The sequence below is a fragment of the Acipenser ruthenus genome, chromosome 54 (genome assembly GCF_902713425.1).
Source record: "Acipenser ruthenus chromosome 54, fAciRut3.2 maternal haplotype, whole genome shotgun sequence".
Taxonomy (NCBI): domain Eukaryota; kingdom Metazoa; phylum Chordata; class Actinopteri; order Acipenseriformes; family Acipenseridae; genus Acipenser; species Acipenser ruthenus.
Genome location: NC_081242.1, coordinates 99,110 through 243,288, shown reverse-complemented (window position 1 = coordinate 243,288; position 144,179 = coordinate 99,110). Strand labels below are relative to the sequence as shown.

Below are 144,179 nucleotides of genomic sequence, written 5' to 3'. Positions count from 1 at the left end.
GTTTCAACATCTGTCTGGACAAGTAAAAATTATTTATTTACAACTTTACTTCTGAATATTAGTCTCTCAATCTACTTTGTCATTACATCAGTTCTCTTTTCTCTTCCAGAACCATCCCCTCCTGGAGAGATAAAGATAGACTCAGTGGAAACCGATTCTGTCTCTCTGAGCTGGGGCAGTCCTGACAATATGGATGGGATCCCACACAGCTTTTTCATTACCTACTCTAGCTCTGATAAGAGTGACCAAAACTCCATCACTGAAACCTTCAATTCCACTGTCATCTCTAAACTGAGACCTGGGAGAGAGTACAGCTTCACAGTCACCACATTGCTGGAGAATGGGACCCAGAGCACGCCTGTTTCAACATCTGTCTGCACAAGTAAGAACAGTTTCATGCTGCAGTAAACCCAGTGGGCTCTATTTAATCAGCAGAAACAGAAACAATTACATCTAGATTTGTTTTTGTTTATCTTTAAGTATTTTAATTCTCATGGTCAGACATGAGCTAGAGGGGTTATAGCTCTATTGAATGAACTAATTTTGCTTCATAGAGTCCAGTGAAAGCTGCTGAATAATGTTCCCTTGTTAACATATTGAATTGCACCCCCTCTATATAGAATGAACTCACTCAGCTTCATAGAATCCAATGAAAGCTGCTGAATAATGTTCCCTTGTTAACATATTGAATTCCACACCCTCTATATAGAATGAACTCCCTCAGCTTCATAGAGTCCAATGAAAGCTGCTGAATAATGTTCCCTTGTTAACATATTGAATTGCACACCCTCTATATAGAATGAACTCCCTCAGCTTCATAGAGTCCAATGAAAGCTGCTGAATAATGTTCCCTTGTTAACATATTGAATTCCACACCCTCTATATAGAATGAACTCCCTCAGCTTCATAGAGTCCAATGAAAGCTGCTGAATAATGTTCCCTTGTTAACATATTGAATTGCACCCCCTCTATATAGAATGAACTCCCTCAGCTTCATAGAGTCCAGTGAAAGCTGCTGAATAATGTTCCCTTGTTAACATATTGAATTGCACACCCTCTATATAGCTTTAGAGTCCAATGAAAGCTGCTGAATAATGTTCCCTTCTTAACATATTGCATTCCACACCCTCTATAGCTGTACTCTTTAAAATGCTCAGGTAATATAATAAGCATGTACGAAAGCATATCTAATGAAAGTACATTGTATATTTCTTTTTTAAATCAGGAGAGCCACGACGCATCCTTTGTTGGATTTTTGGAGTGGGTGTGTGTTTGGTTTTTGGAGTTGTGGCTGTGTGTTTACTAACTGGTAAGTTAATCAATAATAAAGGCTTAATCCACAGCATTGTATTTGAAATTCCTATATATTCTGAATTAAAGTATAGAAGGGAACAAATCACATAATCAAAGGACATTCAGCACAAGAAGAGGAATTTTAAACCCTGGTGTTGAAAGTCTTTGATTTATGGCTAAACGCTGCCCTCTAGTGTTCATGATTGTTATGATGTTCTCTTTGTAAATGTCATTTTAGTGAGACGATCTCAGCATAGACGGTCGCTTTTCCCTGTATTATCCTAGCCAGCTGAGAGCAATCGAGCCCTTTCTTACATTAATAATCCAGCCATTCATGCGTCTCCCTGTGTCCAATCACCTGACCGTGATTTCTATCCTTGGGCATCTGTTCAACTTTACCAAAACCAACTAGCCTACCCTAAAGGAGTCCCTACCCCGTTTCACTTTGGTTAGCACTTCTTTAAAGAGAGGTTTAAGCTTCAGAAGCTTGAGGGAGCTCTACAGGTTTTGTTTGTGGCAAATGAAGGATAAACACGTTTGTTGCAGCCCAACTATAGCCTTGCCGCCAGTGACATTATCACTAAGCTCTTCACTCAAACAAGCAGTGTGCAGGCAGTGCACTTGATGTGTCTCTTGCTTAAGATACAAAGTGTGCCTGTAATTCAGTCAGTAACTATGAAACATTCCTCTGCAGGAACCTCAGAGTTGTCATCAGAGCACAGCGTGCCAGGTGCATCAACAGCTGATGAGAGGACACAAGAGGCTAAACTCCAGGCAGAGAGGAGGAAAGCAAAGGACAGCCACATCACTCACTCAGCTAAAGAACCCTGCTTCACAAAGGACACAAGTGAAATGTCCAGTTTAAAGAGAACACCCACGAATCCACTTAATATCTCTGAGGGCCCAGACCTTCTGCCTGTCACCTCCGCTGGTCAAAGTCTCAATATCCTTGAGATTGGAGATGGTACACCTGTTACCTCCACTCCTCCAGATCACCATAGCCCAGAGAAAGCAGAAGATGGTACACCTGTCGCCTCCACTCCTCCAGATCACCATAGCCCAGAGAAAGCAGAAGATGGTACACCTGTCACCTCCACTCCTCCAGATCACCATAGCCCAGAGAAAGCAGAAGATTGTACACCTGTCGCCTCCACTCCTCCAGATCACCATAGCCCAGAGAAAGCAGAAGATTGTACACCTGTTACCTCCACTCCTCCAGATCACCATAGCCCAGAGAAAGCAGAAGATTGTACACCTGTTACCTCCACTCCTCCAGATCACCATAGCCCAGAGAAAGCAGAAGATTGTACACCTGTTACCTCCACTCCTCCAGATCACCATAGCCCAGAGAAAGCAGAAGATTGTACACCTGTCGCCTCCACTCCTCCAGATAACCATAGCCCAGAGAAAGCAGAAGATGGTACACCTGTTACCTCCACTCCTCCATATCACCATATCGCTGATGGCCCAGAAGACACTCTAAATTTAATCTCTACTGTTGCAGGACACACTAGTCATAAGGGTCTGTCAGGTATGTCATGTCATCTATATATATATATATATATATATATATATATATATATATATATATATATATATATATATACACACACACATGTAGTCAAAAGTTTACATACCGCAATGCAAATTTATAATTTCTCGAAAACAAATAGGGAAAAATCTTTTGTAGCAAAAGTTTTGCTTTTGTGGATGAGGAAAAAAAGTTACAAGAAATGGATGTCTACAATCATTTATTTCAGCAAATTTTTTTTGGCAAAACTTGCAAAAAAAAAAGCACATTGTATAATTTCTTTTTAAATCAGGAGACAATCAAAGTGAATCACAAGGCATCCTTCCTTACACTATTGAAGTGGCTGTGGGTTTGGCTATTGGAGTGGCTGTGTTGGCTATAGCCATCATCATTATTAAGAAAGCAGTTTACCTTCCAAATGGTAAGTTAATCAATAATAAAAGGCTTAATTCACAGGATTTTATTTGAGCACACCTGTTTCAGCAACTGTCTGCACAAGTAAGAATTATTTATTTACTTTTTATTAACTTTACTTCTGAATATTAGTCTCTCAATGTACTTTGTCATTACATAAATGATCTTTTCTCTTCCAGAACCATCTCCTCCTGGAGAGATAAAGATAGACTCAGTGGAAATCGATTCTGTCTCTCTGAGCTGGGGCAGTCCTGACAATATGGATGGGATCCCACACAGCTTTTACATTACCTACTCTAGCTCTGATAAGAGTGACCAAAACTCCATCACTGAAACCTTCAATTCCACTGTCATCTCTAAGCTGAGACCTGGGAGAGAGTACAGCTTCACAGTCACCACAGAGCTGGAGAATGGGACCCAGAGCACGCCTGTTTCAACATCTGTCTGCACAAGTAAGAATTATTTATTTACAACTCTTCTTTTGAATATGAGTCTCTCAATCTACTGTAGAACCTCTTGGGAATGGAGGTTGTTCGTAAGTCTGAAATGTCTGGAACTCTGAATATGAGATTTCAGTGGTTTTTAATACATGTGCACACCTGCTATCTACTAGGGATGTGCTTTTGGTACATTTTTATGAACGTTTAAATGCTGTGCAGGTGTCCGTGTTTAAACATTTTAAACCATATCTACACACACACTCTTTATATTACATTCTGATGTATACTGACAGCCCTGGTTAGTATTTTCCATGCAAAGAACCCCTAAATAATTAATAATGTTTTAACATCGCAAAGACTGAACTACAAAGTAAAAAGAAAAAGAAACACATACACACCAAAATATATATTAAAATTAGTGCTGTCACTCCATTGAAATTGTTGATTGGTTAATTTATGGACATTAGTCCTGTGGGCACAAATTATTATTATTATTATTTGTTTATTTAGCAGACGCCTTTATCGAAGGCGACTTACAGAGACTCGGGTGTGTGAACTATGCATCAGCTGCAGAGTCACTTACAACTACGTCTCACCCGAAAGACGGAGCACAAGGAGGTGAAGTGACTTGCTCAGGGTCACACAATGAGTCAGTGGCTGAGGTGGGATTTGAACTGGGGACCTCCTGGTTACAAGCCCTTTTCTTTACCCACTGGACCACACAGCCTCCCAAAGTGAATAAATTTAACTTTTTTTTTACATTATATTATATTGAAAGAACAAAACCAATAAGAATTAAAAAAAAACACATTGTTCAGAGATCGGTTTATTTTCTTTTTAAATATCCCCTTCTGTTCACAAACTACATAGATATCAAGGATTTTTATTTGTTTAAATAAATGAATTGCGTACAGTGTACTTGTAAATTAAAGCCAATACATAATTCATTTACACTCATGCGATGTCTGAATTAATATTGGGGAAGGAAAACCCTCCTTTTAAAATCGTGTTGCACGTATTCACAGGGATGTGAGGGCTAAATAAATGCCAGTCACCATCTGGAGCATTCTGTTTATTATGGAGGTTTGTTTTTTACTGCCATCAGTAGCTCCATCCACAGTGATTTCTGAATGTGTTCATTTCAAATGGTGAAGCATTGAACTTGTGTTTTTGTGGTACGGCAATTTTGTTTGGTATAATTATTTACACACCGCGGTTCTCTCGTCCGGTTCCTCAAAATACTTCCAAACGTGGCTTTGCCTCGTTCCTTTGTTTAGAAATGCCACTTTATAAAAAAATATAACAAACGTCAGAAAAAACGCTCGTCATTAACCCTCTTACCACGTGGACTGGATACCATACCACGCCCACTACAGCATGAACACACAGTGCACCAATGAAGCGCCACATCGACCGAGAATAAACCCCGCCCCTGTGTCAATCTTTCTGTTGCACCAATTAGAAAAGCAACGTGGAGGCAATTGCCAAACCCCTTCCTTTTAATAATATCCACCCTTACTGTAGCACTAGAGCAGTCTGATACACGACGGACTGACTGTGTATGATACTCTTATTGTATTACGTGTATTGTAACACTTGAAATGTATTTGCTTACGATTGTAAGTCGCCCTGGATAAGGGCGTCTGCTAAGAAATAAATAATAATAATAATAATAATGATGATAAATTAATACATTAAAAAACATGCGTTTGGTGAAATTTGTCACATGACCGGTTTAACCACTTCTTTAGAGTTTATACATTTAAACGTCTAAAATTCCCATCCCTGCTATCTATACCCTCAATCTGGAGAATAATACAAGGATACAGCACAGTAATGCAATACTCATATTGGTATGATTGGTTCTAAAGTCTTTAAAAGAAAACGATCAATGGAACCAGGCTAAATTTAAGTTACCATTGAAATCGTAAGTGTAAATGTTTTTTTTTTTCTTTTGTAAATGTCTTCATGCAGCTTGCTCAGCCATTTAGCCTCCTTTGGCTTTAAAAAACAAAAAACCTGTGCATTCTTTAAAACTGAACTGTTCCTAGTAAAATTCCCCACACTTGCTTTGAAATCTGCCTCCCCTTTGTCTGGATACATTTGTTGGTTCAGTAATTTTGCCTTCATGACCAGCATGGTGCTTATAGGAGTGCCTATCCGGTTGCATTGCACGCATGGCTGAGTGATTGCATTCTTCCATCTGAAAGTGGGGTGTTCACTAGAGCGGTCAGCTCGGAGGTTTGGAGTTTGTAACTTTGGGGTTCTGCTGTACTTTGTCATTACATCAGTTCTCTTTTCTCTTCCAGAACCATCTCCTCCTGGAGAGATAAAGATAGACTCAGTGGAAATCGATTCTGTCTCTCTGAGCTGGGGCAGTCCTGACAATATGGATGGGATCCCACACAGCTTTTACATTACCTACTCTAGCTCTGATAAGAGTGACCAAAACTCCATCACTGAAACCTTCAATTCCACTGTCATCTCTAAGCTGAGACCTGGGAGAGAGTACAGCTTCACAGTCACCACAGAGCTGGAGAATGGGACCCAGAGCACGCCTGTTTCAACATCTGTCTGCACAAGTAAGAATTATTTATTTACAACTCTTCTTTTGAATATGAGTCTCTCAATCTACTGTAGAACCTCTTGGGAATGGAGGTTGTTCGTAAGTCTGAAATGTCTGGAACTCTGAATATGAGATTTCAGTGGTTTTTAATACACGTGCACACCTGCTATCTACTAGGGATGTGCTTTTGGTACATTTTTATGAACGTTTAAATGCTGTGCAGGTGTCCGTGTTTAAACATTTTAAACCATATCTACACACACACTCTTTATATTACATTCTGATGTATACTGACAGCCCTGGTTAGTATTTTCCATGCAAAGAACCCCTAAATAATTAATAATGTTTTAACATCGCAAAGACTGAACTACAAAGTAAAAAGAAAAAGAAACACATACACACCAAAATATATATTAAAATTAGTGCTGTCACTCCATTGAAATTGTTGATTGGTTAATTTATGGACATTAGTCCTGTGGGCACAAATTATTATTATTATTATTTGTTTATTTAGCAGACGCCTTTATCGAAGGCGACTTACAGAGACTTGGGTGTGTGAACTATGCATCAGCTGCAGAGTCACTTACAACTACGTCTCACCCGAAAGACGGAGCACAAGGAGGTGAAGTGACTTGCTCAGGGTCACACAATGAGTCAGTGGCTGAGGTGGGATTTGAACTGGGGACCTCCTGGTTACAAGCCCTTTTCTTTACCCACTGGACCACACAGCCTCCCAAAGTGAATAAATTTAACTTTTTTTTTACATTATATTATATTGAAAGAACAAAACCAATAAGAATTAAAAAAAAACACATTGTTCAGAGATCGGTTTATTTTCTTTTTAAATATCCCCTTCTGTTCACAAACTACATAGATATCAAGGATTTTTATTTGTTTAAATAAATGAATTGCGTACAGTGTACTTGTAAATTAAAGCCAATACATAATTCATTTACACTCATGCGATGTCTGAATTAATATTGGGGAAGGAAAACCCTCCTTTTAAAATCGTGTTGCACGTATTCACAGGGATGTGAGGGCTAAATAAATGCCAGTCACCATCTGGAGCATTCTGTTTATTATGGAGGTTTGTTTTTTACTGCCATCAGTAGCTCCATCCACAGTGATTTCTGAATGTGTTCATTTCAAATGGTGAAGCATTGAACTTGTGTTTTTGTGGTACGGCAATTTTGTTTGGTATAATTATTTACACACCGCGGTTCTCTCGTCCGGTTCCTCAAAATACTTCCAAACGTGGCTTTGCCTCGTTCCTTTGTTTAGAAATGCCACTTTATAAAAAAATATAACAAACGTCAGAAAAAACGCTCGTCATTAACCCTCTTACCACGTGGACTGGATACCATACCACGCCCACTACAGCATGAACACACAGTGCACCAATGAAGCGCCACATCGACCGAGAATAAACCCCGCCCCTGTGTCAATCTTTCTGTTGCACCAATTAGAAAAGCAACGTGGAGGCAATTGCCAAACCCCTTCCTTTTAATAATATCCACCCTTACTGTAGCACTAGAGCAGTCTGATACACGACGGACTGACTGTGTATGATACTCTTATTGTATTACGTGTATTGTAACACTTGAAATGTATTTGCTTACGATTGTAAGTCGCCCTGGATAAGGGCGTCTGCTAAGAAATAAATAATAATAATAATAATAATGATGATAAATTAATACATTAAAAAACATGCGTTTGGTGAAATTTGTCACATGACCGGTTTAACCACTTCTTTAGAGTTTATACATTTAAACGTCTAAAATTCCCATCCCTGCTATCTATACCCTCAATCTGGAGAATAATACAAGGATACAGCACAGTAATGCAATACTCATATTGGTATGATTGGTTCTAAAGTCTTTAAAAGAAAACGATCAATGGAACCAGGCTAAATTTAAGTTACCATTGAAATCGTCAGTGTAAATGTTTTTTTTTTTCTTTTGTAAATGTCTTCATGCAGCTTGCTCAGCCATTTAGCCTCCTTTGGCTTTAAAAAAAAAAAAAACCTGTGCATTCTTTAAAACTGAACTGTTCCTAGTAAAATTCCCCACACTTGCTTTGAAATCTGCCTCCCCTTTGTCTGGATACATTTGTTGGTTCAGTAATTTTGCCTTCATGACCAGCATGGTGCTTATAGGAGTGCCTATCCGGTTGCATTGCACGCATGGCTGAGTGATTGCATTCTTCCATCTGAAAGTGGGGTGTTCACTAGAGCGGTCAGCTCGGAGGTTTGGAGTTTGTAACTTTGGGGTTCTGCTGTACTTTGTCATTACATCAGTTCTCTTTTCTCTTCCAGAACCATCTCCTCCTGGAGAGATAAAGATAGACTCAGTGGAAATCGATTCTGTCTCTCTGAGCTGGGGCAGTCCTGACAATATGGATGGGATCCCACACAGCTTTTACATTACCTACTCTAGCTCTGATAAGAGTGACCAAAACTCCATCACTGAAACCTTCAATTCCACTGTCATCTCTAAGCTGAGACCTGGGAGAGAGTACAGCTTCACAGTCACCACAGAGCTGGAGAATGGGACCCAGAGCACGCCTGTTTCAACATCTGTCTGCACAAGTAAGAATTATTTATTTACAACTCTTCTTTTGAATATGAGTCTCTCAATCTACTGTAGAACCTCTTGGGAATGGAGGTTGTTCGTAAGTCTGAAATGTCTGGAACTCTGAATATGAGATTTCAGTGGTTTTTAATACACGTGCACACCTGCTATCTACTAGGGATGTGCTTTTGGTACATTTTTATGAACGTTTAAATGCTGTGCAGGTGTCCGTGTTTAAACATTTTAAACCATATCTACACACACACTCTTTATATTACATTCTGATGTATACTGACAGCCCTGGTTAGTATTTTCCATGCAAAGAACCCCTAAATAATTAATAATGTTTTAACATCGCAAAGACTGAACTACAAAGTAAAAAGAAAAAGAAACACATACACACCAAAATATATATTAAAATTAGTGCTGTCACTCCATTGAAATTGTTGATTGGTTAATTTATGGACATTAGTCCTGTGGGCACAAATTATTATTATTATTATTTGTTTATTTAGCAGACGCCTTTATCGAAGGCGACTTACAGAGACTCGGGTGTGTGAACTATGCATCAGCTGCAGAGTCACTTACAACTACGTCTCACCCGAAAGACGGAGCACAAGGAGGTGAAGTGACTTGCTCAGGGTCACACAATGAGTCAGTGGCTGAGGTGGGATTTGAACTGGGGACCTCCTGGTTACAAGCCCTTTTCTTTACCCACTGGACCACACAGCCTCCCAAAGTGAATAAATTTAACTTTTTTTTTACATTATATTATATTGAAAGAACAAAACCAATAAGAATTAAAAAAAAACACATTGTTCAGAGATCGGTTTATTTTCTTTTTAAATATCCCCTTCTGTTCACAAACTACATAGATATCAAGGATTTTTATTTGTTTAAATAAATGAATTGCGTACAGTGTACTTGTAAATTAAAGCCAATACATAATTCATTTACACTCATGCGATGTCTGAATTAATATTGGGGAAGGAAAACCCTCCTTTTAAAATCGTGTTGCACGTATTCACAGGGATGTGAGGGCTAAATAAATGCCAGTCACCATCTGGAGCATTCTGTTTATTATGGAGGTTTGTTTTTTACTGCCATCAGTAGCTCCATCCACAGTGATTTCTGAATGTGTTCATTTCAAATGGTGAAGCATTGAACTTGTGTTTTTGTGGTACGGCAATTTTGTTTGGTATAATTATTTACACACCGCGGTTCTCTCGTCCGGTTCCTCAAAATACTTCCAAACGTGGCTTTGCCTCGTTCCTTTGTTTAGAAATGCCACTTTATAAAAAAATATAACAAACGTCAGAAAAAACGCTCGTCATTAACCCTCTTACCACGTGGACTGGATACCATACCACGCCCACTACAGCATGAACACACAGTGCACCAATGAAGCGCCACATCGACCGAGAATAAACCCCGCCCCTGTGTCAATCTTTCTGTTGCACCAATTAGAAAAGCAACGTGGAGGCAATTGCCAAACCCCTTCCTTTTAATAATATCCACCCTTACTGTAGCACTAGAGCAGTCTGATACACGACGGACTGACTGTGTATGATACTCTTATTGTATTACGTGTATTGTAACACTTGAAATGTATTTGCTTACGATTGTAAGTCGCCCTGGATAAGGGCGTCTGCTAAGAAATAAATAATAATAATAATAATAATGATGATAAATTAATACATTAAAAAACATGCGTTTGGTGAAATTTGTCACATGACCGGTTTAACCACTTCTTTAGAGTTTATACATTTAAACGTCTAAAATTCCCATCCCTGCTATCTATACCCTCAATCTGGAGAATAATACAAGGATACAGCACAGTAATGCAATACTCATATTGGTATGATTGGTTCTAAAGTCTTTAAAAGAAAACGATCAATGGAACCAGGCTAAATTTAAGTTACCATTGAAATCGTAAGTGTAAATGTTTTTTTTTTTCTTTTGTAAATGTCTTCATGCAGCTTGCTCAGCCATTTAGCCTCCTTTGGCTTTAAAAAACAAAAAACCTGTGCATTCTTTAAAACTGAACTGTTCCTAGTAAAATTCCCCACACTTGCTTTGAAATCTGCCTCCCCTTTGTCTGGATACATTTGTTGGTTCAGTAATTTTGCCTTCATGACCAGCATGGTGCTTATAGGAGTGCCTATCCGGTTGCATTGCACGCATGGCTGAGTGATTGCATTCTTCCATCTGAAAGTGGGGTGTTCACTAGAGCGGTCAGCTCGGAGGTTTGGAGTTTGTAACTCTGGGGTTCTGCTGTACTTTGTCATTACATCAGTTCTCTTTTCTCTTCCAGAACCATCTCCTCCTGGAGAGATAAAGATAGACTCAGTGGAAATCGATTCTGTCTCTCTGAGCTGGGGCAGTCCTGACAATATGGATGGGATCCCACACACCTTTTACATTACCTACTCTAGCTCTGATAAGAGTCACCAAGACTCCATCACTACACCCTCCAATTCCACTGTCATCTCTAAGCTGAGACCTGGGAGAGAGTACAGCTTCACAGTCACCACAGAGTTGGAGAATGGGACCCAGAGCACGCCTGTTTCAACATCTGTCTGCACAAGTAAGAATTATTTATTTACAACTCTTCTTTTGAATATGAGTCTCTCAATCTACTGTTGAACCTCTTGGGAATGGATGTTGTCCGTAAGTCTGAAATGTCTGGAACTCTGAATATGAGATTTCAGTGGTTTTTAATACTCGTGCACAGCTGCTATCTACTAGGGATGTACTTTTGGTACATTTTTATGAACGTTTAATTAACTGCACGTAAATATTATATTTCATAACTCATTTTTAATATTATTACAAAAGCAAAAGAGAAAAAAGCTGACTCGATATCAAAATCGTTGTTTTCCTACCGTCAAACAGCGAAGGAATTTTTCGAATCCGTCATTTCACCGCTGAGATATCCCATTCGCAATGTGTCTAGTACCCCCATGCATTCAAAACAAAAGCAATCGACTAGCTTGCGTTTTGCTGCTGTGGTCTTACAACCTTCATGACGATAAAATCTCCCTGATCACGTTGTAGGGGAGGTCACAAGCTTTCCATTCATGCCTTTACTGTGTTTGTAACCCAATACATCACAGAGTAATTGATGTGCAAACAAACACACCCACCTCTTGAATGAGATAAGGGGGAAAAAAAAAAAAAAAAAAAAAAAAAAAACTTTCAAAGGCAAATGCATGTTGCAATGGCTAGCCTGTGAGGTGCCAGAAGATAACATCCCTTTTAGAACTTAGTATATCAATTGACATAAAGATTTACACAATGTTTATTTTTGGAGAGGTTTGGGGACCCTTGGGCTTAGCTTTGTAAAAACTCCTGTAGAATTTGATCCCTTTGTTCAAACAGTTCCAAATTTTTACCCAGTATATTAGACATGTTGGTGAAGCACTGGAAAAAAATCTGGCTCTTTTCATATGCTACAAGTTGAAAAAATGACTATAGAACATAAAAAAATGAAAAGAGTTTGTTGTTTTTTTATGTATTTTTTCTGGATATCTCCTTCCAGTGTGGTACTGAGTAAGACTTTTATCACACCTGAGGTTTTAGTCTTGATGCCCAAAGGGTTACCTTGAATTCAAGCCCTGAACCATGCCTGTGCTGTCTATACTTTGGAAGATATTGTGATTTATTTAAGGGCACAGCCTCCCAGGCGGAAATTGTCTGTGAGGGGCTGGGGTTTTAAAAGGTTAAATGCTGTGCAGGTGTCCGTGTTTAAACATTTTAAACCATATCTACACACACACTCTTTATATTACATTCTGATGTATACTGACAGCCCTGGTTAGTATTTTCCATGCAAAGAACCCCTAAATAATTAATAATGTTTTAACATCGCAAAGACTGAACTACAAAGTAAAAAGAAAAAGAAACACATACACACCAAAATATATATTAAAATTAGTGCTGTCACTCCATTGAAATTGTTGATTGGTTAATTTATGGACATTAGTCCTGTGGGCACAAATTATTATTATTATTATTTGTTTATTTAGCAGACGCCTTTATCCAAGGCGACTTACAGAGACTCGGGTGTGTGAACTATGCATCAGCTGCAGAGTCACTTACAACTACGTCTCACCCAAAACACGGAGCACAAGGAGGTTAAGAGACTTGATCAGGGTCACACAATGAGTCAGTGGCTGAGGTGGGATTTGAACTGGGGACCTCCTGGTTACAAGCCCTTTTCTTTACCCACTGGACCACACAGCCTCCCAAAGTGAATAAATTTAACTTTTTTTTTTACATTATATTATATTCAAAGAACAAAACCAATAAGAATTAAAAAAACACATTGTTCAGAGATCGGTTTATTTTCTTTTTAAATATCCCCTTCTGTTCACAAACTACATAGATATCGAGGATTTTTATTTGTTTAAACAAATGAATTGCGTACAGTGTACTTGTAAATTAAAGCCAATACATAATGCATTTACACTCATGCGATGTCTGAATTAATATTGGGGATGGAAAACCCTCCTTTTAAAATCATGTTGCACGTATTCACAGGGATGTAAGGGCTAAATAAATGCCAGTCACCATCTGGAGCGTTCTGTTTATTATGGAGGTTTGTTTTTTACTGCCATCAGTAGCTCCATCCACAGTGATTTCTGAATGTGTTCATTTCAAATGGTGAAGCATTGAACTTGTGTTTTTGTGGTACGGCAATTTTGTTTGGTATAATAATTTACACACCACGGTTCTCTCGTCCGGTTCCTCAAAATACTTCCAAACGTGGCTTTGCCTCGTTCCTTTGTTTAGAAATGCCACTTTATAAAAAAATATAACAAACGTCAGAAAAAACGCTCGTCATTAACCCTCTTACCACGTGGACTGGATACCATACCACGCCCACTACAGCATGAACACACAGTGCACCAATGAAGCGCCACATCGACCGAGAATAAACCCCGCCCCTGTGTCAATCTTTCTGTTGCACCAATTAGAAAAGCAACGTGGAGGCAATTGCCAAACCCCTTCCTTTTAATAATATCCGCCCTTACTGTAGCACTAGAGCAGTCTGATACACGACGGACTGACTGTGTATGATACTCTTATTGTATTACGTGTATTGTAACACTTGAAATGTATTTGCTTACGATTGTAAGTCGCCCTGGATAAGGGCGTCTGCTAAGAAATAAATAAATAATAATAATAATAATAATAATAATGATGATAAATTAATACATTAAAAAACATGCGTTTGGTGAAATTTGTCACATGACCGGTTTAACCACTTCTTTAGAGTTTATACATTTAAACGTCTAAAATTCCCATCCCTGCTATCTATACCCTCAATCTGGAGAATAATACAAGGATACAGCACAGTAATGCAATACTCATATTGGTATGATTGGTTCTAAAGTCTTTAAAAGAAAACGATCAATGGAACCAGGCTAAATTTAAGTTACCATTGAAATCGTCAGTGTAAATGTTTTTTTTTTTCTTTTGTAAATGTCTTCATGCAGCTTGCTCAGCCATTTAGCCTCCTTTGGCTTTAAAAAAAAAAAAAACCTGTGCATTCTTTAAAACTGAACTGTTCCTAGTAAAATTCCCCACACTTGCTTTGAAATCTGCCTCCCCTTTGTCTGGATACATTTGTTGGTTCAGTAATTTTGCCTTCATGACCAGCATGGTGCTTATAGGAGTGCCTATCTGGCTGCATTGCACGCATGGCTGAGTGATTGCATTCCTCCAGCTGAAAGTGGGGTGTTCGCTAGAGCGGTCAGCTCGGAGGTTTGGAGTTTGTAACTCTGAGGTTCTGCTGTACTTTGTCATTACATCAATTCTCTTTTCTCTTCCAGAACCGTCTCCTCCTGGAGAGATAAAGATAGACTCAGTGGAAATCGATTCTGTCTCTCTGAGCTGGGGCAGTCCTGACAATATGGATGGGATCCCACACAGCTTTTACATTACCTACTCTAGCTCTGATAAGAGTCACCAAGACTCCATCACTGCACCCTCCAATTCCACTGTCATCTCTAAGCTGAGACCTGGGAGAGAGTACAGCTTCACAGTCACCACAGAGCTGGAGAATGGGACCCAGAGCACACCTGTTTCAACATCTGTCTGCACAAGTAAGAATTATTTATTTACAACTCTTCTTTTGAATATTAGTCTATCAATCTACAGTAGAACCTCTTGGGAATGGAGGTTGTCCGTAAGTCTGAAATGTCTGGAACTCTGAATATGAGATTTCAGTGGTTTTTAATACTCGTGCACAGCTGCTATCTACTAGGGATGTGCTTTTGGTACATTTTTATGAACGTTTAAATGCTGTGCAGGTGTCCGTGTTTAAACATTTTAAACCATATCTACACACACACTCTTTATAATACATTCTGATGTATACTGACAGCCCTGGTTAGTATTTTCCATGCAAAGAACCCCTAAATAATTAATAATGTTTTAACATCGCAAAGACTGAACTACAAAGTAAAAAGAAACACACATACACACCAAAATATATATTAAAATGAGGGCTGTCACTCCATTCAAATGTTTGATTGGTTCATTTCTGGACATTAGCCCTGTGGGCACAAAGTGAATAAACTAAACTTTTTTCAAATTATATTATATTCAAAGAACAAAACCAAACCAATAATAATAATAATTAAAACAAACACATTTTACACGTGTTACAGAATCTATCAAATGCACAGATTCCAATACATTGTTATATTAACTACTGTTCAGGGATCGTGCACAAACAGGAAATCCATTTATTTTCTTTTTAAATATCCCCTTCTGTTCACAAACTACATAGATATTGAGGATTTTTATTTGTTTAAATAAATGAATTGCGTACAGTGTACTTGTAAATTAAAGACAATACATAATTTATTTACACTCATGCGATGTCTGAATTAATATTGGGGATGGAAAACCCTCCTTTTAAAATCGTGTTGCACGTATTCACTGGGATGTGAGGGCTAAATAAATGCCAGTCACCATCTGGAGCGTTCTGTTTATTATGGAGGTTTGTTTTTTACTGCCATCAGTAGCTCCATCCACAGTGATTTCTGAATGTGTTCATTTCAAATGGTGAAGCATTGAACTTGTGTTTTTGTGGTACGGCAATTTTGTTTGGTATAATAATTTACACACCACGGTTCTCTCGTCCGGTTCCTCAAAATACTTCCAAACGTGGCTTTGCCTCGTTCCTTTGTTTAGAAATGCCACTTTATAAAAAATATATAACAAACGTCAGAAAAAACGCTTGCCATTAACCCTCTTACCACGTGGACTGGATACCATACCACGCCCACTACAGCATGAAAACACAGTGCACCAATGAAGCGCCACATCGACCGAGAATAAACCCCGCCCCTGTGTCAATCTTTCTGTTGCACCAATTAGAAAAGCAACGTGGAGGCAATTGCCAAACCCCTTCCTTTTGATAATATCCGCCCTTACTGTGGCACTAGAGCAGTCAGATTCGAGACGGACTGACTGTGTATGATGATAAATTAATACATTAAAAAACATGTGTTTGGTGAAATTTGTCACATGACCAGTTTAACCACTTCTTTAGAGTTTATACATTTAAACGTCTAAAATTCCCATCCCTGCTATCTACACCCTCAATCTGGAGAATAATACAAGGATACAGCACAGTAATGCAATACTCATATTAGTATGGTTGATTCTAAAGTCTTTAAAAGAAAACGATCAATGGAACCAGGCTAAATTTAAGTTACCATTGGAATCGTAAGTGTAAATGTTTTTTTTTTTTCTTTTGTAAATGTCTTCATGCAGCTTGCTCAGCCATTTAGCCTCCTTTGGCTTAAAAAAAAAAAAAAAAACCTGTGCATTCTTTAAAACTGAACTGTTCCTAGTAAAATTCCCCACACTTGCTTTGAAATCTGCCTCCCCTTTGTCTGGATACATTTGTTGGTTCAGTTATTTTGCCTTCTTCATGACCAGCATGGTGCTTATAGGAGTGTCTATCTGGTTGCATTGCACGCATGACTGAGTGATTGCATTCTTCCAGCTGAAAGTGGGGTGTTCGCTAGAGCGGTCAGCTCGGAGGTTTGGTGTTTGTAACTCTGGGGTTCTGCTGTACTTTGTCATTACATCGGTTCATTTCTGGACATTAGCCCTGTGGGCACAAAGTGAATAAACTAAACTTCTTTTACATTTATATTATATTCAAAGAACAAAACCAAACCTATAATAATAATAATTAAAACAAACACATTTTACACGTGTTACAGAATCTATCAAATGCACAGATTCCAATACATTGTTATATTAACTACTGTTCAGGGATCAGTGCACAAACAGGAAATCCATTTATTTTCTTTTTAAATATCCCCTTCTGTTCACAAACTACATAGATATCGAGGATTTTTATTTGTTTAAATAAATGATTTGCGTACAGTGTACTTGTAAATTAAAGCCAATACATAATGCATTTACACTCATGCGATGTCTGAATTAATATTGGGGATGGAAAACCCTCCTTTTAAAATCGTGTTGCACGTATTCACAGGGATGTAAGGGCTAAATAAATGCCAGTCACCATCTGGAGCGTTCTGTTTATTATGGAGGTTTGTTTTTTACTGCCATCAGTAGCTCCATCCACAGTGATTTCTGAATGTGTTCATTTCAAATGGTGAAGCATTGAACTTGTGTTTTTGTGGTACGGCAATTTTGTTTGGTATAATTATTTACACACCACGGTTCTCTCGTCCGGTTCCTCAAAATACTTCCAAACGTGGCTTTGCCTCGTTCCTTTGTTTAGAAATGCCACTTTATAAAAAAATATAACAAACGCCAGAAAAAACGCTCGTCATTAACCCTCTTACCACGTGGACTGGATACCATACCACGCCCACTACAGCATGAACACACAGTGCACCAATGAAGCGCCACATCGACCGAGAATAAACCCCGCCCCTGTGTCAATCTTTCTGTTGCACCAATTAGAAAAGCAACGTGGAGGCAATTGCCAAACCCCTTCCTTTTAATAATATCCGCCCTTACTGTGGCACTAGAGCAGTCTGATACACGACGGACTGACTGTGTATGATGATAAATTAATACATTAAAAAATATGCGTTTGATGAAATTTGTCACATGACCGGTTTAACCACTTCTTTAGAGTTTATACATTTAAACGTCTAAAATTCCCATCCCTGCTATCTACACCCTCAATCTGGAGAATAATACAAGGATACAGCACAGTAATGCAATACTCATATTGGTATGATTGGTTCTAAAGTCTTTAAAAGAAAACGATCAATGGAACCAGGCTAAATTTAAGTTACCATTGGAATCGTCAGTGTAAATTTTTTTTTTTTTTCTTTTGTAAATGTCTTCATGCAGCTTGCTCAGCAATTTAGCCTCCTTTGGCTTTAAAAAAAAACAACCTGTGCATTATTTAAAACTGAACTGTTCCTAGTAAAATTCCCCACACTTGCTTTGAAATCTGCCTCCCCTTTGTCTGGATACATTTGTTGGTTCAGTAATTTTGCCTTCATGACCAGCATGGTGTTTATAGGAGTGCCTATCTGGGTGCATTGCACGCATGGCTGAGTGATTGCATTCTTCCAGCTGAAAGTGGGGTGTTCGCTAGAGCGGTCAGCTCGGAGGTTTGGTGTTTGTAACTCTGAGGTTCTGCTGTACTTTGTCATGACATCAGTTCTCTTTTCTCTTGCAGAACCATCTCCTCCTGGAGAGATAAAGATAGACTCAGTGGAAATCGATTCTGTCTCTCTGAGCTGGGGCAGTCCTGACAATATGGATGGGATCCCACACACCTTTTACATTACCTACTCTAGCTCTGATAAGAGTCACCAAGACTCCATCACTACACCCTCCAATTCCACTGTCATCTCTAAGCTGAGACCTGGGAGAGAGTACAGCTTCACAGTCACCACAGAGCTGGAGAATGGGACCCAGAGCACGCCTGTTTCAACATCTGTCTGCACAAGTAAGAATTATTTATTTACAACTCTTCTTTTGAATATGAGTCTCTCAATCTACTGTTGAACCTCTTGGGAATGGATGTTGTCCGTAAGTCTGAAATGTTTGGAACTCTGAATATGAGATTTCAGTGGTTTTTAATACACGTGCACACCTGCTATCTACTAGGGATGTGCTTTTGGTACATTTTTATGAACGTTTAAATGCTGTGCAGGTGTCCGTGTTTAAACATTTTAAACCATATCTACACACACACTCTTTATAATACATTCTGATGTATACTGACAGCCCTGGTTAGTATTTTCCATGCAAAGAACCCCTAAATAATTAATAATGTTTTAACATCGCAAAGACTGAACTACAAAGTAAAAAGAAAAAGAAACACATACACACCAAAATATATATTAAAATTAGTGCTGTCACTCCATTGAAATTGTTGATTGGTTAATTTATGGACATTAGTCCTGTGGGCACAAATTATTATTATTATTATTTGTTTATTTAGCAGACACCTTTATCGAAGGCGACTTACAGAGACTCGGGTGTGTGAACTATGCATCAGCTGCAGAGTCACTTACAACTACGTCTCACCCGAAAGACGGAGCACAAGGAGGTTAAGAGACTTGCTCAGGGTCACACAATGAGTCAGTGGCTGAGGTGGGATTTGAACTGGGGACCTCCTGGTTACAAGCCCTTTTCTTTAACCACTGGACCACACAGCCTCCCAAAGTGAATAAATTTAACTTTTTTTTTTTACATTATATTATATTCAAAGAAAAAAACCAATAAGAATTAAAAAAAACACATTGTTCAGAGATCGGTTTATTTTCTTTTTAAATATCCCCTTCTGTTCACAAACTACATAGATATCGAGGATTTTTATTTGTTTAAACAAATGAATTGCGTACAGTGTACTTGTAAATTAAAGCCAATACATAATTCATTTACACTCATGCGATGTCTGAATTAATATTGGGGATGGAAAACCCTCCTTTTAAAATCATGTTGCACGTATTCACAGGGATGTAAGGGCTAAATAAATGCCAGTCACCATGTGGAGCGTTCTGTTTATTATGGAGGTTTGTTTTTTACTGCCATCAGTAGCTCCATCCACAGTGATTTCTGAATGTGTTCATTTCAAATGGTGAAGCATTGAACTTGTGTTTTTGTGGTACAGCAATTTTGTTTGGTATAATAATTTACACGCCACGGTTCTCTCGTCCGGTTCCTCAAAATACTTCCAAACGTGGCTTTGCCTCGTTCCTTTGTTTAGAAATGCCACTTTATAAAAAAATATAACAAACGTCAGAAAAAACGCTCGTCATTAACCCTCTTACCACGTGGACTGGATACCATACCACGCCCACTACAGCATGAACACACAGTGCACCAATGAAGCGCCACATCGACCGAGAATAAACCCCGCCCCTGTGTCAATCTTTCTGTTGCACCAATTAGAAAAGCAACGTGGAGGCAATTGCCAAACCCCTTCCTTTTAATAATATCCGCCCTTACTGTAGCACTAGAGCAGTCTGATACACGACGGACTGACTGTGTATGATGATAAATTAATACATTAAAAAATATGCGTTTGATGAAATTTGTCACATGACCGGTTTAACCACTTCTTTAGAGTTTATACATTTAAACGTCTAAAATTCCCATCCCTGCTATCTACACCCTCAATCTGGAGAATAATACAAGGATACAGCACAGTAATGCAACACTCATATTGTTATGATTGGTTCTAAAGTGTTTAAAAGAAAACGATCAATGGAACCAGGCTAAATTTAAGTTACCATTGGAATCGTAAGTGTAAATTTTTTTTTTTTTTCTTTTGTAAATGTCTTCATGCAGCTTGCTCAGCAATTTAGCCTCCTTTGGCTTTAAAAAAAAACAACCTGTGCATTCTTTAAAACTGAACTGTTCCTAGTAAAATTCCCCACACTTGCTTTGAAATCTGCCTCCCCTTTGTCTGGATACATTTGTTGGTTCAGTAATTTTCCCTTCATGACCAGCATGGTGCTTATAGGAGTGCCTATCTGGTTGCATTGCACGCATGGCTGAGTGATTGCATTCTTCCAGCTGAAAGTGGGGTGTTCGGTAGAGCGGTCAGCTCGGAGGTTTGGTGTTTGTAACTCTGGGGTTCTGCTGTACTTTGTCATTACATCAGTTCTCTTTTCTCTTCCAGAACCGTCTCCTCCTGGAGAGATAAAGATAGACTCAGTGGAAATCGATTCTGTCTCTCTGAGCTGGGGCAGTCCTGACAATATTGATGGGATCCCACACAGCTTTTACATTACCTACTCTAGCTCTGATAAGAGTCACCAAGACTCCATCACTGAAACCTTCAATTCCACTGTCATCTCTAAGCTGAGACCTGGGAGAGAGTACAGCTTCACAGTCACCACAGTGCTGGAGAATGGGACCCAGAGCACGCCTGTTTCAACATCTGTCTGCACAAGTAAGAATTATTTATTTACAACTCTTCTTTTGAATATGAGTCTCTCAATCTACTGTAGAACCTCTTGGGAATGGATGTTGTCCGTAAGTCTGAAATGTCTGGAACTCTGAATATGAGATTTCAGTGGTTTTTAATACTCGTGCACAGCTGCTATCTACTAGGGATGTGCTTTTGGTACATTTTTATGAACGTTTAAATGCTGTGCAGGTGTCCGTGTTTAAACATTTTAAACCATATCTACACACACACTCTTTATATTACATTCTGATGTATACTGACAGCCCTGGTTAGTATTTTCCATGCAAAGAACCCCTAAATAATTAATAATGTTTTAACATCGCAAAGACTGAACTACAAAGTAAAAAGAAAAAGAAACACATACACACCAAAATATATATTAAAATTAGTGCTGTCACTCCATTGAAATTGTTGATTGGTTAATTTATGGACATTAGTCCTGTGGGCACAAATTATTATTATTATTATTTGTTTATTTAGCAGACACCTTTATCGAAGGCGACTTACAGAGACTCGGGTGTGTGAACTATGCATCAGCTGCAGAGTCACTTACAACTACGTCTCACCCGAAAGACGGAGCACAAGGAGGTGAAGTGACTTGCTCAGGGTCACACAATGAGTCAGTGGCTGAGGTGGGATTTGAACTGGGGACCTCCTGGTTACAAGCCCTTTTCTTTACCCACTGGAGCACACAGCCTCCCAAAGTGAATAAATTTAACTTTTTTTTTTTACATTATATTATATTCAAAGAAAAAAACCAATAAGAATTAAAAAAAACACATTGTTCAGAGATCGGTTTATTTTCTTTTTAAATATCCCCTTCTGTTCACAAACTACATAGATATCGAGGATTTTTATTTGTTTAAACAAATGAATTGCGTACAGTGTACTTGTAAATTAAAGCCAATACATAATTCATTTACACTCATGCGATGTCTGAATTAATATTGGGGAAGGAAAACCCTCCTTTTAAAATCGTGTTGCACGTATTCACAGGGATGTGAGGGCTAAATAAATGCCAGTCACCATCTGGAGCGTTCTGTTTATTATGGAGGTTTGTTTTTTACTGCCATCAGTAGCTCCATCCACAGTGATTTCTGAATGTTTTCATTTCAAATGGTGAAGCATTGAACTTGTGTTTTTGTGGTATGGCAATTTTGTTTGGTATAATAATTTACACACCACGGTTCTCTCGTCCGGTTCCTCAAAATACTTCCAAACGTGGCTTTGCCTCGTTCCTTTGTTTAGAAATGCCACTTTATAAAAAAATATAACAAACGTCAGAAAAAACGCTCGTCATTAACCCTCTTACCACGTGGACTGGATACCATACCACGCCCACTACAGCATGAACACACAGTGCACCAATGAAGCGCCACATCGACCGAGAATAAACCCCGCCCCTGTGTCAATCTTTCTGTTGCACCAATTAGAAAAGCAACGTGGAGGCAATTGCCAAACCCCTTCCTTTTAATAATATCCGCCCTTACTGTAGCACTAGAGCAGTCAGATTCACGACGGACTGACTGTGTATGATGATAAATTAATACATTAAAAAACATGCGTTTGGTGAAATTTGTCACATGACCGGTTTAACCACTTCTTTAGAGTTTATACATTTAAACGTCTAAAATTCCCATCCCTGCTATCTACACCCTCAATCTGGAGAATAATACAAGGATACAGCACAGTAATGCAATACTCATATTGGTATGATTGGTTCTAAAGTGTTTAAAAGAAAACGATCAATGGAACCAGGCTAAATTTAAGTTACCATTGGAATCGTCAGTGTAAATGTTTTTTTTTTTCCTTTTGTAAATGTCTTCATGCAGCTTGCTCAGCCATTTAGCCTCCTTTGGCTTTAAAAAACAAACCTGTGCATTCTTTAAAACTGAACTGTTCCTAGTAAAATTCCCCACACTTGCTTTGAAATCTGCCTCCCCTTTGTCTGGATACATTTGTTGGTTCAGTAATTTTGCCTTCTCCATGACCAGCATGGTGTTTATAGGAGTGCCTATCTGGTTGCATTGCACGCCTGGCTGAGTGATTGCATTCTTCCAGCTGAAAGTGGGGTGTTCGGTAGAGCGGTCAGCTCGGAGGTTTGGAGTTTGTAACTCTGGGGTTCTGCTGTACTTTGTCATTACATCAGTTCTCTTTTCTCTTCCAGAACCGTCTCCTCCTGGAGAGATAAAGATAGACTCAGTGGAAATCGATTCTGTTTCTCTGAGCTGGAGCAGTCCTGACAATATTGATGGGATCCCACACACCTTTTACATTACCTACTCTAGCTCTGATAAGAGTCACCAAGACTCCATCACTGAAACCTTCAATTCCACTGTCATCTCTAAGCTGAGACCTGGGAGAGAGTACAGCTTCACAGTCACCACAGTGCTGGAGAATGGGACCCAGAGCACGCCTGTTTCAACATCTGTCTGCACAAGTAAGAATTATTTATTTACAACTCTTCTTTTGAATATGAGTCTCTCAATCTACTGTAGAACCTCTTGGGAATGGATGTTGTCCGTAAGTCTGAAATGTCTGGAACTCTGAATATGAGATTTCAGTGGTTTTTAATACTCGTGCACAGCTGCTATCTACTAGGGATGTGCTTTTGGTACATTTTTATGAACGTTTAAATGCTGTGCAGGTGTCCGTGTTTAAACATTTTAAACCATATCTACACACACACTCTTTATATTACATTCTGATGTATACTGACAGCCCTGGTTAGTATTTTCCATGCAAAGAACCCCTAAATAATTAATAATGTTTTAACATCGCAAAGACTGAACTACAAAGTAAAAAGAAAAAGAAACACATACACACCAAAATATATATTAAAATTAGTGCTGTCACTCCATTGAAATTGTTGATTGGTTAATTTATGGACATTAGTCCTGTGGGCACAAATTATTATTATTATTATTTGTTTATTTAGCAGACGCCTTTATCCAAGGCGACTTACAGAGACTAGGGTGTGTGAACTATGCATCAGCTGCAGAGTCACTTACAACTACGTCTCACCCGAAAGACGGAGCACAAGGAGGTGAAGTGACTTGCTCAGGGTCACACAATGAGTCAGTGGCTGAGGTGGGATTTGAACCAGGGACCTTCTGGTTACAAGCCCTTTTCTTTACCCACTGGACCACACAGCCTCCCAAAGTGAATAAATTTAACTTTTTTTTTACATTATATTATATTCAAAGAACAAAACCAATAAGAATTAAAAAAAACACATTGTTCAGAGATCGGTTTATTTTCTTTTTAAATATCCCCTTCTGTTCACAAACTACATAGATATCGAGGATTTTTATTTGTTTAAATAAATGAATTGCGTACAGTGTACTTGTACATTAAAGCCAATACATAATGCATTTACACTCATGCGATGTCTGAATTAATATTGGGGAAGGAAAACCCTCCTTTTAAAATCGGCTGAGTGATTGCATTCTTCCAGCTGAAAGTGGGGTGTTCGGTAGAGCGGTCAGCTCGGAGGTTTGGTGTTTGTAACTCTGGGGTTACTGTCTGCACAAGTAAGGATCAGTTCTGTGTAACTCAGGTTATTAGCCTCATAGATCATCTCTACTTCCTTTTTGTCTGATTCCAGCTCAAGTAGACCAATTTCTTGTATTTCATACATTTGTGATGATACATAAACCACATGTGATGGAGAAAACGGTTCCAGGGAAGGTGTTGTGTTCATGCAATACAGCTGTGTAGCTCATGCCCTGTGGGTCTGAAGCTTGACCTAGACAGGAACAGTTAGTATCATTTTAAACAATGTTTCAAGGGCCGAACAGGAATTCGTTGACGCAAGCCTTCGATAAAAAATAAAAATACAAAAATGTAAAATGAAACACCACATTGATCCAGTTGAGCTGGAATTTACTATACAACAGTGGAACTGACTGACTTCAATAGGGATTGTAAATCACTATATCCTACAGCATACCGACTCAGTATAGAGTGGTTACATGCTGCAGTAAACCCAGTGGGCTCTATTTACTCAACAGAAACAGAAATAATTACACCTAGATTTGTTTTGATCTCTTTTTAAAGATTTCGATTCTCAAGGACAGACATGAGCTCTCATACAGTAGTGCTAGAGGGGTTATTGCTTTACAGCTCAGTTTAATTTAAACCTTGGGCAATGTTGCCACCTGCTGGCAGGCTGGAGAATGATTAGACAGCAGCTTAAAACACTTGACAGTAATTAACAGCTTTTATTTGCTGAAATAAGAAATAAATGAGTCACTTCGCTGTCTGTTAAAATCAAACCCTGTGAAGTCAGTAACAGACTAGAAGGGTGTTTGCCTAATAGATAATGTAAGAATGTACTCACAAATGATGCTCCGATATCTTTATTATTATTATTATTATTATTATTATTATTATTATTATTATTATTATTATTATCAAGGCGACTTACAGGTGTTACAGGGCAGTACATCTGCAGTATAATAGCCAGTGTGAAGCATATCCATCGCTTGTACAAACCAATCAGCCTCCACTCAGAACACAGTTTTCTCAGATCCCAATACCTAATATACATGAATAGGGCATTGGTGCATTTCTTATGTTCAAGTGTAGTCACAAGTGAAGCATTATTTCCATGTAAAAAAATTAAAATAATTTAAAAAAGTAGACACTCTTGTGCTCCAAAGTTCTTATTTTTAAGCTAAGTGGATACCTGTTACTGTTTCCCTTTCAGAAAAATCGCTAGAAGATTTGCTGTGCATGATGGGACTGGAGAACTGCTTCCCAGGCAAGATTACATTGAATACTGTCCTTGAGATCGGTACAGAGAGTATTACAGATGAACCGATTCAGTCACTGAAAAAACTCCCCTGGTGCTTTCTGAAAAGACTAATGATGGTAAATGTGACAGCTCGGAGTACCAAGTGCAGTGCTGCTGAGACAGATACAGACTCGACATTGCAAGACCTTGATAGTGTTCTTGAACTTACAGCTAGTAATGATGATCAAGACACAAATATAATCAATCCACTTGATCTCTTAGTAGCACTCTTTCTGTGCTCAGACAGCTTCCTGCAGCAGGAAATGATGTCAAAAATGTCGATGTGCCAGTTTGCTGTACCTCTCTTGCTCCCTGACTGCAGCACCAGTCAGTGTACATTAATGCTGTGGGCCATGCGAGACATTGTGAAGAAGTTTAGACCCTGTTCATTAGCCAAATCAAAAGGGTTTGTAGAAGACAGTATAGTCAGCACTGCCATGCCAATGATCTCTTTTGTCAGGCTGGGTGACTGCAGTTTATCAAAGTCTCAGATTCTGAATCAGGTTCTCAGTAACCCCCAGCAGTACCATGATTTCTTTATCCATCGTGACATGGAATGTGGAAATGTTCCACGGAGAATTTCAAACGGTCTAGTGGAAATAGGTTGGTACCTTCCCTGTGGAAAGAAAAACTTCAACATCTTTCCAGAACCTGTAGCTGTTGCCAACCTTCGTGGAGATCTCCTTTCCTTTCAGAAGCAGTTTTCCATTTTATGTCAAACATCCTCGGCAGTCTTCATATTTTTTGACAGTATTGCGGAGAGCGACTGCAATCTCTTGTCCTCTGCAGGAAATATTAAAGCACAATTGTATTTGGTTGGAAATTTTCCAAATACAACAGAGAAAAAAAACTTTCTGAAAAACTTGGCTTCACAATTACAATTAAGTGGAAGTCAGATCCTATTGAAGAAACGTCAGACCAATGACGCAGAGTTTGTGTCAAAACTGCGCTTAACTATGAATGACATCATGGAAAACTGTCAACACAAAATGACCATTGAAGGCATGTCTGCTGAAGCACATGAATTGGGGATCTCTGTAGATGAAGACTGCACTGCATGTCAGAACGCTAAGAGAAGTGCTGCAGAAATCACATCTAGAATCAATGATGTGGTGCGATATAAAGAGGATCAGTTGCCATTGCAAGGGAAGCTTTGGAAGGAGCTGGCTAAAATAGAAAAGGAGGAGTGCAGACTACGGAAGGCAGGAGACAAGCCTATTGAAGAATATAAAGCCGATCTGCAAAGAGAAAAACAGAAACTGAGACAACAGCAAAGCAGTTATAATATATCTGAAGCAATGGGATGTTTCATCACTGCCATATCCAATGAAAGCAAAAAAGAACGATCCTATTTTCTAAAGTGGATGAGGATGAACTTGGATGTTACGGCACGAAAGAAACTTTCTGGTCTTCGTGATGAATACAAAGAAAAGTGTTGCAAGTTCTCAGAGAACAAAGAGATAATTGCAGCCCTGGATAGACAAATATCAAACAGCTCTTTAGGAATGGAACATTTCGTGCGTGAGATGGGGCAGATTTATGAAGCAGTGTGCTCCCTTCCTGACAAAGCTGAATCTCGCCAGCAGTTTCAACATCTTCCCAGTTTGGGGGCAGATCTGCTGTTGGATGGCTTCCCTCTTGAGCTGCTGGATGGAGATGCATCAAATATCCCTGTAAGGTGGGTGACTGATGTCCTAACTGAGCTCCATGAAAAAGTCCAACACAAGAGCAGGCTGCTGGTTGTAACAGTGCTGGGAGTCCAAAGCACTGGGAAGTCTACCCTCCTCAACACAATGTTTGGGGTTCAGTTTGCAGTTAGCAGTGGCAGATGCACAAGAGGAGCCTTCATGCTGTTAATCAGAGTCAAAGAGGATCTTAAAGAAGAGCTGAATTGTGATTTTATCTTGGTAATCGACACTGAAGGTCTCAAATCTCCAGAACTGGCAGAACTAGAAGACAGTTACGAACATTACAAGGAGCTTGCAACACTGGTTGTAGGTTTGAGTGACATCGCCATAATAAAAATTGCAATGGAGAACTCCACAGAGATGAAGAATATCTTGCAGATCGTGGTGCACGCCTTTCTTAGAATGAAGGAAGTGGGAAAGAAACCAAACTGTCAGTTTGTGCACCAGAATGTGGGGGACGTGTCTGCTCATGACAACAATGCAAGGGACAGGAATAAGCTTCTAGAACAGCTGAATGAGATGACACAGGCAGCTGCCAGGATGGAGAAGAAGGATACTGACATAAAATTCACTGATATAATGGAGTATGATCCAGAGAAAAATAACTGGTACATCCCTGGCCTGTGGCATGGCATTCCACCAATGGCTCCAGTGAACATAGGCTACAGTGAAGCTGTGTATGAGTTCAAGAAGAGCTTGATTGAAGTGTTAAAAAGCTGCAAATACCAAACACTTGAAGAGTTCCTGAAGTGGACGAGAAGTTTGTGGAAATCTGTTAAATATGAGAACTTCATCTTCAGCTTCAGCTTCAGAAACAGCCTAGTGGCTGAGGCTTACAGTAACCTGTGTGTTGAATATGGTAAATGGGAATGGGACTTCCAAAAGCACATGTACAACTGGCTGGAGAAAGCAATGACAAGGATTTCAAATACCAATAACCAGTCCTCAAACCTTGATGTGTTTCTCAGCAGTTTACAAGCAGAGGCATTTCAAGAATTGACATCACAAGAAACGATATCTCTGGAGAAACTGACTAAATACTATGACAGTAAGGAGAGACGTGTTAATCTTGTAGAAAGCTACAGAACAACCTTTGAGATGAGCATCAAAACTCTTAGGACTGAAATTGAAAACTCTGTGACAAACAAGTTGACAGCAGCTATTGATTTTCAAAAGGGAATGAAGAAAGTACACGATTTCAATGAAAAGCATAAAGCAATATCAGAGGAAAGAGTATTGCAACTGCTAGCAGAGTGTAGGGAAAGACATGAGAATTTATCTGAGGAGCAGCTAAAAAACAAATTTGAAAAGATGTGGGAAGAGACAGTGAAGAGACTGAACTTTAAAGGTTTAGAGAAGCGAGATGTTGTATTAAATGTTTATAATCAATTGAGAAAACAATTAGATAGACATGGAGGTGGAGTTAAGATGGTGTTAAATAAGGCCAGCAATTTGACTAAATGTGGAAAGACACAGTTTAATGTAACTGATAAACATTTTGATCGTGCATGGTACAAAAAACACATCATTGATCGCGTGGGCCTGTCAACAAACCCCAAAGAGGAAGCAGAGGCGATGGTGAAATCTGTAACAGAACAGTGCATGGAGTTTGTATCACACAAAAAAAACAGTAAAACTGACTACCATGAGACCTACACCAGAGAGCTGTTAGAAATGATAGATGGTCAGCTAAAGGAAATTGAGAAGCTCCAGACCAATGCCCAGTTTGAGGTTGATCTGAAGCTGCACATCTGTGGGTTTGCTGCCAGGGAATTCCAGCAGATGCACGAAGATTTCAATGAAGACAACAACCCCCGGAAACATCTGGAAAAGTCCAAACCACAGTACTGTTCTGACTTCATAGATCTTTACCACAAGAAGGACCAGAGCCAGAAGACGGCTCAAGAATTCACTGAGCTCTGCCTCAAGCCTGCAGTGAAGGAGTATGTCAACAAAGCCCTTGGGTTAGATATTGTGGATGCAATGCTGACTGGTGCAGACTCTGTGAAATACAGCACCCGGTCATATTTCCAGCATTCAATTCTGAAACAGCTGCTGGAAGACAGTAAGTGTGAAAACTATGTGGCTTACAGTAGAAACTATGAAGGTTTTGTCAAGGGTTGGATATTGAATCGTATAATTGATCAGTTTTCAAACAGTAAAGCCCTTTCAGATTTACAAGTGAAACGTTTTGAAGCAATAACAAAAAAAATACATGAAGCCATTGAAAAAGAAAAGCAGGTTTTAACAAAGAGCAAAACCATTTTAACGCTTCTTAAAAAGATCTGCAGTAATTTAAACAGTGACATTGTGATTTCCACAGACAACCTTGGATTAACACTTATCCAGGACAAAGCAAACACAGAAGAGTTCATTGAATATCTTCAGAAGAGTGTGAATGAAATGAAGACATCTCTAAGTGCTGAAGTTTCTCAAAGGTGTGATATCAATGAGAAACTAAACAATCTGCCATTCAAGCCGCAGGATGAGCTGTTCAAGAGGGTGATTGGCTGTGGAAAGCAGTGTCCGTTCTGTAAGGTCCCCTGTGAGGCAGGAGGCAAGGACCACAGAGAACACCACACATCCGTGCATCGACCCCTGGGGCTCACTGGGAATAAACAGGGTTCTGACAAACTATCTGTAACAATTTGTTCATCACTTGTATACAGTGATCAGACATTCAAGAATAGTGACACAGAGGGTGAGTGGCATCCCTATAAAGACTATCAGAGATTCTACCCTGACTGGAACATTGCCCCCGATCCCAGTATTGAAGCCTCTGACTACTGGAAGTACGTGCTGACTGCATTTAATGAACAATTTGCAAAGGAGTTTAATGCACAGCCTGCTGATATCCCTAAGCAATGGAGAAACATAACAAAGGAACGAGCACTGAAGAGTGTTTAACATGAAGTGAATAATCGACAGTACTGAAAGCATTCTCACACAATAATCACCCTGGATGTGGCCTCGGAACAGACACTAAATCTAAGGGCATGTTTTACCGTGTGATGTACGGGTCTGTTAGGATTGCTGGTCTGCCTGCAGATCTTTGTAATGCGGAACCTGCTGAAATCCCTAAACATTGGAGACACAAAACCAAAAACCCAAGCGGACCTCCGTTTAAAAGAGATGATTGGGCATTCAATAGAAATTAATAGAAATATACATTAAATAGAAATAAGCATCCTGTTTAATACAGTACCATGCAAAAAGCAATCCGATGAAAGAGTATTTCTTATAATAGAATTGAATTAAAGAACACATTTTAGAATGCTGAGGGGTCGGAATCATTGTGAAAGAAATAATCTAATCAAATGCATTTCCTGTTGTGAAATATATGCAGAGTTAACGTAATACACTCCACGGCATATTATTTCTAAACTGTAAACTTTTCAGACGATGTCTCCTGAGGATTTCTTTCTGTGTCACATTAATCATTTCTTGCTTGTCTGTATAACTTCACCAGAATGCTCGTTCTTTCTAATCTCTTCGAATGTATGGAAAATCAAAGTTTAATATGTCTGCAAGTTGATTTCAACAAATATAATCTGTTTAAAAAAAAAAAAACACCTGTAGATCTTGTTCCCATGTCTGTTTTGCACTGACTGTATGTGAATAAAGAGAACTTCTACCCAGAGATGAGACTCTCTGTGTAATCGTGTTATTCAGCCAATGTGTGATAACGACACACAGAACAGCTCCATTGCTTTCAGCTGTTAAATAAACAGGGCTACATTTAGAAATACTAAATGAAACATTATAAATATATTCAGTTTCTTTTAAATTCTAAAAAAAATATTAACTGTAAAACCAGATTCTTGTTTCCAGCTGCTTCTATAAGGACCAGCTCAGTGTTCTCTCTCTCTTATAAAGACCAGCTCAGTGTTCTCTCTCTCTTATAAAGACCAGCTCAGTGTTCTCTCTCTCTTATAAAGACCAGCTCAGTGTTCTCTCTCTCTTATAAAGACCAGCTCAGTGTTCTCTCTCTCTTATAAAGACCAGCCCAGTGTTCTCTCTCTCTCTCTCTTATAAAGACCAGCTCAGTGTTCTCTCTCTCTTATAAGGACCAGCTCAGTGTTCTCTCTCTCTTATAAAGACCAGCTCAGTGTTCTCTCTCTTATAAAGACCAGCTCAGTGTTCTCACTCTCTCTCTTATAAAGACCAGCTCAGTGTTCTCGCTCTCTTATAAAGACCAGCTCAGTGTTCTCTCTCTCTCTCTCTCTTATAAAGACCAGCTCAGTGTTCTCTCTCTCTCTCTTATAAAGACCAGGTCAGTGTTCTCTCTCTCTCTCTTATAAAGACCAGCTCAGTGTTCTTTCTCTCTCTCTTATAAAGACCAGCTCAGTGTTCTCTCTCTCTTATAAAGACCAGCTCAGTGTTCTCTCTCTCTCTTATAAAGACCAGCTCAGTGTTCTCTCTTATAAGGACCAGCTCAGTGTTCTCTCTCTCTTCTAAAGACCAGCTCAGTGTTCTCTCTCTCTTAAGAACATAAGAACATAAGAAAGTTTACAAACGAGAGGAAGCCATTCAGCCCATCTTGCTCGTTTGGTTGTTAGTAGCTTATTGATCCCAGAATCTCATCAAGCAGCTTCTTGAAGGATCCCAGGGTGTCAGCTTCAACAACATTACTGTCTGCATACGACATGCCTTTTAAACCCGGGATCATTCTGGTTGCTCTTCTTTGCACTCTTTCTAGAGCAGCAATATCCTTTTTGTAACGAGGTGACCAGAACTGAACACAATATTCTAGGTGAGGTCTTACTAATGCATTGTAAAGTTTTAACATTACTTCCCTTGATTTAAATTCAACACTTCTCACAATATATCCGAGAATCTTGTTGGCCTTTTTTATAGCTTCCCCACATTGTCTAGATGAAGACATTTCTGAGTCAACATAAACTCCTAGGTCTTTTTCATAGTTCCCTTCTTCAATTTCACTATCTCCCATATGATATTTATAATGCACATTTTTATTGCCTGCATGCAATACTTTACACTTTTCTCTATTAAATGTAATTTGCCATGTGTCTGCCCAGTTCTGAATGCTGTCTAGATCATTTTGAATGACCTTTGCTGCTTCAACAGTGTTTGCCACTCCTCCTATTTTTGTGTCATCTGCAAATTTAACGAGTTTGCTTACTATACCAGAATCTAAATCATTAATGTAGATTAGGGACAGCAGAGGACCTAATACTGATCCCTGTGGTACACCACTGATTACCTCACTCCATTTTGAGGTTTCTCCTCTAATCAGTACTTTCTGTCTTCTACCTGTTAACCACTCCCTAATCCATGTGCATGCATTTCCTTGAATCCCTACTGCGTTCAGTTTGAGAATTAATCTTTTATGCGGGACTTTGTCAAAAGCTTTCTGGAAATCTAAATAAACCATGTCGTATGCTTTGCAGTTATCCATTTTCAATGTTGCATCCTCAAAAAAGTCAAGCAGGTTAGTTAGACATGATCTCCCTTTCCTAAAACCATGCTGACTGTCTCCCAGGATATTGTTACCATATAGGTAATTTTCCATTTTGGATCTTATTATAGTTTCCATAAGTTTACACATAATAGAAGTCAGGCTTATTGGTCTGTAGTTATCTGGTTCGGTTTTGTCTCCCTTTTTGTGGATCAGTATTACATTTGCTATTTTCCAGTCTGTCGGTACAACCCCTGTGTCAAGAGACTGTTGCATGATCTTGGTTAGTGGTTTGTATTTAACTTCTTTCATTTCTTGGAGTACTATTGGGAGGATCTCATCTGGCCCAGGGGATTTGTTTATTTTAAGAGCTCCTAGTCCCTTTAACACTTCTGCATCTGTTATGCTAAAGTTATTTAAAATTGGATAGGAACAGGTCGACATGTGGGGCATGTTGTCCGTGTCCTCCTTTGTAAAAACCTGTGAAAAGTAATCATTTAATATATTTGCTATTTTTTTTCTTCATCTATGATTTTGCCATTTGTATCTCTTAGACATTTAACCTCCTCTTTGAATGTTCTCTTGCTGTTATAATATTGGAAAAATATTTTGGAATTGGTTTTAGCCCCCTGAGCAATATTGATTTCTATCTCTCTCTCTTGGCCTTTCTAACTTCCTTTTTGACTTGTGTTTGCAGTTCCAAGTACTCTTTCTGTGTACTTTGTTTTTGGTCCCTTTTAAACGCTCTGTAAAGTGCCTTTTTTCGCTGAATATTTTTTTAAATTGATTTATTAAACCATTTTGGCCATTTTGTTTTAGATTTAGATTTGTCTACTTTTGGGATGTAATTGTTTTGCGCCTCTAGTACTACATTTTTTAAAAAAACAGCCATCCTTTTTCTGTGGATGTTTTCTCTATTTTACTCCAATCTACTTCTGTTAGTCTCCGTTTCATACCTTCATAGTTTGCTTTTCTAAAATTGTAAACCTTAGCTTTAGTCATTACTTTTGGGGTTTTAAAAAATATTTCAAATGAGACCATGTTGTGGTCTGAGTTTGCCAATGGCTCTCTGATCTCTGTTTTAGTTATTCTGTCTTCGTTATTTGAAAAGACTAAATCAAGGCATGCCTCCCCTCTAGTCGGTGCCTTGACAAATTGCGTTAGGAAGCAGAGATTTGTCATTTCCACCATTTCAATTTCGTCTGTTGTGCTCCCCATCGGGTTTTCCCATTGACAAATAAGTTTGTCAAGAACGATTAACTGGTTTCGATTTATGAAGTTATGTATTAAATTGGCTAAATAAGATGGTAAAAATTGTTGTTTTCGAATTTGTATCATTTAATTTCATTTTTTTTAATGTAGAGCTGTTTTATAGTTATTAATGTATTATTATTATTAGGCTTGTAGTATTAATATTATTCATTTAACGTCGGTATTGTCGGTATTAAACACAGCCAGATACTGAGCCAAACTCAGCGAGGTCCAGCAGGGGACAGTAACTTCACACGGGGCCATTTCATCACCTCAGAAACACAAACAAGCAAATAATTATTATTCGTCATTTTCAAGAGACACTCAGCGCTCTCATGGAGCAGAGCGTTAAGTCATTTAAATTCAGCTCAGTGTGCTTTCTGAGCGGCTCACTCTGAGCGGCTCACTTACTTAACGCACCCAACGTGTCACGACCACATCACTTTACTAAAGAGACGCCTCTCTCTTGCAAGAGCTGTTTCACACGTGAGATTTATCCCTGTGTTACATCATGTCCACCACAGGGGGGCAGTCTTGTGCCTCTTTTTTTAACATATTGCAAATTTTGCGCTGATAAAAATCCTTTAAAACCAGATTGCAATGACTGTATTGCTTTATGGGAAAAAATCCTGTAAAAACAAATAAAACAGGAACAGTACTTTGTACCTTATCCCAGTTATTTCTATTCCATTTATTACACAGCTGCCACAAAACAGCACAGTCACGGTGATATATATTTTTTTAAACAGTAAACTTAACCTTTTCCTATACATTGTATTGATAAGACTGAATTGCTTGTTACTGGAAACTGTATGTGTCGGGCACGTGTGGGTAATATATATATATATACATATATACAGACGTGCTCAAATTTGTTGGTACCCCTCCACAAAAAACGAAGAATGCACAATTTTCTCTGAAATAACTTGAAACTGACAAAAGTAATTGGTATCCACCATTGTTTATTTCATATTTAATAGAAATCAGACTTTGCTTTTGATTTTTTATTCAACATAATATTGTAAATAATAAAACAAATGAAAATGGCACGGACAAAAATGATGGGACCGCTAACCTAATATTTTGTTGCACAACCTTTAGAGGCAAACACTGCAATCAAACGTTTTCTGTAGCTCTTAATGAGACTTCTGCACCTGTTAACAGGTAGTTTGGCCCACTCTTCCTGAGCAAACTGCTCCTTCTGTCTCAGGTTTGATGGGTGCCTTCTCCAGACTGCAAGTTTCAGCTCTTTCCATAGGTGTTCGATAGGATTCAGATCAGGACTCATAGAAGGCCACTTCAGAATAGTCCAATGTTTTGTTCTTATCCATTCTTGGGTGCTTTAAGCTGTGTGTTTTGGGTCATTATCCTGTTGGAGGACCCATGACCTGCGACTGAGACAGAGCTTTCTGACACTGGGCAGTATGTTTCGCTCCAGAATGCCTTGATAGTCTTGAGATTTCATTGTGCCCTGCACAGATTCAAGGCACCCTGTGCCAGGCGCAGCAAAGCAGCCCCAAAACATAACCGAGCCTCCTCCATGTTTCACTGTAGGTATGGTGTTCTTTTCTTTGAAAGCTTCATTTTTTCCTCTGTGAACATAGAGCTGATGTGACTTGCCAAAAAGTTCCAGTTTTGACTCATATGTCCAAAGGACATTCTCCCAGAAGGATTGTGGCTTGTCAATATGCATTTTAGCAAATTCCAGTCTGGCTTTTTTATGTTTTTCTTTCAAAAGTGGAGTCCTCCTGGGTCTTCTTCCATGGAGCCCACTTTCGCTCAAAAAGCGACGGATGGTGCGATCAGAAACTGACGTACCTTCACCTTGGAGTTCAGCTTGTATCTCTTTGGCAGTTATCCTTGGTTCTTTTTCTACCATTCGCACTATCTTTCTGTTCAATCTGGGGTCGATTTTCCTCTTGTGGCCGCGCCCAGGGAGGTTGGCTACAGTTCCATGGACCTTAAACTTCTTAATAATATTTGCAACTGTTGTCACAGGAACATCAAGCTGCTTGGAGATGGTCTTGTAGCCTTTACCATTACCATGCTTGTCTATTATTTTCTTTCTGATCTCCTCAGACAACTCTCTCCTTTGCTTTCTCTGGTCCATGTTCAGTGTGGTGCACACAATGATACCAAACAGCACAGTGACTACTTTTCTCCATTTAAATAGGCTGAATGACTGATTACAAGATTGGAGACATGTGTGATACTAATTAAATAAACTAATTAGTTTGAAATATCACTATAATCCAATTATTTATTATCTTTTCTAAGGGGTACCAACAAATGTGTCCAGGCCATTTTAGAATATCTTTGTAGAATAAGCAATAATTCATCTCTTTTCACAGCTTCTTTGCTTTATTCTATGACATACCAAAGGCATGCAAGTATACATGATAAAATAGCTTTTAATTTCATCACTTTTCAGGAGGAATGAAGCATTATTTCAATGAGCTGTAAGGGTACCAACAAATTTGAGCACGTCTGTATATATATAATGGTTCTAGCAAATAATTCCATTAGAATGACCTGCCATGCACTTCAATAAACGCTCTGAAGATCTCATCTATAATATGCAGTTGTGAAAGAAGTGTCAGATATAGTAAACTCTGTCTAGATAAAAGAAATGAAGAGTATTTAGTTCTTTCGAAAAACAAATAAATAAAACAGTTTTCATATTCCAAATCTTCAGGTACAGTGAATACCAGTTCTGAGACAGAAACAGCAGATTATTTTTCCTTCTAAACTGAAATCCTATCCCTGATGTCACTGCTAGTGAATGGAGGTGCACAGCAAGTCAGATTGAAGCCGTGCTTCTTTTAAAACGGGTCTGTTTAGTGAAAGTCTGATCTCAGCTATCTGTATGTAGGCTTGAGGTGTTAGAAATGGGTGACTGCTTCCTTCAGGTGGACTCTAATACAGACTTTACTGTATAATCTTTTTTAAAACTGCATCATTCAAGAGATGTGGTATCAGTTTTACTCGCGGGACATGACTCGGTGTTACAGGTTAATTCTCACCCGGGTGAGTTCTGTCCTAGGCCAATCCTCACCCTGTCAGGCCAATTCTCACCCCAGTACTCTTCTGGGAGGGTGAACATTAGCCCGGGCTGATTCTCACCCCAGTACTCTGTACACAGCGTAATCGTTTTGATTGTACCATAGCTAAGCTAAGCTAAGCAGCAGTAGGACATATATTTGTGAATGTACTGTAAAAGATACGGGAAAAAAAGGCTGATGTAGACAAAAATAAGCAAAGTTTATTGAACAATAATAAGAACAATAATAGAGAGAGAGAGAGAGAGAGAGAGAGAGAGAGAAACTGATTTTCAGATCTTTTTACTATACATTACTCCATCATAATGTACAACAACAACTTTTAAGATATAAAACGAGAGATAAATATCCCACTGTATCTTAAACTATAGTTTAAATTATAAATTTTCAATTGTAACTGCAATATGTGTTTTCTCTGGGGGGGAGGGAGGCATTGTAAAGCACAGAGAGGTGTGGTAAAGCATAGGGAAGCATTGTAAAGCACAGAGAGGTCTGGTAAAGCATAGGGAAGCATTGTAAAGCACAGAGAGGTCTGGTAAAGCATAGGGAAGCATTGTAAAGCACAGAGAGGTGTGGTAAAGCATAGGGAAGCATTGTAAAGAACAGAGAGGTCTGGTAAAGCATAGGGAAGCTTTGTAAACCACAGAGACGTCTGGTAAAGCATAGGGAAGCATTGTAAAGCACAGGGAGGTCTGGTAAAGCATAGGGAAGCATTGTAAAGCACAGGGAGGTCTGGTAAAGCATAGGGAAGCATTATAAAGCACAGAGAGGTCTGGTAAAGCATAGGTAAGCATTGTAAAGCACAGAGAGGTCTGGTAAAGCATAGGGAAGCATTGTAAAGCACAGAGAGGTCTGGTAAAGCATAGGGAAGCATTGTAAAGCACAGAGAGGTCTGGTAAAGCATAGGGAAGCATTGTAAAGCACAGAGAGGTCTGGTAAAGCATAGGGAAGCATTGTAAAGCACAGAGAGGTCTGGTAAAGCATAGGGAAGCATTGTAAAGCACAGAGAGGGATGGTAAAGCATAGGGAAGCATTGTAAAGCACAGAGGTCTGGTAAAGCATAGGGAAGCATTGTAAAGCACAGAGGTCTGGTAAAGCATAGGGAAGCATTGTAAAGCACAGAGAGGTGTGGTAAAGCATAGGGAAGCATTGTAAAGCACAGAGAGGTCTGGTAAAGCATAGGGAAGCATTGTAAAGCACAGAGAGTTGTGGTAAAGCATAGGGAAGCATTGTAAAGCACAGAGAGGTCTGGTTAAGCATAGGGAAGCATTGTAAAGCACAGAGAGGTCTGGTAAAGCATAGGGAAGCATTGTAAAGCACAGAGAGGTCTGGTTAAGCATAGGGAAGCATTGTAAAGCACAGAGAGGTCTGGTAAAGCATAGGGAAGCATTGTAAAGCACGGAGAGGTCTGGTAAAGCATAGGGAAGCATTGTAAAGCACAGAGAGGTCTGGTAAAGCATAGTGAAGCATTGTAAAGCACAGAGAGGTGTGGTAAAGCATAGGGAAGCATTGTAAAGCACAGAGAGGTCTGGTTAAGCATAGGGAAGCATTGTAAAGCACAGAGAGGTCTGGTAAAGCATAGGGAAGCATTGTAAAGCACAGAGAGGTCTGGTAAAGCATATGGAAGCATTGTAAAGCACATAGAGGTCTGGTAAAGCATAGGGAAGCATTGTAAAGCACAGAGAGGTCTGGTAAAGCATACGGAAGCATTGTAAAGCACAGAGAGGTCTGGTAAAGCATAGGGAAGCATTGTAAAGCACAGAGAGGTCTGGTAAAGCATAGGGAAGCATTGTAAAGCACAGAGAGGTCTGGTAAAGCATAGGGAAGCATTGTAAAGCACAGAGAGGTCTGGTAAAGCATAGGGAAGCATTGTAAAGCACAGAGAGGTCTGGTAAAGCATAGGGAAGCATTGTAAAGCACAGAGAGGTCTGGTAAAGCATAGGGAAGCATTGTAAAGCACAGAGAGGTCTGGTAAAGCATAGGGAAGCATTGTAAAGCACAGAGAGGTATGGTAAAGCATAGGGAAGCATTGTAAAGCACAGAGAGGTCTGGTAAAGCATAGGGAAGCATTGTAAAGCACAGAGAGGTGTGGTAAAGCATAGGGAAGCATTGTAAAGCACAGAGAGGTCTGGTTAAGCATAGGGAAGCATTGTAAAGCACAGAGAGGTGTGGTAAAGCATAGGGAAGCATTGTAAAGCACAGAGAGGTCTGGTTAAGCATAGGGAAGCATTGTAAAGCACAGAGAGGTCTGGTAAAGCATAGGGAAGCATTGTAAAGCACAGAGAGGTCTGGTTAAGCATAGGGAAGCATTGTAAAGCACAGAGAGGTCTGGTAAAGCATAGGGAAGCATTGTAAAGCACAGAGAGGTCTGGTAAAGCATAGGGAAGCATTGTAAAGCACAGAGAGGTCTGGTTAAGCATAGGGAAGCATTGTAAAGCACTGAGAGGTCTGGTAAAGCATAGGGAAGCATTGTAAAGCACAGAGAGGTCTGGTAAAGCATAGGGAAGCATTGTAAAGCACATAGAGGTCTGGTAAAGCATAGGGAAGCACTGTAAAGCACAGAGAGGTCTGGTAAAGCATAGGGAAGCATTGTAAAGCACAGAGAGGTCTGGTAAAGCATAGGGAAGCATTGTAAAGCACAAAGAGGTCTGGTAAAGCATAGGGAAGCATTGTAAAGCACAGAGAGGTCTGGTAAAGCATAGGGAAGCATTGTAAAGCACAGAGAGGTCTGGTAAAGCATAGGGAAGCATTGTAAAGCACAGAGAGGTCTGGTAAAGCATAGGGAAGCATTGTAAAGCACAGAGAGGTCTGGTAAAGCATAGGGAAGCATTGTAAAGCACAGAGAGGTCTGGTAAAGCACAGGGAAGCATTGTAAAGCACAGAGAGGTCTGGTAAAGCACAGGGAAGCATTGTAAAGCACAGAGAGGGATGGTAAAGCATAGGGAAGCATTGTAAAGCACAGAGAGGTCTGGTAAAGCATAGGGAAGCATTGTAAAGCACAGAGAGGTCTGGTAAAGCATAGGGAAGCATTGTAAAGCACAGAGAGGTCTGGTAAAGCATAGGGAAGCATTGTAAAGCACAGAGAGGTCTGGTAAAGCATAGGGAAGCATTGTAAAGCACAGAGAGGTCTGGTAAAGCATAGGGAAGCATTGTAAAGCACAGAGAGGTCTGGTAAAGCATAGGGAAGCATTGTAAAGCACAGAGAGGTCTGGTAAAGCATAGGGAAGCATTGTAAAGCACAGAGAGGTCTGGTAAAGCATAGGGAAGCATTGTAAAGCACAGAGAGGTCTGGTAAAGCACAGGGAAGCATTGTAAAGCATAGAGAGGTCTGGTAAAGCATAGGGAAGCACTGTAAAGCACAGAGAGGTGTGGTAAAGCATAGGGAAGCATTGTAAAGCACAGAGAGGTCTGGTAAAGCATAGGGAAGCATTGTAAAGCACAGAGAGGTCTGGTAAAGCATAGGGAAGCATTGTAAAGCACAGAGAGGTCTGGTAAAGCATAGGGAAGCATTGTAAAGCACAGAGAGGTGTGGTAAAGCATAGGGAAGCATTGTAAAGCACAGAGAGGTCTGGTTAAGCATAGGGAAGCATTGTAAAGCACAGAGAGGTGTGGTAAAGCATAGGGAAGCATTGTAAAGCACAGAGAGGTCTGGTTAAGCATAGGGAAGCATTGTAAAGCACAGAGAGGTCTGGTAAAGCATAGGGAAGCATTGTAAAGCACAGAGAGGTCTGGTTAAGCATAGGGAAGCATTGTAAAGCACAGAGAGGTCTGGTAAAGCATAGGGAAGCATTGTAAAGCACAGAGAGGTCTGGTAAAGCAGAGGGAAGCATTGTAAAGCACAGAGAGGTCTGGTAAAGCATAGGGAAGCATTGTAAAGCACAGAGAGGTGTGGTAAAGCATAGGGAAGCATTGTAAAGCACAGAGAGGTCTGGTAAAGCATAGGGAAGCATTGTAAAGCACAGAGAGGTCTGGTTAAGCATAGGGAAGCATTGTAAAGCACAGAGAGGTCTGGTAAAGCATAGGGAAGCATTGTAAAGCACAGAGAGGTCTGGTAAAGCATAGGGAAGCATTGTAAAGCACATAGAGGTCTGGTAAAGCATAGGGAAGCATTGTAAAGCACAGAGAGGTCTGGTAAAGCATAGGGAAGCATTGTAAAGCACAGAGAGGTCTGGTAAAGCATAGGGAAGCATTGTAAAGCACAGAGAGGTCTGGTAAAGCATAGGGAAGCATTGTAAAGCACAGAGAGGTCTGGTAAAGCATAGGGAAGCATTGTAAAGCACAGAGAGGTCTGGTAAAGCATAGGGAAGCATTGTAAAGCACAGAGAGGTCTGGTAAAGCATAGGGAAGCATTGTAAAGCACAGAGAGGTCTGGTAAAGCATAGGGAAGCATTGTAAAGCACAGAGAGGTCTGGTAAAGCACAGGGAAGCATTGTAAAGCATAGAGAGGTCTGGTAAAGCATAGGGAAGCATTGTAAAGCACAGAGAGGTGTGGTAAAGCATTGGGAAGCATTGTAAAGCGCAGAGAGGTCTGGTAAAGCATAGATAGATAACTAAACGGTGAATTTGTTATCCGGACAACATGTAGATTATATAAAGAATTATAAGATACATGGTTTCGATTTCGAAATGTAATTTACTGTATGCGGCCCCCAATGCAATATGTACTTCTCACTTTTGTAATGATCGTGTTTATTATTGTTCAACTTATTCATCTTAATCGTATTATTAATATCATTGGGCTCAAATACAATCTCAATCGAAATCAGGATTTAAAGACGTGCATGGTATTTATCATTAGAGAGAGAGAGAGAGAGAAAGAGAGAGACAGAGAGAGAGAGAGAGAGAGAGAGAGAGACAGAGAGAGAGAGAGAGAGAGAGAACTAGTGTGTAATAATACAAACCTATAAAACAACGATATGAATAATTTGTAGCCGCGGTGTAATAATAATACAACCTGAAAGTCGGCTGAATAATTACACACCGTGCTGTTTGTTTCAATACGAGGAAGTAGAAGAAACGTAAAAACGCTAGAACCAAAGTCATTGTATTTATCTTGCTCTTAATTGTATTATTACTTGTACTGTGATTCTTGAAATGTATTTTTGTGTACGGCTGTAAGTCGCCCTGGATAAGGGCGTCTGCTAAGAAATAAATAAATAAATAAATAATAATAATAATAATAATAATAATAATAATAATAATAATAATAATAATAATAATAATAATAATAATAATAATAATAACGAAAGTGATTGTAAAAGGTTAGAGGAGAAAAAACAGCAACTAAGGGTTTATTTCTGGGTTTACACACGATTATTAGCGTATTTAAAAGCAGAAAAGCAGAAACTACCGATGTGGGAGAACGCAGGGCACAGATCTGTTATATATGAAGTGAAAGCAAAATCGGCGGGAGCAGATCTGTATTGATTTGACACGGCGCTGTAGTTCATCGAGTTCATGCGGAGTCATTGATCCTTTTTATGCTCCTAATAAGATTTATTACTCGATAATAAAATATCCTAGAACGTGATGTCAGAGTAGCGATGCACAGCGTTCAGTCGAGACATTTAATAACCGTGATAGCGGTCCGGGGAAAGAATTACAACAACGATTAAAAAATAAAAAAAACAAAGAAGAAAAAACAAGCGTTATTTTAAATATTTTGTCCAGAAGGTGAATTATCCTGAATAAAAGCGCAAAACAGCGCTGATCACCTTGGTGCATCTGATTAAGATAGAGATTTAAAAACGCCCGGGATCTTTGTAACGGGTTTCTGCAGGTAGGGTCCACACGATGACGTCACGGGTTTATATATAAGTTTCCTCCTCGTTTTCTCTCACAAACCGAAGCGAGTTTGACGAAGGCAGGTGAATGTTTACTTTTTACAAATACTATGTTTGCAAAACTTTACTTGTACCATTTTATTGATTTATTTATTTTATTCAAAAGCGCTTAGTTATTATTATTATTATTATTATTATTATTATTATTATTATTATTATTATTATTATTATTATAGTTAACTCTGCGTCGTGTGATATAATAATAGATTTTAGTAACATTACAGAAGCGGAAATGGAACATGCATGCACGTTAAATATTGATCTCTTTCTCTGTCTTACCTCCACCCCCCCCCCTCTCTCTCTCTCTCTCTCTCTCTCTCTCTCTCTCTCCCTCTCGATCTCCCTCTCTCCGTCTCAAGAGTTCGTGCGTTCAATCTCTCCGAGTCCTGCCTCTCTCTTCATACAGTGAGACCCGCCGCTGAACCGGGATGGAGAAAACGCTGAAGGACCACCTTGTGGACACCCTGGACGACCTAGACGAAGGGCAGTTTAACAGGTTCAAGGACAAGCTGGGAGAAACGACGTTCCAGGGGCGCAAGATCGCCAAGGGGAAGCTTCAGAAAGCGACAACCCTGGAAGTAGCGAGTTTGTTAATCAGCACCTACACCAAAAAGTACGCCGCTGAGATCACAATATTGATATTGAGAGCCATAAATGAGGTAGACCTAGCCAAAGAGTTGGAAAAAAAAACTGGAGCCGGTAAGATTATTACTATTAGGATTATGGTTATTATTACAATGTATGATGTTAGTTTGTGTTATTATAATACATGTATACGTCAGCCAAATACTACAGTATCTTTTGGGCGTAAGAGAACTTTGCAAAATTATAAGAGAGAGAGAGAGAGAGAGAGAGAGAGAGAGAAACTGATTTTCAGATCTTTTTACTCTACATTACTCCATCATAATGTACAACAACTTTTAAGATGTAAAACGAGTGATAAACATCCCACTGTATCTTAAACTAGAGTTTAAATTATTGTTTATTTCAAACATAGTTTAAATCTTCCTTATAACCTTATTTTTTTTTAAAAAAATCTTACTTTCGCTTTCGTTCGCGAGGAACAAAAAAAAAAGTTTGCGATTAAAAGTCAGATATTTAAATGAAATGACGTTTAGATAGCTGTTTGTGTCAATTTAAATATCGGAACTCCTTTCCCAGTAATATACAAATATAGCAGAAGGTTAAATAAAATTAAGATAATCTCTGCGTTCTAGAACCGGTTTAGAACTCATCGTGTTCACTTGCGCGCGGTTTGCGCATAGTCAGATATAGACTTTACCATTGTTTTGTATTTCCTGTTCTTGGGCTGTGCTGTGCATGTTCCAATCCGTAATGGATCGATCCCTTCAGGGCATCTCGTTTAGCTTAGGTTCCATTTTTTCTTGTCGTTTATTTTGGAGGGAAAACGTTATCATTTGATTTTCAAAAGAATAATTGTGCATTCAATAATTAATATATTTTGTTAACATATACATCCTAACCAGAAAGTGTCCCGCAGTAAAAGCACAGAGAGGTCTGGTAAAGCATAGGGAAGCATTGTAAAGCACAGAGAGGTCTGGTAAAGCATAGGGAAGCATTGTAAAGCACAGAGAGGTCTGGTAAAGCATAGGGAAGCATTGTAAAGCACAGAGAGGTCTGGTAAAGCATAGGGAAGCATTGTAAAGCACAGAGAGGTCTGGTAAAGCATAGGGAAGCATTGTAAAGCACAGAGAGGTCTGGTAAAGCATAGGGAAGCATTGTAAAGCACAGAGAGGTGTGGTAAAGCATAGGGAAGCATTGTAAAGCACAGAGAGGTCTGGTAAAGCATAGGGAAGCATTGTAAAGCACAGAGAGGTCTGGTAAAGCATAGGGAAGCATTGTAAAGCACAGAGAGGTCTGGTAAAGCATAGGGAAGCATTGTAAAGCACAGAGAGGTCTGGTAAAGCATAGGGAAGCATTGTAAAGCACAGAGAGGTGTGGTAAAGCATAGGGAAGCATTGTAAAGCACAGAGAGGTCTGGTAAAGCATAGGGAAGCATTGTAAAGCACAGAGAGGTCTGGTAAAGCATAGGGAAGCATCGTAAAGCACAGAGAGGCGTGGAACACAACACAGTTTAATATATGGGAAAGCATAAAGCAATGCGTATCAGACTGAATCAGATCGTGTGCTGCTCTGTTCTGTTCTGTTTTTTAAACTTTCCTTTGATATAATCACTGCTCTTTGGGTTTAATATTATTTCCGTTGCTTAAGAGCCAAATCTGCCTGAGTCTGATTAAAAACATTACAGGATATCGTTAGTAATCCCCTTTTACTTGTGAGAGTCTAATGTGACACTTCGATGTTGTACTGTAGCGAGCGACAATCCCTTCTGGTTTTCGGTGCTTCACCCGACTTTTCTCCTCTCCTTTTAAGAATTCAACTGATGCGCGTTCAGCCATTCGTGTCTGTCAATCACACCAGGGAAGCGTGTTCACAGTAAAATTATTTAATTTACGCTTTTTCTCTGTGAAACAACTAGTCAGCTAAGTGATACGCCTACAGTATGTGTTAAAATGTGATTCATGAAGCAGCTTGTGTTATATTGTGATTTATAAAGCATTATATATTTTTGCAATACATGAATAAGTGACTGTTGTAATAATGACTTTGAATTTGCAACATTAACAGCTGAAATACAAACACAGCGTTGGTGTGAGTATAGCAGAGTTGTGAAAAATCTAGCGTGACGCGTCCCCCGCGTGCTGCTACCGCTGTTTAAATAACATAGCTGTGACTTTTCTCTTCATTGTTAACATCCCGACCACATTTTACACTGATAACTTTTAAAAGTCTGTTTCAAATGTCCATTCTAGTGCTCTGGGGGTTGAGATCTGTCCTCTTAATAATAAAACAAACAAACACATAAGCTCTGGCTTTTCTGTTCTGTATCATGGATCGTTATTGTTGTGTTACCCGTTTGACAACGCGGAGGATAATCCTGACACCATTAGTGCACTGGAGCGGACATTTTGAAAAGAGCTTTGAAACAGAAATTATTTACGTTATTTAAACAGTTGTAGCAGCATGCGGGGAGGGGGGGGGGGGGGGTTGGGACGGGGGGGGGGGGGGGGGGGACACGTCACTCTCTATTTTTCAGAACCCCGCTTCTCACACTTTTAAAGTAGAATTCGCACAGCAGCTTCACTCTCTGTTTTGCTGTTGGTTCTCAGTTGTGAACATGGTAGGCCTCGAATCCCCTCCCCCACACGCTGGGGTCCCGGGTGAAGTTGAAGAAGTGATTGAAGACTCTGTCTCCCTTCTGAGAACCCACAAGGTGCGGCTGATCGAAGTGCTGTCCAACGACCACAGCCTCGTTGAGCAGGAGGCTCACTCCAAGGGGCTACTCTCCGACAGGAAATACAAGAATATCCGATCCATCAACGACCCCAGCGAGAAGATTGAGGAACTGCTGGACTTCATCATGGGCAAGGGCAGCGGGGCGGCGCAGGAGTTCATAGAGCTGCTCAGGACACTGAAGAACGATTTCCCCACCCTGCCTGCTGAACTGCTAGGTAAGCTGCCTGTGATCCTGTTAATAAAGCTAATAAGAGGTGAGAGAATGGATTTTAAAGATGGTCAGCGCTCCTTTAAAGGGAGGGGCCAGTGATCATGTTAATAAAGCTAATAAGAGGTGAGAGAATGGATTTTAAAGATGGTCAGCGCTCCTTTAAAGGGAGGGGCCAGTGATCATGTTAATAAAGCTAATAAGAGGTGAGAGAATGGATTTTAAAGATGGTCAGCGCTCCTTTAAAGGGAGGGACGGGCGATCATGTTAATAAAGCTAATAAGAGGTGAGAGAATGGATTTTAAAGATGGTCAGCGCTCCTTTAAAGGGAGGGACAGGCGATCATGTTAATAAAGCTAATAAGAGGTGAGAGAATGGATTTTAAAGATGGTCAGCGCTCCTTTAAAGGGAGGGGTCAGTGATCATGTTAATAAAGCTAATAAGAGGCGAGAGAATGGATTTTAAAGATGGTCAGCGCTCCTTTAAAGGGAGGGGCCGGTGAGCATGTTAATAAAGCTAATAAGAGGTGAGAGAATGGATTTTAAAGATGGTCAGCGCTCCTTTAAAGGGAGGGACCGGTGATCATGTTAATAAAGCTAATAAGAGGTGAGAGAATGGATTTTAAAGATGGTCAGCGCTCCTTTAAAGGGAGGGGCCAGTGATCATGTTAATAAAGCTAATAAGAGGTGAGAGAATGGATTTTAAAGATGGTCAGCGCTCCTTTAAAGGGAGGGGCCGGTGATCATGTTAATAAAGCTAATAAGAGGTGAGAGAATGGATTTTAAAGATGGTCAGCGCTCCTTTAAAGGGAGGGGCCAGTGATCATGTTAATAAAGCTAATAAGAGGTGAGAGAATGGATTTTAAAGATGGTCAGCGCTCCTTTAAAGGGAGGGGCCGGTGATCATGTTAATAAAGCTAATAAGAGGTGAGAGAATGGATTTTAAAGATGGTCAGCGCTCCTTTAAAGGGAGGGGCCGGTGATCATGTTAATAAAGCTAATAAGAGGTGAGAGAATGGATTTTAAAGGTCTGAATATGCTTAAATCTGATTGTGTTTGTATATTTGTGTCTTGCAGGAGTCAACAGGAATTAGGGCTGGAAGGCAACTTGAAACTCACATTAGAAAGATGTGAGGATTTATCTGAGGAGCAGCTGAAACAGGAATTTGAAAAGGTGGGAGGAGACGGTGAAGAAACTGGACTTAAAGGTGTAGAGAAGCGAGACATTGGATGAGATGTTTATAACACTATGTAACACAATTTTTGTTCCTGGGTAGTAAGTGTTATTTCCTAATTGCTTATGCCTCAAAAGTATAGAAAATTGCTATTATTCCCCACAAACTTTGCTTTTGTGACCAGGACAGTGATATTTTGAAATGTACCTATTTCCAATGAGAAAACAGGCGAATTTGTGTCTTTTCGTTCACATAAAGTCTGAAAAAAACAACATATGAATCCAAATTAACATGTATTTATACTAAAGTAATACAAAAATGACTACAAAAGATTTAGAAGTGAGTAGTTTTTCGAGATTTACGATTATTCTGTAAATCACTTTCACGAATCAGCACATGTTTATTGTTTTACCGTGGGATGTATGGGTCTGTTAGGGTTGCTGGTCTGCCTGCAGATCTTTGTAATGCAGAACCTGCTGAAATCCCTAAACATTGGAGACACAAAACCAAAGAACCAAGAAGGCCTCCGTTTAAAAGAGATGATTGGGCATTCAATAGAAATTAATAGAAATATACATTACATAGAAATAAGCATCCTGTTTAATACTGTACCGTGCAAAAAGCAATCCGATGAAAGAGTATTTCTTATAATAGAATTGAATTAAAGAACACATTTAGAATGCTGAGGGGTCGGAATCATTGTGAAAGAAATAATCTAATCAAATGCATTTCCTGTTGTGAAATATATGCAGAGTTAACGTAATACACTCCACGGCATATTATTTGTAAACTGTAAACTTTTCAGACGATGTCTCCTGAGGATTTCTTTCTGTGTCACATTAATCATTTCTTGCTTGTCTGTATAACTTCACCAGAACGCTCGTTCTTTCTAATCTCTTCGAATGTATGGCAAATCAAAGTTTAATATGTCTGCAAGTTGATTTCAACAAATATGATCTGTTTAAAAAAAAAAAAAAAAACACCTGTAGATCTTGTTCCCATGTCTGCTTTGCACCGGCTGTATGTGAATAAAGAGAACTTCTACCCAGAGATGAGACTCGCTGTGTAATCGTGTTATTCAGCCAATGTGTGATAACGACACACAGAACAGCTCCATCGCTTTCAGCTGTTAAATAAACAGGGCTACATTCAGAAATACTAAATGAAACATTATAACTATATTCAGTTTCTTTTAAATTCCAAACGCAATATTAACTGTAAAACCAGATTCTTGTTTCCAGCTGCTTCTATAAGGACCAGCTCAGTGTTCTCTCTCTCTTATAAAGACCAGCTCAGTTTTCTCTCTCTCTTATAAAGACCAGCTCAGTGTTCTCTCTCTCTTATAAAGACCAGCTCAGTGTTCTCTCTTTCTTATAAAGACCAGCTCAGTGTTCTCTCTCTCTTATAAAGACCAGCTCAGTGTTCTCTCTCCTGACAGTCTCTCTCTCTCTTAAGAACAGCCTAATTTATCCTTTTTTTAAACTTTCACCTTAACTTTACACAATACAAACTTACATTTCCGCCCTTCACGAAGGCAGAGATGAGGTTAGTTGTAGACATTAGGTTTAGGGGTTGGGATTAGTGTTAGGGGTATGCGGTAGATTTAGGGGTTAGGAGGCTAGCAGGTACCTACTGGCCCATTCCTATGGGATGATTTTTGCTGGATAACGTCCCATTCAATCGACTGATCTCAATCGGATCAGCTGATCAGGCTTACTAGGTACCGGTGTGGTGTCATTTTGTGGTACGTGTTAAAAAGTGGTACACTCTGCACTGCGCTTCCGCGGGCAGCTCAGAAAACAAGGAAACGCCGGTCTGAAAGGGGTACCATGTGCTGAGTTTGGCCCTTGAAGTTATTATTATTTTTCTTACCCTAATGATACAAGACTGTAAAGCCATGATAAATACAATGATAAAAAACGATATATGATTTATGATTATTACATAAAGCACGCCTCACATAATTCATAACGTTTATAAAAAACACATTTCTCCCCGATCCGCCTGCCCGCACTGAATGGAGGAAGCGCAGTAACAGCTCACAAGCGCCCTCTCGTGGACAAAAACGGTATTTATTTATTTTATTTTTAATTCTTGCTTGTTAATAATAACAAAAACTTTTTTTTTAAACCGATATTTTTTGTAAGATGGTCCTTAGTTTTCTGTGTAAAAGTATAGACAATGTCGACCCAGGGGACTTTTTCAACCTGAAAAAAGAAACAAGGACCAGGGGTCACAAATGGAGATTAGATAAAGGGGCATTCAGAACAGAAAACAGGAGGCACTTTTTTACACGGAGAATTGTGAGGGTCTGGAACCAACTCCCCAGTAATGTTGTTGAAGCTGACACCCTGGGATCCTTCAAGAAGCTGCTTGATGAGATTCTGGGATCAATAAGCTACTAACAACCAAATGAGCAAGATGGGCTGAATGGCCTCCTCTCGTTTGGAAACTTTTTTAAGTTTCTTATTTTCATACGTGTGGAAAAAAACAAAACAAAAACATTTTTCAAGTTCAGGGGAAAAAAAAAAGCTTTTTAAAAATAATCTTTTATATTTAGTGTTGGCCTTGTTCGTTTTAAACAGCGTCGTTTATTTATTTATTTATTTATTTATTTATTATAATCAAGGATTACCAACAAAAAAAAATAACAAATAAAAATGTTTTTAAAAAAACGGTTCTCATCTCGCGCTCGGTTCCCAGCTCGCGCTCCGCTCTTCTGACTGAGCGCTCGAGCGCGTTAACGGCTGTTTTTTTTTCCTGAGGTAAAGAAAGTCATTTTCTGCTCCGCCTGAGGTAAGTCGTTTATATCGTTTTAAATTGATTTTCAATTCTATTTTTTTCTTCATATAAAATAATAATTAAACAAAAACATAGCGGTCTTTTTGATGCGTTGTCTTGGAGAGTTGTTGAGAAAATTTAAATATACGAGCACTTGAGGAGGTTAATTCAGTTTGTCGTCTTTTGTAAGAGGTTTTTATAACATGTCAAATGTATAACTTGCTTATAAAATGATTTGATAATGACATTCGTAATTGTATTAATACTTGTACTGTGATTCTTGAAATGTATTTTTTGTTTACGACTGTAAGTCGCCCTGGATAAGGGCGTCTGCTAAGAAATAATAATAATAATAATAATAATAATAATAATAATAATAATGTATTGGTTATGTATTAGTTATCCCGGTTACTCGTGGGTGGAGGCGGGTGGATTTCGTCCACTCTCTATTTTTGGTGAAGCGTCATTTTTCACAGTCCATCGTCCCTGTTAGTTATCTTCAATAGTAACCTTATTTTTTTCGCCCCAATACTTAATTATTTCACGTTCCCGACGCAATTTATCCCTGTATTGATTCTGTGCGAGCTGTCTGGCTACACAGCCACTGCAGTCTTGTAATGAAATTTACATTTCTAAAATAAACGAAGTGAAAACTAGTATTATAACTGACTTTTTTTCATTAAAAACTGACAAACGAAACACTATCCGACAGACTCAATGAAAAAATAAAATCACACCCCACACACCGCCTCCCTTATCGGTCCTGCGATCCTATAGCATCTCTCGATGTGCTGAAAATAATGATTGTGAAAGCGTATAATCCCAAGCGAAAGTTATTTAATATCACCTCGGTGTTTAAATAACACCGCCCAGGCGATCATATAAAGCCTCCTGTTTATTTTATTGCATACATTTTGTCATGTTATTTGTGATCTGCTATTTAGTCACATTTGAATGTATATTTTTTCCTTTATTTTTTAATTGTATGCGTTTTATTGCTTGTTTCTTATTTCTGTGATGTCTGTATAGTCTTTATAGTTTATTGTAAGAGCGTTCTGCGGTGCTATATTGTAAGTAAAAGAGTGTTGGGCTAACATCGGATTTTGTTTTAGTTTTGATTTGCGAGCTGCAGTTGCATGTTGGTTGTTTTACGGCTTAGCATTTGTTTATTTAGCAGACGCCTTTATCCAAGGCGATTTACAGAGACTAGGGTGTGTGAACTATGCATCAGCTGCAGAATCACTTACAACTACGTCTCACCCGAAAAACAAAGCACAAGGAGGTAATTTGAACCGGGGACCTCCTAGTTACAAGCCCTTTTCTTTAACCACTGGACCACACAGCCTCCAGCATGCAGCAATGGTATTTCCAGTGAGGCGAGGTTTGTCTGAGAGAGAATAGCCCTTTGGGGTGTCTCGATGCAGCGAGTGCATGTCCTTACAGAGGGCCAGGGACAGAGGAGATCAAGATTGGGATTGGTTATAAGTTCGCTGAGAAGCAGAGATTTGTTAGTCAGAGAGCGACAATTGAAAAAGGAGATTTTCAAATGTGTAGCCGGGGTGGGGTCGGAGTAGGAATGAGGTCTCTAGGAGTCAGTGGGAGGGATTTGGGAAAGGTCCGTCTCGCTCCGCCTGCTCCCTGGACGTGTGACCCTTCGGCTGGCTTTCCAAGCCGATTTATACTGTCCTGCAGGAGAGCTGGTCCAGTTTACACGCTATCAGAATTCACTTCAATCTGCCACAGCTATTAAACACTACAGAACATTAAAGGACTTCAACCAGCTGATGTAGTTACATCAGCAAAATTCAAATTTACTTCCCAATCGCTATTTTCTTCCTTCTAACTGCAAACAGCAACAGTTGCTCCACATTGCGTAACCGTGTAGAGTCCACTCGCAGCGCACAGGTCCCCTAGAAAGTGTCCTGAGGGCATCGGATGATTCTTAATGGTTAGGTTTAGGGTTAGGGTTAAGTTTTAGGGTTGGGGTCAGGGTGGGTTGATTTCGTAGACTTGACGAGCTCACGAATCATCTGATGCCCTCAGCACAGTTTCTAGCGGATATCCCTTTACGCTGCGAGTCCCCTCACTATTTAAAATCTAACCCTGCCTATTACGCACATGTTTGTTTTTCTGGGTGGGGTGTAAGCTGATTGGCTGGAAGATTTTGTAATACTGTCAGGCTGACTCAGCCATCTTTACTACAGTGTTCGGACTGAACCGGGTTAGCTAGGAAACCAAAGCTGGCTTCAGAAAGATGCATTTGAATTAAAGATGGATACAAGCGTCAAGGATCATGTTATAGACGCTCTGGATGAATTGGGTAAATCCATACTGAGGATGTCTCAGTGTGTGTGTCTGTGTGTGTGTGCGTGTCTCAGTGTGTGTGTCTGAGTGTATGCGTGTCTCAGTGTGTGTGTGTCTCAGTGTGTGTGTGCGTGTGTGTCTGTGAGTGTGTGCGTGTCTCAGTGTGTGTGTGCGTGTCTCAGTGTGTGTGTCTCAGTGAGTGTGTGTGCGTGTGAGTGTCTCAGTGTGTGTGCGTGTGTGCGTGTCTCAGTGTGTGTGTGCGTGTCTCAGTGTGTGTGTGCGTGTGTGTGTGTGTGTGTGTGTGCGTGTCTCTGCTAGGTCGCAACGGAATTAATTTATAGGAGCACCAGCTAGGTGGCGCTGGTAGCCTAAATTGTAAGTAAAGAGTGAATCGCAATTTCAAAAAAAGAAAAAGCATAATTATGAGAACGCCTTTTTTTGTATTTGGCTGCTGTGATTGAATGCAGACTGCATAGCCTGCCAATGCTAGACTGAGCTTCATTTGAAACGGGCTTCATTTCAATACTGTGATGTAATCATGTATATAATGCTCTAGGTTTTTAATAAAAAAAACTGTTGTTTCTACCTTTTTGATTGATTTTCGTTGTTTTTTATTTTTTTATTATTGAACAATTATTTGACCGGTAAAGTAATTTGAAAATTATATATATATATATATATATATATATATATATATATATATATATATATATATATATATATATATATATATATATATATATATATATTACAAGAAAACAACAACAACAAATGCTAATTTTCAAATGCCATTTCAAAAGCTTTTATCAACCAATCAATCAATCTTTATTTTATATAGCGCCTTTCATAGTGGACAGCTAATAACAGATATCAGGCTTAGAGAGCATGGAAAGCAAGAGAGATTTTAGTTACATGTTTAGCTAAATGTTAAATCTAGCTAAGAGATTTAATATTTAGTTAAATGTTAAATCTTGTAACTAGATTTATAAATTATATCTGAATGTACATATTTAAAACATATTCATTTATTTTCACAACATTTATAAATCTGGTGAAAAAACACAAGATTTAAGTTAAATCTGGAAAGAAAGACATGTTAAAATATTAACGCTATTAAGCGATCAAACTTCTATCATAGATCTCTAGTGTTTGTGAGGTGTAGTATTCTTACTAGGGCGGTTTAATGCGTCATTGTCGTGTTAAATACGTGTGAAATGCGAGCAGTCATTACAGTATGGACACGGTTCTGGCTCCGGACTTTATTCATTCATAGTGTTATCTCGTATCCCTGTTACACCCGACCATTACTTCTGGAAGAATATGTAATAAGCTTCGGCAGTGAGTGTTGAAATATAGGTTATTACAGTTGTGCTTAAAAATACTGTGTGCAGAAGATTTGAAAAACGAAAACGCATCATTAACTAAGAAAAAAAAAATAATAGCCTACGGTAACGTTATAAAATATGTGAAATGTGTCTTTTCTATGACCAAAAATGCTAAAATTCAGGGCCAAAATTATTCCGTATGAGTTAAGCACCAACTGTCTCTTGACCATTTCGCCAGTAGGCCTATAACGAGCATGATAAAATTATATATATATACAGTGTATGTGGTTTTATACGGCACTGTATATATGCCTACAATACATCTTGCATTGAGAAAACCACTGGAATCGGAATAAAGGACATTATTATGTAATACAGTTCACGTGCAGCATGGTTTTGGTAAGTGGCATTTTCAAAACCATATCATATGCAGTATTAAAATAAGTTAAAAACAGCAAATCCACAAAACCAACGAAATACATAGTGTATATTTGACATTTTATTTGTAGTGTTCTGTGTAACACGGGCCATCGTTTAACCTGAAGCAGATATACGCGTTTATCATATTATCAACAACACCAACGTGTGTTGTAAAAATAAAGCAACAATTGTTTTGAAAACTGTCCAAAATATTTACTTGGTGGCTAAGAATGAAAAATGTCAAGATAAAAATGCCATTTTTTATATGGAAATTGTCAAAATAAAATGGGAAGCTGGAAGAATTTAGCAGTCAGGACAACGACATTTAAAGACTACTACTATTAAACTGTATCTGTTGGTAATGTGGTTTCTTCTAGCAGTTTTCAAACTGGGGTACACGTACCCCTGGGGGTACTCGAGAAAAATTCTGAAATGGCAGACAACGCATTTTATTTAGTACCACTTGCCAATCTATTGCAAACTTTTGTCATGTAATCAACGTTTAATCGCTAACACCAGACTGATGTGCTGTGACAGCGTTCAGTGCACACACGGCTAATTTACATATTAAATATGTACATTTTAAATAAGCCCTGTTGTTTAAATGTAATATAAACAGTTGGGCGGTCACTGCAGTCTGTCTGGGATACAAAAAAAGACATTTTTAAAAAACCAAACGCCTAATCTAACTCATTTTATTTCCTGTGTGCGTTCATGCCTGCAAGTCGATATTTATTTGTTTCAATGACCCGATTAAAGTTTATTGTAACTTGAGTACTATTGGTTCATTTCAAAATACAGAATGTATGGCCAGTCAGAAACCGCAGTATTGTCATGCGGTCTAGTTTGACATGCCGTTACGTCTGGTGTGAGAGTAGTAAGAGTTTTTAGCTTTCAATTCAGTGAAAAAATGTGGATTGTTTGCGCAATACTGGTACATTACTAGCAAAGGGCGATCAAGACGAAATACCATCAAAGATTAAAAACGCTAGAAATGTCTTGCGACTGAAGCGCTCTCTAATTTCCCTGTCATCATCAGTGATTTGTGTGGTAACAAGCAGGGACATCCATCATCACACTGATACTAGATAAGCGTTCTTTATTAATTAGCATCAGTACTGTACGTTTTATTCACCAATAATTTAAAAATGCCAGTAATATGTTTTTGTATTGAGGCCAGCTGTAGAGATGCGTGGATAGTGAACTTTTCTTTGCCTTCTTTTCTATAACTTTATCATCAATATAAATACACGATTGCGGTAAACTTGTGCGCGCGAATTAAAAAACAAAACTGTTAGCCAATACTGTAAAATGTCGCAGAAGAAAATCCACTCGTTTTTTCAGCAAGTGTGAAACAGAACACCACGTTGTAGAAAATGAAGACTTGGATTCGGAACACCAGAAAAAAAGAACTTAGCTCACATGCGTCAGATAACGGGCAGCAGTGTGGAGTAGTGGTTAGGGCTCCGGACTCTTGACCGGAGGGTTGTGGGTTCAATCCCAGGTGGGGGGACACTGCTGTTGTACCCTTGAGCAATGTACTTTACCTAGATTGCTCCAGTAATAACCCAACTGTATAAATGGGGAATTGTATGTAAAAATAATGTGATATCTGTAAAAAAAAAAAAAGTGAAATAATGTATAATGTGATATGTTGTAACAATTGTAAGTCGCCCTGGATAAGGGCGTCTGCTAAGAAATAAATAATAATAATAATAACAGAAAAAGAAAACAAGCAGCAAAGTTTCAGCCTTATTGCAAAACTCTGTTTCCATGGGTTGTATATAATATTCTAACACTGTTTTTTTTCTTCTTTTTGTTGTAAAAAGACATACATGGTATAAGTAATTCATAATGCATTCTGTGTCTGTATGTAGCTTTTCAGGGCAAATTTTTAATGTTCTCAAACTTTACAGCTGTAAATTACCAATTTATTTAAACTGTAGAGCATTATTAAAACGGTTTAATTAAATAATTGTTTTGGTCAATACAGTGATTTAAGGTATAAAATAAAACATGATTCATAACACCCTTGAAAATTTGACCTGTGCGCCAGTAGTGACTACTGAATATCTGGAGTGACTAATGTTTTTAGAAAGGATTAGTCACTAGTGACTACAACAATCTGGAACCCAGGGGAAACCCTGATTTCACGTATTATAATTTTGCGCAACATGCATATTTTGCGCTGATAAAAATCCTCTTAAACCAGATTCCAATGGCTGTATTTATGGGAAAACAATTCCTGTAAAAACAAATAAAATAATTTAAAAAAACTTGTAGACAGCAGATTGTGACCAAACAGGAACAGTACTTTGTACCTTATCCCAGTTCTGTAACATCTTCTCTATTCCATGTATTATACAGCTGCCATAAAACAGCATAGCCACGGTGATTAAAAAGTAAATAAAGCAATAAACTTAACTTTTAAACCTATACATTGTATTGATAAGACCGAATTGCTTGTTGCTGGAAACTGTGTGTATGTGTCGGTCATGTGCGGGTAATAACTTATTCTTCTTTTCATTATTATTTTTTAATGGTTGTAGCAAATAATTCCATTAGAATGACCTGCCAAGCACTTCAATAAACGCTCTGTAGATCTCATCTATAATATGCAGAGGTGAAAGAAGTGGCAGATATAGTAAACTATGTCTAGATAAAAGAAAGTTAATGATAAAAGAGGAGTTAATTGAGATATCACCAACAGAGAGACAGAGACTTTTGACTTTTAAAATTAAACTGATTATATGTATTCATATTTTTTATGTAAATGTGAGAATTACCTTTCACGCCTGAGTCCTTGTGCTTAGTCCCTGACGTCAGCCGCGCACTGAGTCCGTCTTACAGTGATGCATTATGGAATTTATGAGCACAGGGGAGTTAATGGAGATATGGAGATGTTGCCAACACAGCCAGAGAGAGAGAGAGAGAGAGAGAGAGAGAGAGAGAGAGAGAGAGAGAGAGAGAGAGAGAGAGAGAGAGAGAGAGAGAGAGAGAGAGAGAGAGAGAGAGAGAGAGAGAGAGAGAGAGAGAGAGAGAGAGAGAGAGAGAGAGAGAGAGAGAGAGAGAGAGAGAGGGGCTGATCACCTTGGTGCATGTGTCTAAGATACAGGGTTATACTCGAGGGTGAACGCCGGCGAGTGCAATTTCAATGAAATGCATCCCCCACCATAAATATCTTCAAATTGCATCGATTTTCCGTGCTGCCTTCTGTATGAGTCCTGACAAAGTGAACACGCTCCCCCTCACACACACCAATAAGAGATAGAACAGTCCATATTTTTATCTTCATAAAACAGCAGTAAAAATTATGAACGTCAGAATATTTAACTACGACCATTAATATACGATGAAGAGGAGGAGTGTAGAAGATTTTTTGTTCCTGTCGGGAAGTGGCAGCAGTGTGGAGTAGCGGTTAGGGGCTCTGGACTCTTGACCGGAGGGTCGTGGGTTCAATCCCAGGTGGGGGGGACACTGCTGCTGTACACTTGAGCAAGGTACTTTACCTAGATTGCTCCAGTAAAAACCCAACTGTATAAATGGGGAATTGTATGTAAAAATAATGTGATATCTTGTAACAATTGTAAATCGCCCTGGATAAGAAAGAGTGTCTGCTAAGAAATAAATAAATAATAAGACGATAGTGACACAATCATATGCTTTTTGTATATTTTGTAAGGCACAGTTAAAGTTATCAATTTTATACAACAGGCCTCCGTGTTTTTTTTTATTCTTCACTATTACTAAGATTATTTTTTAGTAATGTGTGATTTGCATAGCAGGACTTAGGGGAGTTGTGTTTAACAGTAAGAGGTTCGTTTTTTTATGTAGCAAGAAATATTGGTGTGTCCTCGTTCCTGTATTATTAATTGTGTTCTTTTGACAACTGAATATTGTATTTGGGAAGAATTTTTTTTGGTATATTGTGTTCTGTATGCTGTCAAAGGATAACAGTATTATTTGTTTTACTCTTGTGTCCACACTGCTTTTAACATTATGTGTTAGTAGAATTACCTGTGCTCTCACTGTACAGTTAACTTGTATGACATATTTACCAAACCAAACAGTATGTCAAATAATAGATTTTTTCTAACGTTTAAACAGTTGCACAGTAATCATTATTGTTCAAATTGTTCCATGTTGGTGTATTGGATCAGATATAGCTTGCATTTTTTAAATTGATTAATTTTGTTGACTTTGGTAATCCGGCCCTGCTTACATGGTATCAACTGGTTATAGAAATAGTGAATCCACCCTGAGTAGAGCTGTAAATTTGACTAACAAGATAGGACTTCATGACCTGGATCAGAGGGTGCTTGGAATGCATTTCCTGCTTCGTACTTTACAGTCCACTCACTAGTTTCTGTAGGAGTCTAACCCTGGTGATAAAAATAAAAATAAAACAATAAACTTTTAACCTATATATTGTATTGATAAGACCGAATCGCTTGTGGCTGGAAACTGTGTGTGTGTCGGTCACGTGCGGGTAATAACTTATTCTTCTTATCATTATTATTTTTTAATGGTTCTAGCAAATAATTCCATTAGAATGACCTGCCAAGCACTTCAATAAACGCTCTGTAGATCTCACCTATAATCTGCAGAGGTGAAAGAAGTGACAGATATAGTAAACTCTGTCTAGATAAAAGAAATGAAGAGTATTTAGTTCTTTCTAAAAACAAACAAATAAAACAGTTTTCATATTCCAAATCTTCAGGTACAGTGAATACCAGTTCTGAGACAGAAACAGCTGATTATTTTTCCTTCTAAACTGAAATCCTATCCCTGTTGTCACTGCTAGTGAATGGAGGTGCACAGCAAGTCAGATTGAAGCTGTGCTTCTTTTAAAACGGGTCTGTTTAGTGAAAGCCTGATCTCATCTATCTGTATGTAGGCTTGAGGTGTTAGAAATTGGTGACTGCTTCCTTCAGGTGGACTCTAATACAGACTTTACTGTATAATCTTTTTTAAAACTGCATCATTCAAGAGATGTGGTATCACTTTTACTCGAGGGACATGACTCGGTGTTACAGGTTAATTCTCACCCGGGTGAGTTCTGTCCTAGGCCAATCCTCACCCTCTCAGGCCAATTCTCACCCCAGTACTCTTGTGGAACATCAGCCCGGGTCGATTCTCACCCCAGTACTCTGTACACTGCGTAATCGTTTTGATTGTAGGATAACTAAGCCAAGCAGCAGTAGGACATATATTTGTGAATGTACTGTAAAAGATACGGGGAAAAAAAGACTGATGTAGACAAAAATAAAGCAACGTTTATTGAACAATAATATAACAAATATTTCATACACTACAAACCAATCTTGTTTAGAGCAAGCCTGGACAACATGTAGAGATTATCTATGAGAGAGAGAGATAATTAGTATTATGACGCGTTATTTTAAATATTTTGGCCATAAAAAGTGAATTATCCTCAATAAAAGCGCAAAACAACGCTAATCACCTTCGTGCATCTGGCTAAGAAATATTTAAAAACATCCGGGATCTTTGTAACGGGTTTCTGTAGGGAAGTCCCGAGTCCAAAGGTCTGCCACACGATGACGTCACGGGATTTGTATAAACGTTTCCTCCTAGTCTGATTTCACAAACCGAAGCGAGTTTGACGAAGGCAGGTGAATGTTTACTTTTTACAAGTACTATGTTTGTAAAACTTAAAATGTGATCTTTCGCCATTTATTTCTCTTCACACCCTACGTGCTTCCCCCTCTCAACATTTCGCGCGTTCAATCTCTCCGCGTCCTGCCTCTCTCTTCATACAGCGAGACCCGCCGATGAACTGGGATGGAGAAAACGCTGAAGGACCACCTTGTGGACACCCTCAACGAGCTAGTCAAAGAGCAGTTTAACAGGTTCAAGGACAAGCTGGGAGAAACACGGTTCCAGGGGCGCAAGATCGCCAGGGGGAAGCTTGAGGAAGCGACAAGCCTGGAAGTAGCGAGTTTGTTAATCAGCACCTACAGCAAAAAGTACGCCGCTGAGATCACCGTATCGATATTGAGAGCCATAAATGAGGTACAGCTAGCCGAAGAGTTGGGGGAAAAAACTGGAGCCGGTAAGATTATTACTATTAAAATATATTATTAAAGGTATACGCCAGTCAAATACTACAGTATTGTAATAACTTTTTCCTAGGTAAGGTAATGTACTAAAAGTAGCGTGTACATAAGAAAGTTTACAAACGAGAGGAGGCCATTCAGCCCATCTTGCTCGTTTGGTTGTTAGTAGCTTATTAATCCCAGAATCTCATCAAGCAGCTTCTTGAAGGATCCCAGGGTGACAGCTTCAACAACATTACTGGGGAGTTGGTTCCAGATGCTCACAATTCTCTGTGTAAAAAAGTAAAAAAGTGCCTCCTATTTTCTGTTCTGAATGCCCCTTTATCTAATCTCCATTTATGACCCCTAGTCCTTTTTTCAAGTCAAAGAAGTCCCCCGGGTTGACATTGTCTATACCTTTTAGGATTTTGAATGTTTGAATCAGATCGCCGCGTAGTCTTCTTTGTTCAAGACTGAACAGATTCAATTCTTTTAGCCTGTCCGCATACGACATGCCTTTTAAACCCGGGATAATTCTGGTCACTCTTCTTTGCACTCTTTCTAGAGCAGCAATATCCTTTTTGTAACGAGGTGACCAGAACTGAACACAGTATTCTAGGTGAGGTCTTACTAATGCATTGTAGAGTTTTAACATTACTTCCTTGATTTAAATTCAACACTTCTCACAATATATCCGAGCATCTTGTTGGCCTTTTTTTATAGCTTCCCCACATTGTCTAGATGAAGACATTTCTGAGTCAACATAAACTCCTAGGTCTTTTTCATAGTTCCCTTCTTCAATTTCAGTATCTCCCATATGATATTTATAATGCACATTTTTATTGCCCGCATGCAATACTTTACACTTTTCTCTATTAAATTTCATTTGCCATGTGTCTGCCCAAATCTGAATGCTGTCTAAATCATTTTGAATGACCTTTGCTGCTTCAACAGTGTTTGCCACTCCTCCTATTTTTGTGTCGTCTGCAAATTTAACGAGTTTGCTTACTATACCAGAATCTAAATCATTAATGTAGATTAGGAATAGCAGAGGACCCAATACTGATCCCTGTGGTACACCACTGGTTACCTCACTCCATTTTGAGGTTTCTCCTCTAATCAGTACTTTCTGTTTTCTACCTGTTAACCACTCCCTAATCCATGTGCATGCACTTCCTTGAATCCCTGCTGCGTTCAGTTTGAGAATTAATCTTTTATGCGGGACTTTGTCAAAAGCTTTCTGGAAATCTAAATAGACCATGTCGTATGCTTTGCAGTTGTCCATTTTCAATGTTGCATCCTCAAAAAAGTCAAGTAGGTTAGTTAGACATGATCTCCCTTTCCTAAAACCATGCTGGCTGTCTCCCAGGATATTGTTACCAGATAGGTAATTTTCCATTTTGGATCTTATTATAGTTTCCATAAGTTTACATATAATAGAAGTCAGGCTTACTGGTCTGTAGTTACCTGGTTCGGTTTTGTCTCCCTTTTTGTGGATCGGTATTACGTTTGCTATTTTCCAGTCTGTCGGTACAACCCCTGTGTCAAGAGACTGTTGCATGATCTTGGTTAGCGGTTTGTAAATAACTTTTCATTTCTTTGAGTACTATTGGGAGGATCTCATCTGGCCCAGGGGATTTGTTTATTTTAAGAGCTCCTAGTCCCTTTAACACTTCTGCCTCTTATGCTAAAGTTATTTAAAATTGGATAGGAACAGGTCGACATGCGAGGCATGTTGTCCGTGTCCTCCTTTGTAAAAACCTGTGAAAAGTAATCATTTAATATATTTGCTATTTTTTTTTCTTCATCTATGATTTTGCCATTTGTGTCTCTTAGACATTTAACCTCCTCTTTGAATGTTCTCTTGCTGTTATAATATTGGAAAAACATTTTGGAATTGGTTTTGGCCACCTTACCAATATTGATTTCCATCTCTCTCGTAGCTGCCACCACCTTTGATTACTCGATAAGGTCCGGAAATAATGGACTGCTGGAAGTTCTATATGCTAAAAAAATAAAAATAAAAAAAAAATAATAATATTATTCACACACCAGAAAATAGGACAGATAAAAACAAGGATACATTTAAAAACACATTCACAAATTGCTATGTTTAAGATCCAGATCAACAATATTCACTTTAGCTATCAGAGCACACTAACTAAGCAAGTCCGATCGACTATACACATTCAATTAACTACAATATATAAAACAATCTATAAAATACACACCAACTATAAAATGAATTCTTCAAAACAACCAAAAAACACACAGCAAACGAGTGAATTTTTCAAATTCAGCACAATACTAAATCAAACGTTAAATATAAAACCATAAGTGAATAAACAGTGGATGATATGTCAAGCCTATCGAACTAGCAGAGGACACTGCATTATAGCCGTAGGTTTTGAGTAATGCAAACAGCAATAGTTATCTAATTAGGAGTTCGGTAGTTACAACAACCACTAAGCAACTAAAAACATTTCCCTATAATACAAAATCCCACCCACAATACAACCAAGTCGAATACAAGTTAAAACATACAAACTTCCCTTGGGTCGATAGTCAGGAGCCCCCCTCCACAGTCTTAATTACAGAGTCCTCCGCACCCAGAGGCGTACCCCAGTCCTGCTCTCTGCAGCCTCTTTATGACTCAGCTCCAGGTATTCCTCAGCTCCAGGTATTCAGTCGCCGGCACAGATAAAAATCAAATCTCTCAGCGGTGATACCGCGGTCTCTATCCTTGGTTTTATATAGTTCATGAAAAGTGAGCCTCTCGCTCTAATTGCATGCAATTTAGTTCCAGTTGAGCTTCTCGCTCAGGTTCCGCTTCTTCCCACTTAAGCGTCACTATTCAGTCCCGGTCTCTCTCGCTCACAGACGCGACGGACTGCCTTAAATGCCGTCCTGACTCTCCTGCGCGTATCGAGCACAGGTGTTCACAATTTGCAGGCAATCAGAGAGAGAGGTGTGTTGTTGTGTTCATCACAGTATTTTGGGCGGAAGAACGTTGCAAAATTATAAGCGGAGAGACTCTTTGGGACTGATTTTCAGATCTTTTTACTCTACATTACTTCATCATAATGTACAACCACAACTTTTAAAACGAGAGATAAACATCCCACTGTATCTAAAACTATAGTTTCAATCAAATACTCGCTTATTGTTTATTTCTATTATAACTGCAATATGTGTTTTCTGGGGGGGGGGGGATTTTAAAGATGGTCAGCGCTCCTTTAAAGGGAGGGTCCAGTGATTATGTTAATAAGGAGGTGAGAGAATGGATTTTAAAGGTGATTAATTAAACATCGTCTGAATTTATTGCAGATCATAACTCATTATTTTCTTTACATTGTCATCTTGTCAAAACATGTTAAATGTACAAAAATCCAGATTTAATATATATATATATATCAGCTATTACAATACAATAAGCTGTAAATAATTTAAAACACGTGCAAATGTTGACGTCTCTTCATCCATTCACAAAGTCAACAGTAGATGTTTTACATTGCAGGGTTTTCAATCTAAAACATCTACTTTGTGAAATGATGTGACGTCAACATTTGCACTTGTCTGCTGTAGTATGCATACACATTTGCCTTTTATTCTTTATTTCAGGTATACAGGGGTTAGAGTTTTGTTCAGTGGCTTTCAGCACCCCCACTATAAAAATTATTCCAGCTCCACTGTTCCCATCGCTATTATTTACAACTCTTGTGTTGATTGTTCATCTACCATTCTACTCTAAAGTGACTCAACTTTCTCTTACAGAACCATCCCCTCCTGGAGAGATAAAGGTAGTCTCAGTGGAAATCAATTCTGTCTCTCTGAGCTGGGGCAGTCCTGACAATATGCATGGGATCCCACACAGCTTTTACATTACCTACTCTAGCTCTGATAAGAGTCACCAAGACTCCATCACTGCACCCTCCAATTCCACTGTCATCTCTAAGCTGAGACCTGGGAGAGAGTACAGCTTCACAGTGACCACAGTGCTGGAGAATGGGACCCAGAGCTCGCCTGTTTCAACATCTGTCTGCACAAGTAAGGACCAGTTCTGTACAACTCAGGGTATTAGCCTCATAGATCATCTCTACCTTTTTGTCTCATTCCAGCTCAAGTAGAGCAATTTCTTGTATTTCATACATTTCTGATCATACATAAACCACATGTGATGGAGAAAAGGGTTCCTGGGAAGGTGTTGTGTTCATGCAATACAGCTGTGTAACTCATGCCCTGTGGTTCTGAAGCTTGACCAAGACAGGAACAATTAGTATCATTTTAAACAATGTTTTAAGGGCCAAACAAGAATTCATTGACTGACTGACTTCAATAGGGATTGTAAATCACTATATCCTACAGCATACCGACTCAGTATAGAGTGGTTACATGCTGCAGTAAACACAGTGAGCTCTATTTACTCAACAGAAGCAGAAATAATTACATCTAGGTTTGTTTTGATCTCTTTTTTAAGATGTTGATTCTCAAGGACAGACATGAGCTCTCATACAGTAGTGCTAGAGGGGGTATTGCTTTACAGTTTAGTTTAGGTTGAACCTCAGGCCATTTGTTGTTCTATGTTGCCACCTGCTGGCAGACTGAGGAATGCAACAGCTTAAACACTTACTTGTCAGTAATTAACAGCTTTTATTTGCTGAAATAAGAAATAAATGAGTCACTTCACTGTCTGTTAAAATCAAACCTTGTGAAGTCAGTAAGAGACTACAAGGGTGTTTGCCTAACACAGAAGATAACACAGAAGCTCCTTTAAAGGGATGGGCCGGTGATCATGTTAATAAAGCTAATAAGAGGTGAGAGAATGGATTTTAAAGATGGTCAGTGCTCCTTTAAAGGGAGGGGACCAGTAATCATGTTAATAAAGCTAATAAGAGGTGAGAGGATGGATTTTAAAGATGGTCAGTGCTCCTTTAAAGGGAGGGGACCAGTAATCATGTTAATAAAGCTAATAAGAGGTGAGAGAATGGATTTTAAAGATGGTCAGTGCTCCTTTAAAGGGAGGGGACCAGTGATCATGTTAATAAAGCTAATAAGAGGTGAGCGAATGGATTTTAAAGATGGTCAGCGCTCCTTTAAAGGGAGGGGCCGGTGATCATGTTAATAAAGCTAATAAGAGGTGAGAGAATGGATTTTAAAGATGGTCAGCGCTCCTTTAAAGGGAGGGTCCAGTGATTATGTTAATAAGGAGGTGAGAGAATGGATTTTAAAGATGATTAATTAAACATCGTCTGAATTTATTGCAGATCATAACTCATTATTTTCTTTACATTGTCATCTTGTCAAAACATGTTAAATGTACAAAAATCCAGATTTAATATATATATCAGCTATTACAATACAATAAGCTGTAAATAATTTAAAACACGTGCAAATGTTGACGTCTCTTCATCCATTCACAAAGTCAACAGTAGATGTTTTACATTGCAGGGTTTTCAATCTAAAACATCTACTTTGTGAAATGATGTGACGTCAACATTTGCACTTGTCTGCTGTAGTATGCATACACATTTGCCTTTTATTCTTTATTTCAGGTATACAGGGGTTAGAGTTTTGTTCAGTGGCTTTCAGCACCCCCACTATAAAAATTATTCCAGCTCCACTGTTCCCATCGCTATTATTTACAACTCTTGTGTTGATTGCAAATCTACCATTCTACTCTAAAGTGACACAACTTTCTCTTACAGAACCATCTCCTCCTGGAGAGATAAAGGTAGTCTCAGTGGAAATCAATTCTGTCTCTCTGAGCTGGGGCAGTCCTGACAATATGCATGGGATCCCACACAGCTTTTACATTACCTACTCTAGCTCTGATAAGAGTCACCAAGACTCCATCACTGCACCCTCCAATTCCACTGTCATCTCTGAGCTGAGACCTGGGAGAGAGTACAGCTTCACAGTCACCACAGTGCTGGAGAATGGGACCCAGAGCACGCCTGTTTCAACATCTGTCTGTACAAGTAAGGATCAGTTCTCTGTAATTCAGGGTATTAGCCTCATAGATCATCTCTACTTCTTTTTTGTTTCATTCCAGCTGAAGTAGACCAATTTCTTGTATTTCATACATTTGTGATGATACATAAACCACATGTGATGGAGAAAAGGGTTCCTGGGAAGGTGTTGTGTTCATGCAATACAGCTGTGTAACTCATGCCCTGTGGTTCTGAAGCTTGACCAGGACAGGAACAATTAGTATCATTTTAAACAATGTTTTAAGGGCCAAACAAGAATTCATTGACTGACTGACTTCAATAGGGATTGTAAATCACTATATCCTACAGCATACCGACTCAGTATAGAGTGGTTACATGCTGCAGTAAACACAGTGAGCTCTATTTACTCAACAGAAGCAGAAATAATTACATCTAGGTTTGTTTTGGTCTCTTTTTTAAGATGTTGATTCTCAAGGACAGACATGAGCTCTCATACAGTAGTGCTAGAGGGGGTATTGCTTTACAGTTTAGTTTAGGTTGAACCTCAGGCCATTTGTTGTTCTATGTTGCCACCTGCTGGCAGACTGAGGAATGCAACAGCTTAAACACTTACTTGTCAGTAATTAACAGCTTTTATTTGCTGAAATAAGAAATAAATGAGTCACTTCACTGTCTGTTAAAATCAAACCTTGTGAAGTCAGTAAGAGACTACAAGGGTGTTTGCCTAACACAGAAGATAACACAGAAGCTCCTTTAAAGGGATGGGCCGGTGATCATGTTAATAAAGCTAATAAGAGGTGAGAGAATGGATTTTAAAGATGGTCAGTGCTCCTTTAAAGGGAGGGGACCAGTAATCATGTTAATAAAGCTAATAAGAGGTGAGAGAATGGATTTTAAAGATGGTCAGTGCTCCTTTAAAAGGAGGGGACCAGTGATCATGTTAGTAAAGCTAATAAGAGGTGAGAGAATGGATTTTAAAGATGGTCAGCGCTCCTTTAAAGGGAGGGTCCAGTGATTATGTTAATAAGGAGGTGAGAGAATGGATTTTAAAGATGATTAATTAAACATCGTCTGAATTTATTGCAGATCATAACTCATTATTTTCTTTACATTGTCATCTTGTCAAAACATGTTAAATGTACAAAAATCCAGATTTAATATATATATCAGCTATTACAATACAATAAGCTGTAAATAATTTAAAACACGTGCAAATGTTGACGTCTCTTCATCCATTCACAAAGTCAACAGTAGATGTTTTACATTGCAGGGTTTTCAATCTAAAACATCTACTTTGTGAAATGATGTGACGTCAACATTTGCACTTGTCTGCTGTAGTATGCATACACATTTGCCTTTTATTCTTTATTTCAGGTATACAGGGGTTAGAGTTTTGTTCAGTGGCTTTCAGCACCCCCACTATAAAAATTATTCCAGCTCCACTGTTCCCATCGCTATTATTTACAACTCTTGTGTTGATTGCAAATCTACCATTCTACTCTAAAGTGACACAACTTTCTCTTACAGAACCATCTCCTCCTGGAGAGATAAAGGTAGTCTCAGTGGAAATCAATTCTGTCTCTCTGAGCTGGGGCAGTCCTGACAATATGCATGGGATCCCACGCAGCTTTTACATTACCTACTCTAGCTCTGATAAGAGTCACCAAGACTCCATCACTGCACCCTCCAATTCCACTGTCATCTCTGAGCTGAGACCTGGGAGAGAGTACAGCTTCACAGTCACCACAGTGCTGGAGAATGGGACCCAGAGTACGCCTGTTTCAACATCTGTCTGTACAAGTAAGGACCAGTTCTGTACAACTCAGGGTATTAGCCTCATAGATCATCTCTACCTTTTTGTCTCATTCCAGCTCAAGTAGACCAATTTCTTGTATTTCATACATTTGTGATGATACATAAACCACATGTGATGGAGAAAAGGGTTCCTGGGAAGGTGTTGTGTTCATGCAATACAGCTGTGTAACTCATGCCCTGTGGTTCTGAAGCTTGACCAAGACAGGAACAATTAGTATCATTTTAAACAATGTTTTAAGGGCCAAACAAGAATTCATTGACTGACTGACTTCAATAGGGATTGTAAATCACTATATCCTACAGCATACCGACTCAGTATAGAGTGGTTACATGCTGCAGTAAACACAGTGAGCTCTATTTACTCAACAGAAGCAGAAATAATTACATCTAGGTTTGTTTTGATCTCTTTTTTAAGATGTTGATTCTCAAGGACAGACATGAGCTCTCATACAGTAGTGCTAGAGGGGGTATTGCTTTACAGTTTAGTTTAGGTTGAACCTCAGGCCATTTGTTGTTCTATGTTGCCACCTGCTGGCAGACTGAGGAATGCAACCTCTTAAACACTTACTTGTCAGTAATTAACAGCTTTTATTTGCTGAAATAAGAAATAAATGAGTCACTTCACTGTCTGTTAAAATCAAACCTTGTGAAGTCAGTAAGAGACTACAAGGGTGTTTGCCTAACACAGAAGATAACACAGAAGCTCCTTTAAAGGGATGGGCCGGTGATCATGTTAATAAAGCTAATAAGAGGTGAGAGAATGGATTTTAAAGATGGTCAGTGCTCCTTTAAAGGGAGGGGACCAGTAATCATGTTAATAAAGCTAATAAGAGGTGAGAGAATGGATTTTAAAGATGGTCAGTGCTCCTTTAAAGGGAGGGGACCAGTAATCATGTTAATAAAGCTAATAAGAGGTGAGAGAATGGATTTTAAAGATGGTCAGTGCTCCTTTAAAGGGAGGGGACCAGTGATCATGTTAATAAAGCTAATAAGAGGTGAGCGAATGGATTTTAAAGATGGTCAGCGCTCCTTTAAAGGGAGGGGCCGGTGATCATGTTAATAAAGCTAATAAGAGGTGAGAGAATGGATTTTAAAGATGGTCAGCGCTCCTTTAAAGGGAGGGTCCAGTGATTATGTTAATAAGGAGGTGAGAGAATGGATTTTAAAGATGATTAATTAAACATCGTCTGAATTTATTGCAGATCATAACTCATTATTTTCTTTACATTGTCATCTTGTCAAAACATGTTAAATGTACAAAAATCCAGATTTAATATATATATCAGCTATTACAATACAATAAGCTGTAAATAATTTAAAACACGTGCAAATGTTGACGTCTCTTCATCCATTCACAAAGTCAACAGTAGATGTTTTACATTGCAGGGTTTTCAATCTAAAACATCTACTTTGTGAAATGATGTGACGTCAACATTTGCACTTGTCTGCTGTAGTATGCATACACATTTGCCTTTTATTCTTTATTTCAGGTATACAGGGGTTAGAGTTTTGTTCAGTGGCTTTCAGCACCCCCACTATAAAAATTATTCCAGCTCCACTGTTCCCATCGCTATTATTTACAACTCTTGTGTTGATTGCAAATCTACCATTCTACTCTAAAGTGACACAACTTTCTCTTACAGAACCATCTCCTCCTGGAGAGATAAAGGTAGTCTCAGTGGAAATCAATTCTGTCTCTCTGAGCTGGGGCAGTCCTGACAATATGCATGGGATCCCACACAGCTTTTACATTACCTACTCTAGCTCTGATAAGAGTCACCAAGACTCCATCACTGCACCCTCCAATTCCACTGTCATCTCTGAGCTGAGACCTGGGAGAGAGTACAGCTTCACAGTCACCACAGTGCTGGAGAATGGGACCCAGAGCACGCCTGTTTCAACATCTGTCTGCACAAGTAAGGATCAGTTCTCTGTAACTCGGGGTATTAGCCTCATAGATCATCTCTACCTTTTTGTCTCATTCCAGCTCAAGCAGACCAATTTCTTGTATTTCATACATTTGTGATGATACATAAACCACATGCGATGGAGAAAAGGGTTCCTGGGAAGGTGTTGTGTTCATGCAATACAGCTGTGTAACTCATGCCCTGTGGTTCTGAAGCTTGACCAGGACAGGAACAATTAGTATCATTTTAAACAATGTTTTAAGGGCCAAACAAGAATTCATTGACGCAAGCCTTCGATAAAAAAAATAAATTAAAAACAAATAAAAAATGTAAAATGAAACACCACATTGGTCCACTTGAGCTGGAATTTACTATACAACAGTGGAACTGACTGACTTCAATAGGGATTGTAAATCACTATATCCTACAGCATACCGACTCAGTATAGAGTGGTTACATGCTGCAGTAAACCCAGTGAGCTCTATTTACTCAACAGAAGCAGAAATAATTACATCTAGGTTTGTTTTGATCTCTTTTTTAAGATGTTGATTCTCAAGGACAGACATGAGCTCTCATACAGTAGTGCTAGAGGGGGTATTGCTTTACAGTTTAGTTTAGGTTAAACCTCAGGCCATTTGTTGTTCTATGTTGCCACCTGCTGGCAGACTGAGGAATGCAACAGCTTAAACACTTACTTGTCAGTAATTAACAGCTTTTATTTGCTGAAATAAGAAATAAATGAGTCACTTCACTGTCTGTTAAAATCAAACCTTGTGAAGTCAGTAAGAGACTACAAGGGTGTTTGCCTAACACAGAAGATAACACAGAAGCTCCTTTAAAGGGATGGGCTGGTGATCATGTTAATAAAGCTAATAAGAGGTGAGAGAATGGATTTTAAAGATGGTCAGTGCTCCTTTAAAGGGAGGGGACCAGTAATCATGTTAATAAAGCTAATAAGAGGTGAGAGAATGGATTTTAAAGATGGTCAGTGCTCCTTTAAAGGGAGGGGCCGGTGATCCTGTTAATAAAGCTAATAAGAGGTGAGAGAATGGATTTTAAAGATGGTCAGCGCTCCTTTAAAGGGAGGGTCCAGTGATTATGTTAATAAGGAGGTGAGAGAATGGATTTTAAAGGTGATTAATTAAACATCGTCTGAATTTATTGCAGATCATAACTCATTATTTTCTTTACATTGTCATCTTGTCAAAACATGTTAAATGTACAAAAATCCAGATTTAATATATATATCAGCTATTACAATACAATAAGCTGTAAATAATTTAAAACACGTGCAAATGTTGACGTCTCTTCATCCATTCACAAAGTCAACAGTAGATGTTTTACATTGCAGGGTTTTCAATCTAAAACATCTACTTTGTGAAATGATGTGACGTCAACATTTGCACTTGTCTGCTGTAGTATGCATACACATTTGCCTTTTATTCTTTATTTCAGGTATACAGGGGTTAGAGTTTTGTTCAGTGGCTTTCAGCACCCCCACTATAAAAATTATTCCAGCTCCACTGTTCCCATCGCTATTATTTACAACTCTTGTGTTGATTGCAAATCTACCATTCTACTCTAAAGTGACACAACTTTCTCTTACAGAACCATCTCCTCCTGGAGAGATAAAGGTAGTCTCAGTGGAAATCAATTCTGTCTCTCTGAGCTGGGGCAGTCCTGACAATATGCATGGGATCCCACACAGCTTTTACATTACCTACTCTAGCTCTGATAAGAGTCACCAAGACTCCATCACTGCACCCTCCAATTCCACTGTCATCTCTAAGCTGAGACCTGGGGGAGAGTACAGCTTCACAGTCACCACAGTGCTGGAGAATGGGACCCAGAGCTCGCCTGTTTCAACATCTGTCTGTACAAGTAAGGACCAGTTCTGTAGAACTCAGGGTATTAGCCTCATAGATCATCTCTACCTTTTTGTCTCATTCCAGCTGAAGTAGACCAATTTCTTGTATTTCATACATTTCTGATCATACATAAACCACATGTGATGGAGAAAAGGGTTCCTGGGAAGGTGTTGTGTTCATGCAATACAGCTGTGTAACTCATGCCCTGTGGTTCTGAAGCTTGACCAAGACAGGAACAATTAGTATCATTTTAAATAATGTTTTAAGGGCCAAACAGGAATTCATTGACGCAAGCCTTCGATAAAAAAAAAAATTAAAAACAAATAAAAAATGTAAAATGAAACACCACATTGGTCCACTTGAGCTGGAATTTACTATACAACAGTGGAACTGACTGACTTCAATAGGGATTGTAAATCACTATATCCTACAGCATACCGACTCAGTATAGAGTGGTTACATGCTGCAGTAAACCCAGTGAGCTCTATTTACTCAACAGAAGCAGAAATAATTACACCTAGATTTGTTTTGATCTCTTTTTTAAGATGTTGATTCTCAAGGACAGACATGAGCTCTCATACAGTAGTGCTAGAGGGGGTATTGCTTTACAGTTTAGTTTAGGTTAAACCTCAGGCCATTTGTTGTTCTATGTTGCCACCTGCTGGCAGACTGAGGAATGCAACAGCTTAAACACTTGTCAGTAATTAACAGCTTTTATTTGCTGAAATGAGAAATAAATGAGTCACTTCACTGTTTGTTAAAATCAAACCTTCTGAAGTCAGTAAGAGACTACAAGGGTGTTTGCCTAACACAGAAGATCATGTAAGTATGTGCTCACAAATGATGCTCCTACATCTTTATTATTATTATTATTATTATTATTATTATTATTATTATTATTATTATTATTATTATTATTATTATCAAGGCGACTTACAGGTGTTACAGGGCAGTACATCTGCAGTGTAATAGCCAGTGTGAAGCATATCCATCGCTTGTACAAACCAATCAGCCTCCATTCATTGGTGTATGTTCAACAGCGAAGCATTATTTCCATGTAAAAAAAACAAACAAAAGTAGACACTCTTGTGCTCCAAAGTACTTATTATTATTAAGTGGATACCTGTTACTGCTTCCCTTTCAGAAACTCATCTAGAAGATTTGCTGTGCATGCTGGGACTGGAGAACTGCTTCCCAGGCAAGATTACGTTGAGTACTGTCCTTGAGATCGGTACAGAGAGTATTACAGATGAACCGATTCAGTCACTGAAAAAACTCCCCTGGTGCTTTCTGAAAAGTCTCATGATGGTAAATGTGACAGCTTGGAGTACCAAGTGCAGTGCTGCTGAGACAGATACAGACTCGAAATTGCAAGACCTTGACAGTGTTCTTGAACTTATAGCTAGTAATGATGATCAAGACACAAATATAATCAATCCACTTGATCTCTTGGCAGCAGTCTTTCTGTGCTCAGACAGCTTCCTGCAGCAGGAAATGATGTCAAAAATGTCGATGTGCCAGTTTGCTGTACCTCTTTTGCTCCCTGACTGCAGCACCAGTCAGTGTACATTAATGCTGTGGGCCATGCGAGACATTGTGAAGAAGTTTAGACCCCGTTCATTAGCCGACTCAAAAGGGTTTGTAGAAGACAGTATAGTCAGCACTGCCATGCCAATGATCTCTTTTGTCAGGCTGGGTGACTGCAGTTTATCAAAGTCTCAGATTCTGAATCAGGTTCTCAGTAACCCCCAGCAGTACCATGATTTCTTTACCCATCGTGACATGGAATGTGGAAATGTTCCACGGAGAATTTCAAACGGTCTAGTGGAAATAGGTTGGTACCTTCCTTGTGGAAAGAAAAACTTGGACATCTTTCCAGAACCTGTAGCTGTTGGCAACCTTCGTGGAGATCTCCTTTCCTTTCAGAATCAGTTTTCCATTTTATGTCAGACATCCTCGGCAGTCTTCATATTTTTTGACAGTATTGCGGACAGCGCGTGCAATCTCTTGTCCTCTGCAGGAAATATTAAAGCCCAATTGTATTTGGTTGCAAATTCTCAGAGTGTGTTACACCAAAATGTAATACCTCTAAAAAACTTGGCTTCAAAATTAAAAATAAGTAGTAGTCATATTCGATTGAAGAATAAGCAGACCAATGATGCAGAGTTTGTGTCAAAACTGCGCTTAACTATGAATGACATCATGGAAAACTGTCAACACAAAATGACTATTGAAGGCATGTCTGCTGAAGCACATGAATTGGGGATTCCTGTAGATGAAGACTGCACTAAATGTCAGAACGCTAAGACAAGTGCTGCAGAAATCACATCTAGAATCAACGATGTGGTGCGATATAAAGAGGATCAGTTGCCATTGCAAGGGAAGCTTTGGAAGGAGCTGGCTAAAATAGAAAAGGAGGAGTGCAGACTACGGAAGGCAGGAGACAAGCCTATTGAAGAATATAAAGCCAATCTGCAAAGAGAAAAACAGAAACTGAGACAACAGCAAAGCAGTTATAGTATGTCTGAAGCAATGGGATGTTTCATCGCTGCCATATCCAATGAAAGCAAAGAAGAACGATCCTATTTTCTAAAGTGGATGAGGATGAACTTGGATGGTACGGCACGAAAGAAACTTTCTGGTCTTCGTGATGAATACAAAGACAAGTGTTGCAAGTTCTCAGAGAACAAAGAGATAATTGCAACCCTGGATAGACAAATATCAGACAGCTCTTTAGGAATGGAACATTTCATGCGTGAGATGGGGCAGCTTTATGAAGCATCATGCTTCCTTTCTGACAATGCTGAATCTCATCAGCAGTTTCAACATCTTCCCAGTTTGGGGGCTGATCTGCTGTTGGATGGCTTCCCTCTTGAGCTGGTGGATGGAGATGCATCAAATATCCCTGTAAGGTGGGTGACTGATGTTCTAACTGAGCTCCACAGGAAAGTCCAACACAAGAGCAGGCTGCTGGTTGTAACAGTGTTGGGAGTCCAAAGCACTGGGAAGTCTACCCTCCTCAACACAATGTTTGGGGTTCAGTTTTCAGTTAGCAGTGGCAGATGCACGAGAGGAGCCTTCATGCTGTTAATCAGAGTCAAAGAGGATCTTAAAGAAGAGCTGAACTGTGATTTTATCTTGTTAATCGACACTGAAGGTCTGAAATCTCCAGAACTGGCAGAACTAGAAGACAGCTACGAACATGACAATGAGCTTGCAACACTGGTTGTAGGTTTGAGTGACGTCACCATAATAAACATTGCAATGGAGAACTCCACAGAGATGAAGGATATCCTACAGATCGTGGTGCACGCCTTTCTTAGAATGGACAAAATGGGGAAGAAACCAAACTGTCAGTTTGTGCACCAGAATGTGGGGGATGTGTCTGCTCATGACAACAATGCAAGGGACAGGAATAAGCTTCTAGAACAGCTGAATGAGATGACACAGGAGGCTGCCAGGATGGAGAAGAAGGATACTGACAGAAAATTCACTGATATAATGGAGTATGATCCAGAGAAAAATAACTGGTACATCCCGGGCCTGTGGCATGGCATTCCACCAATGGCTCCAGTGAACACAGGCTACAGTGAAGCTGTGTATGAGTTCAAGAAGAGTTTGATTGAAGTGTTAAAAAGCTGCAAATTCCAAACACTTAAAGAGTTCCTGGAGTGGACAAGAAGTTTGTGGAAAGCTGTTAAATATGAGAACTTCATCTTCAGCTTCAGAAACAGTCTAGTGGCTGAGGCTTACAGTAACCTGTGTGTTGAATTTAATAAATGGGAATGGGCCTTCCAAAAGCACATGTACAACTGGCTGGAGAAAGCAAAGACAAGGATTTCAAATACCAAAAACCAGTCCTCAAACCTTGATGAGTTTCTCAGAAGTTTACAAGCAGAGGCATTTCAAGAATTGAAATCACAAGAAACAACATCTCTGGAGAAACTGACTAAATACTATGACAGTAAGGAGGGACATGTTAATCTTGTAGAAAGCTACAGAGCCACCTTTGAGAGAAGCATTAAAACTCTTAGGATTGAAACTGAAAACTCTGTGACAAACAAGTTGACAGCAGCGATTGATTTTCAAAAAGGAATGAAGAAAGTACATGATGTCAATAAAAAACATAAAGCAATATTAGAGGAAAGAGTATTGCAACTGCTAGGAGACTGCAGGGAACGAAATAAGGATTTATCTGAGAAGCAGCTGAAACAGGAATTTGAAAAGATGTGGGAGGACACAGTGAAGAGACTGGACTTTAAAGGTGTAGAGAAAAGAGATATGGGATTAGATGTTTATAATCAATTGAGAAAACAATTAAAAAGAAATGTAGGTGCAGTTAACATGGTGTTAAATGAGGCCACAGATCTGACTGAATATGGAAAAACACAGTTTAATGTAACTGATAAACACTTTGATCCCGTATGGTGCAAAAAACACCACGCTGATCCCATGGACCTGTCAACAAACCCCAAAGAGGAAGCAGAGGCGATGGTGAAATCTGTAACAGAACAGTGCATGGAGTTTGTAGCAAACAAAAAAAGGAGTAAAACTAACTACCATGAGACCTACACCAGAGAGCTGTTAGAAATGATAGATGTCAAGCTGAAGGGAATTGAGAAGCTCCAGACCAACGCCCAGTTTGAGGTTGATCTGAAGCTGCACATCTGTGGGTTTGCTGCCAGGGAATTCCAGCAGATGCACGAAGATTTCATTAAAGTCAATGACCCTCTGAACCATCTGGAAAAGTTCAGGCCGCAGTACTGTTCTGACTTCATAGATCTTTACCATGAGAAGGACCAGAGCCAAAAGAAGGCTGGAGAATTCACTGAGCGCTGCCTCAAGCCTGCAGTGAGGGAGTATGTCAACAAAGCCCTTGGGTTAGATATTGTGGATGAAATGCTGACTGGTGCAGACTCTGTGAAATACAGCACCCGGTCATATTTCCAGCATTCCATTCTGAAACAGCTGCTGGATGACAATAATTTTACAAAGTATGTGGAATACAGTAGAAACTATGAAGGTTTTGTCAAGGGTTGGATATTGAATCGTATTATTGATCATTTTTCCAAGAGTAAAGCCCTTTCAGATTTAGAAGTGAAACATTTTGAAGCAATAACAAAAAAAATACAAGCAGCCATTGAAAAAGAAAAGAAGACTTTAACAAAGAGCAAAACCATTTTAACGCTTCTTAAAAAGATCTGCAGTAATTTAAACAGTGACATTGTGATTTCCACAGACAACCTTGGATTAACACTTATCCAGGACAAAGCAAACACCCAAGAGTTCACTGAATATCTTCAGAAGAGTGTGAATGAAATGAAGACATCTCTAAGAGTTTCTCAAGGGTGTGATATCAATGAAAAACTAAATAATCTACCCTTCAAGCTGCAGGATGAGCTGTTCAAGAGGGTGATTAGCTGTGTGGAGCAGTGTCCGTTCTGTAAGGTCCCCTGTGAGGCAAGAGGCAAGGACCACGAACAACACCACGCATCCGTGCATCGACCCCTGGGGCTCGCTGGGAATAAACAGGGTTCTGACAAACTATCTGTAACAATTTGTACAACACTTGTATTAAGTGAGGATACATTCTGTAATAAAGATACAGCATGGAGGGCTCATCCCTATAAAGACTATTGGAGAGTCTACCTTGACTGGAACATTCCCACGGATCCCTGTATTGAAGCCTCTGACTACTGGAAGTACGTGCTGATGACATTTAATGAACAATTTGCAAAAGAGTATCATGCAAAGCCTGCTGATATCCCTAAGGAATGGAAAAGCATAACAAAGAGACGAGCACTGAAGAGTTTAAATGAGGAGTTTAACATGAAGTGAATAATCGACAGTACTGAAAGTATTCTCACACAATAATCACCCTGGATGTGGCCTCGGAACAGACACTAAATCTAAGGACATGTTTTACCGTGCGATGTACGGGTCTGTTAGGGTTGCTGGTCTGCCTGCAGATCTTTGTAATGCGGAACCTGCTGAAATCCCTAAACATTGGAGACACAAAACCAAAGAACCAAGCGGACCTCCGTTTAAAAGAGATGATTGGGCATTCAATAGAAATTAATAGAAATATACATTACATAGAAATAAGCATCCTGTTTAATACTGTAGCGTGCAAAAAGCAATCCGATGAAAGAGTATTTCTCATAGAATTGAATTAAAGAACACGTTTAGAATGCTGAGGGGTCGGAATCATTGTGAAAGAAATAATCTAATCAAATGCATTTCCTGTTGTGAAATATAAAGACTATTCCATTTAAAATGATGTGTTAATTTTACTGCCTGGGAATTATCAGTAAATTCGAATCTATGAAACTAATGCGTCTTTTTTCTGGTAAAAATGTGTTTATTTCACGGTTTAAAAAATAGTTATTTCAAGATATTTCACAATTTTCAAATCATTAATATTAATGAAAACAGGGGGGTTAACATAATACACTCCACGGCATATTATTTCTAAACTGTAAACTTTTCAGACGATGTCTCCTGAGGATTTCCTTCTGTGTCACATTAATCATTTCTTGCTTGTCTGTATAACTTCACCAGAACGCTCGTTCTTTCTAATCTCTTCGAATGTATGGCAAATCAAAGTTTAATATGTCTGCAAGTTGATTTCAACAAATATGATCTGTTTAAAAAAACAAAAACAACACCTGTAGATCTTGTTCCCATGTCTGCTTTGCACCGGCTGTATGTTAATAAAGAGAACTTCTACCCAGAGATGAGACTCGCTGTGTAATCGTGTTATTCAGCCAATGTGTGATAATGACACACAGAACAGCTCCATCGCTTTCAGCTGTTAAATAAACAGGGCTACATTTAGAAATACTAAATGAAACATTATAAATATATTCAGTTTCTTTTAAATTCTAAACGCAATATTAACTGTAAAACCAGATTCTTGTTTCCAGCTGCTTCGATAAGGACCAGCTCAGTGTTCTCTCTCTCTTATAAAGACCAGCTCAGTGTTCTCTCTCTCTTATAAAGACCAGCTCAGTGTTCTCTATCTTATAAAGACCAGCTCAGTGTTCTCTCTCTCTCTCTCTCTCTCTCTCTCTCTTATAAAGACCAGCTCAGTGTTCTCTCTCTCTCTCTCTCTCTCTTATAAAGACCAGCTCAGTGTTCTCTCTCCCTTATAAAGACCAGCTCAGTTTTCTCTCTCTCTTATAAAGACCAGCTCAGTGTTCTCGCTCTCTTATAAAGACCAGCTCAGTGTTCTCTCTCTCTTATAAAGACCAGCTCAGTGTTCTCTCTCTCTTATAAAGACCAGCTCAGCATTCTCTCTCCCTCTCTCTCTCTCTCTCTCTCTCTCTCTCTCTCAGGAACAGCCTAATTTATCCTTTTTTTTAAAACTTTCACCTTAACTTTACACAATACAAACTTACATTTCCGCCCTTCACGAAGGCAGAGATGAGGTTAGTTGTAGACATTAGGTTTAGGGGTTGGGATTAGTGTTAGGGGTACGCGGTAGATTTAGGGGTTAGGAGGCTGGTAGGTACCTACTGGCCCATTCCTATGGGATGATTTTTGCTGGATAACGTCCCATTCAATCGACTGATCTCAATCGGATCAGCTGAGCAGGCTTACCAGGTACCGGTGTGGTGTCATTTTGTGGTACGTGTTAAAAAGTGGTACACTCTGCACTGCGCTTCCGCGGGCAGCTCAGAAAATAATTCCGCAAATTCACGTGACCCCAGTAAAAGCACTCGCTAGAGTGCAGGATGCACTCTATAGCCTGGACGTTGCCGGTTCGAGTCTAGGTTATTCCACAGCCGACCGTGGACAGGAGCTCCCAGGGGGCGTCGCTCAATTGGCCGAGCATCGTCCGGGGGAGGGAGGGTTGGGTCGACCTGGGTGTCCTCGGCTCACCAGCGCCCCCCTGTGGTCTGGCCGGGCGCCTGCGGGCTTGCCTGTAAGCTGCCCCAGAGCTGCGTTGTCCTCCGACGCTGCAGCTCTGAGGCGGCTGCACGGTGAGTCTGCAGAGTGTAAAGAAGCGGGCAGCTGACGGCACACGCTTCGGAGGACAGCGTGGGTTCATCTTCACCCCTCCCGAGTCAAAAATTCACATGACCCTGATCTCTGATGATACAAGACTGTAAAGTAATGATAAATACAAGGACAAGAAACGTTTTTCATTTTAAACAGCATTGTTTATTGTTTTTCATAATCAAGGATTACCAACCAAAAAATATCAAACTAACACAAATTAAAAAAAAAACCAAAAAACAGTTCACAGATATTTTTTTTTTCAAGTTTTGATTATTATTTTTTTTTTCCTATTCACAGTATATAAGATTAAGACCACAACTGAGAAAGGGAGAGGGGGAGAGAGAGGGAGGGGGGAGAGAGAGGGAGGGGGGAGAAAGGAGAGACAGACACAGACAGGGAGACTGAGAAAGAGAGGGAAGAGTGAGGAGAGGAGAAAAGGAATCTGTAATTTAACTGACAAACAAAAATGTGTTTTAGGATCCGAGGTAGACTATGCAAAACAAAACAATAATAATAATAATAATAATAATAATAATAATAATAATACTACAATCTAAAAAGACAAAAATAAAACACACACACATATAAAAAAAGTTATTTACAGAAAATTAGTCTTTCCAACAATCCATTCTCTCACCTCTTATTAGCTTTATTAACATGATCACCGGCCCCTCCCTTTAAAGGAGCGCTGACCATCTTTAAAATCCATTCTCTCACCTCTTATTAGCTTTATTAACAGGATCACCGGCCCCACCCTTTAAAGGAGCGCTGACCATCTTTAAAATCCATTCTCTCACCTCTTATTAGCTTTATTAACAGGATCACCGGCCCCACCCTTTAAAGGAGCACTGACCATCTTTAAAATCCATTCTCTCACCTCTTATTAGCTTTATTAACAGGATCACCATCCCCTCCCTTATTTTAAGTTTACAGGTTTTTTTGAAGTTCAGTTCAAAGGTAGCCCGAGCTGCAAAATCAATTTCACTTCCATTAAAAACGAAATATAAGAATTTCAGAGCGTTGCTCCTAAACTGTCATTCTGTTTTCAAAACAGCGGTTTTTTGAAAACGGGGAGAAATGAGACAGCTGGCTTTGTGAAATTCTCCCACATTACTGTGAGCCCAAACGCAACGTTCAACCAGTTAGGCTTTAAATTATCCTTCTTTATTATTATTATTATTATTATTATTATTATTATTATTATTATTATTATTATTATTATTCTGTAACATGCTTTTGTAAACTGGATTATGTCTCTTCTAGTGAGGTGTATATTGCAATACTAAATTATTATTATTAATAATAATAATAATAATAATAATAATAATAATAATAATAATAATAATAATAATAATAATAATAATAATAATAATAATATATTTAACCTGAAGAGCATTTGAAGGTTAACAAAAAACAAAATTGTGAAAAACTGATACAAATAATTTTGCAAACAAATCAGGACATTTGGGACTAAAAATAAATAAATAAAATAAATTAAAAACACAAAATAAAAAGTGTAAGATGAATTCTTTGCACCCGTGTGCAGCTACGTGACCTTTTTCTTCGATATTTATAGTTCTATTTTTTGGAATCCCTTGCAGCCCGTGTCTGACATCCAGATTATTTTTTGTCCCTCAAACTTATCGGAGAAGGGTACAAAATATTAAGATTTGTCTTTTTAAATTAAAAAAAATCTACTCGTCCTTTTAAATTTTAAAAAGAAATAAAGACTTCAGTTGTTATTGGCATTTGTTCTGCTTGGGTCACTGCGAGCGATTCTGGATTTCTGTCGCTCCTCAGAGTAATTTTGAAATCGGCCTTCATCGTGGTTTTGAGACGCTTGGCTGACAGTCAGCCCTCCCTGCGACAGCGTCAACATAATTAAAAATATAACAAGTCACACCAGATGCTAGAAAACAAAACAGCAGCATTCTATTTCAGTCTTTAGAGAAACCAGGAACGGATCACACTGCTGTGCAGCGGGAGTCTGATTCCCAGCCCTGTGATGATAACCAGCATTATTATTATTATTATTATTATTATAGGCATGGGAATCAGACTCCTATTCCACAGCAGTGTGATCCAGTCCAGGTTTTACTACCAGCTTGATCAGTCCCCAGTGTGTCTAGCTAACAAGCTCAGGTGTGTCTGATTATTAAACTCCTGGTGAAACCAGGACTGGATCACACTGCTGTGGAGCGGGGGTCTGATTCCCATCTCTCTTCTTGAATCGCGGTTTCCGCTAAATCTCTCCGGTTTTGTCTCCTCCATTTTCTTTAAAAATCGATCCTTTCTTTTTTTAACTCCTTCCTTCCTTCCTTTCCTTCAGTTTCAGCAGCAATATTTTGTTTTAAATATAAAGGTTTATTTTCTTTAGTTCTCTCTTGTTTTTTTTTCATTTCATCCTGACCATTTTATCTTTTCTTTTTTGCTTTTAAATCTCTCTCTCGCTCTCTCTCTCTTCCTTTGCGTTATTCTCTCGTTCATCTTTCCTCCTTCTTGGAAACTTTCGAGGAATGCCAGGCTGTCGACCTGTCAAGAAAAATAAAAAAATGATGAGAATATTACCTGCTGTAGTTCAGCGCAGGGTTTTATATCAGTGTTATATAGACTCTGTGTTGGGTAGGTGTGTAGTTCTGCGCAGGGTTTTATATCAGTGTTATATAGACTCTGTGTCGGGTAGGTGTGTCGTTCTGCGCAGGGTTTTATATCAGTGTTATATAGACTCTGTGTTGGGTAGGTGTGTAGTTCTGCGCAGGGTTTTATATCAGTGTTATATAGACTCTGTGTTGGGTAGGTGTGTAGTTCTGCGCAGGGTTTTATATCAGTGTTATATAGACTCTGTGTTGGGTAGGTGTGTAGTTCTGCGCAGGGTTTTATATCAGTGTTATATAGACTCTGTGTTGGGTAGGTGTGTCGTTCTGCGCAGGGTTTTATATCAGTGTTATATAGACTCTGTGTCGGGTAGGTGTGTCGTTCTGCGCAGGGTTTTATATCAGTGTTATATAGACTCTGTGTTGGGTAGGTGTGTAGTTCTGCGCAGGGTTTTATATCAGTGTTATATAGACTCTGTGTTGGGTAGGTGTGTCGTTCTGCGCATGGTTTTATATCAGTGTTATATAGACTCTGTGTTGGGTAGGTGTGTCGTTCTGCGCAGGGTTTTATATCAGTGTTATATAGACTCTGTGTTGGGTAGGTGTGTCGTTCTGCGCAGGGTTTTATATCAGTGTTATATAGACTCTGTGTTGGGTAGGTGTGTCGTTCTGCGCAGGGTTTTATATCAGTGTTATATAGACTCTGTGTTGGGTAGGTGTGTCGTTCTGCGCAGGGTTTTATATCAGTGTTATATAGACTCTGTGTTGGGTAGGTGTGTCGTTCTGCGCAGGGTTTTATATCAGTGTTATATAGACTCTGTGTTGGGTAGGTGTGTCGTTCTGCGCAGGGTTTTATATCAGTGTTATATAGACTCTGTGTTGGGTAGGTGTGTCGTTCTGCGCAGGGTTTTATATCAGTGTTATATAGACTCTGTGTTGGGTAGGTGTGTCGTTCTGCGCAGGGTTTTATATCAGTGTTATATAGACTCTGTGTTGGGTAGGTGTGTCGTTCTGCGCAGGGTTTTATATCAGTGTTATATAGACTCTGTGTTGGGTAGGTGTGTCGTTCTGCGCAGGGTTTTATATCAGTGTTATACAGACTCTGTGTGTTCTGTCCAGCACGGTCTCTGACCTGATGAAGGTTTTGAAGGCTGCGCTCTGAGGATTTATGCACAGAGGAAGTCGTTTACCCAGCTGGTGTTCTGTGACGAAACGATGAATCAGTTCTGCGAAAACAGATAAAAAATAAATAAATAAAACTAAAATATAATATAAAATAAATTTAAAAAAAAGAAATCTTTATTTAAAAAAAAAATCACCACACACTATAGTATTAAAAAAACTAAAATATTTATTATATATATATAGTTTATTTAAAAAAAATGATTTTGTATATATATATATATATTTTTAAATAAACTATATATATGTATATATATAATAAAATATAAAAAAATAAATGGAATAGAAATATTCATCTTTAAAAAAAAATAAAAAAATAATAATATTTAAAAAAGATAACCATATATCTACACACCTCCCCTCCCCCCCCCCCCCCCCCTCACCCTTGACCTGCCAGACGGACGTCAGCGTCTTCTCGTACTGGTCGTCGAAGCGGCCGCTGGCCACGGGTTCGAAGTCTCGGGTGTAGACTCGTCCCGAAGCCACGCTGAAGCAGCAGCGGCACATGCAGGTGTGATAGCGAAGTCGACCCTCATCGAGGTAGGGATGAGAGAGAGCGTCCCGTCCAGAGATACGCTTACACTGAGAGAGAGAGAGACTGTGAGAGAGCGTCCCGTCCAGAGATACGCTTACACTGAGAGAGAGAGAGACTGTGAGAGAGCGTCCCGTCCAGAGATACGCTTACACTGAGAGAGAGAGAGACTGTGAGAGAGCGTCCCGTCCAGAGATACGCTTACACTGAGAGAGAGAGAGACTGTGAGAGAGCGTCCCGTCCAGAGATACGCTTACACTGAGAGAGAGAGAGACTGTGAGAGAGCGTCCCGTCCAGAGATACGCTTACACTGAGAGAGAGAGAGAGAGAGACTGTGAGAGAGAGAGCGTCCCGTCCAGAGATACGCTTACACTGAGAGAGAGAGAGAGAGACTGTGAGAGAGAGAGCGTCCCGTCCAGAGATACGCTTACACTGAGAGAGAGAGAGAGAGAGAGAGAGAGAGAGCGTCCCGTCCAGAGATACGCTTACACTGAGAGAGAGAGAGAGAGAGAGAGAGAGAGAGAGAGCGTCCCGTCCAGAGATACGCTTACACTGAGAGAGAGAGAGAGAGAGACTGTGAGAGAGCGTCCCGTCCAGAGATACGCTTACACTGAGAGAGAGAGAGAGAGAGACTGTGAGAGAGAGAGCGTCCAGAGATACGCTTACACTGAGAGAGAGAGAGAGAGAGAGACTGTGAGAGAGCGTCCCGTCCAGAGATACGCTTACACTGAGAGAGAGAGAGAGAGAGAGACTGTGAGAGAGCGTCCCGTCCAGAGATACGCTTACACTGAGAGAGAGAGAGAGAGAGAGAGACTGTGAGAGAGCGTCCCGTCCAGAGATACGCTTACACTGAGAGAGAGAGAGAGAGAGAGACTGTGAGAGAGCGTCCCGACCAGAGATACGCTTACACTGAGAGAGAGAGAGAGAGAGAGACTGTGAGAGAGCGTCCCGTCCAGAGATACGCTTACACTGAGAGAGAGAGAGACTGTGAGAGAGCGTCCCGTCCAGAGATACGCTTACACTGAGAGAGAGAGAGAGAGAGAGACTGTGAGAGAGAGAGCGTCCCGTCCAGAGATACGCTTACACTGAGAGAGAGAGAGAGAGAGACTGTGAGAGAGCGTCCCGTCCAGAGATACGCTTACACTGAGAGAGAGAGAGAGAGAGACTGTGAGAGAGCGTCCCGTCCAGAGATACGCTTACACTGAGAGAGAGAGAGAGAGAGACTGTGAGAGAGCGTCCCGTCCAGAGATACGCTTACACTGAGAGAGAGAGAGAGAGAGACTGTGAGAGAGCGTCCCGTCCAGAGATACGCTTACACTGAGAGAGAGAGAGAGACTGTGAGAGAGAGAGCGTCCCGTCCAGAGATACGCTTACACTGAGAGAGAGAGAGAGAGACTGTGAGAGAGAGAGCGTCCCGACCAGAGATACGCTTACACTGAGAGAGAGAGAGAGAGAGACTGTGAGAGAGAGAGCGTCCCGTCCAGAGATACGCTTACACTGAGAGAGAGAGAGAGAGAGACTGTGAGAGAGAGAGCGTCCCGTCCAGAGATACGCTTACACTGAGAGAGAGAGAGAGAGAGACTGTGAGAGAGCGTCCCGTCCAGAGATACGCTTACACTGAGAGAGAGAGAGAGAGAGAGAGACTGTGAGAGAGAGAGAGAGAGAGAGAGAGAGACTGTGAGAGAGCGTCCCGTCCAGAGATACGCTTACACTGAGAGAGAGAGAGAGAGAGAGAGAGAGAGAGACTGTGAGAAAGAGAGCGTCCCGTCCAGAGATACGCTTACACTGAGAGAGAGAGAGAGAGAGAGACTGTGAGAGAGAGAGAGAGAGAGAGAGAGACTGTGAGAGAGAGAGAGAGAGAGAGAGAGAGAGAGAGAGAGAGAGAGAGACTGTGAGAGAGCGTCCCGTCCAGAGATACGCTTACACTGAGAGAGAGAGAGAGAGAGAGAGAGAGAGAGAGACAGCAGCAGCAAGATGAGCTCTTAATTTAAACTAAAAAAATGTTAATCTAGAGTAAATTTAATTGTGAGAATTGAGAATATAAATCAGTAAGAACAAATAAAAAACAAATGGAAAACTTTTACTACAGAAATAAGACATCCAGGAAAAATTAAACAATTAAACAAGAAAGAAAGAAAGAGAAAGAAAGAAATAGAAAGAAAGCAAAAGAAAAGAACTGAACTGAAGAGGAAAAGAAAAGAAATAAGACCTCCAGGAAAATTAAACAAGAAAGAAAGAGAAAGAAAGAAAGAAACAGAAAGAAACAGAAAGAAAGAGAAATAAAGAGAAAGAAAGAGAAAGAAACAGAAAGAAATAGAAAGAAACAGACAAATTGAAATAAACAGAAAGAAAGAAAAAGAAAAGAACTGAAGAGGAAAATAAAAGGTAAGCCTTTTTAATATAACAAATTAACTAAAACCTAATAGCTAAAAACTCTCAGTCACTGAAAGCAGCTGAAACCGGTTGGTTTTTGGCAGTTGGTCGGAATGGATAAATGTATCAATTTAGACCTGCAGAGTGGGAGGGGCCAGACTAGCAGTGTAATCCGATACCCTGATGAGGTCACCAGTGCAAAGGCAAAGAAGCTGTATAAGAACAAGCTAATGAAGGAGTCCCCAGAGACACTGATAACAGACTGCAGCCTGGCTGGGGGCAAGAGGACCAAAACCAACCTGCTGTTCTATACACAGCACCCCACTGCCTGGCACACAGCCCTCTGCACAGCACATAGTAATATCAAGCTGGGAGGGATTTGCAAAGGAAGGCAACTGCGTATAGGAGATGAAACTGACCCTGACAGCACAAGGCTCAGCATCAATGTGTTTTATAATGGCACTATTATGATTCAGGGAACTGAGGCCAGCCTAGAACTATTCGAGAAAGATTTCCAGGCTCTAAAAGAACTGGCTGAGAAGGAGAAAAAAAATCCAGAGGTACTAGACCCAGAACAGCAGCCAGCTCCCCACACCGCAGACACAGCCCCCTGCAGCCCCCACACTGCAGACACAGCCCCCTGCACCCCCCCGCTCACCCCCAGACTGCCCAGCACAGTGCAGCACTTGAAGGAATGCCTCTCACTGCTGGAGGTGGAGTTTGCAGAATTCAAGGAGCTCACCCTGACCACGCTGACAGAGAACGACCTCGTGCAGCAGATAAGAGACGAGGTGAGGCAGGTGAGGAACGAGGCCAGGGCTTCCATCAGGGAGCTGGGAGCTGAGATGGGAGAGTTGCGGCAGGACAACGAGGCCCTGAGAAACGAGCTGGCCAAGCTGAGAGAGGAGCTGCAGCGCAAAGAGAGGAGCATACAGAGCCTGAGAGAGCAGCTACTCAGAGTCACACCTCCTCCCCCCCACCCAGAACAGCAACACCACAGCCAGCCCAAGAACACAGGAGCTCCAGCAAGCAGGGCCTGTCTGACTGACACCGACACCGATACACACACCACATCATCCCACACACACACTGATCCAAACACACACCCCACTCCCCCAGCACACCCCGACAGTGAGACACTCCCCCCCACCACACACACTACCCCCCACTCCCCCACCACACACACTACCCCCCACTCCCCCACCACACACACTGATCCAAACACACACCCCACTCCCCCAGCACACCCCGACAGTGAGACACTCCCCCCCACCACACACACTACCCCCCACTCCCCCACCACACACACTACCCCCCACTCCCCCACCACACACACTGATCCAAACACACACCCCACTCCCCCAGCACACCCCGACAGTGAGACACTCCCCCCCACCACACACACTACCCCCCACTCCCCCACCACACACACTGCCCCTCCCTCCCACATCACACACACTGCCCCAGAGACACAGACTCCCTCGAGTAGACAGGCTAATAAAATATACAGCTCCAAGGTAGCCATTCTTATCGACTCCAACGGGAAGTACTTGAACCAGCGAAGACTCTTCCCCAGCAGCCGGGTAGCAAAATTCTGGTGCCCAACTACAGAAAGGGCGCTCCAGCTGCTGTGCCAGTCGACCCTGAGAGACCCCGAGCACATTATCATCCACACTGGCACCAACGACCTGGGCTCTCAGGGGGAAGATGTGGCCGAGTCGGTAAGGAGAGTAGCGGAGAAGGCCACAAAGGAGTTCCCTGGTGCGAAGATAGTGATCTCCACCCTGCTGCCCAGAGAGGACGTCCCCCAGCACACTATTCAGAGGATCAACAGTGACATCTCCAGAGGCTGTGCCCTTCTGCCTAATGTCCACTTGGCACACCACCCCACCCTGAGCACGCTGCACCTGTACGACCATGTACACCTCGACCAGGAAGGCGTTAGGATCTTCGCCAAAAACCTAAAGGACACTGCCATGGGCCGAGACCCCGCCAGCCACCCCCGAAACAGGAGCACACCGGACCACCACCAAGGACAGCGCAGCCCTGTGCTTACGAGGAGACCCCCCCAAGAACACCAGCCTCTGCAGCCTGGACACTGGCAGCACACACTACAACAGACCAGAAGAGCCCAGCCAAGCAGAGCCCAGCACCGAGGGACCCAGCCCAGCAGAGCCCAGCCCAGAGGGACCCAGCCCAACAGAGCCCAGCCCAGAGGGATCCAGGAACAGCAGCAGCTCCAGCACAGCAGTCAGACAGAGCAGCAGCAACACAGCTATGCAGCAGCTGCTTCCAAACCAAGGACCCTAGTCAGCTCTGAGATGGGGGAGATACGGCAGCTCCTGAACTTAATTTTCAAAATCATGAGCTAAGTACACCCCACTCTAAATGTATTAGAAAAGAAATGTACAACTAATAATAATTAGAATAAGAAAATAATACAAATAATAAGAAAATACTTAATAGTGTAAAACATGTTACTGATTTATGTTCAATGTTTCTGACATTATATTTTATTCTAGATAATAATTATAAATAGCTTAAATTATAAATATGAGATCGCTTACAATTAGCTCCTGGAATATTCAGGGTTTGTGTTCGTCAGTGTTTGGGCTGAAGAGCACAGACCCTGAATTCATCAGAAATATAAATAACATAGATATAATTATTCTCCACGAGACGTGGTGCCGTGCTGATGTGTCCACTCACTGTCCCTCAGGCTACAGGGAGATTATAGTGCCCTCCCTGAAACACTCACACGTAAAACGTGGCAGAGACTCAGGGGGGATCATTGTGTGGTACAGAGAGGAGCTCACCGACTCTATTAGACCAATAAGAACAGGAGAGACCCACCTGTGGCTAAAAATGAGTAATAGCATTGTCACCTGCCAAACAGATATCTACCTGTGTGCAGCCTACATCCCCCCATCGGACTCCCCTTATTACAAGGAAGACACCTTCCATGATCTCCAGACAGAGATCTGCCACTTCCAGGCCCAGGGAAGTGTGCTGCTCTGCGGTGACTTTAATGCCAGAACAGGCACTCTGCCTGACTTCATGAACTCACAGGGCAACAGCCACATATTCGGACAATCCCCTCTGTACCACACGCACATGACTACAAACAGGAATAGCCATGACAGTGTGGTAAATAAAAATGGGAGACAATTATTGAATCTCTGTCAAGGCCTAGGCCTCTATATCATGAATGGCAGGATCAGAGGGGACTCTTTAGGTAGGTTTACATACAGCTCAGCTCTTGGTAACAGTGTGGTGGACTATGCCATCACTGACCTGGACCCCTCCTCTATTAATGCATTCACTGTCAGACCACAAACCCCCCTGTCAGATCACAGCCAAATCACTGTGTTCATAAAAAGAACAGAGCAGATCAACAACACACAGACACAGCCCTGTAAGCTGTACAATCTAAACCATTCCTACAGATGGGCTCCAAACAGCACAGAAATATACAAAGAAGCAATTGGCACCAATGAAATAGAAACCCTAATACACACATTTCAAAACACACAGTATCAACACACAAAAACAGGAGTAACTCTGGCTGTAAAAGATTTGAATAACATATTTAGAAAAGCAGCAGAAAAATCTAAATTAAAAATAGTAAATCGGAAAAACAACCAAAAGAATAAATTCAAAGAAAAGTGGTTTGATGAAGAATGTAAAACTAGAAGGGAAAAACTAAGACAGCTATCCAATCAAAAACATAAAGATCCAGACAGCCCAGATTTACGCCTCAGATACTGTGAGGCACTGAATCAATACAAACACACTCTAAGAAATAAAAAACAAGACCATATTAATAAACAACTCAGCGAAATTGAGGAGTCAATAAACCAAAATCATTTTTGGGAAACCTGGAACAACCTAAATTCAACAAAAAAAGAAGAATTGGCCATCCAAAATGGAAACATTTGGAAAAAACATTTTGAAAACCTTTACAAAGAAATACAAAACAAAGAACAAAAAACTCAAAATGCCATTTGTGAAAAACTAAAAAATTTAGAATCCTGTATTAAGGACAATCAGAACCCCCTCGACACCCCAATCACGGTGGAGGAGCTGAGTGATAAACTCAAGGCCCTCAAATCAAAAAAAGCAAGTGGACCTGACAGCATCAACGCTGAGATGCTCAAACACAGCAGCCCCAAGCTGCAGGAGGCCCTGCTCAAACTCCTCAATCTTGTACTGAGAGCTGGGTATTTCCCTGAGACCTGGAACCAAGGGCTTATAACACCCATATATAAAAGTGGAGACAAATTCGACCCCAATAACTACCGGGGCATCTGTGTGAGCAGTAATCTGGGGAAGGTGTTCTGCAGTATCATTAACGCCCGGATACTGGCCTTCCTTACCGAACACAGTGTCCTGAGTAAGAGTCAGATTGGATTTCTACCAAAACACCGCACTTCTGATCATGTTTACACCCTACACACCCTAATCAATAAACACGTCCATCAAACTAATAAAGGAAAAATATTCGCTTGCTTTATAGACTTTAAAAAGGCATTTGATTCAATTTGGCATAAAGGACTATTTCTTAAACTTCTTCAAAGTGGTGTAGGGGGTAAAGTCTATGACATCATAAAATCGATGTACTCAGAAAATAAGTGTGGTGTGAAAATTGGCAACAAAAGAACAGAATTCTTCACACAAGGGCGTGGGGTGAGACAGGGCTGCAGTCTGAGCCCAACACTGTTCAACATCTATATCAATGAGCTGGCCACAGTGTTGGAGCAGTCTGCAGCCCCTGGCCTCACTCTACATGACACTGAAGTCAAGTTTCTGCTCTATGCAGATGACCTGGTCCTGCTGTCACCCACAGAGCAGGGGCTGCAGCAGAGCCTGGCACTGCTAGAGCAGTACTGTCAGACCTGGGCCCTGGCAGTAAACATGAACAAGACCAGAGTCATGATATTCCAGAAGAAAGCCAGATCTCAGGGAAATAAGTACCACTTCACTCTAGGTAACACCACCCTAGAGCACACCAGCAGCTACACATACCTGGGTCTGACCATCAGTGTGTCAGGGAGCTTTAACCTGGCAGTGAATGCACTAAAGGAGAAAGCACGCAGGGCTTTTTATGCCATAAAGAGGAGGCTCTACAATATAAATCCCCCCGTCAAAATCTGGCTCAAAATTTTTGAAAGTGTAATTCAGCCAATTGCTCTCTATGGCAGTGAAGTGTGGGGTCCAATCACCAACCAGGACTACACAAAATGGGACAAACACCCCACAGAAACCCTGCATGCAGAGTTCTGTAAAAACATCATGAGATTACAAAGAAAAACACCAAACAATGCATGCAGGGCTGAATTAGGCCTTTATCCATTGATTATTAACATCCAAAAAAGAGCATTAAAATACTGGATTCATCTAAAAACTAGTGACCCAAACTCACTCCATCATAAAGCCCTGCAATACCAAGAGCTCAGCCCAGAAAAGAGTCCCCTCAGCCAGCTGGTCCTGAAGCTCACTGAGCTGAGCAACACTGACATCAGTCAGCTTCAGGACAGCACTGCAAAAACAATTCCAATTAGTGTCAACCAAATTATAAAACACCTGAAACACTCCTATCTGGACCATTGGGATACAAACACTAAAACACAAAACAAACTAGAGTGCTATCGAACCCTAAATAGAAATTACACCCTGGCAGAATACCTGGTAACTGTCAGAAACACAAAGCAGATGCAGATCCTGACCAAATACCGGCTCAGTGACCACAACCTGGCCATTGAAAAAGGCCGACAGAGGCAAACCTGGCTGGCCAGGGAGAACAGGCACTGTGGTCACTGTGAGACAGGAGAGGTCGAGACAGAGATTCACTTCCTGACACACTGTGAAAAATATAAAAACATAAGGGACATTTTCTTCCCCAAATTCTGTGATTTAGTCCCAGAATTCCCAAAAATGTGTGATACCCAGAAGCTGTCAATCCTGCTGGGGGAAGACAAACACACAGCCAGACTGGCTGGTCAATACGTGGAGACCTGTCATAGCCTGAGGGACAGACCGTGAACACGTCACACTAGAGAGGGAAAAGAGAGAGGGAGGGAGGGAGGGATTCTGTTTAATATAGAAAGAGGGAGGGAGGGAGGGAGGGGGTATTGTTTAATTGAGGGAGGGGGGATTCTGTTTAATAGAGGGAGGGAGGGGGATTCTGTTTAATATAGAGGGGGGAAGGGGGTACTGTTTGATATAGAGGGGAAGGGAGGGATTCTGTTTACTGTATTAATATAGAGGGAGGAGGGATACTGTTAGTATTAAGAAAAATTCTTTGTCTGTATATTTGAGTTGGTTATGCCATGTATGTGCTTTGGCAACACAATTATTTTTATTGTCATGCCAATAAAGCCAATTTGAATTTGAATTTGAATTTGAATTTGAATTTGACTGTGAGAGAGAGAGAGAGAGAGAGAGAGAGAGAGAGAGAGAGAGAGAGAGAGAGCGACTGTCAGAGAGAGAGAGAGAGACTGTGAGAGAGAGAGAGAGAGAGAGAGAGAGAGAGAGAGAGACTGTGGGAGAGCGTCCCGTCCAGAGATACGCTTACACTGAGAGAGAGAGAGAGACACACAGACAGGTAGGGGTGAGAGAGTGTGTGAGAGACACAGACACAGACACAGACGCTTGTAGTTCTTACCGGATCGAAGACCAGCATTCTGCACAGCAGGTGAACGGCCTCATGGGTAGCTCCGTCCGACAGCATGTAGAGAACTGAGAGGGAGGGCTGGAGAGAGAGAGAGAGAGAGAGAGAGAGAGAGAGAGAGAGAGAGAGAAAGGATTAGACATGACATTTAAAACCAAAAATACAGGCTGCAGTTACACTACTTGTCCATCTCTATGGGTGGCACTGTGTGTCTTGTTAAAAAAAAAATACACTCTCACACACTCTCTCTCTCACCGGTTTGTGGGGTCCTCTCAGTATGTGTGCTCTCGCCCCCTCGCAGGCTGACAGCATGGCGGAGAGGGGGGGGGGTCCCCAAGAGGTCTGTGATCAGATCCAGCTGAAAAACAATCAATCAATCAATCAATCAATCAATCAATCAATCTACTAACAAGAGAATCAATAAGACCAGAGAGACACAATCGATAGAGACGCAGAATCAATAAAAACAAACGAGAGAGACAATCCGCAGACACGGGAGCTCACTCTGCCTCTCTCTCTCTCTCAATCCGCAGACACGGGAGCTCACTCTGCCTCTCTCTCTCTCTCAATCCGCAGACACGGGAGCTCACTCTGCCTCTCTCTCTCTCTCAATCCGCAGACACGGGAGCTCACTCTGCCTCTCTCTCTCTCTCTCTGTCTGTGTCTGTCTTGCTCTCTCTTCTTCCTCTCTGTCTGTCTGTCTGTCTGTGATTATCTCAAGTCTATCTCTCTCCATCTCTGTATCTCACCTGGTGAATGTGGCTCTGTGCCTGTAACAGGATCCTCCTATCTCTCTCTCTCTCTCTCTCTCTCTCTCTCACATCTGTTAAATGTGGCTCTGTGCCTGGAACAGGATCCTCCTCTCTCTCTCTCTCTCTCTCTCTCTCTCTCTCTCTCTCTCTCTCTCTCTCTCTCTCTCTCTCTCTCTCTCTCTCTCTCTCTCTCTCTCTCTCTCTCTCACATCTGTTAAATGGGGCTCTGTGCCTGGAACAGGATCCTCCTATCTCTTTCTCTCTCTCACCTGTTGAATGGGGCTCTGTGCCTGGAACAGGATCCTCCTCCTATCTATCTATCTATCTGTTTCTCTCTCCCTCTCTCTCACCTGCTGTATGGGGCTCTGTGCCTGGAACAGGATCCTCCTCCTATCTATCTATCTATCTGTTTCTCTCTCCCTCTCTCTCACCTGCTGTATGGGGCTCTGTGCCTGGAACAGGATCCTCCTGCCCAGCAGCTCTGCGAAGATGCAGCCGACAGACCACACGTCGATGGCACTGTCGTAGTGCCGGCTGCCGGACAGGATCTCGGGGGCGCGGTAATACTGGGTCACCACCTCCTGGGTCATGTGACGAGACTCGTCCAGCTCCTCCACGCGAGCCAGCCCGAAATCACAGATCTGAGGGAGGGGGAGGGGGAGGGGGAGACAGATCAGAGACAGGCAAAGATACACCTGAGCCTGTTCCCTAGACACACTGGGGGCTGATCAAGCTGGTAGTAAAACCTGGACTGGATCACACTGCGGTGGAACAGGAGTCTGATTCCCATCCCTGTAATAATAATCATAATGCTGGTTATCGTATAGTTTTCAGTTCTGGCTCAATGCCCCCAAAACAATACAAAAACTACAACCAAAATGGCAGCAGTCATTAAAGCCCCAGTGTGAAGCCGCCATGTTTGTAGTTTTTTTTTTGTGTCCCTCACCTTCAGCACACAGTTGGTGTTGACCAGCAGGTTTCCTGGCTTGATGTCTCTGTGCAGAATCCCAGCGGAGTGCAAATACTTCAGCCCTGACAGAGAAACAAAAACACTGATATATATAAAACAGAAAAAATAAAAATCACGAAACTACACACTGGCCCTGCTGCACCAGTCCACGGCTCCCCCCTTCCTGATGCAGGACCTGGGAGGGGGCAGGGGTAGAGGCAGGGGTAGGGGCAGGGGTAGGGGCAGGGGTAGGGAGGTGTAGGGGGTAGGGATGGGGGAAGTTTTGAGCTAGAACAAGATAATAATCATTTTAAAGTCGGACTCCCTTATTGGCTGTTTATCATAAAACTCAAGTTTGATAACAGTTATTGCACAAGGTCTAAAGAGAGACCGAGAGAGAAATCACAGATCTGAGGGAGAGAGGGAGAGAGAGAGAGAGAGAGAGAGAGAGAGAGAGAGAGAGAGAGAGAGAGAGAGAGAGAGGGATTCTGTTTAATATAGAAGGAGGAGGGATAGACAGACAGACTCACCGCGCAGTACCTGAGACAGACAGACAAACTCACCGCGCAGTACCTGAGACAGACAGACAGACAGACTCACCACGCAGTATCTGGTACAGACAGACAGACAGACAGACAGACTCACCGCGCAGTACCTGAGACAGACAGACAGACTCACCGCGCAGTATCTGAGACAGACAGACAGACAGACAGACAGACAGACAGACAGACTCACCGCGCAGTATCTGGTACAGAAACACTTTGATGTGGTCGGTGCCGAGGGGCTGGGGAGAGACGATCACCTTGTGCAGGTCACTCTGCATGAGCTCTGTGATCACATAGCTGAGAGGAGGAGGAGGAAGAGGCGCGGTCAAGGAGAAACAGGCAGAAAAACTCACTGCAAACCCTCGAGCCAGCACACACACACACACACTCACGAGACTGACACACAGAGACACACAGACAGACACAGACACAGACAGACTGACACAGACAGACACACACTCACGAGACTGACACACAGAGACACACAGACTGACACACATTCAGACAGACACAGACAGACACACTGACACAGATCAGCGTGACCTGCACTACACAACCTCCACCAGCAGGGGGGGGCCTCAACACCAGCACTGCTCCAGATGAGCACGACCTGCACTACACAACCTCCACCAGCAGGGGGGGGCCCTCAACACCAGCACTGCTCCAGATCAGCACGACCTGCACTACACAACCTCCACCAGCAGGGGGGGCCCTCAACACCAGCACTGCTCCAGATCAGCACGACCTGCACTACACAACCTCCACCAGCAGGGGGGGCCTCAACACCAGCACTGCTCCAGATGAGCGTGACCTGCACTACACAACCTCCACCAGCAGGGGGGGCCTCAACACCAGCACTGCTCCAGATCAGCACGACCTGCACTACACAACCTCCACCAGCGGGGGGGCCTCAACACCAGCACTGCTCCAGATGAGCGTGACCTGCACTACACAACCTCCACCAGCAGGGGGGGGCCCTCAACACCAGCACTGCTCCAGATGAGCGTGACCTGCACTACACAACCTCCACCAGCAGGGGGGGCCCTCAACACCAGCACTGCTCCAGATCAGCACGACCTGCACTACACAACCTCCACCAGCAGGGGGGGCCTCAACACCAGCACTGCTCCAGATGAGCGTGACCTGCACTACACAACCTCCACCAGCAGGGGGGGCCTCAACACCAGCACTGCTCCAGATCAGCACGACCTGCACTACACAACCTCCACCAGCAGGGGGGCCTCAACACCAGCACTGCTCCAGATGAGCGTGACCTGCACTACACAACCTCCACCAGCAGGGGGGGCCCTCAACACCAGCACTGCTCCAGATCAGCGTGACCTGCACTACACAACCTCCACCAGCAGGGGGGGCCTCAACACCAGCACTGCTCCAGATGAGCGTGACCTGCACTACACAACCTCCACCAGCAGGGGGGGCCTCAACACCAGCACTGCTCCAGATGAGCGTGACCTGCACTACACAACCTCCACCAGCAGGGGGGGCCTCAACACCAGCACTGCTCCAGATCAGCGGGACCTGGACTACACAACCTCCACCAGCAGGGGGGGGGGGGGCTGAACACCAGCAGAGGAAGGAGGGGGGGGGGTTAATAAATCAATCAATCAATCAATCAATCAGATAGACTGCTTTTCCTCGAACTTGCTCTCAAATGTAATTATGTAATGTGTTCTTTACTTTTTGCTCTTATTTGAATTTGATCATATTTTCTACTGATTTTACGGTACCTTAGTTCATCATAATAATAATAATAATAATAATAATAAATCAGATACATTTCTTCAAAGCAGTCAAGCTGTGGAGGCTGGAGAATATCAAGAGCAGACAGCACCTAGAAATAAAAACACACAGACACAGAATATAAAAGCTCAATAAAGTACACTTCTCACCCTGTTTTAGGATGGGAATCAGACTCCCGTCCCACAGCAGTGTGATCCAGTCCTGGTTTCACTAGGAGTTTAATAATCAGACACACCTGAGCTTGTTAGCTAGACACACTGGGGGCTGATCAAGCTGGTAGTAAAACCTGGAATGGATCACACTGCTGTGGAACAGGAGTCTGATTCCCATCCCTGCAGTTTGAACAATGAAACTAGTTTGCAGTTCTGGTTCAAATCCCCAAAGACAATACAAAAACTACAACCAAGATGGCAGCAGTCATTGAAACCCCAGAGCGAAGCCGCCATGTTTGTAGTTTATTACCCAACCTCATTTTCCTGGCCAGCACAATCCCAATACAAAATAAAAACTACAAATCAAGATGGCGGCACCAACAGAACCCCTGAGGTGCATTCCAACTAGGAGAACGTTTGCGAACAGTTTTAAACTTTTTTTTTCTTTCTGTTGGCGGTCTGTTTCGCCTCAAACGTTTGCTACCTGAGGCGAACACTCTGAAGAGGTAGTTTGCGTAAAGCCACCATGTTTGTAGTTCTTTATTTTTATTGTTCAATGTCATTTTTCCTGCGCTACAACACTTTTAAAAAGAAACTACAATCAAAATGGCTGCCCCAATAGAAGCCTTCGCGTGAAGCCGCCATGTTTGTAGTTCTTTGGGACTCACGTTGTCGTGCTTGAAGAAGCAGAGCATTTTGAGCTCGCGGAACACTCTCTTGCAGGAAACCAGGTTCTGGAACACGTTGGGCATCTTCTTCAGAGCGACGCGCTTCCCGTCCCGAGGGTCCGTCACCGACCTGGAGCACACAGACACAGACAGAGACAGAGAGACAGAGAGAGATGAAGACGAGAGAGACACAGATAGATAGATAGATAGATACTGACAGACAGATAGTGTGAGTTAAAAGGCCTGAACTATTGATTATTTCAGTAATAATAATAATAATCTTCATTGAGGGGAGCTCTGAACCCCAGGACTGGGTGCAGCAGCAGCAGCAGCAGGGCTAGTGTGAGTTTGTAACCCTGCTCAATCTCCTGGCTCCTGATCATTTCAATATTAATAATACTAGACTTCATTGAGGGGAGCTCTGAACCCCAGGACTGGGTGCAGCAGCAGCAGGGCTAGTGTGAGTTTGTAACCCTGCTCAAACTCCTGGCTCCTGATCATTTCAATATTAATAATAATAATAATAATAATAATAATAATAATAATAGACTTCATTGAGGGGAGCTCTGAACCCCAGGACTGGGTGCAGCAGCAGCAGGGCTAGTGTGAGTTTGTAACCCTGCTCAAACTCCCGGCTCCTGATCATTTCAATATTAATAATACTAGACTTCATTGAGGGGAGCGCTGAACCCCAGGACTGGGTGCAGCAGCAGCAGCAGCAGCAGCAGGGCTAGTGTGAGTTTGTAACCCTGCTCAAACTCCTGGCTCCTGATCATTTCAATATTAATAATAATAATACTAGACTTCATTGAGGGGAGCGCTGAACCCCAGGACTGGGTGCAGCAGCAGCAGCAGCAGCAGCAGGGCTAGTGTGAGTTTGTAACCCTGCTCAAACTCCTGGCTCCTGATCATTTCAATATTAATAATACTAGACTTCATTGAGGGGAGCTCTGAACCCCAGGACTGGGTGCAGCAGCAGGGCTAGTGTGAGTTTCTAACCCTGCTCAAACTCCTGGCTCCTGATCATTTCAATATTAATAATACTAGACATCATTGAGGGGAGCTCTGAACCCCAGGACTGGGTGCAGCAGCAGCAGCAGGGCTAGTGTGAGTTTCTAACCCTGCTTAAACTCCCCATCTACTGCGTATTCCGGGTGTATGCTTGCCTAGGCTCGCTAATTTAGTGCACAAAAGATATTAGCTGTGCAAAAAGAACGACCCTCAACAGTCAAAGCGTTCAACGACATAACATTATATTTAACACACCGCTCAACGACGTACAGACGTGAATCAAATATGCATCCAATAAAATAAACAAAACATTTAGTCTGGATAGAAACACGAACACTCACACGCGTGTACACAGAAGAAAACTGTATTAAGAAAATCAACGAATTAGTGGCCGGCTCTTCGACTAAATTAAAGTATTGGACTTTTACAAGTGTACAGTCAACGTGGTTTAAACACAACAGAGAATTAATTAGCAAAAAAAACTGAATCATATTTGACAGGAAAATCTTGTATATCGAGGGAGGAGCGTATTTTGACAGTAAAATGTCAAGTACTGAAGGACATATTCCATACAGAGAAAGTCGGTCGTTTTAATAAATATTAAAATGGAAAAAAAATAATATTTTAAGTCGCATCAATAAATACATAAATAAACTCCTGGGAGATGGACTGAACACACAACGGTGTTTAGAATGCAATAATAATAATAATAATAATAATAATAATAATAATAATAATACTTACCAAACCACCCCAAAAGCTCCGTAGCCGATGGGTCTGTCCGGCTCCATGTCAGCCGGGCTCGGCGCCTCGTTGGTCGGGTTATTGTGTTGCTGGGGAGCCGCTGCACCGCCGCCGGGGCCTCCCCCTAGCGCCGCCGGGTGACGAAGCGCACCAGCCTGTGCGGCAGGGCCACTCGATCCCGGTGCTGCGCCGAGGCCTGTGGAAGAGCCCGCTGTGGCGACGTTGTTTGACGGTATGCAGAAAAATTTAGGACCGAGATCCGGGCCCCCGAACAAGCTTCCGCAGACAGAAGGACGGCTCGGGTCCTGGAAAGCCATTTCAGCCAAACTAAATATTAAAAATATCTTCTTTTCTTTTCTTTCTTTTAAACAAAACGTAAACACGGAAGAAGAAGAGATAGCTTCTGTTAGATGTTAAAAAAAAAACTATACCTGCAGTGAAATGTCTTTGAAGGCCGTGTTTTTAATAAATAAATAAAATAAATAAAAACAATTAATTAAATCCACAGAAAAATAACAAAAACTGTCTGTTTGCAAAAGCGTCCAGGGCGCAGCGGTTAATTACGGCTCACGGTGTCCCAAACACGATCCATTGTCTCGGCTAGGTTATAATCTTTGTTGTCGCCTTTCTTCGACTTTATCCAAGAATAAAATACAATAAATAAAACCCCAAACCACATAAAATGAAACGAAAGACCGACGTTAAAAGAGAAGGAAGAGGGGAGAGTGAGAGAAAGAAAGAGCGAGAGAGAGAGGGGATGGGTAGAAAGAGATTGAAAATCACAAGCTTTTAAATAACATTTTTAATCTAAATAAACAGAGCGATATTTAAAAGGTTTTTCCTTAAATAAAGATAAGGAAAAAACCGAGATTTCATTTCATCAACTGGAAACAAAACAGCCCCCCCCCAAAAAAAACTACAGGGATTAATAATAATAATAATAATAATAATAATAATAATAATAATAATAATAATAATAGTGCTATTAAAATTAAAAAACGTCGGGTTTTTTTTACGCTTTGGGGGAAAGATAAAACGAATGACAGAGTCGACCAAGAATAAAATAATATTATCTATAATTAGAAAAAGAAAATAATCGTAGACCAGCACGGATAAAAAAAAAACTAAACTAAAATAAAAATAAATAAATAAATAAATATTCAAAACAGCAGGGCTGTCTGGTAATCCGTGTTGCTTTTTAGGAACTACAGTCGTACTAGCTAGCTTGCTTTCCCGTTCAGATCAGCTGAGGGGAGGAGGGGGGAGGGAGGAGGGAGGAGGGAGGAGGGGGGGGGGGGAGGGGAGGAGGAGGAGCAGGGGGGGGGAAGAGGGAGGAGGGGGGAGGGCAGGGAGCAGGGGGGAGGAGGGGGAGCAGGGAGGAGGGGGGAGCGGGAGGAGGAAGAGGGGGGGAAGAGGGAGGAGGAGGGAGGAGGAAGAGGGAGGAGGAGCGGGGAGGAGGAAGAGGGGAGGAAGATATGGCACTCCCACTGTACCAGGCAGAATTAAATGCAGTAACTTCACAAAAAAAAACAAATCATGATGGAATTATGCAAAATCAATGGGAACGCGATCCTAAGGGAAGGTTTTATTGTGATATACAGCCAAAGGGGTTCGATTAAGGAGTGAGGGCAGCAGTGTGGAGTAGTGGTTAGGGGCTCTGGACTCTGGACCGGAGGGTCGTGGGTTCAATCCCAGGTAGGGGGACACTGCTGCTGTACCCTTGAGCAAGGTACTTTACCTAGATTGCTCCAGTAAAAACCCAACTGTATAAATGGGGAATTGTATGTAAAAATAATGTGATATCTTGTAACAATTGTAAGTCGCCCTGGATAAGGGAGCGCCTGCTAAGAAATAAATAATAATTGAACTGGGCGGAGGCAAAGGTTGCAAAACTGTCCAGCATTATCTTTTGTAATGCAGTACATTCAAACCACAAAGAGAGGCGTTAATAAATGATTACGTTTAATCCAATATATTCAGGACTCCTGGAAAATGGGGGTGTCGATTCTGTGATATTATAGACGGGCGATAGAGGGCGCTCATCACCTGCGCTGATATGCGGTAACTTCCTTATCAGAATATGTATTTTTAAACCCGATGCGGCGATCTGATTCAAACATTCAAAATCCTAAAAGGTATAGACAATGTCGACCCACGGGAGTTTTTTGACCTGAAAAAAGAAACAAGGACCAGGGGTCACAAATGGAGATTAGATAAAGGGGCATTCAGAACAAAAAATAGGAGGCACTTTTTTTACACAGAGAATTGTGAGGGTCTGGAACCAACTCCCCAGTAATGTTGTTGAAGCTGACACCCTGGGGATCCTTCAAGAAGCTGCTTGATGAGATTCTGGGATCAATAAGCTACTAACAACCAAACGAGCAAGATGGGCTGAATGGGGCCTCAATTCAATCAATTTTCTAACATATTATTCACTTTAATATTCGGGTATCAATATTCACGTTTTTTGCAGTTGCTGTAGTTTGCAATCACTCTCATCCATTTCACTGGACTTTACTCGCATAAGCAAATATTTTTACTACACGTTTAACTGCTGTTAGGCAAAGTCGCTCTCAAATGTAATTATTTACTGTCCTTTATTTTTTGCTCTTATTTGATTTCACATCACGTTATAACAGTAATATAATAATAATAATAATAATAATAATAATAATAATAATAATAATAATAATAATAATAATAATAATAATAATAATAATAATGTCGTATTGTATTGTAAACCAAAACCCGAGTTTAGCTCATTGTAGTTCACCAAGTAGTTATTGAATAAAGAGTTTTATAGTTGCTGTGGAAACGAGACCTTGGTCTCAATGGCTAAATCTCCCTGTTAAATACATACATACATACATACATAAAATTAATACAACATTATTACACAAATAAACATATTTATTGAAAACTCATCTTGCCGTACAGAGGGGGCCTACACGTACGGCAACTGAACGTAAAACAAATTAAAAGCCCAAATTGTCAATTAATGTGTTAATTGCAGCCCATTAAAGACGCTTCTCCGCAAATAAAAGAGAATGTCGGCTCCTGTTCTTTTTTTGCGTCGAATTTCGTTATGGATTTTCGTAACTACAGAAAAACGGCCGTGAAGCCTCGGCTTGGCGGCGCCTCGCTGGCCGCGTTTTGGTGCCTCTGCTTCAGCCTGCTGCAGGTACTTTCGGCCGGGGCTGGGAACCACCAGTATAAGTTGTGGCCTTTCGGCGCTCAAAGGGTTTTCGGGCAGCCGAAATGGAGTGGGTTTGGAATCGGGAGACTCGCTAGACCCCGGGGTTTCAGTGAACCGAGAGCCGTCGTTCCTCAACTCGTTACGGCCCGAACGACAACGCCACCGGCGCCGCGAGTAGCTCAGTTTGACACCGAGGACGCGGCCGGGCCTGTCGCCGTAAATCTGGTCTGCTCGCCGGTCGGGATGGAAGTTTCGTTCCCTTCTCAGTGGGGCCCGGACTCTGTTTCAATACAAAGTAAGGCTGATTTTTTTAAATTCTTTATATTGTGTTTTTTTTATTTATTTTTTGTTTCTCATAAGGTAGGTATGTTTTGATCTGTCGCATACCGTCAAGTTTCTGGGCCTAGTACTGTTGAAATTAATTCGATGTTTGTATTTCGTAAATAAACCAACTCTGCGACGGGTTTGTAAATATTAAACCGCCGAAGACCTGTTGTCCAATTATAATGCTTACAACTACTGAATAATTGTTTCTGAAATTATATTACAATTGTATTTTGTTGACCTGCACTTACTTAGTTACGATGCAGTAATTACAATTATACACGTCTAACGGTCTGTTATAACATTTGTTATAAATAACCCTAATAAGTATTCACAGGGACAAATACACAAACTGTATTTATGTATTTTTTATTTTTTATTTTTTTAAACAAATGGGGGGGGGGGGGGTAGCCATAATTTATTTTTTAAATGTAAACTTTTATTTCTGAACGTGTTTCAGCGACGGCGGGAAACAATGTCTCTTTTGAGATGGTTCAAGACCGTCCTTCCTCTTGCCGGTACCGAAGACGCACGCAGGGCCGCACGATGACGTACACTTTCCCGTACGAGAGCTGTGACGTCACCCAGGTGAGCGGTCCTGTCAACTCTGGGTGCGTTCACGGAGATCGTTCGTAAGCAGAATCTGACCAATTGTAGCCAATGACCTTCTAAGAATGAAACTCATTGGCTAAATTGGTCAGCATCTGCGCAGAATGATCTCCTTGAACGCACCTTCTCGCCCTCGCTTCAAGATCGAGTGGGCGTGGTTTCAACCCAGGGACTGCTGTGATTGGATCAAACGTAGACTTTTTTTTTTTTGCCTAGTTGAACCGCGTTGCAACGGCCCTCCTCCAATTCTCTCCTCCCTCCGCGGAATCCTTTGCTCACCAAATCAAATGCAACCTGGATACACAGGTGGTCGTGGGTGAGTAGCTGCATTTACCCTATATAAAGAAAAAAACAAGAAGTGTTTTACTAGCGGCTTGATCAGCCCCGGTGTGTCTAGCTAACAAGCTCAGGTGTGTCTTATTACTAAACTCCTAGTGAAACCAGGACTGGATCACACTGCTGTGCAACGGGAGTCTCATTCCCATCCCTAGCCAGGCTGCAGTGCTACAAGGAAGTTTTGTCCATTTTATTTTTTTCCTCCACAGCTGGTGAGACGCATTGCCAGCTCCCCTCTTCTGAGCGTCTGGCTTGTGGGGACCCTGAAATCTCCCCCTGGACTGCAGGAGCGAGGGGTGCTGTTATGACGCCCAGGACCCCCAAACTCCTTGTTACTACGGAGCGAGCAGTGAGTACAGGGGCCTGGAGTCTCGGTTTAAGCGTGGAGCATGTCTCCCCCTGATTTTGTTGAGTGTGTTTTCATTCTTGCACTCTTTCTATGACAGACCCCCCTCTCCCCTCTCCCCTCTCCCCCGTACCTCAGTTTTATATCTGTGGTGTGTCGGGTGTCTCCCTCATGAGTTTCATTTTCTTTCCCAGCGTGTACGAAGTTTGGCCAGTTTGTGGTGGTGGTTTTGAAAAACTCCACTAAACCATCTCTGGACCTCGACTCGGTCAGCCTGCCCAGCTCCACTGGTTCCCAGTGCAAACCAGTAGCCACTACCGAAGACCTACTGGTTTTCAAATTCTCAGTCAAGGACTGTGGCACCAAAACAACGGTGAGGGGGGTGGGGAGCAAGCAGTCTTGCAATTCAGGGACAGAAATAAATATTCCTCTTCTACAGTTTTTTTTTTTTTTTTAAATCAGAGTGATGATGACTTCCTGTTCTACGAGACTGTGATCTCTGCCTCCAGGGTCGTGCTGGACGGTCCGAGGGGAAAGGTCACGAGAGACTCAAAATACAAGTGAGTCAAAAAAAAAAAAATAGGGTTCTGAACCCCAGCATTGTGAAGAATAGACTTCATTGAGGGGAGCTCTGAACCCCAGGACTGGGTGCAGCAGCAGCAGGGCTAGTGTGAGTTTGTAACCCTGCTCAAACTCCTGGCTCCTGATCATTTCAATATTAATAATACTAGACTTCATTGAGGGGAGTGCAGCAGAGTTGCATTGCTTTTTAATCTCCTCTCTCCTCAGATTAACGCTTCAGTGTCGGTTTGGCTGTGTTGATGGGATCTCCATGAACTCCTCTGTGCTCACGGTGCCCCCCCCACTCCCCGCTGTTAACCAGGGCCTCCTGCGGGTGGAGCTGAGGATTGCAAAAGGTAGAGGAGAGAGAGAGAGAGAGAGAGGACGTTTCAGAGTGAGGGAAGTCGAGCCACGCTGTCGATTTTGCTGAATCGCTGGGATCCTTTTAAAACCCAACTTGACAGTTCTGAGATCAATCGGCTGAACTGGACAAGCTTTTTTTTTTTTTTTTTTTTTTTTTTTTTTTTTTGTGAAACAAAATTTTAAATAATTACGTTTGACAAATGAACTGTAAATTTCTCTCATCCGTGTCCCTCAGTCCCGGAGTTCGGTTCCTATTACTCCCCTGAGGAGCACCCTGTAGTGAAGGCTCTGCGCTCCCCTGTGTACGTGGAGGTCCGGGTCTTGGGGAGGGAGGACCCCGCGATCGTTCTCATGCTTGATGACTGCTGGGCCACGCCCACCAAAGACCCTAGCAACCCCATCTTCTGGAGCCTCATTAAACGCGGGTGAGCTTCTCGTGGGGAAACTGGCGCCATTTTGGCTCCGGCCTGGGCTGCACCCACAGTGGAGTTCTATGGGGAAGTTGAGCCAAATTGGCGCCCGACGGAACGCAGTTTCACCACTTGATTCTGAATCTATATATAAAAGCTGTTCATAATTGGCTGCAATTTTAGCGTCTGCCTTCAGACAACACGATATAGGTCTGAACTCTCTCCTCTCCTCCTCCTCTCAGGTGCCCTGACTCTGGGAATGCGGGGTACCTGGTTTGGGAGCGCGAGGTGCAGCCCAGCGAGGATGAGCCGCTGCCCTCCCTCCTCCGACGCTTCGAGGTGCAAACATTCGTCTTCCTGGATGAGCAGGGGGAGAGCCCACTGAGCCAGGAGGTGAGGGGGGGACAGGGAGAGACCACTGAGGGATAAGGGGAGGGGGGGACGGACGGGGAGAGACCACTGAGCCAGGAGGTGAGGGGGGGGGGGGGACGACAGGGAGAGACCACTGAGGGAGGGTGGGGAGAGCCCACTGAGCCGGGAGGTGAGGGGGGGACAGGGAGAGCCCACTGAGGGAGGGTGGGGAGAGCCCACTGAGCCGGGAGGTGAGGGGGGGACAGGGAGAGCCCACTGAGGGAGGGTGGGGAGAGCCCACTGAGCCAGGAGGTGAGGGGGGGGACAGGGAGAGCCCACTGAGGGAGGGTGGGGAGAGCCCACTGAGCCAGGAGGTGAGGGGGGGGGACAGGGAGAGACCACTGAGGGAGGGTGGGGAGAGCCCACTAAGGCAGGAGGTGAGGGGTGGGGGGGGGAGGGAGAGACCACTGAACCAGGAAGGGGGAGGGGGGGCATGACAGGGAGAGACCACTTAGCCCGGAGGTGAGGGAGGGGGGCAGGGAGAGCCCACAGAAGGGGAGGGGGGGGGGGGGGGGGATGGACAGGGAGAGACCACTGAACCAGGAGGTGAGGGAGAGGGGGGATGATGGGGAGAGACCACTGAGCCAGGAGGTGAGGGGGGGGGGGGGACAGGGAGAGCCCACTGAGGGTGGGTGGGGGAAAGCCCACAGAGTGGAGGGGGAGAGGTCACTAAGGGGGGGGGGGGAAATGGGGAGAGACCACTGAGCCTGAAGGAGGGAGGGGGTGGGGCAGCAGTAGAGGCCACTCTTTGTTTTCACACTCTTTGTATTTGCTTTCTTTGTGTTTTCTAGTTGTACCTGCACTGCAGTGCTCATCTCTGCCAGCCCTCCGACACAGACACCTGCCAGAGCTCCTGCAACACTCGTGAGTCACTCCCTACCCCCTACCATCCTCCCTCCCTCACTACCTACCACCCTCACTCCCTGCCCCCTACCATCCACCACACTTCCTGCAACCCCCCCAATGAGTCACTCCCTACCCCCTATCATCCTCCCTATCTGCCATACTACCTCCCTACCATCCACCACCCTCACTCCCTGCCCCCTACCATCCACCACACTCTTCCTGCAACCCCCCCAATGAGTCACTCCCTACCCCCTACCATCCTCCCCATCTACCATACTACCTCCCTACCATCCACCACCCTCGCTCCCTACCCCTACCATCCTCCCTTACTTCCTTGACCATCCACCCTACCTCCCTCACTCCTTACCTACCATCCACCCTATGTATGTACCTCCCTCCCTCACTCCCTACCCCCTACCATCCACCACACTCCTCCTGCAACCCCCCATAAGTCAATCCCTACCATCCACCCTCCCCCCTACTATCCATCCACCCATCCTCCCTACCACCCTCACTCTATCCCCTACCATCCACCACCCTCTCTCCCTACCTACCATCCTCCTTCCTGCAACCCCCTACAGTCACTCGCTCCCTCACTCACTTGCTCCCTGCGTTGTTGTGTTTGTTTTCAGGGCGGCGTGTTCGGTCCGTATCGGGAGAGACCCCCAGCGAGGTCACGGTCTCCTCGGGACCCCTGGTCTTCGTGGAGTTGGAAACAGAGTCAGGTGAGCCCCCTCCCCTCCCAGCGTCTCCCCCCAGCAACCACAGGACTGCCCAGGGAGCACGCCTCTGTCTAGTCAACTAAAGAAATAAATCCATCTTCTCTCCTAGGCTCCTCCCACTATTGCGTATCCCCGCCCACTCGCTTTGTGATTGGCTCGTCGGTGATGCTGGTGTCTGTGGTCATGGCAACGGTAGCTGTTGGACTCTTCCTTGCCCCCTGGTGGATGAATTTAAGAACTGCAGCTTTTTGACAATTGTGGTGTCGGTTTCTCTTTATTTAACAAAAAAAAAAAAAAAAAAAAAATTCTCAATTTAAAATAAATGAGGGGGAAAAAAGTACACGAAGGCTTGTGTTTTTTTTTTTTTTTTCTTATTTTCTCTTTTTCCCCCAAAAAGTATTTTAAGGAACTTATCCTTGCAATCTTAGACCACACACCTGGTTTGTAAGGGACTCCCCAGTCTGATTACAGGAACATGTTAAAATTGTGTCCCTAAATTTCTTGACCGCTGATGCATGGATGGATGCGTTGTCCACCTCGGCACTTCTCTGTTCAGGATCAGCTGATGGATTGATCGAGAATTCGATCTCAGTCTTAATATTGTGGTCTGACTTCTGCTGGCTTAGATTCCTACTCAAACTTCATATAAACAAATCACATTAACCCTTGATTTTCTTTAACACAAACTATCCGCTCACAAACCAGCAGAAAGAGGCTTCTACGAAAACTAACAAAAAAAAAAAAGCAGCGATGACTTTATGAAGTCACTTTAAAGAACAAAACTGCAACTCTCTCTCTCTCTCTCTCTCATATTCATATATATATATATATATCTCTTGCTCTCTCACTCACTAATAATCCATGGCAGAAACATCTATATCACAATTATTTTCTATCGCCCCTTTTATGGGACGGGGCCGTGACGTCACTTTTAATTAATTAAATTTCAGTAGTTCGGGACAAACACCAATCACAAAATGTTTTAGTACAAATATTTATTGTAGAGAATGCGGAGTATGCGATTTAACAGAAAAGTATGCTGTATATACACATTCATTTGGCATCAAACCTAACTTGGACGAGGCTGAGACCCCCATTTGATAAAACAAAAACTGTTATTAAGAAAAGGTGGAGATGGGGAGGTGGTGGGTTACGATGAAATCAAAACGCAACTGAGAGATAAATCAGAACCGGTTAAATAACCCGTTCTGGTAGAGTCCACCGAACCCATCTTGAACTGCCCATTCCGTGCAATAAACAGCTTGCTTGATAAAACGGACCAGAAGCTGCACAGCGGACGACAAAGATGAAGCTGACAGCTAATTACAACTATATGTTAAAACGTTACAATGCATTAGTAAAAGGGCATTCAGAACAGAAAATAGGAGGCACTTTTTTTACACAGAGAATTGTGAGGGTCTGGAACCAACTCCCCAGTAATGTTGTTGAAGCTGACACAGTGGAATAATCTCACCGTGTCGTGGAAAATACCAGCGCGGTTTTATACGGCTCAGAAATAATTGATTTCACCGAGTGTTTAACTTTAAAACACATGAGGTCTATTTGTCTCACTTTTCAAACACGTCACTGCGTTTATAATTCTAAACGCGTTTAGGATTTCAACACCCTCTGGTGTTTGTTTAGTAAACTCCCGGCCGTGTTTAGGATTGGTGGAACACGTTTAAAACACGTGTACGCGTTTATAAAGTCCGTTGACGGAAATGTCCGGTCTAATTGTAATTTTCTGAAGCAGATTCGCTGCCCTTCTCGGACACGACACCGACACATTCTTTCCCTCGACAGCTGTCACGCGAAAATCCCCCCCCACCAGAAATAACTGTCATAGATTGTCCTATGAACCCCCCCCCCCCCCGATTTATTTTCATACATTAAAATGAAAACTATAAATGCGATTCCTTGTTGCGTCAGTGTGTACTAATATTTAAAACCTTAGTTTAATGTTTGTAATGTGATATTAATTGTGTAACTGTTTTTGTGTGTGTGTGTGTGTGTGTGTGTGTGTGTGTGTGTGTGTGTGTGTGTGTGTGTGTGTGATTTTTCAAACGTATTTTGATTGCATGCTTCATAAATACCATATCTTTCTGAGAAGATATTTATGAACTTTGAACAGTCTGGAATGCGGTCTGTTTTTTGGCTTGTTGTAACGTGTAGTTCCGCTATGGTTTTCAGAGAGCGATATTGAAAACGGGTTTTCACAACAGGACACGGTACTTGTTTTAAAAATGTTAACTGTCTAGTACCCACAGTGTGTGTGTGTGCGTGTGTGTGTGCGTGTGTGTGTGTGTGTGTATCGCTGTGCGTGTGTAGCTGTGGGTGTGTGTCGCTGTGCGTGTGTGTGTGTGAGAGAGAGTGAGACGGGGGCGTGTCGGTGTACGAGAGAAGGAGAGAGAGAGAGACGTGAATTCAGGGAGGTTGTCGTGAGAAGGCGGACAATGCGTGAGAATAGTTCTCACAAGAGGTTGTTTGATTGCCAAGGATATCAGATTACAAGTATTCGCGTGAGAGCTCGCTCCACACGCACAAACATACATCGATATACATAGGCAAGCAATGTAAAGCACAGAGAGGTCTGGTAAAGCATAGGGAAGCATTGTAAAGCACAGAGGTCTGGTAAAGCATAGGCAAGCATTGTAAAGCACAGAGAGGTCTGGTAAAGCATAGGGAAACATTGTAAAGCACAGAGAGGTGTGGTAAAGCATAGGGAAGCATTGTAAAGCACAGAGAGGTCTGGTAAAGCATAGGGAAGCATTGTAAAGCACATAGAGGTCTGGTAAAGCATAGGGAAGCATTGTAAAGCACAGAGAGGTCTGGTAAAGCATAGGGAAGCATTGTAAAGCACAGAGAGGTCTGGTAAAGCATAGGGAAGCATTGTAAAGCACAGAGAGGTCTGGTAAAGCATAGGGAAGCATTGTAAAGCACAGAGAGGTGTGGTAAAGCATAGAGAAGCATTGTAAAGCACAGAGAGGTCTGGTAAAGCATAGGGAAGCATTGTAAAGCACAGAGAGGTCTGGTAAAGCATAGGGAAGCATTGTAAAGCACAGAGAGGTCTGGTAAAGCATAGGGAAGCATTGTAAAGCACAGAGAGGTGTGGTAAAGCATAGGGAAGCATTGTAAAGCACAGAGAGGTCTGGTAAAGCATAGGGAAGCATTGTAAAGCACAGAGAGGTCTGGTAAAGCATAGGGAAGCATTGTAAAGCACAGAGAGGTCTGGTAAAGCATAGGCAAGCATTGTAAAGCACAGAGAGGTCTGGTAAAGCATAGGGAAGCATTGTAAAGCACAGAGAGGTATGGTAAAGCATAGGGAAGCATTGTAAAGCACAGAGAGGTGTGGTAAAGCATAGGGAAGCATTGTAAAGCACAGAGAGGTCTGGTAAAGCATAGGCAAGCATTGTAAAGCACAGAGAGGTCTGGTAAAGCATAGGGAAGCATTGTAAAGCACAGAGAGGTCTGGTAAAGCATAGGGAAGCATTGTAAAGCACAGAGAGGTCTGGTAAAGCACATTTTAAAACGGTAAACTAACCGTTATAGAAATACCGCGGTGAACTTCTGATTAATATTAATTATTAATCAGAAATTAATGTACGAATCTATTATACAGTCAATCGTTTATCCTTTTCGGAGCGTTTAATATATAAACCCGAACTCCAGTTTATTTATTTTATTTTATTTTTGTTTTAAATAAAATGTGTGTAAGAACAGAGTGTGTTTTTAAATCCCGCCTCTACATTCCTCTACATTCCTCTCTCTCTCTCTCTCTCTCTCTCTCTCTCTCTCTCTCTCTCGGCTATAAAGAGAGAATTCCTCTCATTTTAAATCGCAGAGCAACTCCGTTCTTCTCTCCCTCGTTTCCGGTTATAAAAACTTTGTTGGCATTCAAGACGCACAGAGCGGCTTTCCGATAAAGAAGACGAGATCCGTAAGTACAGTGCTGTCTATCTATCTATCTATCTATCTATCTATCTATCTATCTATCTATCTATCTGTCTATCTATCTATCTAAACTTGGTATTTTAATAATTAGCTACAACGTTTCGTCTTCAGACAGCTAATTGTAATGATATTATAATGCTAGGTTATCAAGCATAGGGAGTTTTTAAAAACATTACAAAAATAACTAAAATACCATTCTCTCCCCTCTCCTCTCTCTCCTCTCTCTCTCCTCTCTCCTCTTCTCTCTCTCCTCTCTCCCCTTCTCTCCTCCCTCTCCCCTCTCCCCTCTCCCCTCTCCTCTCTCCTCTCTCCCCTTCTCTCCTCCCTCTCCCCTCTCCCCTCTCCCCTCTCCTCTCTCCTCTCTCCCCTTCTCTCCTCCCTCTCCCCTCTCCCCTCTCCTCTCTCCTCTCTCCTCTCTCTCCTCTCTCCCCTCTCCTCCTCTCTCCTCTTCTCTCTCTCCTCTCTCCCCTTCTCTCCTCCCTCTCCCCTCTCCCCTCTCCCCTCTCCTCTCTCCTCTCTCCCCTTCTCTCCTCCCTCTCCCCTCTCCCCTCTCCTCTCTCCTCTCTCCTCTCTCTCTCCACTCTCCTCTTCTCTCTCTCCTCTCTCCCCTTCTCTCTCTCCTCTCTCCCCTTCTCTCCTCCTCTCTCCTCTCTCTCCACTCTCCTCTTCTCTCTCTCCTCTCTCCCCTTCTCTCCTCCCTCTCCCCTCTCCCCTCTCCTCTCTCCTCTCCTCTCTCCCCTTCTCTCCTCCCTCTCCCCTCTCCCCTCTCCCCTCTCCTCTCTCCTCTCTCCTCTCTCTCTCCACTCTCCTCTTCTCTCTCTCCTCTCTCCCCTTCTCTCCTCCCTCTCCCCTCTCCCATCTCCTCTCTCCCCTCTCCTCTCTCTCCCTTCTTTTCTCCCCTCTCCTCTGTCCTCTCTCCTCTCTCTCTCCACTCTCCTCTTCTCTCTCTCCTCTCTCCCCTTCTCTCCTCCCTCTCCCCTCTCCCCTCTCCCCTCTCCTCTCTCCTCTCTCCTCTCTCCTCCCTCTCCTCTCTCCTCTCTCCTCTCTCCCCTCCTCTTTCCTCTTCTCTCTCCCCTCCCCCTTCTCTCGTATCTCCTCTCTCCTCTCCTCTTCCCACTCTTATCTCCCCTTTCCTCTCTCCTCTCTCCCCTCTCCTCTCTCCTCTCTCCCCTCTACTCTCTCCCCTCTCTCCTCTCTCCCATCTCCTCTTTCCTCTTCTCTCTCCTTCTCCTCTCTCCTCTCTCCTTTCTCCCCCTTCTCTCCTATCTTCTCTCCTCTCTCCCCTCTCCCCTCTCTCTCTTCTCAGTGCTGAAATGTCAGACAGAGGAGTTGGATTTGGGGGTGCAGCCTCACCCCCCTCTATACAGAGGGAGACGATGACTGAGATAGAGGGGGTCCCCATTGTAACCTCTGTCACCCAGATTTGGGATCAAGTTCGAAACTTCAAAGCCAGACCAGATGATGTGCTTATAGCTACCTACCCAAAAGCAGGTAAGAGAGAAGGGGGCTGGTTCATTACCTTCACTGTGCTTTGAGAAGGGGGCTGGTTCATTATCTTCACTGTGCTTTGAGAAGGGGGCTGGTTCATTATCTTCTCTGTGCTTTGAGAAGGGGGCTGGTTCATTATCTTCTCTGTCAGGTACCACGTGGATGATCGAGATCGTGGACTGCGTTATGAACGATGGCGACACGGAGCGCTGTAAGAGAAGCCCGACTCACGACCGAGCCCCGTTCATGGAGCTGAACCCCCCGAAACCGTTCCACTCGGGTCAGTGTGTGTCTGTCTGTGTGTACCCCTGCCCCCCCTCCCTCTGTTCCTCCATCACCCAGTCCCTCCGTCCCCCCGTCCCCATTGACAGTAACACAGGTCCTATGTGGCTCCACGGTGTCACACACTGTCTCTTAGGCTGTGGCAGGCGGACACATATCTGGCTGCTAGATTTGCAGTCCGCTCCTCCTCTCCCAGCAGGATGGGGACTTTCTGTGTATTTTGAGCAGGAAGGATAACAGGAAGTGGACCTCTGTTTCAAGCTCCCCTCGCTCGCAAGGACCGCACAGCTGTTCCTCTCTGCTAGCCCAGGATGTGTTTATATATATATATATATATATATATATATATATATATATATATATATATATATATATATATATATATATATATAATCTGCCCTTTTCGCTGGCCAGGCTGTGGTCACCGAGTCTCTCCTTTGTTAGAAGTTGTCATTCTTTTGTATTTTTTTAATTTTTAGATATTCCGTTAATTTAATGTTTGTGTTTAGGGCCCCCCAGTTTATTTGTTAATTCTATTTCAATTTTCGATGGATTTGTTCTTCAAGTTAAGGTCATTTTTTTAAAATTATTGTTATTGTGATTTTATTGTTAGTATCCGAGGCTCTCTGGTTTGAGTGTGGCTCGGTTATGCGAGTCTCAGAACCAGGCTGGGGGAGCTGGTTGCTCAGTCGGGACTGGTGTTTACAGGAGTCCTGGTCTGTGTGTTTTAAGTGTTACCAGAGCTTGGCGTCTCTCTTCTGAATCAGGATTAGAAGGCGGAAGGTCCCAGCTCAGCCCAGCAGGTGTTATCGGGGGCGTTTCTCTGAACCTGCAGGATGTTTTTTTTTTACAAATTTCCAATTGTAGGATTTCCGTTGTTCCAGTTTTTGTATTCGGGGTTTCCGAGGGGTCCCCACACTTCACTGCCCTACAGCAGGATTGGTTGTATGACGGAAAATATGAGCCTCATTTTTATTGTTATTCAGGTTTTGCCAAATCGAGTCTTTCTGGTATTGCAAGCCCGACGTGCTTTTCCTTTGAATGCATTTCTAGCCAGGTTGAAACTCAGTGAAGCCCTGATAGTCGGATCCGGGTATCTTTAGTTGATGCTGTGATCTGATACGGTGTTGCCCAGAGCGAAGCAGTTCTTGTTTGCTGAGATCCAGATTGCTTCTGGAAGACCATGACTCTGGTCTTGTCCAGGTTTACTGTCAGTGCCCAGGTGTGACAGTACTGCTCTAGCAGTGACAGGCTCTGCTGCAGACCCTGCTCTGTGGGTGACAGCAGAACCCTAACTTTCTCTCTCTCCTCTCCTCTCTCCTCTCTCCTCTCCTCTCTATCTCTTCTCTCTCCTCTCTCCTATCTCCTCTCTCTCTCTCTCTCTCTCTCTCTCCTCTCCAGGTCTCCAGCAGTTAGCCTCCATGCCGTCTCCCAGACTGGTAAAGACGCACCTGCCGGTACAGCTGGTGCCTCAGTCCTTCTGGGAGAATGACTGCAAGGTAACGGTTCAATACGTTTTAAATGTATTTAAATCCTGAACTTTAACTCGCCTGACTCAGCCCTGAAATAAATTAATAGTTTCTCTCTCTCTCAGGTGATCTATGTTGCTCGCAATGCGAAGGACAATCTCGTCTCCTATTACCACTTCCAGCAGATGAACCAGGCGCTCCCTGAGACAGGAAGCTGGGAGGAGTACATCAGCAGCTTCCTGTCTGGGCAAGGTAAGTACCAGAGAAGGGGTGCATTGTGGGGGGTGTAGTATCAACACAGAGGTGCATTGTGGGGGGTGTAGTATCAACACAGAGGTGCATTGTGGGGGCTGTAGTATCAACACAGGGGTGCATTGTGGGGGCTGTAGTCCTTTAACCCGGTGCTCTCTCTCAGTGCCGTGGGGCTCCTGGTTTGATCATGTGACTGGCTGGTGGGAATCGAAAGCAAAGCACAGAGTCCTCTACCTCTTCTATGAAGACTTGAAAGAGGTGAGGCTTCTTATCTTTCTCTTTCTCATCTCTCCCTCTCTCTCTACCTCTTCTATGAAGACTTGAAAGAGGTGAGGCTTCTTATCTTTCTCTTTCTCATCTCTCCCTCTCTCTCTACCTCTTCTATGAAGACTTGAAAGAGGTGAGGCTTCTTATCTTTCTCTCTTCTGTTCTCTTTTTGTTTTGTTCCTTCTCTCTCTCTCTCTCTACTCTCTCATCCCTCCCTCCATCTCTCTCGCTTTCTCATCCCTCTCCTCTCTCTTTCTCATCCCTCCCTTCTCTCTACTCTCTACTCTCTGTCATCCCTCTCTCTTTCTCATCCCTCCCTCTCTCTCTTTCTCATCCCTCCCGCTGTCTTTCTCATCCCTCTCTCTCTCTCTCTCTCTCTCTCTCAGGACCCAGCTCGTGAGATTGACAGGGTGGCTCGTTTCCTGGGGAAGGGGCTGGACCAGGCAGTGATTGACAGGATCGCTGACCACACCTCCTTCCTCCAGATGAAAGAGAACCCCATGGCCAACTGCAGCACAGTGCCCTCCTTCATATTCAATCAGGCCGTGTCTCCGTTCATGAGGAAGGGTAGGGCTGAGTGTGTCTGTCTGTGTGTCTGTGTGTCTGTGTGTCTGTCTGTCTGTCTGTCTGTGTCTGTCTGTGTGTCTGTCTGTGTGTCTGTCTGTCTGTGTGTCTGTGTGTCTGTCTGTGCGTCTGTCTGTGTGTCTGTCTGTCTGTGTGTGTCTGTGTGTCTGTGTGTCTGTCTGTGTGTCTGTGTGTCTGTCTGTGTGTCTGTGTGTCTGTCTGCCTGTGTGTCTGTCTGTGTGTCTGTGTGTCTGTCTGTCTGCCTGTGTGTGTGTCTGTCTGTGTGTCTGTCTGTCTGTGTGTCTGTGTGTCTGTCTGTGCGTCTGTCTGTGTCTGTGTGTCTGTCTGTCTGTGTGTGTCTGTGTGTCTGTCTGTGTGTCTGTGTGTCTGTCTGTGTGTCTGTGTGTCTGTCTGCCTGTGTGTCTGTCTGTGTGTCTGTGTGTCTGTCTGTGTGTCTGTGTGTCTGTCTGTGTGTCTGTCTGCCTGTGTGTCTGTCTGTGTGTCTGTGTGTCTGTCTGTCTGTCTGTGTGTGTCTGTGTGTCTGTGTGTCTGTCTGTGTGTGTGTGTGTCTGTCTGTCTGTGTGTCTGTCTGTGTGTCTGTGTGTCTGTCTGTGTGTCTCTCTGCCTGTGTGTCTGTCTGTGTGTCTGTCTGTCTGTCTGTCTGTCTGTCTGTCTGTCTGTGTGTCTGTGTGTCTGTCTGTGTGTCTGTCTGTCTGTCTGTGTGTATGTGTGTCTGTCTGTCTGTGTGTCTGTCTGTGTGTCTGTGTGTCTGTGTGTCTGTCTGTGTGTCTGTCTGTCTGTCTGTGTGTCTGTGTGTCTGTCTGTGTGTCTGTCTGTCTGTCTGTGTGTATGTGTGTCTGTCTGTCTGTGTGTCTGTGTGTCTGTGTGATTTCTTTCTTTATTTCTTTATTTCTTTATTTCCCGTTCTCAGGGACGGTGGGCGACTGGAAGCAGCATTTCACCGTGTCTCAGAGCGAGCGATTCGACGAGGAGTACCGGCGCAGGCTGGCCGGCACGAGCCTCCGCTTCCGCACAGAGCTGTGAATGAAGAGAGCAGGAGGACTACAGCTCCCAGACTCCCTCGCTGCCGCTGGGAGGAAACCTGAAGAACTACAAACCCGCTCGTATGACTCTGGGAAGTGTAGTGTGATATTACTTTTTTTTTTTTTAAACTGAAGGTTTTTAATGAAGGATTTAGGACATAAATAAAGGGAAATAAAATACTGTACTTATATATATCAAATGTAACTCTGTTTCACCAGCAAAGTTAAATAAACTTCAACAAAATAATTACTTTTTTTTTTGTAGAGGTTTTGTCTCGTTTTACATATCTGTCTGTCTGTCTGTCTGTCTGCCTGTATCTATCTGTGTGTATTTATCTGCATAGCTGTGTAATTAACGTGCTGATGAATAACAGAGGATTCCACAATAACTGCAGTTCCCGAGTGTACCACCAGAGGTCACTATTTCATTACATTTAGAATTATATTTTATTTACAATACCGTTATTAGAAGTATTATTAAACTAACACAGACACCAAGTAGAAGGAATCATATTAAGCACATAAGAAAGTTTACAAACCAGAGGAGGCCCCATTCAGCCCATCTTTGCTGGTTTGGTTGTTAGTAGCTTATTGATCCCAGAATCTCATCAAGCAGCTTCTTGAAGGATCCCAGGGTGTCAGCTTCAACAACATTACTGGGGAGTTGGTTCCAGACCCAGAACGTCACTTTTAATAAATTAAATTGCATTAAAAAGCAGCATAAAAACTAACACACACGTGTGGAAAATATTTTAGCAATCAGAACCGATTAAACAACATTTTACGGGTTAGATAAAGAGGCATTCAGAACAGAAAATAGGAGGCACTTTTTTAACACAGAGAATCGTGAGGGTCTGGAACCAACTCCCCAGTAATGTTGTTGAAGCCGACACCCTGGGATCCTTCAAGAAGCTGCTTGATGAGATTCTGGGATCAATAAGCTACTAACAACCAAACTAGCAAGATGTTTGGAAACGTTCTTATGTTCTTATGTGAGTGACACGCTGGCAAAAACTGTCCGAAGTGTTAACGGATTTTAATTGCCCAATTTCCCGCACGAAACGGGTTAATACGAATTGAACGGACGCGCATTCAGGAATCGGTGTGGAAATCGTGTGAATGCTATTCAGCCGAGCGGATGTGAATTGATTAAGCGCTGGAAGCAACCTTCAAATGTTTGCTGTACTCTTCAGGTGAAGAAAATTGAACAGAAAAAAGGGGGGGGGGGGGGGGGGGTCCTGTCTTTAATGTGAAGCCTTTTATCAGGTGTTGTTTGAAGTCACTTGTAAGAGTCTGTATTTTTACAGTCGGATAGATTAATATTTAATGCAGTATGCGGAAAAGTCTCTAGTGATGTCACAATGTTAGTGATGTCACAATGCGATACAGAGGCTGCCCCCTGCCTGTCAGCCCGACTCACTGCAGCTCCGATTGGAGAGAAGAAGTCGATTCTGGCGTGTCGGACGAACAAGACTTCTGTTGTCAGGGCGACGGGAGGTCGGAACCCTGGAAAACGACAGGAACAAGACATTTGATTTAAACAGTAACAGAAATACAGTCATTAACACTTGAAATGTATTCGCTTACGATTGTAAGTCGCCCTGGATAAGGGCGTCTGCTAAGAAATAAATAATAATAATAATAATAATAATAATAATAATAATAATAATAATAATAATAATAATAATAATAATAATAATAATAATAATAATAATAATAATGAGCTCATGAGCTACAGAACCCAGAATGTCACAAATGAACTGAAGACACAGAGGAAAACAACTCCATGGAGTAACCAATGATAGAGCCCACTTGTAATAATAACGTGAATACGGTACACTAGACCTCCGCTAATACGTGCAGAGTGGGACCGACTTCAGCCCGTTCAGAGGCAGCGAGAGCCGGTCTAAAAACGTCTCAGATCTCGCTCGGAGTCTCTCGTTGTGTAATTACTCGGCCTGCCAGGCTCAGAGTCTTAAATCTGCTTTCTGCTCGCTTGCCACTGGTTTCAGTAACTACGATACACTGCTGCCCGTTGTGTTGCGCTTCTCAACTCTCAGTTACTTAACTAGACCCGCAACTGAACGAATAATTAGCTTAATTAGGCTTTTTCAATGGTGCTTAGCTCCTAAAAAGTTATATATATATATTAGCTCAAAGAGCCAGCTGCCCAACATTTCGGTATGTTCCTTTCTCAAGGGAGCCTGTGTTTGAATCCAAACATTGGAGGTATTTATAGGTTTTTGACGGCATGACAACTACTTGTTATTGATTACATTCAAATCCATGATTTATTCTTACATGATGTAATGGTGTTCTATATATCGTGACGTCATTTTTACTTCTATCTTCGAATCTGTATTAATTCTAATTAACATTACTTTATATATTTTGATTATATCATGCGATGCTGGCTCTGAGGATAGATTTGGCCTCCCCAGCGCATCAGCATGCACAACTTTTGAATGAATTTTGTTTATTTATTTAAATGTTATATATTTATTGAAGTTAATTAGTTCGTTCTTTTCTGTTGAGTCCCGCTGGCATCATCGTGTTCAGTCTATTTATCCATTTACTTTCTTTTATTCTCCTATATGTCGCATTGTCTAATTTTAGTTGTTCTAATGCTACAAACTTTACACATTTCCTGAAAAAAAAACAATATTGTGTTGCACTATTTTTTCCAGAATGGAACACCAGCTCAATACGATGATGTTTTTACAATCAGTGCCTTTACATGAGCATAAGAATGCCGATATTTTTCGGAATTTTTTTTTTTAAAGTCTTCCAAAAAAGAATTCCGATGTCAAAAATCACGTGAAGACACTTTTAGGAAAACGTCTCCGATAGCGTCCTGCGCACGTGCAAACTTGGACCTTCCATATTCCTGCACGTGGTTTTAGAAAACCGAGAACATCATTATAATCTGTAGACCAGGGGTGCACAATTCCGGTCCTGGAGGGCCGGATCCCTCCTGGCTTTTGTTCCAACTGTGTTCTAAATTACTTAATTAGACCAACAATTGGTAATAATTGGTCCAATTAAGTAATTTAGGGCAAGGTTGGAACAAAAGCCAGGAGGGACACCGGCCCTCCAGGACCGGAATTGTGCACCCCTGCTGTAGACCGTCTGCATGCATCCATTTGTCTAATACATTTGTTGAAGTCATATGTATTTTTTAATAGCCCATACTGAAGCAGCACATGTTTTTCAGCTTTACAATGACGTAATAATTTAAAATAATGTCTACAAAAGAAACTGGTAATATAGAACAGGATGAGCTGTTGGAAAGGCTGGCTGCACATTGTGAGGAATCTGAATAGAGGTACAGGATAGTAATCTTTGAATTTAAAGACCTGACACTTCGATAAAGCACTTGAGTTTTCGGATTGGTCTCCGTTCTATCGCAGAATAAAATGTCCGGTCTGTTCAAATCGTACTTAGGCTACTACATGCGAAAATATCCTGCGTTTTCCGAAAACTTCCGTGCATGTAATACAGTTGAATTCTAATTAGATTTTCTATCGTTAATCGTTCTTGAAATGTATTTTTGTTTACGACTGTAAGGATAAGGGCGTCTGGTAAGAAATTATTATTATTATTATTATTATTATTATTATTATTATTATTAATAATAATAATAATATAAACACAGAAAAGTGACGTTTTAAGAAAATCCGTTTTCTGATTCAGTTTTGCGAAAACATTGTCATGTAAACGTACTGAATGGTGCCGGACACAGTATTTGGCAGGGGACCGTATTTCGCACTAATAGTGCCAAATACTGCCTGGTGATACTATTTGGCAGCGACATTATTTGGCAGAGACACCGGAAATTACCGATTTGACTCGGGTTGCTTCGTGACGTAAACCACCTTCCCCGCAAATTTCACGTTTAAGTTTTTATATATAAAGTATGTTATTTATTTATTTATTTTTAACACGACTTCGTATAAAAATGAAATTATGTATTTATTTCTGTTTAGTACCGAAATCGGGTGTATTATTATTTTTTACAGTGAAACGTCGTTACATCAAAATTAAGTGTATATATATATTTTTTTAAGTCAAAATTCTCGCTAAATAACGGAGTTGCAAATGAATGACTAACAATATTAAATGAAATGCACACTAGTGTTTTCACCGACGTCTTGTAAACGATGCAGTCGTGTTTTTTTTATTAACAGTTATTCAATTAAATAAACCCATTCAATTGCGTGTGGCGTCATTACGCAGCGGACGCCCGGCTGTTGCCAGGGACGCGGGGGGATCTGTTAGCAACCGTTGTCGTGTCACATGACGAGGGTGGCTGAGTGAAGCCGCGGCTCTTCTCTATCACGTGTCGAGGGTGGTGAGTTCTTGAAGGAACACGACAGCTGGGATTCGTGGAATTCTGCTGATCGCACGGAGCGTTCCAGTTGGCGCGATTGCGGAATTCCAAACTGGAAATTCTCGCCCCGTCCTGGGATAATATAATAATTGAGAACGTTGAAAAGCAAAAAATCATTTGCGGTAACTAACGATAATTAAGAAATTAATAGAAAATAGAAAACGCATCGAGTTAAATCTGGATTTAAGTAAAACATCGTCCAAAGTATGCCTGAAGGGTTGAAAAAACGCAGAAGTTTGATCAAAATAATAATAATAATAATAATAATAATAATAATAATACTAATACTTTCATTTAATTGAATACCCTTATTTTAAATTACAGTTGAATTTCATAAAGGGGGGAGAGAGTAAGAGAAGTAGAGAGAATGAAAAATGTCTAGATTGTGAGTTTGAGAGGGAAGGATGGAAGGAATGGGACAGCCTTATTTGGGGAGGAGAGGGGAGGACGTGATTGACAGGGGGTGGCCTGTGAAGAAGGGATGACAGGAAGACTGGTGAGAAAACAAAAGAAAAAATGAGAGTGAGAGAGAGAGAGAGAGAGAGAGAAAGTGGTCCATTGTGAAGCACAGAGAGGTCTGGTAAAGCATAGGGAAGCATTGTAAAGCACAGAGAGGTCTGGTAAAGCATAGGGAAGCATTGTAAAGCACAGAGAGGTGTGGTAAAGCATAGGGAAGCATTGTAAAGCACAGAGAGGTCTGGTAAAGCATAGGGAAGCATTGTAAAGCACAGAGAGGTCTGGTAAAGCATAGGGAAGCATTGTAAAGCACAGAGAGGTCTGGTAAAGCATAGGGAAGCATTGTAAAGCACAGAGAGGTCTGGTAAAGCATAGGGAAGCATTGTAAAGCACAGAGAGGTCTGGTAAAGCACAGGGAAGCATTGTAAAGCACAGAGAGGTGTGGTAAAGCATAGGGAAGCATTGTGAAGCACAGAGAGGTGTGGTAAAGCATAGGGAAGCATTGTAAAGCACAGAGAGGTCTGGTAAAGCATAGGGAAGCATTGTAAAGCACAGAGAGGTCTGGTAAAGCATAGGGAAGCATTGTAAAGCACTGAGAGGTCTGGTAAAGCATAGGGAAGCATTGTAAAGCACAGAGAGGTCTGGTAAAGCATAGGGAAGCATTGTAAAGCACAGAGAGGTCTGGTAAAGCATAGGAAAGCATTGTAAAGCACAGAGAGGTCTGGTAAAAAGAAAAACGGTAAACTAACCCTTATGTAAGTTCCCCCCTCTCTCTCCTCTCTTCTCTCCCCCTCTCCTCCCCTCTCTCTCCCCCTTTCTCTCCTCTTTCCCCCCTCTCTCTCCCCCTCTCTCTCCCCCTCTCCTCTCTCCCCCTCTCTCTCTCCCCCCTCTCCTCTCTCCCCCTCTCCTCTCCTCTCCTGTCTCTATTTCTGGACAGCACGCTGTGTTCTCCTTCTTTTAGTCTCAGCTGCTCTTGTTCAATCCCTGACCTTTGACCTTTAGGATCAGGTCTGGGTCCTACACAGACAGACAGACAGAGAGACAGACAGACTGACAGACTCACAGACTCTGTTACTTAGAGGTGACATTTAAGAGAATTCTTGTGTGAAGAGGATCAGCTTACAGAGAGAGATAGTGCTTACTGGGAGCGGGACACACAGACCCACTCGCTGGCCAGTATGTAGCTGCCTGTCACAGCCTGAGGGACACGCAGTGAGCGATCTGCACGGGGGGGGAGGGGGGGGGGTATTTAGTATTTAATGTTTCAATATTTAGTTCAGTGTCTTTGCCTCGTTTTGTTTTATTTACTATTTGTATTTAAATATGTTTATAATGTTTATTAGGGGAGAGGAGGGAGAGAGGAGGAGGAGAGCAAGGGAGAGATTGTGCGTGAGAGAGAAAGAGGGAAAGAGAGAGAGGGAGAGAGGAAGCGAGAGAGGGGAGAGGGAAAGAGAGAGAGAGAGGGGAGAGAGTGAGAGAGAGAGCGAGAGAGAGGATGAAAGACCCCCTCCCGCCTCTAACATTTAAATCCACTTGACCTTTGACCCTGATTACACACACACACAGTCTATATACAACTCTGGCTAAAGGTTTTGCATCCCCCTCTATATAGAATGAACTCCCTCAGCTTCATAGAGTCAATGAAAGCTGCTGAATAATGTTCCCTTGTTAACATATTGAATCGCACACCCTCTATATAGAATGAACTCCCTCAGCTTCATAGAGTCCAATGAAAGCTGCTGAATAATGTTCCCTTGTTAACATATTGAATTGCACACCCTCTATATAGAATGAACTCCCTCAGCTTCATAGAGTCCAATGAAAGCTGCTGAATAATGTTCCCTTGTTAACATATTGAATTCCACACCCTCTATATAGAATGAACTCACTCAGCTTCATAGAGTCCAGTGAAATATATATGAAATTATATATATATATATGTGCTTTACAATAGGGAAGCATTGTAAAGCACATAAGATGCTGAGAAAGACTTCTAGAGGAAACGTTTGCCATTGAGTTGAAGTTTCTTTAAGTGTCTCTAAGTTAATTAAGAAATCAATGGGAGAAAAACTGAACAAACAGAAAGGTGTGGTAAAGCATAGGGAAGCATTGTAAAGCACAGAGAGGTGTGGTAAAGCATAGGGAAGCATTGTAAAGCACAGAGAGGTCTGGTAAAGCATAGGGAAGCATTGCAAAGCACAGAGAGGTCTGGTAAAGCATAGGGAAGCATTGTAAAGCACAGAGAGGTCTGGTAAAGCATAGGGAAGCATTGTAAAGCACAGAGAGGTCTGGTAAAGCATAGGGAAGCATTGTAAAGCACAGAGAGGTCTGGTAAAGCATAGGGAAGCATTGTAAAGCACAGAGTGACTGTCGCTTCTGATCCGCCCCCACCCCCCACCCCCCCCCTTCATACAGACGCAGGCTCCAGTGTCAGTCTACCGGCTACATGGGGGTACATCTGTGTTTTTCATCAGTCTCTCTGAATGTCAATTTCAACACAAACCCCTGACCCGTGCTTTACTATGCTGTGCTGTAAACTTAATACATCATGATACTAACAACTCATTTGCCTGCTGTGTGCTGGGCAGAGCCTGGCTGGGCTGTATTGTACACAGGATCACACTATATAACACTGATATAAAACCCTGCGCAGAACGACACACCTACCCAACACAGAGTCTATATAACACTGACATAAAACCCTGCGCAGAACTACACACCTACCCAACACAGAGTCTATATAACACTGATATAAAACCCTGCGCAGAACGACACACCTACCCAACACAGAGTCTATATAACACTGATATAAAACCCTGCGCAGAACGACACACCTACCCAACACAGAGTCTATATAACACTGATATAAAACCCTGCGCAGAACGACACACCTACCCAACACAGAGTCTATATAACACTGATATAAAACCCTGCGCAGAACTACACACCTACCCAACACAGAGTCTATATAACACTGATATAAAACCCTGCGCAGAACGACACACCTACCCAACACAGAGTCTATATAACACTGATATAAAACCCTGCGCAGAACTACACACCTACCCAACACAGAGTCTATATTACACTGATATAAAACCCTGCGCAGAACGACACACCTACCCAACACAGAGTCTATATAACACTGATATAAAACCCTGCGCAGAACTACACACCTACCCAACACAGAGTCTATATAACACTGATATAAAACCCTGCGCAGAACTACACACCTACCCAACACAGAGTCTATATAACACTGATATAAAACCCTGCGCAGAACTACACACCTACCCAACACAGAGTCTATATAACACTGATATAAAACCCTGCGCAGAACGACACACCTACCCAACACAGAGTCTATATAACACTGATATAAAACCCTGCGCAGAACTACACACCTACCCAACACAGAGTCTATATAACACTGATATAAAACCCTGCGCAGAACGACACACCTACCCAACACAGAGTCTATATAACACTGATATAAAACCCTGCGCAGAACTACACACCTACCCAACACAGAGTCTATATAACACTGATATAAAACCCTGCGCAGAACTACACACCTACCCAACACAGAGTCTATATAACACTGATATAAAACCCTGCACAGAACGACACACCTACCCAACACAGAGTCTATATAACACTGATATAAAACCCTGCGCAGAACTACACACCTACCCAACACAGAGTCTATATAACACTGATATAAAACCCTGCGCAGAACGACTCACCTACCCAACTCAGAGTCTATATAACACTGATATAAAACCCTGCGCAGAACGACACACCTACCCAACACAGAGTCTATATAACACTGATATAAAACCCTGCGCAGAACGACACACCTACCCAACACAGAGTCTATATAACACTGATATAAATATATGGGAAAACCATATTCTTTTATTCTAATACAATTGCTCAGAGAAAAAAAAAATTATTAACAAGTAATACATTGTTTTCCTCAAAAAGATAGGTGTCAGAATTATTGGCACCCCTAAAGATTCTTATAAATAAAATCAAACAAAATTAAATCTGCTTTAACATTCTACTTCTTAAAGTTCATCTCAGTCTTAAGGAACTGTATTGTGGCCTTCCATGGCTTCTTGTTTCACTGGGGTATAAAAATGAGGTGACACGCATATGAAATCCATTTGTCATCCATCACCATGGGGAAAGGCAAAGAACTCACAAATGAAAAGAGACAAATGGTTGTTGACCTTCGTAAATCAGGCAATGGGTACAAAACAATAGCTAAAAAACTAAATATACCACTTTCCACTATTAGGGCAATAATTAAGAAGTTCAAAACCACTGCAACAGTGGTAAACTTGCCTGGTATAGGATGCAAGTGTATCTTGCCCCCACGCACAGTGAGGCAGATGGTTCAGGAGGCAAAGGGAAATCCAAGGGCCACAGTTGGAGAATTACAGAACTTGGTTGCATCTTGGGGTCACCAAGTCTCCAAATCGACAATTAGACGCCTCCTCCATGCCAACAGGCTATTTTGGAAGGGTTGCCAGAAAAAAAAGCCTTTATTGAGAGCAACCAACAAACGTAAGTGCCTGGAGTTTGCTAAACGGCATTGGCACTTTGATTGGAACCTGGTGCTATGGTCAGATGAGATGAAAATAGAGCTCTTTGGCCACGCACACCAGCGGTGGGTTTGGCGTTGAAAGAAGGATGCGTGTGCAGAAAAGAACCTCATACCTACTGTAAAATATGGTGGTGGATCTTTGATGTTATGGGGCTGTTTTGCTTCCAGTGGTCCTGGGGTCCTTGTTAAGGTCAACAGCATCATGAACTCTACCCAACACCAGGACATTTTAGCCAAAAACCTGGTTGACGCTGCCAGGAGGCTGAAACTTGGCCGCAAGTGGATCTTCCAGCAAGGCAATGACCCCAAGCACACATCAAAATCCACAAAGAAATGGTTAATTGACCACAAAATCAACATTTTGCAATGGTCATCTCAGTCTCCGGACTTGAGCCCCATTGAAAACCTGTGGTTTCAATTGAAGAGGGCAGTCCATAAGCGCAGACCGAAGGATGTCAAGGATCTGGAAAGATTCTGTATGGAGGAATGGTCTAAGATACATTTATAATTTGAGAAATTTGTAATTTTGGTGGATTCCATTGAATCATTAATAAAGTCAAATAGATTCTACATGTTGGAAAATTACAATAGAGCTCAGTACTGGTATTATTTATTTTATACAGCCTTCTTTGCTCATCTATATCAAGGGTGCCGATAGTTTTGGAGGTGACTGTAGATAGACAGACAGACAGACAGACAGCCAGACAGCCAGACAGATAGATAGATAGACAGATAGATAGATAGATAGATAGATAGATAGATAGATAGATAGATAGACAGACAGACAGACAGACTGACTGACTGACTGACTGACTGACTCTAGTCAAGGTCAGCTTGGCCAGTAAGCCCACTGGTGGCCTGTCAGGATTTGGAGTGGAGATCAGCTTGCATCATATAGCACTCTATATGATATTCTATATATTATTTATAACTTGAAATTCTCCCCCACCCTTACCCCCCTCCCCTCTCCCCTCTCCCCTCTCCCCTCTCCCCTCTCCCCTCTCCCCTCTCCTCTTCTCTCCCCTCTCCCCTCTCCTTTCTTCTCTCTTCTCTCCCTTCTTCTCTCCCCTCCTTTCTTCTCTCCCCTCACCCCTCTTCCCTATCCTTTCTTCTCTCCCCTCTTCTCTCCCCTCTCCTCTCCTCTATCCTTTCTTCTCTCCCCTCTCCTCTCTCCTCTCTTCTCTCCCTTCTTCTCTCACCTGTCCTCTATCCTTTCTTCTCTCCCCTCTCCTCTCTCTCCTCTCTCCTCTTTTCTCCTCTCTCCTCTCCCTTCTTCTCTCCCCTCTCCCCTCTCCCCTCTCCTATTATATTTTCTGTCGACAGTGGTAGGACTTTATAAAAGTTAATGGAGTAACCGGAGCTCCTGTAAGTGAGAAGCACATGTGAGGGCTTAGCTGCCACTGAGATCATGATTACAAAAAAAATAAAAAATAAAAAAATCGAGGAGGTATAAACTGAACGCTGAGGGTGAGTGACAGGGTCAACCTGCACTCCCCCCCTCTCTCTCTTTCTCTCTCTCTATCTCTCTCTCCCTCCCCCCTCTCTCTCTCCTCCTCCCTCTCTCCCCTCAACAGACTTCACCCTTCACTCAAACACACGACTGACTAGGCACAAAAATGAACTCCTTGTAAGAGATAATTAGATGCGTGAGGTCACGCCCCGCTGACCAATGAGGTGGGGGGTTCCGCAGGGTATATATAGCGCCTTGCGAGGCTCTTGGATTCTTACCCCAGGCTTGTAAGAGATCAGGGAGTTGTGTGTCGGTCTATTCGGGGGGACAAAAAAAAAAACGAGAAAGAGAGATCTAAGACACCGCCATGGACAACGGACACAGCAAAGAAGTGGCGGAATGTCTCGCCTACTTCGGAGTCAACGAGAACTCTGGGCTCTCTCCAGAACAGGTGAAGAAGAACATGGAAAAATACGGACCCAACGGTGAGTCGGGAGAGAGAGGGAAGAGAGGGAGAGCAGAGCGAGGAGAGCGGGGAGCTCAGCAAAGTGTGATAAAGCACAGAGAGGTGTGGTAAAGCATAGGGAAGCATTGTAAAGCACAGAGAGGTCTGGTAAAGCACAGGGAAGCATTGTAAAGCACAGAGAGGTCTGGTAAAGCATAGGGAAGCATTGTAAAGCACAGAGAGGTCTGGTAAAGCATAGGGAACCATTGTAAAGAATAGAGAGGTCTGGTAAAGCATAGGGAAGCATTGTAAAGCACAGAGAGGTCTGGTAAAGCATAGGGAACCATTGTAAAGAATAGAGAGGTCTGGTAAAGCATAGGGAAGCATTGTAAAGCACAGAGAGGTCTGGTAAAGCATAGGGAAGGCTTGTAAAGCACAGAGAGGTCTGGTAAAGCATAGGGAACCATTGTAAAGAATAGAGAGGTCTGGTAAAGCATAGGGAAGCATTGTAAAGCACAGAGAGGTCTGGTAAAGCATAGGGAAGGCTTGTAAAGCACAGAGAGGTCTGGTAAAGCATAGGGAAGCATTGTAAAGCACAGAGAGGTCTGGTAAAGCATAGGGAAGCATTGTAAAGCACAGAGAGGTCTGGTAAAGCATAGGGAAGCATTGTAAAGCACAGAGAGGTCTGGTAAAGCATAGGGAAGCATTGTAAAGCACAGAGAGGTCTGGTAAAGCATAGGGAAGCATTGTAAAGCACAGAGAGATCTGGTAAAGCACAGGGAAGCATTGTAAAGCACAGAGAGGTCTGGTAAAGCATAGGGAAGCATTGTAAAGCACAGAGAGGTCTGGTAAAGCATAGGGAAGCATTGTAAAGCACAGAGAGGTCTGGTAAAGCATAGGGAAGCATTGTAAAGCACAGAGAGGTCAAAGCTGATAAAAAACAGGGTAAACTAACCCTTATAAAAGTTGCCCACAGTAAATGCGTAGTAAAGTGTAGTAAAGCACAGTGAAAGCATGGTAAAGCAAGTCTTTATGATGGATTTAGGCGGTGATTCAGCTAGTTAGTTTTTGGGGCTTAGGGGTAGAAGTATTCAGCGAAGAAGAAAAGTCTTTGATAAACTGAAAGCTCTATCATGCATAACTTAAAATTATAATATTTGTAGCTCATTATTAAAATAGTGAGAGATTATAATTTAGCAATTACTTTTTTCTTCATTATAGATAGACAGATATGTGCATATGTGCACACACGCACACGCACACGCAAACAGTCGTGTTCAATTGATATCCTTTATGTTATAAACCTACCTGCATGAAAACCCCTCTGGGTGTGAGAATTTCAATTTCCACTCAGCAATCTTAAACAAACTTCTAAAGAGCGTCCTGGTTTTTTTCTCGTGTGTGGCTCTGAGGTCCTTTTCTGTTCACTGTTTTAAATGAATTGCTCGTGCAGTCAGTCCATTAAATAACAGACCGTTACTAACGTGCCCTGCTTTGAAAATGTTCCTCGATTTTCAGTTCTAGTGGTTTGATTTCGTCTGCAGACCACATCAAAACTACAGAAGCAATGGGCTGTTCTGAAACATTACACACTGCTGTGTGTGTGTGTGTGTGTGTGTGTGTGTTTGTATTTAATTCATTTCAGGAACATTTTGTCAAAATTTTGAACTTTTGAAAAGTCACACACTGAAAAATGTTAAAAAGTTGGTTGACAAACTTTTCAGAAGTTCCCTGCGACTTTATCCATGGGATTAATAGGGGGGGGGCTGATGATGCGAGTGGAACAGGGTTACACTGGCTAGAATCCAGGGGCTTGAAATTATTGCCAGCTTTTAATTACAACTCCTATTTTTTTAAAGGAGTGAAAAATCAGGTTGATTTTTACAAACATAATAAGAACAACTTGAAATATTATAATGAAGATATTTAAGAAAAGATCGCATGAAGATACATGACATTATAATGTAGATAACACAGTATAATAATGAAGAGAAATCATATTACATGTGAATGAATCTGAAATCACTAATCTCTCTCTCTCTCTCTCTCTCTCTCTCTCTCCCCTCTCCCTCTCCTCTCCTCCCTCTGTATCGTGAATCTTCCAATGGACAGAGCTCCCCGCTGAAGAAGGTAAATTCAATTTCTCTGTTTTTTCTGAACTTTTCAACAAAACACCCAAAAAGTTATAAAAAGGTGTTTTAGTGTATCGCCACGTGGGTGTTTGTGTAGCTGTTTTTTGTATCAGTTTTGCATCATCACCCTATTGAATGAACTAATTTTGCTTCATAAAGTGGAATGAAAGCTGCTGAATAATGTTCCCTTGTTAACATATTGAATTCCACCCCCTCTATATAGAATGAACTCCCTCAGCTTCATAGAGTCCAATGAAAGCTGCTGAATAATGTTCCCTTGTTAACATATTGAATTGCACACCCTCTCTATAGAATGAACTCCCTCAGCTTCATAGAGTCCAATGAAAGCTGCTGAATAATGTTCCCTTGTTAACATATTGAATTGCACACCCTCTATATAGAATGAACTCCCTCAGCTTCATAGAGTCCAATGAAAGCTGCTGAATAATGTTCCCTTGTTAACATATTGAATTCCACACCAGCTTTGTAGTTTTCCATATGAAAAACAGACACAAATTAAAAAATGTGACATTTGGAAATCTAACATGAAATTCTCACTGTACTGTTATTATGGCTTCCATTTTTTTTTTTTTTTGCGATATCATTTTGTAGTTTCTTTTGATTACAGAATGTTAAACAAAATATCTAAATTATGTTCACGTATTTAAAAAAAAAATGTTTTGTGGTCTCATTATATATATATATATATATATATATATATGGGGGAAGTATGGAAAATGGAAATAATGCATTATAGCCTCATATAATAATATTTCATGCATGAAAGTGCAGTTGTGTTATAACCCCCCTCTGCTGAACACTCACTTGCTCTCTCTCTCTCTCTCTCTCTCTCTCTCTCTCTCTCTCTCTCTCTCTCTCTCTCTCTCTCAGGAAAGACAATCTGGGAACTGGTTGCCGAGCAGTTTGAAGACTTGCTAGTCAGAATCCTGCTTCTCGCAGCCTGCATCTCCTTTGTAAGTGTGTCCTAAAGGGACAGAACGCAGGATCAGAATTCAATTAAAAATGAGACACTGACAAACACACACATCGATACAGACTCACACACACACACACACACACACACACACACACACACACACACACACACACACACTGACTGTCTGAATCATTGCTGGAGCCACAGTCCAGTATAATATATAAAACTATGGCTATTGAAACTCAGGGGGGCTGTCTGAATCATTGCTGGAGCCACAGTCCAGTATAATATATAAAACTATGGCTATTGAAACTCAAGGGGACTGTCTGAATCATTGCTGGAGCCACAGTCCAGTATAATATATAACACTATGGCTATTGAAACTCAGGGGGACTGTCTGAATCATTGCTGGAGCCACAGTCCAGTATAATATATAAAACTATGGCTATTGAAACTCAGAGGACTGTCTGAATCATTGCTGGAGCCACAGTCCAGTATAATATATAAAACTATGGCTACTGAAACTCAGAGGGGCTGTCTGAATCATTGCTGGAGACACAGTCCAGTATAATATATAAAACTATGGCTATTGAAACTCAGGGGGGACTGTCTGAATCATTGCTGGAGCCACAGTCCAGTATAATATATAAAACTATGGCTATTGAAACTCAGGGGGGCTGTCTGAATCATTGCTGGAGCCACAGTCCAGTATAATATATAAAACTATGGCTATTGAAACTCAGAGGGGACTGTCTGAATCATTGCTGGAGACACAGTCCAGTATAATATATAAAACTATGGCTATTGAAACTCAGGGAGGACTGTCTGAATCATTCTGATTATTTTTATTTCATGTTAGTTTTTCCTGAATCTTGATCCCTTGCAGGGGGGGTGGTGGAGGGGTGTCAAGTTCCCACAAGCTCTGAAAATGAAGGACGTTCTGTTTTTCTCCAAGTGTCCCAGTTGTTGCCAGTAGACATTGGGTTTCTATTTTGGGAGCATTCCTTGCGAGATTTGAAACTACGACACCTGTTTTAAAGATCAGGTGTACATGCCCCAGCTCCCCTCCCCTCCTCTCCCCCACCCCCCCCTCTCTCTGTCCCGCACAGTTTGCCCAAACAAGGTGTGGAGCCCGCTCAGCCCCTCTGGTTATTTTGGGAGAGGGGGATCCAGCGAAACTTAATACTGGAGCTGAGAGGCGAGTGGGGTCAAGAAGCAGGAGAGAAGGGAGGCAACTTTATAGCAGCAGAAAATAGAACTCCCTCCCTCTCTCCCAAACCGCAAACGCTGGTCTGCTTGACTCAGTCTAGTTTCAATAACACTGATGAAGGCACTAGAGCCCAAACGCTGGTCTGAAAGACTCAGTTTAGTTTCAGTAACGCTGATGAAGGCACTAGAGCCCAAACGCTGGGCTGCTTGACTCAGTTTAGTTTCAATAACGCTGATGAAGGCACTAGAGCCCAAATGCTGGTCTGCTTGACTCAGTCTAGTTTCAATAACACTGATGAAGGCACTAGAGCCCAAACGCTGGTCTGCTTGACTCAGTTTAGTTTCAGTAACGCTGATGAAGGCACTAGAGCCCAAACGCTGGTCTGCTTGACTCAGTTTAGTTTCAGTAACGCTGATGAAGGCACTAGAGCCCAAACGCTGGTCTGCTTGACTCAGTCTAGTTTCAGTAACGCTGATGAAGGCACTAGAGCCCAAACGCTGGTCTGAAAGACTCAGTTTAGTTTCAGTAACGCTGATGAAGGCACTAGAGCCCAAACGCTGGTCTGCTTGACTCAGTTTAGTTTCAATAACGCTGATGAAGGCACTAGAGCCCAAACGCTGGTCTGCTTGACTCTTTCTCAGCTTCCTCTGGTGTGTGATTGAAGCTGGTTTGATATTTTGTGTTTTGAAGTTTCCCCACCCCCTCTCTCTCTCTCCCCAGGTCCTGGCCTTGTTTGAGGAAGGTGAGGAGACCGTCACCGCCTTCGTGGAACCCTTCGTCATCCTTCTGATCCTCATCGCCAATGCAATTGTCGGGGTGTGGCAGGTAAGAGAGGAGGGAGGGGAAGGGGAAAGGGGAAAGGGGGAGTGAGGGTAGGGTTGCCACCTTTGAGATTTGTCTCTGCCATTGTGACTAATGTTACAGTATGCTATTTCATAGTTTCGCGCTTCTTCATTCAAAGGGCTGTCAAACTTAACAGCAGCGCGCGTTCTCACACCAGATAACACACAGCGGTGAGCACACGAGAAAAAGATCACGGTACAGCGTTTTGGTGGCTTACCTCAATTCTTTCTGGTGCATTTACACACCGCTGTGTTACAGTATTTGAATTTCACTCATACAAGCACAACATATTAAATTGTTTATTGTAACACATTTAAGAACATATCCAATAGATTAGAATGCTTAGAATTACCGGACATCTTCCAAATAAAAACGGACAGGGGGTCAAAGTACATAAAAATACCGGCCGGGTGGCAACCGTTAGTGAGGGAGGTGAGATAGGGGAGAGGGGGAGTGAGGGGAGATATGGGAGTGAGTGGGTGAGAGGGAGAGAAATTACAGTTGCACTCCCTCTAGTGGTGACTTCTAAAACTACATCCTCACTTGAGCAATTTAGTAGACAATAGAATCTGACATATTAACTGAGAAACAGCTGTGGCCAAAAGTTTTGCATCCCCCTGGGTATAGAATTAACTAGTTTTGCTTTATAAAGTCGAATGAAATCTGCTGAATAATGTTCCCTTCTTAACATATTGAATTCCACACCCTCTATATAGAATGAACTCCCTCAGCTTCACAGAGTCCAATGAAAGCTGCTGAATAATGTTCCCTTGTTAACATATTGAATTGCACACCCTCTATATAGAATGAACTCCCTCAGCTTCATAGAGTCCAATGAAAGCTGCTGAATAATGTTCCCTTGTTAACATATTGAATTGCACCCCCTCTATATAGAATGAACTCCCTCAGCTTCATAGAGTCCAATGAAAGCTGCTGAATAATGTTCCCTTGTTAACATATTGAATTGCACACCCTCTATATAGAATGAACTCCCTCAGCTTCATAGAGTCCAATGAAAGCTGCTGAATAATGTTCCCTTGTTAACATATTGAATTGCACACCCTCTATATAGAATGAACTCCCTCAGCTTCATAGAGTCCAATGAAAGCTGCTGAATAATGTTCCCTTGTTAACATATTGAATTCCACCCCCTCTATAGATGTACTCTTTAAAATGCTCAGGTAATATAATAAGCATGTACGAAAGCATATCTAATTGCACACTGCTTTGTAGTTTTCCCAGATACATAACAGAAATGTGACATTTTGAAATCTAACATGAAATCCTCACTGTACTGCTTTTATGGCTTTCTTCCTGTAGACTTTTTTTTTTGCAATATCATTTTGTAGTTTATTTTGATGTCATGATGTTACATAAAATATCTAAATTATGTTCATATAGTTTTTTTTTTAAATCCTAAAATTCTAGGTGATGCAAAACTTTGGGCCACAGCTGTAAGAGACAGGACTGACTGGTCATGTTAACTGATATAAGAGACAGGACTGACTGGTCATGTTAACTGATATAATAGACTGGGTCGACTGGATGTATTAGCTTATATCCTGCCCTCCCTGCTCCCCCCCCCCCCAGGAGAGGAATGCGGAGAGCGCTATCGAGGCTCTGAAGGAGTACGAGCCGGAGATTGGGAAAGTTTACCGAACGGACAGGAAGAGCGTGCAGAGAATCAAAGCCAGGGAGATCGTACCAGGAGACATCGTGGAGGTGTCAGGTGAGAGAGAGAGAGAGAGAGAGAGAGAGAGAGAGAGAGGTGCTGGAACAGTCTGCAGCCCCTGGCATCACTCTACACGACAAAGAAATCAAATTCCTATGCAGATGACCTGGTCCTGCTGTCACCCACTGAACAGGGGTTGCAGCAGAGCCTGGCACTGCTAGAGCAGTACTGTCAGAAATGGGCACTGACAGTAAACCTGGGCAAGACCAGAGTTATGGTATTCCAGAAGAAAGCCAGATCTCAGGGAAACAGGTACCACTTCACCCTGGGAAACAACACACTGGAGCAGAGCACCAGCTACAATTACTTGGGTCTAAAAATCAGTGCGTCTGGGAACTTCAACCTGGCTATAAATGCTTTAAGAGATAAAGCGTGCAGGGCTTTTAATGCAATAAAGAATCGGCTATACAAAATTAAACCACCAATAAAAATTTGGCTAAAAATTTTCGACAGCATAATAAAGCCATTCCTTCTGTATGGTAGTGAAGTCTGGGGTCCCCTTATGAACCCCGATTATAAAAAATGGGATCAAAGCCCCATAGAGAATTTCCATCTGGAATTCTGTAAACGCCTCCTGCAGGTTCACAGGAGTGCAGCCAATAGCGCTTGCAGGGCTGAATTGGGCCAGTTCCCCTTACTCCACTCCATACAGAAACGAGCGCTCAACTACTGGGTCCATCTACAGCAGGCTGATCCGCAGTCCTACCACCACACTGCACTGCGGAGCTGCTCACAGCCCCCACAAGAGAATCCCCTCAGTAGAATGGTACTGAAGCTCAGCCAAATAAGTCAAATTAATACCAGCGAGCTTCAGAACACCACCAACAAAAAACTCCCAGCACAAAAAATGAAACAAATTAATCTAAATCTAGAAAACAATTATAAAGTACATTGGAATAACGAAATTGAATCACACAATAAATTACAATGCTATCTGGCCCTAAAAATAGAATTTACCCTAGCAGAATATCTGGTCAGGGTCAAAAACACAAAACATAGACAGATCCTGACCAAGTACAGACTCAGTGACCACAGCCTGGCCATCGAAACTGGCCGGCACAAAAAAACCTGGATTGCCAAAGAAAAAAGGCTGTGCGGTCACTGTGATCTGGGAGAGGTAGAGACAGAAATGCACTTCCTGTTGTCCTGCCCAAAATACACAGAGATACGGGAGAGATATATCCCCCAATTCAAAAACCAAATGACAGAGTTTAACCTCCTCTCCAATTCGAGTAAAATCCCCATCCTTCTAGGAGAGGAGGAGCGAACTGCAAATCTAGCAGCACAGTATGTGTCTGCCTGCCACAACCTGAGGGACAGTGTGTGACACGCTGCATACACGACCATGGGTTACTGGTGATGGGGGGGGAGGGAGGGAGTTATATTGTTCAAAGGGAAGGGAACAATGTTTTTTTGTGTTTGTTATGTTCTGTAATTGTATTTCTGTTTTATTATTTCTGTTTTGTATTATAAAAGCTTTGGCAATACCTGAGCGCTCTCGTCATGCCAATAAAGCATTTTTGAATTGAATTGAATTGAATTGAATTGAATTGACAGAGAGAGAGACACACAGAACGAGAGAGAGACAGAGAGAGAGAGAGAGAGACAGAGAGAGAGAACGAGAGAGAGATAGACAGAGAACGAGAGAGACAGAGAGAGAGACACACAGAACGAGAGACAGAGAGAGCGAGAGAGAGAGAGAGAGACAGAGAACGAGAGAGAGACACACAGAACGAGAGAGACAGAGAGAGACGCATACTAGGCATACACAGAGCAAGAGAGAGAGAGACATGGAGACAGAGGAGTGAGAGACTGAGAGCCACTGAGACACACTGAGAGAGACGCATACTAGGCCTGTCTGTCTGTCTGTCTTTCTGTATCCCACATGCTATTAGAAATGACCTCAATGATGACTCCTCCCTCTCCCTCTCTAGTTGGTGATAAGGTCCCTGCTGATATCAGACTCACCAATATCATCTCCACCACGCTGCGAGTGGACCAGTCCATCCTGACCGGGGAGTCTGTGTCTGTGATCAAGCACACTGACCCCGTCCCCGACCCCCGCGCCGTCAACCAGGACAAGAAGAACATGCTGTTCTCTGTGAGTCTCCGTCCATCCCTCTCTCCATCCCTGCATCCCTCTCTCCATCCCTGCATCCCTCTCTCCATCTCTCTCCATCTCTCTCCATCCCTGCATCCCTCTCTCCATCCCTGCATCCCTCTCTCCATCCCTGCATCCACCTCTCCACCCCTCTCTTCATCCCTGCATCCCTTTCTCCATCCCTCTCCATCCCTGCATCCACTTCTCTCTCTCTCCATCTCTCTCCACCCCTCTCTCCATCCCTCTCTCTATCCCTGCATCCCTCTCTCTATCTCTCTCCATCCCTGCATCCCTCTCTCCATCCCTGCATCCCTCTCTCCATCCCTGCATCCCTCTCTCTATCTCTCTCCATCCCTGCATCCCTCTCTCCATCCCTGCATCCCTCTCTCCATCCCTGCATCCCTCTCTCCATCTCTCTCCATCCCTGCATCCCTCTCTCTCCATCCCTTCATCCCTCTCAACATCTCTCTCCATCCCTGCATCCCTCTCTCCATCTCTCTCCACCCCTGCATCCCTCTCTCCATCCCTGCATCCCTCTCTCCATCTCTTCATCCCTCTCCATCTCTCTCCATCCCTGCATCCCTCTCAACATCTCTCTCCATCCCTGCATCCCTCTGTCCATCCCTGCATCCCTCTCTCCATCTCTCCATCCCTGTGTCCCTCTCTCCTCTATCCCTCTCTCCTCCATGCCTCTCTCCCTCTCTCAATATATATAAATATATGTATATGTATAGATAGACTGTATATTTTACTTCTCTCCTCTCCCTCAGGGCACCAACATCGCGGCTGGCAAGGCGATTGGCGTGGCCGTGTCCACGGGTGTGAACACGGAGATCGGTAAGATCCGTGACCAGATGGCGGCGACGGAGCAGGAGAAGACCCCCCTGCAGCAGAAGCTGGACGAGTTCGGAGAGCAGCTGTCCAAGGTCATCTCCCTGATCTGCGTGGCCGTGTGGCTCATCAACATCGGACACTTCAACGACCCGGTCCACGGGGGCTCCTGGATCCGCGGTGCCGTGTACTACTTCAAGATCGCCGTGGCACTGGCCGTCGCTGCCATCCCCGAGGGTACCTGTCTGTCCGTCTGTCCAAGTCTTTATACAGTACATCTGTCTGTCTGTCTGTCTGTCTGTCTGAGTCTTTATACAGTACATCTGTCTATCTTTGTCTGTCTATCTGTCTGTATTTATCTGTATATATATGTTTGTCTATATCTATCTATCTATCTCTCTCTCTCTCTATCTTTCTCTGTCTGTATCTGTCTGCCAATACCTCTCTCCCTTCTCTCTTCAATGTGTAATAACCCCCCCCCCGCCCTCCTGTACCCAGGTCTCCCCGCTGTCATCACCACCTGCCTGGCTCTGGGTACGAGGCGCATGGCGAAGAAGAACGCCATCGTGAGGAGCCTGCCCTCGGTCGAGACCCTGGGCTGCACCTCGGTCATCTGCTCCGACAAGACAGGAACCCTGACCACCAACCAGATGTCTGTGTGCAAGGTGAGAGAGAGAGAGACAGAGACACAGATAGAGAGACACTGAGACATCATGAGATACACTAAGACACACACTGAGACACCATGAGATACACTGAGACACACAGATACACTGGAGGAGTGGCAAACACCGTTGCAGCAGTTCGAAATGATCTAGACCGCATTCAGAACTGGGCAGACACATGGCAAATGACATTTAATAGAGAAAAGTGTAAGGTACTGCACGCAGGCAATACAAATGTGCATTATAAATATCATATAGGAGATACTGAAATTGAAGAAGGAATCTATGAAAAAAGACCTAAGAGTTTATGTTGACTCAGAAATGTCTTCATCTAGACAATGTGGGGAATCTATAAAAAAGGCCAACAAGATGCTCGGATATATTGTGAGAAGTGTTGAATTTAAATCAAGGGAAGTAATGTTAAAACTCTACAATGCATTAGTAAGACCTCATCTAGAATACTGTGTTCAGTTCTGGTCACCTCGTTACAAAAAGGATATTGCTGCTCTAGAAAGAGTGCAAAGAAGAGTGACCAGAATTATCCCGGGTTTAAAAGGCATGTCGTATGCAGACAGGCTAAAAGAATTGAATCTATTCAGTCTTGAACAAAGAAGTCTACACGGCGATCTGTTTCAAACATTCAAAATCCTAAAAGGTATTGACAATGTCAACCCAGGGGACCTGAAAAAAGAAACAAGGACCAGGGGTCACAAATGGAGATTAGATAAAGGGGCATTCAGAACAGAAAATAGGAGGCACTTTTTCACACAGAGAATCGTGAGGGTCTGGAACCAACTCCCCAGTAATGTTGTTGAAGCTGACACCCTGGGATCCTTCAAGAAGCTGCTTGATGAGATTCTGGGATCAATAAGCTACTAACAACCAAACGAGCAAGATGGGCCGAATGGGGCCTCCTCTCGTTTGTAAACTTTCTTATGTTCTTATGAGACACAACACAGTCTCACACTCACAGGCAGTACAGTATTATCCCGTCTGACACCCCCTCTCTCTCTCCCTCCCTGCCTCTCTAGATGTTCATCATCGATAAAGTTGAAGGCGACATCTGCAGCCTGAATGAGTTCAACATCTCCGGCTCCAAATACACTCCCGAGGGAGACGTGTGAGTACTGGCCCTCAAAAAACTACAGCCCCCACAATGCCCCGCTCAGCGGGACCCAGTGTCCAGCGTGTCAGGGGAGTCTGGGAGCTGTAGTTCTGTTCTCAGTCCCCACAATTTTATGATACTGAGGCTAACGTGTGTCTCTCTCTCTCTCTCTCTCTCTCAGGACCAAGAATGACAAGCAGGTGAAATCTGGTCAGTACGATGGCCTGGTTGAATTGGCTACAATCTGCGCTCTGTGCAATGACTCCTCCCTGGATTACAACGAGGTACAAACCACACACTCCTCTCCTTCTCACACTCTCCCTCCCCTCTCCCTCTCTCACACTCCTCCTCTCCCTCCCTCTCCTCCCCTTCTCACTCTCCTCTCCCTCTCCCTCTCCTCTCCCTCTCTCTCTCCCCCTCTCTCACACTCCCCCTCTCTCCCTCCCCCTCTCTCACACTCCTCCTCCTCTCCCTCTCCTCCCCTTCTCCCTCTCCTCTCCCTCTCCTCCCCTTCTCACTCTCCTCTCCCTCTCCCTCTCCTCCCCTTCTCACTCTCCTCTCCCTCTCTCTCTCCCCCTCTCTCACACTCCCCCTCTCTCCCTCCCCTCCTCTCCCTCCCCCTCTCTCACACTCCCTCTCTCTCTCTTTCTCTCTCAGGCGAAGGGTATCTATGAGAAGGTCGGTGAGGCCACAGAGACGGCTCTGTCCTGCCTGGTTGAGAAGATGAACGTTTTCAGCACTGACGTCCGCAGCCTGTCCAAGGTGGAGCGAGCCAACGCCTGCTGCTCCGTGAGTACCGAGTCCCCAAATGCACCCCTCTGCCCCTCTCTAAACACCCCCCTCTAAACACCCCCCTCTCTCCCCTCCTCCTCTCTCAGGTGATCAAGCAGCTGATGAAGAAAGAGTTCACTCTGGAGTTCTCTCGGGACAGGAAGTCCATGTCTGTGTACTGCTCCCCAGCCAAGGCGTCCCGCGCAGCCGTGGGGAACAAGATGTTCATCAAGGTGAGCCCTGCCCTCACACGCCAAGCACACGCCAAGCACACGCCAAGCACCGTTGTATTAATGAACAAAGGCATTCAAAGATTCATATCCATGTGGTTATCACGCCAGTACAGAAACAACACAGTGAAAAGATCTGGGCTTGCAGTACTGCGGGCCAGCTGGTTTGAAATGGGTTTACAGATCAGAAGCTACCTGAACCGGGACCCAGTCCCGCAGCTCAGGAGGTGGAGGTCTTAGTCCAGAACCAGCCCACAGAACTGCCTCGTGGCCCGGTTTGTAGATGCCTCTCCCTACGTGGTGAATCGGCTCCACCTGCCAGTTTCCGCACACCAGATACTAAGCCATCATAAATAAGGTTTACGAGCTTGTGATCTCGCCCCATAACTTCCCTGTCAGCCGGGTTCCCTGCCTCCCGGATTGCATGTACGTACTCCACCTGTAATCGCCTATCCCTCTTCGACGCAGAACCGTCATCAACGTTCATTTCAGCCCGTCAGTGCACACACACACACAGCAATTTTAAATATCCTGCATTCTGTTCAATACTTCCATTCTCCCCCCCCCCCCCCGCAGGGTGCCCCCGAGGGCGTGATTGACCGCTGTGCCTACGTCCGCGTCGGGACCACCCGCGTCCCCCTGACCGACCCCGTAAAGGAGAAGATCATGACCGTTATCAAGGAGTGGGGGACGGGAAGAGACACCCTGCGTTGCCTCGCCCTCGCCACCCGCGACTCGCCCCCCAAGAAGGAAGACATGAACCTTGTGGACTCCACCAAGTTCGCCGAATACGAGGCGAGTGTGTGTGCGTGTCTGTCTGTCTCCCTCTCTCTCCTCCTCTCCTCTCCTTTCTCTCTGTGTATTAATGGTGCTCCCCCCCTCTCTCTCCCCCCAGACTGACCTCACCTTCGTGGGCTGTGTTGGCATGCTGGACCCTCCCCGCAAGGAAGTGACAGGATCCATCCAGCTGTGCCGCGCTGCCGGCATCCGTGTCATCATGATCACCGGTGAGGAACACGCCAGCGACACGCTTACAACACGCACACAGACACATGCAAAGAACACACACACACAGCAACAAAGTCACAAGAGAAGAACCTGCTGACCATATCAAGATCCTCACCGAGAGACTCAGGACAGAATGTATAGGGCAGCAGTGTGGAGTCGTGGTTAGGGCTCTGGACTCTTGACCGGAGGGTCGTGGGTTCAATCCCAGGTGGGGGACACTGCTGCTGTACCCTTGAGCAAGGTACTTTACCTAGATTGCTCCAGTAAAAATCCATTTGTATAAATGGGTAATTGCATGTAAAAATAATGTGATATCTTGTAACAATTGTAAGTTGCCCTGGATAAAGGCGTCTGCTAAGAAATAAATAATAATAATAATAAGAATATTTCTGTATCTCTCTCTCAGGCGATAACAAGGGCACAGCGGTGGCTATCTGTCGCCGTATCGGGATCTTTGGGGAGGATGAAGAGGTAACGGGCCGCGCCTACACGGGCCGCGAATTCGATGACCTCCCCCCCGCGGAGCAGAGAGAGGCCGTAAAGAGAGCGTCCTGCTACGCCAGAGTGGAGCCGTCCCACAAATCCAAGATCGTAGAGTTCCTGCAGTCCTTCGACGAGATCACCGCCATGGTGAGAGGCCAGAATCAATAAATATCAATATCAATCAATATCTGTATCAGAGCAGAGTTCCTGCAGTCCGAAAAAGGAAATGTCCTCTCCCCTCCTCTCTAACCCCCTCTCCCCTCCTCTCCTCTCTCTCAGACGGGTGATGGAGTGAACGATGCCCCTGCTCTGAAGAAGGCTGAGATCGGTATTGCGATGGGCTCCGGCACAGCCGTGGCAAAGTCAGCCTCCGAGATGGTGCTGGCCGATGATAACTTCTCCTCCATCGTGGCTGCCGTGGAGGAAGGCAGAGCCATCTACAACAACATGAAGCAATTCATCAGATACCTCATCTCATCCAACGTGGGGGAGGTGGTGTGGTGAGAGAGGCTGTCTGTCTGTCTGTCTTTGTCTGGGTGTCTCAGTGTATTCCAACCCCTAGATCTCTCTCCTCTCTCCAACACCTCTCATCTCTCCCTGTCTCCTCTCTCTCCCTCCTATCTCTTCTCCCCCTCCCCTCTCTAACTCCTCTCCTCCTATCTCTTCTCCCCTCCCCCTCTCTCTAACCCCTCTCTCTCCCTCCTCTCTCTAACCCCTCTCCTCCTATCTTTTCTCCCATCGCCTCTCTCTCCCTCCTCTCCTCCTATCTCTTCTCCCCTCCCCCTCTCTCTCCCTCCTCTCTCTAACCCCTCCTCCTCTCTCTAACCCCTCTCCACCTATCTTTTCTCCATTCCCCTCTCTCTAACCCCTCTCTCCCTCCTCTCTCTAACCCCTCCCCCTCTCTGTAACCCCTCTCTCTCTCTCTCCCTCCTCTCTCTAACCCCTCTCCTCCTATCT

The 144,179-nt window shown here is 42.1% G+C and overlaps 7 protein-coding genes across 10 annotated transcripts in view; 6 read left to right on the top strand and 1 right to left on the bottom strand.

The window, feature by feature from the left end:
- The window catches only part of LOC131723356 (apoptosis-associated speck-like protein containing a CARD), a 59,414-nt gene extending 10,347 nt beyond the window's left edge, over window positions 1–49,067 (top strand). The window contains exons 1-4 of one of the 3 annotated variants that reach the window (XM_059017042.1): window positions 43,303–43,341; window positions 43,677–44,016; window positions 46,509–46,850; window positions 47,920–49,067. In XM_059017042.1, coding sequence (XP_058873025.1) covers window positions 43,746–44,016; window positions 46,509–46,850; window positions 47,920–47,936 — 630 coding nt within the window. In that variant the 5' untranslated portion in view covers window positions 43,303–43,341; window positions 43,677–43,745 and the 3' untranslated portion in view covers window positions 47,937–49,067. Of the gene's footprint in view, window positions 1–43,302; window positions 43,342–43,676; window positions 44,017–46,508; window positions 46,851–47,919 lie in introns of those variants that run through there. The other 2 variants (XM_059017045.1, XM_059017044.1) reach the window with 2 other exon arrangements.
- On the top strand, window positions 18,540–31,344 carry LOC131723360 (up-regulator of cell proliferation-like). Its single transcript, XM_059017053.1, has 2 exons — window positions 18,540–18,784; window positions 25,971–31,344. Exons 1-2 carry the CDS (start codon window positions 18,592–18,594, stop codon window positions 30,650–30,652), a joined length of 4,875 nt encoding a protein of 1,624 aa, XP_058873036.1. The 5' UTR covers window positions 18,540–18,591; the 3' UTR covers window positions 30,653–31,344.
- An 11,582-nt stretch (window positions 49,068–60,649) lies between the features above and the next one.
- LOC117962722 (up-regulator of cell proliferation-like) lies at window positions 60,650–79,230 on the top strand. The gene is made up of 2 exons (XM_059016862.1): window positions 60,650–60,920; window positions 73,589–79,230. The coding sequence occupies exons 1-2, from the start codon at window positions 60,650–60,652 to the stop codon at window positions 78,280–78,282; spliced, it is 4,965 nt and encodes a 1,654-aa protein (XP_058872845.1). The 3' UTR covers window positions 78,283–79,230.
- A 1,357-nt stretch (window positions 79,231–80,587) lies between these two features.
- Window positions 80,588–101,626, bottom strand: LOC117969677 (serine/threonine-protein kinase NLK2-like). Its single transcript, XM_059017026.1, is given in 12 exon segments — window positions 80,588–82,980; window positions 84,175–84,268; window positions 84,608–84,806; window positions 93,794–93,880; window positions 94,055–94,126; window positions 94,128–94,157; window positions 94,983–95,192; window positions 95,498–95,583; window positions 96,236–96,342; window positions 97,842–97,897; window positions 98,627–98,756; window positions 100,382–101,626. Coding segments are annotated over 12 exon segments (1,437 nt in total). The 5' UTR covers window positions 100,699–101,626; the 3' UTR covers window positions 80,588–82,931.
- Window positions 101,627–103,466: 1,840 nt separating this feature from the next.
- Window positions 103,467–108,847, top strand: LOC131723241 (zona pellucida sperm-binding protein 4-like). The gene is made up of 11 exons (XM_059016861.1): window positions 103,467–103,872; window positions 104,362–104,489; window positions 104,727–104,826; window positions 105,387–105,565; window positions 105,655–105,752; window positions 105,982–106,109; window positions 106,352–106,541; window positions 106,769–106,919; window positions 107,729–107,801; window positions 108,416–108,508; window positions 108,615–108,847. The coding sequence occupies exons 1-11, from the start codon at window positions 103,467–103,469 to the stop codon at window positions 108,755–108,757; spliced, it is 1,689 nt and encodes a 562-aa protein (XP_058872844.1). The 3' UTR covers window positions 108,758–108,847.
- Window positions 108,848–112,287: 3,440 nt separating this feature from the next.
- Window positions 112,288–118,068, top strand: LOC131723355 (sulfotransferase 1C2-like). The gene is made up of 8 exons (XM_059017041.1): window positions 112,288–112,442; window positions 113,763–113,947; window positions 114,096–114,224; window positions 115,628–115,725; window positions 115,821–115,947; window positions 116,111–116,205; window positions 116,601–116,781; window positions 117,710–118,068. Exons 2-8 carry the CDS (start codon window positions 113,770–113,772, stop codon window positions 117,820–117,822), a joined length of 921 nt encoding a protein of 306 aa, XP_058873024.1. The 5' UTR covers window positions 112,288–112,442; window positions 113,763–113,769; the 3' UTR covers window positions 117,823–118,068.
- A 10,931-nt stretch (window positions 118,069–128,999) lies between these two features.
- LOC131723349 (sarcoplasmic/endoplasmic reticulum calcium ATPase 1) overlaps window positions 129,000–144,179 on the top strand; it is a 20,587-nt gene continuing 5,407 nt past the window's right edge. For both annotated transcript variants that reach the window (XM_059017019.1, XM_059017020.1), the window contains exons 1-16: window positions 129,000–129,214; window positions 131,287–131,304; window positions 132,198–132,280; window positions 134,174–134,278; window positions 135,887–136,025; window positions 137,963–138,129; window positions 138,900–139,197; window positions 139,459–139,625; window positions 140,657–140,745; window positions 140,912–141,014; window positions 141,388–141,519; window positions 141,609–141,734; window positions 142,308–142,526; window positions 142,627–142,738; window positions 143,146–143,369; window positions 143,502–143,722. In XM_059017019.1, the coding sequence (XP_058873002.1) occupies window positions 129,097–129,214; window positions 131,287–131,304; window positions 132,198–132,280; window positions 134,174–134,278; window positions 135,887–136,025; window positions 137,963–138,129; window positions 138,900–139,197; window positions 139,459–139,625; window positions 140,657–140,745; window positions 140,912–141,014; window positions 141,388–141,519; window positions 141,609–141,734; window positions 142,308–142,526; window positions 142,627–142,738; window positions 143,146–143,369; window positions 143,502–143,722 (2,321 nt within the window). In that variant the 5' untranslated portion in view covers window positions 129,000–129,096. The remainder of the gene's footprint in view (window positions 129,215–131,286; window positions 131,305–132,197; window positions 132,281–134,173; window positions 134,279–135,886; window positions 136,026–137,962; window positions 138,130–138,899; window positions 139,198–139,458; window positions 139,626–140,656; window positions 140,746–140,911; window positions 141,015–141,387; window positions 141,520–141,608; window positions 141,735–142,307; window positions 142,527–142,626; window positions 142,739–143,145; window positions 143,370–143,501; window positions 143,723–144,179) is intronic.

Excerpts from the sequence above, each read along its gene's own strand:
- LOC131723360 (XM_059017053.1), top strand. The coding sequence starts at position 18,592 with ATGGATGGGATCCCACACACCTTTTACATTACCTACTCTAGCTCTGAT. Across the intron at positions 18,785-25,970 it reads TTCAACATCTGTCTGCACAA|AAAAATCGCTAGAAGATTTG; the intron begins GTAAGAATTATT and ends TTTCCCTTTCAG.
- LOC117962722 (XM_059016862.1), top strand. The coding sequence starts at position 60,650 with ATGGAGAAAACGCTGAAGGACCACCTTGTGGACACCCTCAACGAGCTA. Across the intron at positions 60,921-73,588 it reads GGGGGAAAAAACTGGAGCCG|AAACTCATCTAGAAGATTTG; the intron begins GTAAGATTATTA and ends CTTCCCTTTCAG.
- LOC131723241 (XM_059016861.1), top strand. The coding sequence starts at position 103,467 with ATGGATTTTCGTAACTACAGAAAAACGGCCGTGAAGCCTCGGCTTGGC. Across the intron at positions 103,873-104,361 it reads GGACTCTGTTTCAATACAAA|CGACGGCGGGAAACAATGTC; the intron begins GTAAGGCTGATT and ends AACGTGTTTCAG. Across the intron at positions 106,920-107,728 it reads AGAGCCCACTGAGCCAGGAG|TTGTACCTGCACTGCAGTGC; the intron begins GTGAGGGGGGGA and ends TGTGTTTTCTAG.
- LOC131723355 (XM_059017041.1), top strand. The coding sequence starts at position 113,770 with ATGTCAGACAGAGGAGTTGGATTTGGGGGTGCAGCCTCACCCCCCTCT. Across the intron at positions 113,948-114,095 it reads AGCTACCTACCCAAAAGCAG|GTACCACGTGGATGATCGAG; the intron begins GTAAGAGAGAAG and ends CTTCTCTGTCAG. Across the intron at positions 116,206-116,600 it reads TCTATGAAGACTTGAAAGAG|GACCCAGCTCGTGAGATTGA; the intron begins GTGAGGCTTCTT and ends TCTCTCTCTCAG.